Genomic DNA, 120,961 nt, shown 5'->3' on the forward strand with positions numbered 1-120,961 from the left:
CTATCCTTTTCCTTGACTTAGCCCCCCATGTGCATTTCTTCTGTCCTAATGTGCTTCCTGCTGGCCTCTGACAGCTCAGGGGTTGCAGCTTATAGCACTTTCCCCTCCTGAGGCCATATTCTGATTCTCTCTGGGGAGTCATCTGTCTCTTACTCTTGGTCCTTGTGATCATTGTGGGGACCACATCCTCTCAGAGCTGAGAATTAAGGACATCTGAAGAAGATGAGAGGCAACACCTTTCTTCCACCCTGCTCTCTCTCCTTCATCTCTGACTTACTTTCCTTTTGATAAGCCCACTCTTGAGGGGTTTGCCCTTAACCTCTTATTCTATGTGCCCAGCAGTCACTTCCTTTCCTTCTTCCTCTTTTCAGGCCTTAGTTCCAGTGTTGCCTCCTCAGTGGGCTTTCTTTCCCAGAACAGCCCATTAAAATAACCATCTACCCACCCAAGATTCCCTCCCTCTCTTTATTGATTCTGTGTGGTTGCTTTTGGCTGCAGAGGCACATGGCCCAGGGCTGCCGATCAACGTGCTCTTCTAACTAGGCTAGGTCAAGGCAGAGAACCTCCTTCAAGTGGGTCTTGAGTATGGGTTCTGAAACTTGTCTTTCTGCCTCTAATGCTAAACTTGTAGAATAAAAGCCTGAAAGCCAGGCTCCAGTGGCTCATACCTATAACCCTAACTATTTAGTAGACGGAGATCTGAGGAGTAGGGTTCAAAGCCAGCCAAGCAGGAACATCCATGAGATCCTTAGCTCTAATTATCACAAAAAGCTCAAGTGGTAGAGCTCTAGCTTTGAGCACAAAAGCTCAGAAATAGCACCCAGACCCAGAGTTCAATCCCAAGGACTGGTTAAATTAAAAAAAAAAAAAAAAAAGGAAAGAAAAAGCCTGAAGCTGCTGGCACTGTTAATGTTACTGCCACCTAATCAGGGAGAAGTCCTTGAAAACTACCTTGGAGGAAAGCTGAGCCTACAACTAGTCCCCAAAAGTTCCTAACCATATCATTTGAACACTGAGAAGCAACCTTCCCCAGGATTATAAAATTGCCAACGCCCTTTTGTGCCAACACCAGTTTTGGATTTGGGTTGTCACCAACAGAATTAGAAGTTAGTCTTTTGAGACCTACCTCAAATACCAACTTCCCTCCTAGCAGCCCATCTCTCATCTGTATACATTTGGTGTCTGCACTGCCTACTGCCCACACTAGGTTGTTTTTCCAGAAGCCCTGCCTGGCCATGTGGGCAGGCACTGGGCATGATGTTTCTTTGCTCCCAGCCCACAGCCCTGAGCTGGGCTAAGCAGCATTTGGTCAACAGTCAATAGAATCATGTCTGCAGTAAATCACTAGTCAGGTTATCATACCCCTGTGTGAGGGCTGCTGCTTTTGTGAACAATACGAAAATTTGAAGTCTCCAGTTGTCTTCTAGGGTCCTCTGCTATTCTTTTTTTTGTTATTGAGGTTAAATTATTACATAAATTTCGGTTTCATAGTATTGTAAAATAGTGATATTTAAAGTTATAAACACACTTTAACCTTCACAAGGCAAATTGTCATTATCTTGGTCTTTAAATTCTACAAGCTTTGACAGTACAACTATCTCTTCTGCATTGGGTGATATGTACATTTCTTTTCTTTTGCTTAGTGTTAACTGTTCCCTCTTTCCCTCTCCCTCCCTCCTATCACTGCCTTTGAGTTGCTTAGTTCATTTTCATCAATGTCCAGTGCAGCTGATGTGCCCCTCTGTTGCATTTTTCCCCCACTTCCTTCAATTCTGTGCCCTCCTCCTTGCTTTCCTTAGATGTGCATATATAAATATATATATATACATATATGAGGTCAAGAACATGGAGTCCCTCTGCAATTCTTAAGACTTACAAGGAGACCATGTTGGCAAATGCATATTGCTTTATTTAGTGTTTCTCTGGATTAACAGAAGTGTCAGCAGTGGGCTGAGGTCCCCAAAGGGTACAGGGTCCTCTGGGTGGCCCCCTCCGGGCCCTCTGGGGGGTACAGGGGAAGCAGCAGCAGAAAGAGGTGATGCCCCTGCAGCTCCTCTAAGGCTAGCCCCTTCCCCACTCTCTCAGGCTGCAGAGGGGTCAAGGGCCAGTGAAGCTCCCACATTCTTGAACTTGGTACAAGGATGTGAGAGGGCAGTTATCCTCCTAAGGCATGGACTTAGGAAAGTTCTTCCTACCTGGTGGCCCCCAAAAGTGATTGCTGGTCAGGGAGCCAGGTGTGCACTTAAGATATGGCCCATGTTTTAAATGGGGCTTGTTGTCTCTGGGAGAGGCAGTGAAGAGTGCTGGGGTTGGGGCTTCACTTCTGGTTTTGCCCCAACCGGCTGTATGACCTTGGGCTGGTGTCGTCCTCTCTGTGGGCGTCTGTCTCCAGCTCTGTGACCCCAGCGGTCTGGATTAGATGCTTTCTCAGAGTTTTCTAAATCCTATGTCTAAGACTTCTTTTCCTACTTTGGGAGGAAACTATTGAAGTGGTGTATTTTTTTAATGCTGGGCATTGAACTCAAGGCCTCACACGTGCTAAGCAGCTGCTCTACCACTGAGCTGCTGTCGCATTCTCTAAACAGGCACTTTTTTTTTTCATTTGTGCCTGTACCAGGACTTGAACTCAGGGCTTCTCAGCCTTACTCAGCCTTCTTGCTCATGGCTAGTGGTCAACCACTTGAGCCATGCCTCCATACCAGCATTTTGCTGGTTAATTGAAGATAGAGATGCTCAGACTTTGTGTCCCAGGCTGGCTTTGAAATATGATCCTCTAGATCTCAGCCTTCTGAGTAGCTAGGATTACAGGAGTGAGCCACTGGTGCCTGGCCAAAAGGATATTCTTAAGGCAGGAATATGGGGGCAGGCAGGTGGCAGTCAGTGGGCTGCAAAAGGGGCAGGTGGGTAGGCAGACAGAGAGGCAAGGTACCCAGGAAGGAGGAGAGGTGTTCAGGATAGGGAAGAGGGCCCCACAGCCTACCCCACTCAACCTCTTAGCTACATTCCTTGCCCTGTGTGAATCAGGGAAAACACATCCAGTGTGTCTTGGGGGTAGGAAAACGGATTTTTAAAAAATATTTTCCTATAAAGCATCAAAAAAAATCTCAGAGAAAACCTCAACAGAAATTCCCTTCCCTCATGTATTTGGCATCAGCAGGGGGGCTGACATGGCTTGCTCGCCCCATTTTCCTATTGCTGTGGCCCGGCCTGGCCCACTCCTGGGGTAACTCCCTGGCCCCTGATACCCCTTAAGAGAGGGTGAATAGGGGCAGGAGTTTTCAGGTGGGCTTTGAGGTGTCCCTAGGTCCCTGTCTGGAAGCTCGAGTCTTTGGTAACTGGGAGGGGCAGAGGGGGTAAGCAAAGCATCGGGAATCAGGTTGGGGTCCAGAGGGCTCCTTCATCACCGAGAATTCAGCCGTGGGGCCACCTGTGGGAACAGTGGGAGAAGTGCAGGTGTTAAGCAGGAAGCAGGTGCTGTGAGTATCTATAGGCCTAGACTAGACACAGCAGTAGCAGACTTGGCAGGTCTAGGGGCCTTGTACCTGGAGACTCTAGTCCTCCTCCCACAGAAATACCTGCTGCTCTGGCCAGAGTGGGCCTCTCCTCCCATCGAATACACTGCCTATTCCTCCGTACCTCCCACTCATCCTTATGCTGCTATCTTTATGACCCTCTGCATCAAGGAGACTCAAATAGTCCCTCTGTGGCTCTCAAAGGGGATAGTATGGAGCTCTTTGGATTAAGGATATACGTGGGGTGCCTAGGGACTGCCAAGCACTACAAAGAAAGGCCTGAACACTCGTAGGTCTACCCTAGCTCTAAGATGACCCCAGGTCAGCAGACCCCACTCACCACAGCCAGGTGCCCATTCTTGGCTTTGGTGATGAGCAGCTCTGAGCCAGGTGTGAAGTCGATGATGCCATCCCTGCCAGGGCCCCCCGCAAATGTGATGCTGGAGGGAAGGGAGCATGTGAGGACTCTTCCATAGAGACAGACCCAAGGCTGGGTCTCTGCTCTGTGCCCAGGTGCAATTCAGCCCTCTCACCACCTCCACTCGCCTTACCTGCCCTGGTTGATGTTGATATTGTTCACTCGGTCTGCGCTGAGGGCCGTCTTGGTCAGTGTCTCAATCACATGGTCACTCTGTAGCACCACATCCCCCTGGGAGGGCAGGTGGAAGAAAAGATCAAGCCCCGTTCAGAGGTAGAGGACCCCCCCCACACACACACCTCACCAACCCTAAATGGGCACCTTCTGCTTATTATCCTCCCGCTGCACATGAAGCACAAACAGGCTGTCACTCAGGCTGCTGACAGAGATTCCTGAGGGAGAAGGGCAGAGGTCAGGGATCAAGGGTCAGAGCAGAGACCCTCCCTCGCAGCCACAGACTCTGGCTGACCAGTCAGGTTGGTGTAATCAATCCTCTGTTTGACTCTGGCGTCCTCGACGATGACCACAGCGCTGGGCGTGAGTAGCAGCTGCCGGGAGCGAGGCTTGTAGCCCTTTCGGTCATATTTCACTACTGGCACAGCATACTGGAGACCAGGACAGAGAGAATGAGTGGCAGGGGGGGAGTTGAGGGGCAAGTGAGGGGCTGAGAGACTCTAGGTGTGATCTACCCTCTGCCTGTACCCTGACCCACCCTTGGGCGGCGGAGCTGTGCTGGACTAAAGCTGCAGATGGGGTCTTACCTGGATGGGCTCAGAGCCTAGGGCCTGCAGCACTTTGGGGCTAATTTCATCGGTGCCTGAAATTCAGAAGGGGGAAGAGTGAAATCAGGTAAGATGAGGGGGAATAGGAAGTGATGGGAGGTTTGAGGACCGCAAAGTCAGGGACTCACCAAGCCTCGTACTGATGAAGAGCCTGGGGACACTCTGAGGGTAATTATCCTTCTTGCCTTTGAAGATTTCACTAGCCACAGCCTTTTGTTGTAGCTAATAAAGACAGAGGAAGAATCTGCCTTGTGTGGGAGTGTTATAAGTGGTGAAGACCACGGCGGGGGGGGGGGGGGGGGGGGAATCCCTTCCCTCCTCTCTCTGGTTCTACCACCATCACTCTAGCATCACACTGGCCCCTCCCTTTCTCCCTGTCCCCATCAACCAAGGCAGAGTTGTTCCCCAGAGGGGTCATGACAGTACTGTCTCATTCTAAGACTAACTTCAGGAATGATACCCCCAGCTGATTCCTTATCATGCCCAGAAGCTCCTTAGATTAACTCTGGCTTGGGATCCCTTTTGGGATCAGAGCCTCATGCTTCTAGACAGGCTCTACGACTTGAGCCATATCCCTATCCATTTTATTGTCAGTCCTAGGGCTTGAACTCAGGGCCTGGGCTCTGTCTCTAAGCCTCTCTGTGCTCAAGGCCAGCGCTCTACCACTTGAGCCACAGCAACGTTTCTGGCTTTTTCTGTTTATGTGGTACTGAGGAATTGAACTCAGGGCTTCATGCATCCTAGGCAAGCACTCTACCACTAAGCCACATTCCCAGTCCCCATCCCTTTTTTGCTTTACTTTTCAGGTAGGGTCTTGTGACATTTTTCTTGGCAGGCTTGGACTAAGATCCTCCTATTTAAGTTTCTTGCAGAGTTAGGATGATAGGCACACATTACCACAATAACTATCGTTTGAGATGAGTTTCTTTTTTTTTTTTTTGGGTCCGGTAGTGGGGCCTGAACTCTGGGCCTGGGCACTGTCCCTCAGCTCTTCAGCTCAAGGCTAGCGCTCTACCACTTGAGCCACAGCGCCACCTCCGGCTTTTTTCTTTTTTGCTTATGTGGTGCTGAGGAATCGAACCCAGGGCCTCAAGCATGCAAGGCAAGCACTCTACCACTGAGCCATCTTCCCAGCCCCTCTTTCTTTCTTTTTTAAACTCTGGGCTTGGGTGCTGTCCTAGTGCTCTTCAGCTCAAGGAGAGTGCTCTACTGCTTGAACCATAGTACTACTTCTGGTTTGCTGGTGGTTAATTGGAGGTAAGAGTCTCATGGACTTTTCTGCCTGGGCTGGCTTTGAACCACAATCCTTGGATCTCAGCCTCCAGAGTAGCTAGCATCACAGGCATGAGCTATTACACCCAGCCCTTAATTTCTCTTTTGGTAAATAGAAGATACCTCAACCATCAATGTCTGTCTCTGTAACCACCGCAGCCTTTTTTAACATGGCGCTCTGGGTATCTTCTAGCATACTAGTAGAATTAGCCCACATATGTACCCTATTTGTTTGCTACTCAAACTCTAGTCCAATGTTTACTTCCTACATGGGCCTGGGATTTCACTGAAGCCTATGGATAAATCAGGATAAAATGCTTTCCTATGGGGCTGGGAAGGTGGCACAGTGGTAGAGTGCTTGCCTTGCATGCAAGAAGCCCTGGGTTCAATTCTTCAGCACCACATAAGCAGAAAAAGCCAGAAGTGGTGTTGTGGTTCAAGTGGTAGAGCACTAGCCTTGAGCTGAAGAGCTGAGGGACAGTTCCCAGGCCCAGAGTTCAGGCCCCACAACTGACAAAAAAAAAAAAAAAAAAGCTTTCCTAGGCTGGAAATCTTTTTTTTTTTAGGCTGGAAATCTTTGTATGATGCTTGCTACTCCCAAAGCCCACTGCCTAGTCCCTGCTGCCTCCTGCTCCCCATACCTGCTGCTTCCATTCAGGGCTGATGCTCCGGCAGTACTTCCATACCATGTTCTTCATGCACAACTCTCGCAAAAGCTCTGAGGCCTGTATGGAGAGTGAAGTTAGAGCACGTACCTGGCCTGGCTCCCTTCCCTCTTAAGACCTACAATGGATTCCCACTATCAGGTATTTATTTATTTTAGTCACTGGGCTTGAACTCTGGGCCTGGGCGCTGTCCCCTGAGCTCTTCAGCTCATCAGCTCAAGGCAAGTGCTCTACCGTTTGAGCCACAGCGCCACTTTTGGTTTTCTGGTGGTTAATTGGAGATAAGAGTCTCACAGACTTTCCTGCCTGGGCTGGCTTTGAACCTCAATCCTCAGATCTCAGCCTCCTGAGAAGTAGGAGTTACAGGCATGAGCCACTGGTACCCAACGCCCTCACCAGGTCTTTGCAGCAACAATCCCCCATTACCTCCACCTGGAGAGCCTTTTTGACTCAGCCATTTCTCCTCAGAAAACTTTTCACAAACCAATTCTACTTCTTCTTCCTTCTGAGCCCTCCCTTTCTGCCCCTCTGCCAACACGATAATCAGTCCCCTTTGAAGAGTGCTCTCATAGTCTCAAACTCAGCAGGGTAGACCGACAGACCTCACGAAGGGCAGGTGGAGGCGTGGGCCATGAAGTGTCTAGAACATTCCGGGGCAACTGCCGCCGCAGGTTAAGCAGAAATGAAGTGCGCACATGGTCCAGGAAAAAAGCGTTCTCGGGACAACGGGGCGTGTGGCGTAGGATGAAACCACGGATGAGCCTGTAAGTGGTGGGCCAGGCAAGGTAAGAAGCCTGGCAATGGTCCTCCACACACACCTTGCTCTGCAGCCCCCAACCCTTGCATCTCAGTACTCACCTCCGGATGGTCTGTGCTGCCCACTTCCTCTTGGCTGCTTTCCTCCGGCCTAATGTTCCCCGCCACCATGACTGGATACAAATGGCTGTGAAGACCATAGGTGGTTGGCCTCTTATCACTCCCCTAGTCCCAGACCCTACTGCTCCAAAAACCCTGGGCCCCCAAACCTGATCGTTTCACCCGGAGGAATTTCTGCCGCCAGTGAAAGCCCCTCCATGCAGCCTGGATCTTTGTAGCTGGGGTTGGAAAAGAAAATCAAAGCAGATGAATGTGGGAATAGGACTGGAGTCTGTAGCCAGGGGCCAGGCCTTTGGGCAGGCAGGTGCTGGGGGTGGGAAAGTGAGATGTGGAAGTTGGATGTGGGTGAGTAGCCTCCCAGGCAAAGGAGCCTAAATTCAGTGATTTCTTCCCTGCTCCCCAGAAAGGACTACCCAGGACAGGAAGGCTGGGCCTCCTTCTTACCCAGGCTCTGCCTCCGGACCTCAAGGGCATCTTCTGTGGCAAACAGTGTCTTGGGGAAACGAATGAAGATCTTGGTCCTGGGAGGGCAGCAGTGATCAGTCTCTGGCTGGCACCCATCACATCCCTCAGATAACAGAGATGAGTACCACTCACCTGCCCATCTTGTACTCTTCTGGTTTATAGCCTAAGTGTCTGACCAGTACAGCTACCCCATCTTGGGGCCGTCCTGTCCATGTGGGCCATGTCTCTGGGCACAGTGACTTGTACCTGGGAACAGGAGGAGCAGGAATGCATCTGGCCACATTCCAATGTCCTCTTCTGGAGGTCACCATCAGCTTTCCCTGGGCACCTACTGGGTGCTCCCACTGACTTGTTCACAACTCAGAGGTCTAGAGATCCCCATCTTAAAGATGAAGAATGGGCTGGGAATGTGGCTTAGTGGTAGAGTGCTTGCCTAGCATGCATGAAGCCCTGGATTTGATAAAAGCCAGAAGTGGTGCTGTGGCTCAAAAGCACTAGCTTTGAGTAAAAAAAAAGAAGCTCAGGGGTTGAGAAGGTGGCTCATTGGTAGAGTGCTTGCCTTGCATGCATGAGGCCCTGGGTTCGATTCCTCAGCATCACATAAACAGAAAAAGCTGGAAGTGGTGCTGTGGCTCAAGTGGTAGAGTGCTAGCCTTGGGCTGAAGAGCTGAGGGACAGTGCCCAGGCCCAGAGATCAAGCCCCAGGACTGGCAAATAATAATAATAATAATAATAATAATAATATAAAAAAGATGAAGAAACTGAGGCCAAGAGGTAGAGATGAAATCCATACCATGATTAACAACCCAAGCCCCTGGCTCTGAGTAACTATAAACCCTACTTCATCCTCTCTAAGTCCCTTTGTTACCACCTGTCTCTGGTGGCAGGCATGTGGCTATGATCTTTATGTACCTAGTAGCTCCAGAAGGACAGAGCCTAGGAGGAGCCTGGTTTACTCTAAGAGTGACTTTCAGCTTGCAGTATCAAGAGGTGCCTGGGTGGTCCCACAGACCCTCAAGATGCTCAAGTCTTCATTTCTAAAATGGGGCAGTGAATGCTGATCCTCAATCACAGGACTCAAAGCTCCACAATGAACCCCTCCCTCCCCTAGCTCTATGAGCAATCCCTGCCTCACCTCTGTAGGAAAGCCTCATATTTGCGACGATAGGCAAAGCCAGCTCTGCGCACACGCAGGTTCTCCATCAGCCCCAGGTATTTCACCTGGTGCCGGATCAGCACCTCATCAAAGCGGCCTGTAGAGGGGTAAAATGGTGGGTCAGAAGACTTGTACCAACAGACGGTCTACTGCCCAGTCTCCACCCCACACCATGGGGTAGGAAGGACCTACCAGGCTGTTTGGCATCATTAGGCTTGATGCAGCGAATATAAGCGGGTTCCTTAGACTTCAGAATCTCTACGAGCTGCAGGAGGCTCATCTTGAACTGGGTAGCCACCTGGAGAGCCAAGGAGGCAGGAAACATTGACTAGAGCTGGGCCGAGGCTGCTGATGCCTGTGTGCATCCACTCCAAAGCTGTTCAACCCTGCAGTGGCCTCACACCTCTGTTTTCCCTTCACTTTCCTCCCATAACCCCTTCTTTGCAATAGAGGAAAGAGCCAGACTGCTTACGTCCCTCTGAAAGAGTAGAGACTTCAGTTTTGGAACCTCACACCATCCCCTCGGTAGAACTTTCGGGCAATTTTTTTTTTTTTTTTTTTGGGTGCCTGTCCTGGAACCTGAACTCAGGGCCTGAACACCGTCATTGAGCTTTTGTGCTGAAGGCTAGTGCTCTACACATGAGCCACAGCTCCACTTTCAGCTTTTGGGTGATATTTGGAGATAAAAGTCTTACAGGTTTTCCGGCCTGGCATGGCTTCAAACTGACATCCTTAGATCTCAGCCTCTTGAGTAGCTAAGACTACAAGTGTGAGCCACTGACTGTCCAGGCTATATTCCTAGAGTACTCTATACCCATGCATTTGGCCATTATCTCTGTTCACTGCACTCCAAGACCTTTTAAAGACTACAAGCATGTGAGAGAAGCAGATTCCTTCGCAAAGATTTGCAATCTCTTATGATCCTTTTAATACCAGGGTATGTCTCTAAGGGTCCTAGAAGCACTAAAAAGGAACAACTAGCCAGAATGGTAAAGGGCATTGGGAAAGAGCTCCTGGAAATGACCTTAACGTGAGACTGAAAAGTAGAAAATGTCAGGAAGGCAAGAGAGGAAGGCAGTCCAGGCAGAGGGATAGGCTGAACAAGGCTTAATGTACACAGGGAGGTACAAGGTACAAGCTTGCAAGAACAAAGTAGGGTATAAAGAAGTGGGGTTAGAGAGGCAGGCAGGCAGTATCACCGAGAGTCACCCTGAGATTAGATTTTTATTTTCAGTTGTGGTGCCTGAACTCTGGGCCTGGGCGCTGTCCCTCAGCTCTTCAGCTTAAGGTGAGTGCTCTACCACTTGAGCCACAGCACCACTTATAGCTTTTTCTGCTTATGTGGTGCTGAGGAATCGAACCCAAGGCCTCATGCATGCAAGGCAAGCACTCTACCACTGAACTACCTTCCCAACCCAGATTTTTTGTTTTGACATTTTCTTAGTGTCTCTGTTTTCTTTTTGATTCTTTTTTTTTTTTTATTGTGAAAATACTGTACAGAGGGGTTACAATTACATGGGCAAGATAATGCGTACATTTCTTATCAAGCATTGTTGCCTCCTCCTTTGTTTCCCCTTCCCATCCCTTCCCACCCCCCCCCCCTTTTTCTTTTTCTTTTTTCCTGGCAATATATTAGTTGTACAGAGTTTTGTTGTGAATTTCTTTTTTTTTTTTTTTTGGTTCCGGTCATGGGGCCTGAACTCTGTCCCTCAGCTCAAGGCTAGCACTCTACCACTGAGCCACATTCCCAGCCCCTTCTTCTTTTTTTGGTCAGTCCTGGGACTTGAACTCTGGGCCTGGGCATTGTCCCTGCACTCTTCATCTCAAGGCTAGTGCTCTACTGCTTGAGCCACAGTGCCACTTCTGGTTTTCTAGTGGTTTATTGGAGATAAGAGTCTCATGGACTTTCCTGCCTGGGCTGGCTTTGAACTGTGATCCTCAGATCTCAGCCTCCTGAGTAGATAGGATTTCAGGCGAGAGCCATGGGCACCCGGCTATTGTGAATTTCTATAGATGGATATAATGTACTTTGCCTACATTCATCCCCTGGGGAGTTGGATTTTATCCTGGGGAGGAAACAGGGAGTCAATGAGGAATTTGAAGGAAAGAGATATTTGCATTTTGAAACAGCTCTACAGCAAATAATATACAGATGGGCAAGGGAGATGGGAAACGTGGGAGGAGGCTGGCAGCTGGGGCTCTCACTCTGGGGAGTAATAACTAGGACTGACCCTGGAACAGTGGTCACAGAGGAGGAGTCAGGAGAAGGAGTTGAGAAGTACTCTGGCAATGGAAATAGTTGCTAGCCAGTGGCTGGATGAGGGCGGTGGGGAGGAGCCAGGTGTTATGCCTGGATTCCTGGTCTACGGGACTGGGTGGGAGGTGTTCTGACTTATGAATAGAGTGGAGCGTGGCTGGGAGGCCAAGGGGAGATCAATGGACTCATGAGCCTGTGAAATGCTGGCGAGGTCTGGGCAGGGTGTTGCAGGTATCCTGAGTAGGGAGGGAGAGTGATCAGAGCGATGGCAGGGCAGATAAAAGAGACAGGGTCCTGGGTGGACCTCACAATGCCTCTGTGCACTCCTCGGTGGTGGGTCTCAGCTTGTAGCACCCTGGCTCCTAGGGCAGGCTGGGTCCCACTTGTCCAGCCCAATGGTCATACCTTTGCCCCCAACTCATTGCAGCTCTCCCTGAATCTGAACCACTGGCCATACCTGCCTTTCCAAGCCCCTCTCTGCTAGGATATACTGCCAACTTCCTGGCTTTCTTTTTTTGGTCTATGTGTCTACTGGGCTCTCTTGCTGCTAACACTGGCCCCTCACAGGTCCATCTGACAAGCATTTACTCATTCTCTACTTACCTCAAAAGCTTCCTCTTTCAGGGAGCCTTTCTTGGCCCTACCCCTTTCACTCCCTGTGGACACTGGCTCTTCTCTTCTCTAAGCTTCCCGAGCCCCCTGTGCATGAATGCTATTCACTCTTGTATTCTTGGTACTTAGAGATAAGTATTGTAAATGTATGTTTGATAGATGGGCACAAATGGTACCAACAGACAGGATCACACATGTGGATACCCACATGGAGATGGGTAAATGTGTACATACTGACTCATACTTAAGAGATAGAAGGATACACAGGCACACACTTGGAGATAATGAAAGGTCTTCCTGCAAAAAACCTACAAACACACAGATGTGTGCATTGGCACCAGCAAACATATGACCACATGCACACTGGCAACTCTCAGGCCATGCAGACGCTCATCCATACTCAGGCACCCACACGTCCCAGCAAGCCCACAGCCTCCTCACCGTCTCTGGCCGCTTCTTGTCACTGAGCTCACTCCGGTCGAAGCACTGGCTCATAATGGGATTCTTTGAGCTGCACATGGTCTGCGAGGTAGAGCAGGGGGAAAAGGACTCTTGATGGTACACAGGGCAGATAGGACAGACTCCTGGGCAGAGGTGTATACTGAGCTGTGGGCTCCTCACCCGCACCAGAACCTCCTTTGAGTCCTCACCTCCTTCAGGTTCCGGAAGAGAAGGTCATTGTTTTTATCCAGAAACCCTGGTAGGGGAGAACAGACAGGAAGTGAAGGAAGCAGAGGCTGGGTACTTGGTAGCTCATAACTGTAATCCTAGCTACTCAGGAGGTTGAGATCTGGGGATCATGGTTTGAAGTCAGCCAGGGCTGAAAGGTCTGTGAGATTCTTTTTTTTTTTTTTTTTTTGGTCGGTCGTGGGGCTTGAACTCTGGGCCTGGGCGCTGTCCCTCAGCTCTTCAGCTCAAGGCGAGCGCTCTACCACTTGAGCTACAGCGCCACTTCCGGTTTTCTGGTGGTTTATTGGAGATAGGAGTCTCACGGTCTCTCCTGCCCGGGCTGGCTTTGAACCGCGATCCTCAGATCTCAGCCTCCTGAGTAGCTAGGATTACAGGCGTGAGCCACCAGCGCCCGGCTCTGTGAGATTCTTATCTCCAATGAACCAGCAAAAAGCTGGAAGTGGAGGTGTAGCTCAAGTGGTAGATCACTGGCTACTAAAAACAAAGCCAGTTTGAGAGCATAAGGCCCTGAGTTCAAGCCTCAGTAATGGCACAAAAGAAAAAACAAAAAATATGGAGAACCCCCGTTCTGCCCCATAGAGTTCCAGCCTCAGGAGCCTCACCAGTCACACTGTAGGTCACTTCCCCAGCATAGTGCAGAAGGCGGAATTCTCCTCGGTCCAGTGATTTCCTGGTCCGCTGGTCAGCCAGCTTGTGCCTGAGGTGACAAGGGCAGGAAGCTAGAGACTGTTGCTCTAAGGCATGCTGAAGAAAACTGAAGAGCTGTCTAGTAAAGATCAAGCAAGCCCTTGGGCTGTTATATAACCCACATGCCATGTGGGCAAGGCTATATCTCCTTGTGTAGTGATTGCAAGGCTCAGGGAGGTTGACAGCCATACCCAGGTCACACAGCACCAGGACCTAAAAGTAGAAGACTGCTCTCATTTCATGTGTCTGCTGCATGACTCTGCTCAGAGGGTGGTGAGCTGTACACTACATTCAGAATGGAATCTGTCTCAGGAGATTACTTAAATCTTAAGCATATTTATATCCTTTAGACCATTTTTTTTTTTTTTTTTTTTTTTTTTTTTACTTTTAAGAACTATTCTAAGCTGGGCACCAGTGGTTCGTGCCTGTAATCTTTTTTTTTTTTTTTTTTTTTGTCGGTCGTGGGGCTTGAACTCTGGGCTTGGGCACTGTCCCTGCATTCTTCAGCTCAAGGCAAGCGTTCTACCCCCTTGAGCCACAGCACCACTTCCGGTTTTCTAGTGGTTTATTGGAAATAAGAGACTCACAGACTTTCCTGCCCAGGCTGGCTTTGAACTGCGATCCTCAGATCTCAGCTTCCTGAGTAAGCTAGGATTACAGGCGAGAGCCACCGGCTGTAATCTTAACTACTTAGGAGGTTGAAATCTGAGGATCATGGTTTGAATCCAGCTGGGGCAGGAAAGGCTGTGAGACTCTTATCTGCAATTAACCACCAAAAAACAAAAAAGCTGTAAGTGGAGTGGTGGCTCAAGTGGAAGACAATTAGCTCTGAGCACAAAAGCTCAGGGGCAGTGCTCAAGTCCAGAGCTCAGGCCCCAGGACCAGCACAAACAAATACTTTTCTAAACTACTAATCAGAGATATAGGCAAGATTTAAGGCACAAAGATGTCTGTGGCTTGTTATTGTTCTTGTTTTCTTGTTCGTGAGGTATTGGGTTTGATCCCCAGTACCACAAAAACAAAATCTGGAGGCGGGCCAGGTGCCCCACAGGCTGGGTTAGAGTAGCAAAAGAGTTTTGAGAAAAACTGTCTATTTGATGATGCAGGAAAATGCTCAGGATATAGCATTTTCCTGAGCTTTACACACAATAAGCTGTATATACAATATGGAAAAAAAATGTATAGAAAAAGGAAGGAAATGCCTGGAATTGCTGACAATGATGACCTCTTAGTGACAGGGTTCCAGAAGGCTTCTGCACACATTCCAACGTTTCTCTAATGAGAAATATATTTTTATACACAGAAGCAAGCTTTTAATATGCTACTAAGCAAACAATGCTCAGGGCTTTGGCATTCAACAGCCTTGGGACTGACTCCCAGCTCTGCAATCTAGATAACCTTGGATGACTTCACTTTTCCCAGTTTTAGTAAAATGAAGAAAACATCAAGACACCAGATACAGGTACCTGCTTTTGTTTCTACCCCTCCCACTTCAGGACTATTACTTAAATTAAAAAAGCAATTTCCAAATAGGAAAATCTTAGCCGGGTGCTGGTAGCTCTCTAACTCAGAAGGCTGACATTTGAGGATCATGGTTCAAAGCCAGCCCAGGCAAGAAAACCTGTGAGACTCTTATCTCCAATTAATGCCCAGAAAACTGGAAGTGGTGCTGTGGGTCAAAGTGATAAAATGCTAGCCTTGAACAAAAGAGCTCAGGGACAGTACCAAGGCACCGACAATACGTACATACATAAATCTCATGCTCCAGGGGCATGGTGGCTTGCTTCAATCGTCCCTTACTTAGCACATTCCCTGTTACCTTGTGGCTATCGGCTTTTTTGTTTTGCTTTTAATGTAGGGATATAACTGGGGTCTTGTATGTGCTAGCCAAATGTTCTCCCCCCCGCTCCCCCCCTGTCCTGGCACTTCAACTCAGGGCCTGGGCACTCTTCCTGAGTTTCTTTTGCTGAAGGCTGGCACTCTACTAATGGCACCACAGCACCAATTCTGGCTTTTTCTGTTTATGTGATACTGAGGAATTGAACCCAGGGCTTTATGCATGGTAGGCAAGCACTCTACCACTAAGCCACATTCCCAGCCCATAGACAAATGTTCTATCACTAAGTGATGCCTCCAGCCCTGTGGCTGGTGTTCACTAATAAGGACAGACCATAGCCTTCCAGAAGTTCAAGAGCCCCACTCACGTCAGAAAGTGTGGATGGTGCTTGATGGTGTCCTCCAGCTTTTCCAGGAAGGTCATGTCTGTGGCCTCTCCAGGACGCAGACACTCCTCATCCTGAAGAATAGGACACAAGGTGAGGGATAGTCTTGGACGCTGTGCAGGAGGCGCAGATACAAGGGAAAGGGACAGAGCACCGGAAGTCCCCATATGGAGCTTCCAAGAGTAGGCTAGTACCTCACCTCTCCTTGCTCATCCCCATCCCCATGCCCAGTCTATATAGAAAGGAGGAGGATGGCCTCTCAATTGGCCCCCAACAGGAGACTGAGAGAAGCAAGGGACCCACCAAGATGGAGATGATACCCTTGAACTTCTCTTCCACCAGGTCACAGATAATCTTGTTGTTGAAATACTGGACAGGCTCCCACTATGAGGAAAGGAAGAAGGGCATTATGAGAGAATCCTGTACACTCTCCTAAAAGCCCTGATGCTCAGCTTCCCACCATGCCCAGGGTTCCCTGAGTGCTCACGTACTGCAATACCCTCTGCCTCATACTCCTCCTGTTCCGATTTGAGTGTCAGCTCGATGAAGAGCTGCTGAAGCTTCTCGTTGCAGTAGTTGATACAGAATTGCTCAAAGCTGTGAGGGAGCAAAACTCATAGTAGCGCCAGGTGAAAAACAGGGGCAGGGGCAGGGGCAGGGGCAGGGGCAGGAGATGAGGACTAGGTCCCTGAGTGGCCCAAGTAAGAGATGCAAAGTAAGACCCAGGGTGGATGATGGAGGCATTGAACAGGAATGATGGGCAGGGGACAGGAGAAGAGATCAGCAGGGGTAAGGAGGATGCTGACCTATTATGCTGAAACACCTCAAAGCCATAGATGTCCAGAAGCCCAAGAACTGTGGTGCTTCGCCAGCTGGGGCTCTCAGCATCCTAGGGCCGGAGAGTCAACAGAGAGCATGAAACCCAATGTCTGGCACCTGTCTCCAGGTCCCCAACTCCCTGAGTGCCCTCCCACCTGCCTTGGAAGCAGCATGGACACAGAGCTCACCTTGGAGGCCAAAGACCTGTTGATCTTCCTGACCAGCCAGGTGAAAGTTCGGCTGTACACGGCTTTAGCAAGGGCATCCCGCACGTATGCAGCCTGTTCCAGGTTCAGTGGGCTCAGGAGCTGTCTCCGAGGGTGAGACCAAAGATGAATGCCACAGACCCTCTTCCGTTCCAGCTCCCCTTTGGACCCAGGCAGAGGGCAGAAAGCTCTTACCAGCCTGCCCTCTAGCTCTAGTGAGCCTGGGGGTTGGAGTGTGGTGGTGGTGTGGGGATATTAGAGGAGAACAGAATAGCCGCACCAGAAGGAAGGTGGCCACAGGAACAGGGAGCTTCATTCCTAGAGGTGAGTCTTGGTTCTGTCACCCTCTTCCTATGCAAACTTAGCCAGCTTCCTGTACCTCTCTGACCCACCTGCCTTATGTCCCTCCAGTATGCTGAGGTTTTGAGCAGGTGAGGGGAAGAGGGTGATGGGAAGGGCTACCTTGGACAACGTGCACCCCCTGTCCTGTGGCAGGGGCTAGACCTCACCTCTTCTCCCTTGGCTATGATCTTCCTGTGTGTCAGAGCTTCTCGCAAGGTTGAGCCTTCCACACCGAGCAGCTGCAGGGGTCAGGGGGAGCCTCGTGAGGCACGTGACGCAATGCCCTGTTGCCCTGGCTGCCCCTCCTCTTGCCCTCTGTCCACCCTACTTACTCTGGTCAGATACTTGAGCTGGTTCTCAGTGGTGACCTGGGCATTACTCTCCTCATCAGCAGCAAAGTGGATGTTACCAAGATGCAGAACACTGGCCACGATACTCAGCAGGTCCTGAGGGAGCAGTCAGATGGAAGGGAGTGGTTACAGAGTGTGGGGAACCCTATGAGGACAAGATGATGAGCTGGTGCAGGGAATAGGCAAAGGGGGCTAGGAATGCAAACAAAGTTAAAAGCAGGTGACTTGGGGACTCTGATAAAGGGAAGGTGTCCAGAATCCCCAGGAGAGCCCTCACCTCCACTTCATCTTCCGTGAAGTCGATGACTGTCAGTGCCTTTCTGACAACCTTCCAGTCACTCTTGTCATTGATGGAGGAGACTTTGGCACACTGGCCCTAAAGAAAGGGCACAGTTGGGTAGCCAGTCATGTCACTGTGCTCCCTGGATGGCACCTGCTCTGCCTGCCAGCCACTCACCTTCACCAGGTACAGATAGCTCTGAGGGTTGCGTTCCAAGCCCAGTCTACGCAGTGTCTCCTCCTCACCCCCCTCCAGCAGCTGGTAGAAGACATGGAAGTTGCGCTCCCCGTGATTTTGGTGCACTACCCGGGACTTCTCCAGAAGGTAACTGAGGATGTGGCCACCCACAGGGGCACCCTGTGGACAGGGCACAGGAACTTGTCAGTGGGACTAGGAAATAGAATGCGTTTCCCTTTTTCTCCCCTGCAGACTCAAGCTCTAATTCCATCTCTCCTTCCAGCTGTGTGGGCTCAAGCATATCAGTCTCTCTGACCTCAGTTTCTTCACCTAAGAACTAAGAAATGGGGAGACTCAACTCCTATTTCACAGATCCACCTGGATTCCTGACAGGCATCACACATTCAACAGTCCTTATATTAGCTTCTTTTCAGGCCTTCCTATCTTCCATGGTGCCATCGTGCTAGTTATTGGGACAAGAAAATTTGCAAACCTGGAAGATGTTTTTCTTTTCTTTTTTTTGGTGCTTGTTTTGGGGCTTAAACTCAAGGGCTGGATACCACTCCTTAAGTTTTTTTGCTCACAGCTGGTGTACTGCCACTAGAGGCTTTTTAGTCCTGCCTAGACATGCTTTAATTTTTTTTTTTTGGGGGGGGAGGGCTGAACTCTGGGCCTGGGCGCTGTCCCTCAGCTCTTCAGCTCAAGGCTAGCGCTCTACCACTTGAGCCACAGCGCCACTTCCGGCCTTTTTCTTTTTGCTTCTGTGGTGCTGAGGAATTGAACCCAGGGCCTCAGGCATGCAAGGCAAGAGCTCTACCACTGAGCCACCTTCCCAGCCCCCCCCTTTTTTTTTTAGAGAGAGAGTTTCAGTATGTAGCCTAGGCTGGCTTTTTGTTGTTGTTGGTTATAGGGCTTGAACTCTGGGCCTGGGTGTTATCCCTCAGCTCTTCAGCTCAAGGTGAGCACTCTACCACTTGAGCCACAGCGCCACTTCGGTTTTCTGGTAGTTTGAGGTAAGAGTCTCACAGCTTCCTGCCCTGGCTGGATTTGAACTGTGATCCTCAAATCTCAGCCTCCTGAATAGCTAGGATTACAGGTGTGATCCACTGGCACCTGGCTAGGCCTGGGTACTGGGATTACAGGTGAGTACCACCATGCCAATCCCTCTGACCTTCCATTTCCTACATCTAAAAACTCAATCCTGATGCTTCACCCTTCAAATCGTCTGGATTCCAACCACTGCTCACCAAGTCTACTGCCACCACTGGTCTGAGCCACTGTCATCTGTCACCTACATTATTACATCAGTCTCCTAACCGGTTTCCTTGCTTGGCTTGGTTCCCCTGCCATCTACTTCCAACAAAGCAGCTAGAATGACCTTTTGATAGGGAAAGTTGGACCATGACACACTTCTATTCAAAACCTTCCACTAATCCCCTGCCACTCAGTTTTTAGAAAGCTCTTTCAGGGAGGGAGGTGAAGCTTAGTGGTAGACCATGTGCTTAGCATATGGGAAGCCCAGAGGTTTGATCCCTAGCAAAAGCAATGAAAAAATGCTGCAAAGACCCAAAAAGGCCTGTACTATCTGGCTTCCTCTCTCGTTCCTCTGCTCTTGCTTTCTTCTCTAGCCACTCTAGCCTCCTTGTCCTTGAATACATCAAGCACTCTTACTCTGATCATTCCCATCTGTTCTACCTGTTCCTCTGTCTCCAAAACTTTACTGAAAAGTCACTCCTCAGCAAGGCCTACTTTATCTGCTTTATTCAAAATTGCAAAGCTGGATGTGGTGGCACGTGCCTGTAGTCCTAGTTAGATGAATGAGGCAGGAAGGTTAGGAGTTTGAGACCCACCTCAGTTACAGACAAGATACGATCTAAAACAAAATAATTATAAATTTAAAAATGCAATGCAATGCATTTGTCCCTCACCTTTGCCTAAATTGTTATTTTTGTTTATTACCAATTGCTATAGAAGGACTTTTTTTTACCTGTTGGGTTTCATTTCACTGCTGTACAAGCAGCAGCATCTGTTATAGTCCATAGCACATAGTAGGTGCTCAACCAATATTGAACCTATTGAATGGAAAACCCCTCCCTCTGCCCCATATACCCATAGGTACCTTGAAGTCAAATTGCACGTCCATATATTTCCCGAACCGGCTGGAGTTATCATTCCGGAGAGTCTTGGCATTTCCAAAGGCCTAGAAGTGGTTGGAGGTATGAAGGATGCCAGGAATTCTCATCCAGCCCCACCCTCCCCTCTCAGATGCTGCTGTCTCCTCACCTCCAGCACGGGGTTGCTCTGCAGCAGCCGGTCGCGCACGGCGCCACCTCGCTCAGGGGCTGGGCAGGTTTCTGCATAGAATTGCAGCAGCCTCTTGGTAGCCTCTGTCTTGCCGGCCCCACTCTCCCCAGAGATCATTACAGCTTGGTCCCGGCGCTCAGTGCGCAATGCCCGGTACACAGTGTCAGCCACTGCAAACCTGAGGCAGAGGCTTGTCAGGGAGTTCGGGGTGGGGAGGTAAGTGATGCAGATGGTGGGGCCCCAGAGGGAGGGCTGGTGGCCATGCCCGTATCTGATTGGCTTTCTCTTATGGGTAGAAATAGGGCATAGCTTGGAGAGAATGGGCATTATGGCATGGACCAAGGGAGACCCTGTGTATTTGAGAATGGTGTCATGGTCAGGTCAAAGAGGGAGAGGACTGTTCCAGGTGGTGTTTGGAGGTCAGGTGGAAGTTGGGGGCACTCGGAGCAAGGGCTGGGAAGTACTCCTAGGTGAGGATCAGAAGGTCATTAAGGTTAGAGGGCTATGCCTACATAGAACTGGAGGAAGAAACTGTACATGTGAGCTAGGGTGGGAGCTGAGGGTTCTACTTGGATGGAGTTGATCGTTTTAGAGTGGGAGCTGGGTAATCTCACAGAGGGAGGGTGGGCCGCTCCTGAGAGAGTAACAAGTCACTTACAAGTGGGGTGGCACTTCGTAGAAGCTGACGCCTCGGTAGCGGTCCATATGCTGCCGGCTGTAAATCTGTAGGTCCCGGTAGGGGTTGACAGAGACCAGGACAGGACCAATATAGGTCTGGAAGCCAGGGGAAGGAAAGGTCAGAAGTTTGTCTTAGAGGCCCCGTGCGCCTCCTTCCCCCACAGTCCTCTCCCCACTTGGCCTCACATAAATGAGGTTCTCTCGGAAACGCCGCCGCAGGTTCTCGATGAAGGCAGCTTCACTGGTGAAGTTTTCCAGCAGCACAAAATCCTGTACCCCGACCCGGTCACGGGCAGTCAGGGCGCTCTCCATGGTCACCCGTACTCCGTCACTGCCCAGGGCCTGTGGAGGTCACAACCAGGAGGTAAGGTAAGGCCACATCTCCTCCCATGCCCACAGGCTATAGAAGGCAGTGGCAGGTGGACACAGCTGGGCTTGGTCACAAAAAGCCTGCACAAAGAACAGGGGCCACAGTGGCCAGAGGAAACCTATACACCACCCTTGGCAGGACCTGGGGCTAGTGCATATGGGAACAAAGCCATGGAATCCAGGGAGGTGCTGGTTTTGTGCAGAAAGAGGTGGGTGCTGGTAAGGAACGCCACAGAGTGGTAGAAAGAATGCTGTATTGACCTTGGACAAATCCCCCTCCTTTCTCAGGGCTGCTTCCTTCTCAGGGGGGGAGGAGCTGAGTTAGTCCCTTACCTCTGAGCCACGTGTGACAGGTGCTTTGGAGGACAAATGGCTCAAAGTGAATTCTGCAGACAGAGTGAAGGGCATTTTCCCAGCTCTCACTCTCAAAATCTCCAAGGGTAGAGAGTTGTTTAGGGCTCAAGCAAGTGTTTCCCAGCAGGGAGAGGGTTTTCCCCAAGGGGCCTTCCGGCCCCAGCTGGTCTCGATACCCACCCCAGAAAGGGGGGGGGCTGCCCTCCCTTCCATAGATGGAGCCACACCCTCCCCTCCAGCTGCTGGACTCCCCAGACTTCTCCTCCACTGAGAGTCCCGGGGTTGCTTAAGGAGGTGGGGCTATTACGGGGAAAAGCCCAGTTGCCACTGGAGGGTGGGGGACAGAGAGGCTTAGAAAAGACCCTGGTCCTAAACCTAGGGCCGAGATTCCTCTTCAAAGATCAGAAGACTCTAGAAAATTGACACGAAGAGTGCCAAGGGTGAGAGAAGAGGAAGGTGGGGATGAGGGGGTGTAAGACTCCCCCAGAGGTCATCAAGTCTTCTCCGAGCACTGATGGCTGGGTCCCCCCAGCTCTCTGGCAGTGGACCCCCACCCCCCGTCGGAGCATGGGGGCCTGCCTCTCACAAACGTGTCCCTCCTCCCGGCCCCCAGCCCACCCCCGACGGCTGCCCCGTACGGCGGCAGTCCCCGCCCCTTCGCTCGGGTGAGGGGCTTTCAGAGTTCCAGGCCGTTCCAGGACCGACTCCGCCTCGGCCTCCCACCCCACCCCCCGCCCCGACGGTAAAACTTTGCCAGACATTTTTCCACCCGAAATTCCTGGGCCGCGCCCGCTTCCCGGCGGGGCGGAGGCGGCGCCGGGAGTCAGGGAGGGGCGCCCGGGGACCCCCCCCAGCCCCCCAGCCCACCCCGGCCCCTGCGCGCCTGCCCCGCTCACCGACGCCCGGTAGCGCATCCTGCCGGGTCGGCCCGCAGCCCCGCTCCGCTCGGCTCCGCCGCCCGCGATCGGAGTCCGGGGCTCGGCGGCGGCGGCGGCGTCAGCGAGGGAGGGGCCGGCCCGCCCCACCCCGCCCCCGCACGGGCCCCGGGCCGCCCCCTCGCCCGCCCCGCTCGGGGTCCCCCCTCCGGCCGGCAGGAGCGGGGTGGGGAGTCCCGGGGAGCCGTGGGGTTGGGGTTGGGGTTGGGGGGGGCGGGCTCCCCGCCGGGCCCGGGCTCCGCCTGAGTCAGGTTTTCCAGGAGGGGAGGGGGGGGGATGTCGTTAAGTTCAGGGTGGGGCCCGGAACCCGCGGCCGCCGCGTCTACACAGACCCGGAACTCACTTCCGGGCTAGTGTCTACACTCCACGCGGCCTGGGACCAGGGCCCGTGGGTCCCAGAGGAAGCGCCACTTCCCTCCCCCAACACCAGCCCAGAGTCCCGGGAAAGTTAAAAATAGAACGAAATGTCCAAATACGGCCGGCCTGCCTGGGCGGGCGGAGCCTCGGCCGGGGACACTGTCCACCCAAACACACTCTGTGGGCTGGCCACGTCTTTCAACCCCAGGGGAAAAAGTGTGTGTGTGTGCGGGGACTTGAACTCTGGGCCTGGGCACTGTCCCTCAGCTTTTTCGCTCAAACCTAGGGCTCTACCACTTGACCCACAACTCCACCTCTGGGGTTTTGGTACTTAATTGAAGGTAAGCGTCTTAATGGACTTTCCTGTCCAAGCTGGCTTCAAACTGTGATCATCAGATCTCAGCCTCCTGAGCAGCTAGGATGTGTGTGTGTGTGTGTGTGTGTGTGTGTGTGTGTGTGTGTGTGTGTGTGTGTGTGTGTTTCAGGATCTATGTAGCCTATGCTAGCTTTGAACGTAAGATCCTCCGGCCTCAGCCCCACCAAGGAGTGGACCATCACTAGAGAGAAGAGAATCTCTTCAGGTTGTTTTTTTTTTTTTTTTTTTTTTTTTTTTAAATACGTGGAGTGCACACTCCGGGGACAGGATGGCTATTGGGTGCCTTTGCTTTAGGCAGTGTCTTCTGGTTTCAAGGGAGGCCTGAGTTTTCTGTTAGGAAAAACAGCATCTGATCTTCCAGGGCATTTGTATCATACCTAGACATCCCTCTCAGGCTTCTGACCCCCAGGGGCTTCTCCCCTCTTTCCCCCTTCTGGAGGAGGCCTTCCCCCCCCCCTTTCAGGTTATTGCTCTCTTTCCAAACTATCCCCCACACCAGGCTCTCTGGAGACACAAGCCTTACTTTGGCCTCTGGGTATAGATTAGCATAAATCCTACAGCTGGTGGGGATGGTAATGGCTATTGCCTGCAAAAGCCTTAGCGTTTTCTTTTTCTTTCTTTTGGTAGTGGGGCTTGAACTCTGGGCCTGGGCGCTGTCCCTCAGCTCTTCAGCTCAAGGCTAGCGCTCTACCAGCTGGGCCACAGCACCACTTCTGGCTTTTTTGGTTTATGTGGTGCTGAGGAATCGAACCCAGGGCCTCATGCATGCGAGGCAAGCACTCTACCACTGAGCCACCTTCCCAGCCCTTAGCTTTTTCTTATTAGAAATATACATAACTGTGAGCAAGTCACTTCTCAGTCTGTTCTTCATCCTTACAATTACAGTCGTTTGTTAGGTAGCCTGAGATAAAGCACGGAGGCCTCTCCCAGGCCCTCAAAACCACTACATTCTTTCCCCTTCCTTCTTTCTACAACACTCATCATTTCACACTTGCTTGGGGACAGACAGTCCCCTTCTTATGTAGTTAGGGCATGCCACCTCCATCCACTCCATGTGCCTGCTAGTTACAAAGATTTTTCAGGTGCTTTACCTGACCCTCACCTGACAGGTAAGGAAACTGAGGCGCAAAGGTCCCTGAGGACACGGACTTGTCCTAGGGAAGAAAAGCTTGTGTGCCAGGATCCAAAGCTCTAGCACGCCCCACCCTAAGACCTGGGCTCCCTGGGGAAAGAGGGAGGTAGTGGCAGGTGCTGGCTGAAACCTCTGGGGGCAGGCTCATTACTTCAAGAACAACAGCTCGGCCAGAGACACGGCCCGGGGGGACCCTGCGTGGGGGCAGCAGCTGGGAGATGGAGCCCTCTGGAGAGGGTGAGAGAACCGGGTGCAGGGGCGGAGCGGGGGGGGGCTGCAGTTGGGGAGAAGTACAGGACGCAGGCTAAGGGCAGGGTCCCCCTCCACGGTGCGCCCCCTCTCCCCAGGTTTGAGATTCAGAAGGGAGTCGTGGGAGGATACGGCCTATAGCCCACCCCACAAGTGGAGTGTCTTAGAAGACGCCGGGGAGAGGGTCCAGGATCCCCACCAGAAGCCGGGTTCGCGCTCCTCCGGGTGCGGCGGGGCGAGGGACCCGGGGCTGGAGAACGAGGCGGGGCTTCGCGGCAGCCGTGCCCGCGCCGCCCCGCCCCGCCCCGCCGCGTCAAGCGGCTGGAATGAGGGGAATCCGTGAGCGGAGGGGTCGGGCGGGCTTCCCCCGGTCCCCAGCCCGCGCGCAGCATTCTCGGGATGCCCGCTGGCGCCCCCGCGGCCACCGCCCTGCCGCGGAAGGAGGGGGCGTCGTGGTCACCCCGCGAGCCTCGGGCCGGACACAGCCCCAGCCACCCTCCCCGGCCTGCTCCACCCGCGCTGGACGGAGCCTGAGTGCGGAGGGCGGGGAGAGAAGTGGGGAACCGAGCGTGCGAGCGTGCGACCAAGACCGCAGCACCTGGCACTTTCTTTTCTTCTCTTTTTTTTTTTGCCCGTCCAGGGCTTGAATTCAAGTCCTGGGCACTGTCCCTGAGCTGCTAGCACTCTACCACTTGAGCCACAGCTCCCTTTTCGGCTTTTTCTGAGTAGGTTATTGGAGATGAAGAGTCTCATAGTCTTCCCTGTCCCGGCTGGCTTCGAATTGTGTGATTCTCAGATCTCAGTCTCTGGAGTAGCTAGGAATACAGGCGTGAGCCACCCGCACTGGGCTCTCTTAATACTCTGTGAACTCCCTTCAGTGTCCCCAGGCAAGCCATGGGATCTGTATTATTACTCCATTTTATTTATTTATTTATTTATTTAGGGTCCGGTCGTGGGGCCTGAACTCTGGGCCTGGGCACTGTCCCTCAGCTCTTCAGCTCAAGGCTAGTGCTCTACCACTTGAGCCACAGGGCCACTTCCGGCTTTTTTCTTTTTGCTTATGTGGTGCTGAGGAATCGAACCCAGGGCCTCATGCATACAAGGCAAGCGCTCTACCACTGAGCCACCTTCCCAGCCCTATTACTCCATTTTAGAGGGAGAAACAGTCCGGGTAGGTGAAGTGACTTGTTCAAGGTCTCTAGACTTGTAAAAAGAATGAGATGGAGCCCGATGCCGGTGGCTCACGCCTGTAATCCTAGCTACGCAGGAGGAGACTGAGATCTGAGGATCACAGTTCAAAGCCAGCTCTGGCAGGAAAGTTCGTGAGACTCTCATCTGGAATAAACCACTAGAAAACCGGAAGTGGTGCTGTGGCTCAAGTGGTAGAACACTTGCCTTGAGCTGAAGAGCTGAAGGACAGTTCCCAGGCCCAGAGTAAAAAAAGAATGAGGTGGGAATTCACTTTTGCAGGGCTGGCCTGAGCCCTCTGGTGTGTTAGCAGGTACCATAGCATGTTGTACCTCAACGCCCAGCAAAAGGCCTTGTGTATGTTGTGTATCTATTGATGTGTAGGACTTAAGGATGGAAAGTAAGGAACAGTCCATGGCCTTGGATCTAAGAGCTGGCTGCAGGTTGGGGTGAAACTGCAGTCTTTAAAGTGACCCAAGACTTACTTCTCCAAGGACCTCTGGGTCCTCCACCTGGGGAAGGGTTCACTAGAACCACAAAGAATGGGTACTGCAGAAAACCTGGGGTCAATTTGTGCCTACCTAGTGTGGATCAGGTATTGCCTGCCCCAGCTGACTTATGGGCTGGGGTGGGGGTGTGGAGGAGAGTGGGCAGCCTCAAATGTTGTCCCAGTTAGAGGCCATAACAGGTTTGAAGGGGCTGCTCTAAGTAACCCTAAACTGATATTCACTGAGGCCTCTTGGGGCAGGGGAAGGACAAGCCTGCCACACTGGCAACTCAGTGGTGGGCATGAAGCAGGTATTGTACGTATGTATGTGTGTATGTGTGTGTGTATGTATGTATGTATGTATGTTTTTTTTTGGGGGGGTCCGGTCATGGGGCCTGAACTCTGGGCCTGGGCACTGTCCCTCAGCTCTTCAGCTCAAGGCTAGCACTCTACCACTTGAGCCACAGTGCCACTTCCGGCTTTTTTCTTTTTGCTTATGTGGTGCTGGGGAATCGAACCCAGGGCCTCATGCATGCAAGGCAAGCGCTCTACCACTGAGCCAACTTCCCAGCCCTGTATGTATGTATTTTTTGAGGCAGGGTTTCATTATGTAGTGCAGGCTGGCCCCTACCTCCGGAGTGCTGAAATCATAGGTGTGCAGCATCATGCTTAGCTGAATATAGATTTGTCAAATAAATCTAAGATAGGAAGCTGGGTGCTGGTGGCTCATGACTGTAATCCTAGTGGGGTAAGATTGAGGATAGAGGTTTGAAGCCAGCTTGGGTAGGAAAGTCTGAAGGATTTATCTCTAATTAATCAGCAAAAAAGCTGGACTGGAGGCAGGGCTCAAGTGGTAGACCACCAGCCCTGAACAAGAAACTGTAGCAAGAACTCAAGTCCCTGAGTTTAAGCTCTGGTACTAGCACAATAAACAAAACCTTAGGTCTGCTGGGTACCGGTGTCTCACACCTATAATCCTAGCTGCTCAGGAGGCTGAGATCTGAGGATCACGGTTCAAAGCCAGCCTGGGCAGGAATGTCCATGAGGCTTTTATCTCCAATAAGCCACCAGAAAACTGGAATTGGCACTCATCACACACACACACACACACACACACACACACACACACACACACACACACACACACACACACACACACACACACACACACACACACACACACACACACACACACACACACACACCAAAAACCTTAGCTGTGTGCTGGTGGCTCATGCCTGTAATCTTAGCTACTCAGGAGCCTGAGATCTGAGGATCAGGGTTCAAAAGACAGCCGGGGCAGGAATGTCCATGAGACTCATATCCAGTTAACCACTAGAAAACCAGAAGTGGTGCTGTGACTCAAGTGGGAGAGCGCTCACCTTGAGCTGAAGAGCTCAGGGACAGCAGCAGGTCCAGAGTTCAAGACCCATGACCAATCAAACAACAACAACAACAAACAAACAAAAAAACAAACCCCCAATAAAACCTTAGGTTTGAGCTCAAGCTACCCCATCAAGGGCTGCTCCAGGCTTCAGGAAAGCCTGATGTGAAGGTAAATGCAGAGAAAGTGGGGTAATAGGGACTGATTGCTCCCTCACAGGACCTAAACAAGAACTATGGGTGCTTGGCTTCCCCAAGACCTCTGCTAGGGGTCTAGTAAAAGTAAACAGAGTACCTTGCCCCTTACCTAGTGTCTTAACTCAATGTCCTTCACTTGGAGGGTAGAAGCATCAGCTGGTTAAAAGTCCTGTCATCCTTCCACTCCCTTATTCCTGCTGTAGTCTCCCTGCCTTCCTCCTACCAGTCCATGTTCCCATAGTAACCAGTGATATTTACAAATGCAAATCTGACATCTCAGGTCAAGGGAGTGAATGAAGGTTTATAGAGTACCACATCCCAAAGGACGTTTCACATCCATTGCTTTTTTTTTTTTTTTTTTTTAATTGGTCATGGGGCCTGAACTCCAGGCCTGGGCACTGTCCCTCAGCTCTTTAGCTCAAGGCTAGTGCCCTACCACTTGAGCCACAGCGCCACTTCAGCTTTTTCTGCTTATGTGGTGCTGAGGAATGGAACCCAGGGCCTCATACATGCAAGGCAAGCACTCTACCACTGAGCCACCTTCCCAGCCCCATCCATTGCTTCTGTCAGGCCTCTGCATATGGACTTCTCAGTTCCTTTGCTCATTACACCTCCCTACTACTACACACAGCCAGCAGGAGCAGCCTGCACCCCACACCAGCCACACGTGGCTCTCTAAAGCTTCTGTGTCTTTGCACCAAGGGCTTCCTTGGCGAGCACACATGGCCTCCCCACTTCACGGACTCTTTCTAGTCACCTTGAACACCACTCAGGTATCCCCCCTCCCCCCAGAATCCCTTCCCGACTTCCCCCAACACAGTCTTTTCCTTATCAAGCACTAATGGTCCGTCTGTGTCAGTTTCTCCCAGAAGACTGCTCGGGTCCCGGGTAAAGCACTCAGCTAGGCACCCACCCTGGTTCAATGACCCACTCGAGGGTGTCTGCGTGAATGAATGAACGAATCCCGGAGCCCGAGCACCGCTGGGGCGTGTCGGAGTTGAATACAGTCGTGGGCGCGCCATTCATTCTTTCACTGCAGAGCCCCCACCCGCCGCACTCGCGCGCGCGGAGGCACCGAGGGGCCACCGGGCGGCGGGGCCCCAGGGGCGGGCGACGGGAAGGGGCGGGACTCGGCAGTTTCTCCGGAACCTAAACGCAGAGCGGGTTTCGGGAGGAGCCTGAAGGGCGCCCCGAGTGCCCGGGTCCCGCGTCCCAAGCCGCTCTTCCCCGCCCTCTCGTTACCCGCTAGAACAGTGAGCGCTCTCCCACCCCAGCCCCATACTGAGTCCCGGTGCTTCCAGATCTTAAGACCCCACACCGGCCAGGCCGATCCCCGAGTATCAACACCCTCAGCGAGACCCTTCCGCCGCCCCCACCGTAGCTCCGCGTACGGCTCGGCGCCCCGCCGCCCGCCCTTTCCCCCAACCCGCTAGCCGGCAGAGGCCTCCCGGGGCCACGCGGCCGCCTCCCGCCACACGCCCCACGTACCCACCGGCTCTGCTCCTCTGGTGCGCGCGCGGGGGCCGGGCTGGGCGGCGTAGCCGCCTCGGGAGTCCGTGGTCCGGGCAAGCTCTCCCCGCCCAGGGCCCGCCAGGGGCCGGGCCGCCGCCTGTCGTCATCCCGGGCTGGGCCTAGGCTCCGGCGCGAGCGCGCGCGCGCCCTTGGGCCCCGCCCCACCAGCCCCAGCCCGGGCCCTGGCCCGCGCCCTGCGAGGCCCGCACCGCACTCCTCAACTAGCTCGTGGGACCAAGCGCGTCACTGTCACACTCGAGGGCGCGCACACACCTCCTGCGGCCGAAGACCCGGCGCACTGCAGTGCGGGGTGCGCCAGAAGGGATTTTCACCCGTCATGCTAAATCCCTTTGCAAGCGCAATCCAGACCCTCCCTTGCTAGGGCAGTTCTTCCCCATTTCCAGCAACTTCGCCTTCATCCACTTCCTTGGCCCAAGCTACTTGCTCTGAGCTGGGTAGTCCCAGTGTGCCCAGGCTTGGTGGAAAGGAGATGCATTAACTGGACATCGCTCCTGGAACTTCGCGTGCACTTGTTCTCTGACCCCAGAGCAGCCTTGCCACCTGGTTGCTTGGCATAGTTCACTGTCTAGTAGTCCTTTTGAGTTTCAGGGAGCTGGAGGAGGGATTCAAACCCGGATCTCCGCTTTGAAAACTGCTTCTACTAGCCTCGCATCTCTTGTTCCTTTCCACTTAGGCCTACTCGTCTAGTATCCACCAAGAATCAGATCTGCCCTCTTTGCCCACCTCCTTCCGGATGGGCATGCCTGGAAAAAGACTGCCGGACCCTGAAGAGACATTGCCACCCTTCCAGCCCAGATCATTCCAGCTTACAAGCTTGCATGGTCTGTGAGGATGAACCACGCGGATGATCTCCCCGGTGGGTATCAGCTCCACTTGCAGCGCCATTCCTCCCCGTGGAGAGCCAGCCGGCTGAACGCTTGAGCACCGAAGCAAAGCTGCCTGGCAGCCTACTGACTGGCCACTCTGGAGCCAGGAATCTACGGTCTCACTTGGTTCTGCTTCAACTCCAGCCCCAAGGGATTTGGCTGGTCCAGCTCCTCAGGACACAGCTGGAACAGTCTAGGTCTGATTGGGAGGCCTCTTGGCTGGAGGGTTGAGGCAGGAAGGGGAGGGGTTGAAGGATGGAGGAAATGCCTGTTGTTCCAGGTAACCAGAGGAGCTGATGCGGGTCCCCCATGTGGGGACCCTGGGCTCTAGGTCAAAGGGTAGGAGGACTTTCCTCTTAGCCCCAGTGGCTCCTTGGCTAGGCCTTTCCCACTGCCCAGTCTAATATCAGCTGAAGAACCCAGCGATCACTCCCCTAGCCAGATGACATACCCTCCCCCAAACAATGAGGAACTCTTAGTAGGTTCTGTTCCTCTGGCATGTCCCTACAATTGGACTGCCTGAGAGCAGCAGCAGATATCTTGCCTTCCTTTCTCCTTTGTTACCCTCTCTTGAACTTCTGGGTTCAAATGATCCTCCTGCCTCAGTCTCCTAAGTGCTTGGACTGCAGGTGTGTCACTCACCCCACTACTCCTTGAGTTTTAGAAGGCCAGGTCTGGCCATGTTGGGCAGGTATTCATTAGCAGTAGGGGAGTAGGAGAGGTGGAAGGTTTGGAGCCATCAGCACTTGCGAGGTTAGTTCTTGGGTTCCTTGGGTTTGCACTACTAGCCCTTTACTTACTTTTCAACTGTACCCTCAGGTTCCCCCTCCTCCCAACCCCGCCCCAATGTTCCTGTTTTTCTTGTTGCTAAATCACAGCTGACATTTTCCTGGCCTGGGACTCAGCTCACCAGTCTCCAGTCATTCCTTATAGGAAGCAAGAATGGGGAAGTGGCAGGGGAAACAGACCTTTCCAAAGGGAGAGGCTGGCATGGGAGGGGTAGCTGTCCAATGCGCCAGAGCTCACTGGTTTGGTGGGCAGAGATCTCTCCTGGGCACCTTTCCCTCCCCACAGCTTCACCCGCCCAGGAAAGGCCTGCAAAGCTTCCTTCCTTCCTCTGGGAAGCACATCTAGTCAGGGCAGGCTCATCTCCAGTGGCCACACAATGGCTCTTATCAGCCATGGAGCCAGGCGCTGAGACCCAACACACACCAAGTCTCACATATTTCCTGTTTCCACCCAATGGGTCAGGGGTGGGCCCAGAGCAGCCATATCCTGACTGGGGCAGAGAGGAGGGAGAGCAATCCCCTTTCCCTTTCCGCCTTTCAATCACTGCTGGACTCACCCCTCCCAGTGCAGGAGGGGCCCTGCACAGGAGGCCGGGGTAGGAATGTGTAAAGTACTAAGTATAGGAAGGACAGAAGTGAATGTGTAGAAGAGAAACAGGATCAAGTAGCCAGAGAGTCAGTCCCAGGGCTTCATAACCAGAATGGTGCAGTGAATATTTTTCTTTTTTATAGCAACTGTTCTTTCATAATGTTAGGAACAGGTGCATTATTTGTATTTTTCTGACAACTGAGACTCCCATGTGGGTAAAAGCAAGGAAGGATGGAATCCTGATTTCAGTCCAGGTTTTTAGGTCCCATTCCTGCATATATTTTTGGTCCTCATTCCCATCATGAAGGAGTCACACACACAGTGTAAAAGCCACATTTCTAATTATCCCCCAAGGTAACAAGACAACCATTGCTTGCTAGACACCAGGGAAACTTTTTGTCATCGTGGGGCCTGAACTGTGGGCCTGGGCACTGCCTCTCAGCTCTTTAGCTCAAGGCTAGCCCTCTACCACTTGAGTCACAACACCATGTCTGGCTTTTTCTGCTTATGTGGTGCTGAGGAATTAAACCCAGGGCCTCATGCATGCAAGGCAAGCACTCTACCACTGAGCCACCTTTCCAGCCCCAGGAAACTTTATTTTTTTTTGGAGAGGGGAATTGCTTTTTTGGGGGGAGGGGGAGGGATTGGTGATGGGGCTTGAACTCTGGGCCTGGGCACTGTCCCTGAGCTCTTCAACTCAAGGCAAGTGCTCTACCACTTGGGTCACAGTACCACTTCTGGTTTTCTGGTGGTTAATTTGAGATAAAGAGTCTCATGGACATTCCTGCCTGGGCTGGCTTTGAATCATGATCCTCAGATCTCAGCCTCCTGAGTAAATAGGATTATAGGTGTGAGCCACCGGTGCCTGGCAAGAGGGGAATTTTTCTTTTTTGGGGGGTCCGGTCGTGGGGCCTGAACTCTGGGCCTAGGCGCTGTCCCTCAGCTCTTCAGCTCAAGGCTAGCACTCTACCACTTGAGCCACAGTGCCACTTCCGGCTTCTTTTTGCTTATGTGGTGCAGAGGAATCGAACCCAGGGCCCTCATGCATGCAAGGCAAGCGCTCTACCACTGAGCCACCTTCCCAGCCCACAAGAGGGGAAATTCTTAATACATGTAGCTCCTAAGGTAGAGTGTAGGAGCATAGAGCAATTAGAGTCACTCTTGGTCTGAGGTCACAGAATGGATGTAAAAGTCACAGAGCAACCGAGATCTTCTCCTGGGAAGACTTGGCCATTGGCAGAAGGCAACTGACAGGAGTGGGACTAGGCCATTTTCTCATCATACCTGGATAATGCTCAAGCTCTTGGTGCCAGAGCCTCAAAAATATCTTTTTTTTGGGGGGGGTTATTTTGACAGTGTCTATTAGCTGAGCCTTCCCTTCAACTCATGATCCTTATGCCTCAGCCTCGCACCTGCTGAGATTACTCCAAAATGTCTTGATTCTGACTCCCCTTTCTGCTTAACCTCATACTTCTAGGTCACAGAGGGGTCCAGAGACAGTAGTTTTCTGCCAATGACTCATGACAAGGGTGGAGCCAGATGAGAATCACTCTGGAAGTCTGTGGCTGCCACTCCTCTACCACCTGTCAACCCTCCATAAAAGGACAAGCTAGAGGCACAGGGCCCAACCAAGTTACAGAAACCAATCTCAGTCTAAAGAATTCTCTCTGCTTGGGCCTTAGAACTTCTGGCTCAGACTCCATGCAGAGCGTGGTGTGCTAGTAGGATGACCCCTTCATTCTATCCACTTGGTCACACTGCTTCTGTGGAAAGCAGGGATTCCAGACCCTCTACTTATATCCCTCATGGGGACACACTATGATATGCCTAGACTTTTGGAACCCATTGTTGCTTGTGCCACCCAGTCAGTGGAACCTGTGCAAATACTTCCCCCTCCTAGGCAGCCTGAGGCCCAGGATGGTGTGACAAGAATGCAAGCCTGTGCCAGATGGGGCATGTGCCTGGCAGGACTGCTTGGGCGGGAACAGGAATCTGTATGTGTGTGGAAAATCAAGAAATAAAATGTCAGTTGGACAGTTCTTCCTCTATCTGGAGGGCTGTTCTCAAATCTTCACTGCTGACAAACTAGTTGCTTTCACTCACATCTCAGCAACAAAAACCTGTATTTAAGTGCCAATTTCAGAGATCTGGCCTAGAGAAAGCAAAGGGAGTCTGGCTGAGCTCCCCCTGGAAGTGTAGGTTACTTGGCTCCTTCCTCAGGGGCAGGGCCCGGCTGGGCTCCTAGTAATCCTGGCAGCAGTTCAAGCAGAGTAGGCTGCCAGTTCTAGCCTCCACCCTGGCTTCACTCATTCCTAGTCCAGCTTAGATTCGTGGTTCATCCTCATCCAGTGAATTGTCCTTCAGGAAGAAGCGAAGCGGGATCTGTAGGAATAAAATAGGTAGCAGAAGGGGGAAGTGAAGGTCTTTCTTTCTTTTTTTTTTTTTTTTGTTGGTTGTGGGGCCTGAACTCTGGGCCTGGGTGCTGTCCCTTAGCTCTTCAGCTGTAGACCAGTGCTCTACCACTTGAACCTCAGCCCCACTTCTGGCTTTTTCTGTTTATGTGATGCTGAGGAATTGAACTAAGGGCCTCATGCATGCAAGGCAAGCACTCTACCACTGAGCCACCTTCCCAGCGCCATGAAGGTCTTTCTCTATACCTTGTCAATACCCCAACTGCTCATAGGTATGAATTCCTGGGGCTCTGGCCTCAGGAAACAAAGGATGGATTCAGTTCCTCAGTAATACTTTCCCCTTCTCCAACCATCATCCCTTACCTTGAAGGGTTTGCTTATCCCCACTACAGAGTTCCTACTGTTACTGTAGTAACAGAGGAGAAACTCATCCTCAGTCTTAGGGATATCGTTGATGTTGATGTATACCTGTAAAAGAGGAATGATAGAAACAACATCAGCTCTAGGGTCCTGCACTTTCCTGGCTTAGTGACAAGTTATATAACTCTTCTTCCAGAAGACAAGACTATCAGGTCAAGCCCAACTCACAGATGTACCTGATTCAGGTTGTCACTCATGGAGACCTGGTTGTCCGCAGCCCAGACATAGGACACATAGTCATAAATGTGGCGCATTCCCACCTGTTAGGGGATCAGATGAGAGAATCAGTGGTTGGGGAGGACATGGACCTAAGAAAGTCCTTTTCCTTTCTCTTCCAGGCCCTAGGTAGACAAGTAGCCCTGGGGCAGGTGAAGGTGAGTTTTTCAGTGTCTTGCCCAGTTCCTGTAAGTCCCCAGAAAGGATAGTCCGCTTGACTATGATTGATGGATTCATTGCTTTGCCCACATCACCTTGTATAGTCCAATCCAGTCCCAGCAGCTGCTGAGGAAGTCTGGGGAGGAGGAGTAGCTGATCAACATGTCATTTTCCATGGTCCACAGGCTCTCAGGCATCATGGTTATCAGTGGAACAGACATCAGTGGATTCAACTACACATAGAGGGTGGAGGTTAGGTTGAATTCTTGTAGTACCATTCCCTCTGGGGCAACTGTTTCCCATTGTGACTACCTGGTGTGGTGGTGGGGTACCCAGGGGAATGGGCACAGAACTCCACTAGGCTATCCTAGCTGACCAAGGGCCAATGGTTTATTAGGGGAAGTTGTTCTGTCAGTAGAATGGGGCTGAGAGCCAGGTGGGCAACACAGGGAGCCCAGTGATGAGGGTGGTAGTAGAGGAGGAAGATGTAGTTGCTCAGAGGCTTAGAAAAGCATGGCAGCTTGACTACCTAGGCCTGGAAGAAAAGAGAATAGGAAACATATAATGGTGGCCAGCCCCAGGTCTCTAAGATTTCTGACTCAAAGACCCAAATTCAGAACAGCTAGGAAAATGTAGAAAGGCACAATATTGTGAGACAAAGCAAAAGTAAAGGCTGGTGCCAGGTGCTGGTGGCTCATGCTTATAATCTTAACTACTCAGGAAGTTGAGATTGGAGGATCACAGTTCAAAGCCAGCCCAGCCATGAGACTCTTATCTCCAATTAACCACCTCCATCCAATTAACCACTAGAAAACTGGAAGTGGTACTGTGGCTCAAAGTGGCAGAGCTTTGAGTGAAATAGCTCAGGGACAGTGCCCAGGCCATGAGTTCAAGCCCCACAGCCAACTTAAAAAAAAAAAAGTGAAGGCTGGACGCCGGTGGGTCAGGCCTGTAATCCTAGCTATTCAGGACGTTGAGATCTGAGGATCCCAGTTCAAAGCCAGTCTGGGCAGGAAAGTTCGTGAGACTCTTATCTCCAATAAACCATTCAGAAACCTGGAAGTGACGCTGTGGCTCAAGTGGTAGAGTACTAGCCTTGAGCTGAAGAACTGAGGGACAGCGCCCAGGCCCAGAGTTCAAGCCCCACAACTGACCAAAAAAAAAAAAAGTGAAGGCTAGGATGTAGCTGTAGCTTGAAGGAAGTCAATACTACCTCAATCATTAGATGGCAAGGTCCAAGGATGGAGGGAACTCCCTTTGCAATTTGATCCAGAGGTTTATGACAAAGAAAGGAAGTCCTACTTCACACAGCACATAATAAGCCTAATGGAACTCATTAGCCTTAAGGGAGAGTAGTAAGAGGAAATGGAAACCTAGTCACAAAGGCTCAACATGGATTTGACAGAAAGAGCTATCAACAACTCCTAAGAGCTGGGATACCTGACCTGGGAGAAAAGGCAATCATGTCTTCCTACAGGTCTCCCCTGGGGAACTGGCTGACATTAGAGTCCAGGCCTGGAGGGCTTGGGGATGTAGCTCAGTATGGCTGTTCCTCTGCCAAGTGTTGGGCAGCCCAGAAGTTCACCTCCAAGTCAAAGGTGCTGGTAACAGGTTTATGGTCACTGATGCTGTACATCATGTGGCTGACGTAGCTCTTCAAAGACAGGAAGAAGTAGGGGGTTGGAAGACAAGGGGTGAGGGGCTTGGTATAGGGCTGCCGCTTCAATCTCCATAGGATGCGGTCGGTCCATGCAGGCTTGCGTTTTTTCTCACTGGAGTTAGAGAAGAGGAATGAGGAGAGAAGAAAAGGTTGCCATGAGAGCAAGAATGTTCCCTTATGAATCCCTAAACTCCAGGATCTATCAATAGCCAAAGGCTTCTGGAGTAAAGCTGGAAGGAGCATGACAGCATTCAAAAGGGTGCCCAACAGAATCTGGCTTGTCCTACTTAGCCAATGACCCTCTGCCACATTTGCTTTTCTTTTTTTGCCAGTCCTAGAGCTTGAACTCAGGGTCTGGGCACTGTCCCTGAGCTGCTTTTGCTCAAGGCTAACGCTCTGGCTTTTTCTGTGTATGTGGTACTGAGGAATCGAACTCAGGGCTTTATGCATGCTAGGCAAGCTCTCTACCACTAAGTCACATGCCCAGCCCCACATTTTCTTTTTGAAGGGTATGTTACTGGGGCTTTTACGCTGTGTCTTGTACTTGCCTAGGTAGGTGTTCTACTACTTGAGTCGGCCCCAGTCCCATATTCTATATTTTTATGATTCAAATTGAGAGTCAAACATTCCATTTCAAAGTTCTTCTTTCCTCAACAAAAGCAGAAAATCAAAATATCTGAGACTTGGATTTTGGAGTCTACGGAGAGGAGCAAGAATTTGGCTTTCTTGGGCTGGGAAGGTGGCTCAGTGGTAGAGCGCTTGCCTTGCATACATGAGGCCCTGGGTTCAATTCCTCAGCACCACATAAGCAAAAAAGAAAAAAAGCCAAAAGTGGTGCTGTGGCTCAAGTGGTAGAGCACTAGCCTTGAGCTGAAGAGTTGAGGGACAGTGCCCAGGCCCAGAGTTCAGGCCCCATGACCGGATCCCCTGCCCCCCACCAAAAAAAAAAAAAAAAAAAACAATTTGGCTTTCTTGTCTATTCAAGGTGAAAGCAACTATGAGAGAGAAGGGAAATATTTGAAGAATGGTTATCATTTACCCTTCACAGATGGGAAAACAGAGTCTTAGAAGGAGAATAATTTTCCCCACGTCACACAGCTACTAAGTGGTGGAGCCAAAGCTTCAGGTGAGGCTGGCAGCATGACTGCAGAGCATGTGCTCTTTTTTTTTGGTCAGTCCTGGGGCTTGAACTCAGGGACTGAGCACTGTCCCTGAGCTTCTTTTGCTCAAGGGTAGCAACTCTATCACTTGAGCCCCAGTGCCATTTCTGGCTATTTCTGTGTATGTGGTACTGAAGAATCGAACCCAGGGCTTCATACATGCTAGGCAAGCACTCTACCACTAAGCCACATTCCTAGCATGTGCTCTTAAATGAGCTAAGCTGCTTTTTTTTTTCTTTCTTTCCTGTTTATGTGGTACTGAGGAATCAACCCCAGGGCTTCATGCATGCTAGGCAAACACTCTACAACTAAGCCACATTCCCAGCCCCCGAGCTTTCTCTCTTTTTTTTTTTTGGCCAGTCGTGGGGCCTGAACTCTGGGCCTGGGCGCTGTCCCTCAGCTCTTCAGCTCAAGGCTCTACCACTTGAGCCACAGAGCTACTTCTGGCTTTTTTTCTTTTTTGCTTATGTGGTGCTGAGGAATTGAATCCAGGGTCTCATGCATGCAAGGCAAGTACTCTACCACTGAGCCACCTTCCCAGCCCTGAGCTAACTTTCTTAAGCTTCAACTTCATCTGCAAATGGAAACAGTAATAGGTGTAGGCCTCACCGTACTGCTGAGATGATTCAGTGAGTTAGAGTATCTAACACATACGCTCTTTTGCTCAAGGCTAGCACTCTACCACTTGAGCCAGAGCTCCACTTCTAGCTTTTTCTGTTTATGTGGTACTGAGGACTTCATGCATGCAAGGCATGCATGTAAAGCAAGCATGCTACCACTAAGCCACATTCCCATCCCCAACAACTGTGATTTTTGGTTCTCAAAGTCAACTGAGAGACCTGTTCTTGATTCCACTTGCTAACTTCTCTGAGAAGTGTAAGATCATTTGGCCTTTAGAGACAAATTACGCCTCTAGGTAACTAAAGTCTCTAATTCCTACCCAGTCCTGCCAAGCCAACTATTGTATATTAGCTATGCCCTGTCCTCTAAAGACACTGGTGAACCCAAAGCCCTGGGATGGTGTAGGACAGGGAGAAAAGCTGCTGTTTCCAAGTTCTTTCTCAGTGAAGGATTCAATCTCCTAAATGCACCTCAATGTAGTAAACCTTGTTAGGTGTTCTGTTTTTTTTTTGGGGGGGGAGGGGGGGGATTGGTCATAAGGCTTGAACTCTGGGCCTAGGCACTGTCCCTCAGCTTTTCAGCTCAATGCGAGCACTCTACCACTTGAGCCACAGTGCTACTTCCAGTTTTCTGTGGTTTACTGGAGATGAGTCTCATAGACTGCCTGGGTTGGCTTTGAACTGTGATCCTCAGATCTCAGCCTCCCAAGTAGCTAGGATTACAGGAGTGAGCCAATGGCACCCGGCTCTTCTGGCTTTTGTGCCAGTACTAAGGCATGGAACTCTGAGCCTCTCACTCTCATGCTAAAGGTTGGTACTCTGGTACTCTACCACTTTACCACATCTCCACTTCCAGGTTTTTGCTGGATAATTGGAGAAGACTGAGGATCTGTCTGCTGGATAGGGCTTTAACCTCAATCCTCCTATCTCAGCCTCCTGAGTAGCTATGATTACAAGAGTCAATTACTAGCACCTGGCTCTACCATTAAGGAGTTGGAAGCATGGCTTAGTTGTAGTCATTTAGAAAATATAAGGTCCTGAGTTCCAAAAATAAATAAAATAAAAAGAAATAAAATCTTTAAAGAGTCCATCACTGACTCCTGAGTAAAGTACAAGTCCCATGTAGGGCTTTCCAGGGATGTCCAAACTAATTTATCACCTCCCCAGACTCATTCTGTTTTTGCTCCCGGAAAACTCTTCTTCACTAGGGAGAAGCCCAATTCCAACAGTGCCTTCATCATAGAGCCACTCCTGACCTCAGCTTTGTTTCCAAAGCTTTTAGTCTCAACTCCAATTTTTTTTTTTTTTGGCTGGTCCTGGGACCTGAACTCTGGGCCTGGGTGCTGTCCCTCAGCTCTTCAGCTCAAGGCTAGCGCTCTACCACTTGAGCCACAGCACCACTTTTTCTGTTTATGTGGTGCTAAGGAATCAAAACCAGGGCCTCATGCATGCAAGGCAAGCACTCTATCACTGAGCCACCTTCCCAGCCCCTCCAAAGCTTTTAGTACCAGCATTTACCCAACTACACTATACTGTAATTTTGTTTTCCGGTGAGCATATCAATTAGTACATGGACTCTAAAGGGTTTTGGAGTCTCTTGTATATTCTCAGCACTGGCATAGACCCTGGTAGTTCAACATTCATTAACTGCCTGACTGCAAAACCACATGTTCAGGCTCCCTTCTTAAAAATGCCCCGTCCCTTTTCACCCCCCCCCCTTTTTTGGCAGCAGCAGCAGGGAGTCAGGGGTCAGGAGGAGTGCTCATACTAGAGCTTGAACTCAGGGCCTCATGCTTTTGCTTGGCCTTTTTGCTTGCAACTGACACTCTACAACTTAATTTGGTAATGCAGTCTCATGGACGTTGCTGCCTGGGTGGGGCTTCAAACTTCATCTTCCAGTTCTAGGATTACAGGCATGAGCCATTGGAGCCCTATTCCCACTCTTTCATATCTTAATGCATATAGTCTCATATATTCATCATCAATTTGAAACATTATTTTTATCTCTTGCTTTATTCAATTACTGTTTTAAATAAATATTCCCAACACATTGTAGTCTTTTTAGTAGTAGTCTTTTTAGCAAATGAGGATAGCATCCTGGTGAATCCCAGAGTTTAGAATCTGAGACCAGCTGGGGGAGGGTTTTCTCCACGGAACTCAGAGCTATGTGCTCCAGGGCAAGTGACTTCACTTCTTTATGCCTCAGTTTCTTCAAGTGTTAAGATGGGTTGATAATAGCACTTACATCAAAGGCCAATAGCAAGGATTAGATAAATTAAGGTGCGTCAAGGGAGTGGTCAAGGAGTAGTAAGTGGCTAAACTACCATCTGCTAGTCCTTGGGCTATTTCTAGACTTCCACTCTTCTGAGGAGTGTTCAGAGACACTGGAAGTTGGCATTCCCATCTTACAGACTAAAGGCACTGAATCCCTAGTCTATTGCAGACATTAGGGTTCTTAGCAAAGCTTAACCCATGGGAAGAACCACACGAATGCAACTTCTCTTGCAAAGTATTCCCCCTCCCCAATTTGCTGTGATGATTAATTGCCTAAATCTAGTGCACATCAGGAACCTCCCTGAGTCCTGACCACAGCCCCTCTCCTTCCTCCAAAGACCTCTCCAACTGTCCTTCTTTCCCATTTACATAACCAAACACATGAGTACACTGCTTATTCTTTTTTTTTGTTGTTGTTGGTTGTGGGGCCTGAACTCTGGGCCTGGGGGTTGTCCCTCAGCTCTTTAGCTCAAGGCTAGCACTCCACCAATTGATCTATAGCACCACTTGTGGCTTTTTCTGCTTATGTGGTACTGAGGAATCGAACCCAGGGCCTCATGCATGCAAGACAAGCCCTCTACCACAGAGCCACCTTCTCAGCCCCAATACTGCTTATTCTTTCAACCAAGATTTATTATATGCCACGCAAATAGGAAGATGACAAACAGTTGAAAGATTCACTTTTCTGAAGTGCTTGGGACTGACTCAGAACCTTGTATTCTATCACAGCCCCAGGACCAGAAAAAGAAAAAGAGAAGAAAAGAGAAAAAGTATTAAACAGATGGAGCCAGTCTCTTGACCCCCAAGTAGGAATGTGCCCAATTTCTGGGTATGAGAACTTGCTGTCTCTGGGACATAAGTACATTTAAAATCACTGCAACAGAAGTATTGACTAATATTGCTCATAGTATCCCCTGCTCATTGCCTAAGGAGAGGCTGTCTGCATTCATAATGGGAAATGTAACAAAATTTAGTGCAATCCCTGACTCTACCAGGATTTCCCACTCTGCCCTCAGCCCTTTCACCCTCCTTTGTAATGGAGCTGTCCTCATTTCTCATTACATTTTGGCTCAGGGCTGGTCAAATCCACATTCCATTCACTGTACACAAATCACGCACAGTCACTTTGTACAGCTCAACAAGCCTACAAATCACAACTGTCATTTTAAACAGGCCACGGTCTCACCTGGGTCAGGGGCCCTTGAGGTGCCTCTCATCAGTGGTTCTTCCAGACTGGAAAGCCTGCCTTTCTTTCTTCAGCCCTCTCCACTGCCACTGCCTCTCTCTCTCTCTTTTTTTTTTTGATTGGTTGTGGGGGCTTGAACTCTGGGCCAGGGTGCTGTCCCTCAGCTCTTCAGGTTAAGGCTAGTGCTCTACCACTTGAGCCATAAGTGCAACTTCTGGTTTTCTGATATTTTGATATATATATATATATATATATATATATATTTTTGGTCGGTCCTGGGGCCTGAACTCTGGGCCTGGGCACTGTCTCTCAGCTCTTTAGTTCAAGGCCAGAGCTCTACCATTTGAACCACAGTGCTACTTCCAGCCTTTTCTGCTTATGTGGTGCTGAGGGAGTGAACCCAGGGCCTCATGCATGCAAGGCAAGCACTCTACAACTGAGCCACCTTCCCAGCCCTCTGGTATTTTGAGAGTCTCACAGTCTCTCCTGCCCAGGCTGGCTTTGAACCGTGATCCTCAGATCTTAGCTTCCTGAGTAGCTAGGATTACAGGCATGAGTCACTGGTACCTAGGCCTGCCTCTTTCAATATACTCTCTTGAGGCTGGTGACAGAGCACTTGCCTAGCACTTTATGTAAGGCCTTGAGTTTGATCTCCAGTACTGCAAAAAACAGAAACAAAGCTCTTTGCTAAATCTCACTGACCTCCTCCTGTCAGCTAGCAGCCTCCTTTGGCACATCTGCAGAGTTCTGGAAACCTGATGGTTAACTCATGGCTAGATTGATAAGTAATTATTTGTGTCTTCTTGCTAGACTGGTCTAAATACCAAATGTTTTCCTTTTGTCCTCCTAGACTTCCAATTCAAATATAGTCCATGAACTGTCTTCACATTAATTTGCTCTCTGGGTATGTATGGTACAACAAATGAGGCAAGTCACATCTTTTTTTTTTTTTTTTTTGGTCGTTTGTGGGGATTGAACTCTGGGCCTGGGCCCTTCCCCTCAGCTCTTCAGCCCAAGGCCAGCACTCTACCGCTTGAGCCACAGCACCACTTCCGTTTTTCTGGTGGTTTATTGAAGATAAGAGTCTCATGGACTTTCCTGCCCGGGCTGGCTTTGAACTGTGATCCTCAGATCTCAGCCTCCTGAGTAGCTAGGATTACAGGTGTGAGCCACTGGTGCCTGGCTTGGCAAGCTGCATGTTAAAAGGCCCACTGAAGCTGGGCACCAGTGGCTCACGCCTTAATACTAGCTACTCAGGAGGCTGAGATCTGAGGATCACAGTTCAAAACCAGCCCGGGCAGGAAAGTCCCTGAGACTCTTATCTCCAATTAAACCACCAGAAAACCGGAAGTGGTGCTGTCGCTCAAGTGGTAGAGTGCTAGCTTTGAGCTGAAGAGCTAAGGGATGGTGTCTAAGCCCAGGGTTCAAGCCCCATGACCACTGACACATGATGTGTAAAAGGCTTGATGATAGCACAGGGCAGGAGAAACTCAATGAGCTAACAGAAAGCCTTCCTGGCAGGGGTATCTAAATTGGCCTTCAAGTATGAGTAAGTTTGACTATACTGGTTGTCAGATAGGCTCTGTCCTGTGTACACAGGAACTGATAGCTGTATCTGGACCCTGGCTCCAACCAGGAATATTGTGATGTCCCTAGTTTCTACCCACTTTTAAAAAGACAACAAAAACTTGTGGGTGAGAAAGGGAGGGAAAATCTAGGAGAGAGAAAAGGAAGGGGTAACTTTATCCAAAAAGGAATATACTCATGACCTGACTATAACCCCTCTGTACATCACCTCTATAGACACACACACACACACACACACACACACACACACACGCACGCGCGCGCACGCACACGCACACACACACACACACACACACACACACACACCAGTGCTGAGGCTTGAACCTTGCACATGCTTTAAGGTTAGGAGCTCTATTACTGTATTACATCTTTTTTTTTTTGGTCCGTGGGGCTTGAACTCTGGGCCTGGGCGCTGTCCCTGCGCTCTTCAGCTCAAGGTGAGCGCTCTACCTCTTGAGCCACAGCACCACTTCCGGTTTTCTAGTGGTTTATTGAAGATAAGAGTCTCATGGACTTTCCTGTCTGGGCTGGCTTTGAACCGTGATCCTTAGATCTCAGCCTCCTGAGTAGCTAGGATTAAAGGCGTGAGCCACCAGCGCCGGCTCTATGTTGACTCTAACTTTTAATGTCTGTGTGGACCCATCAGCCTGCCCTCTTACCTCCTTTCCTGCTTGCTCTGTTGCCCTGGCTGCTCCCTGTCTCCAGAGTTCATTGCTTCTTTGTGTCAGCTGCCTTGGCTATGGCCCCATCCTATCTTGCTCCACATTTAAATGGTTCATTAGCTCTCGCTTTCCTTGGCCAGGGTACTTTGGCTCTGCTAATAAGCCACTTCCAGAACTAGCCTGTAGTTCTATAGTCTGTAGTTCTGGCCTACTGTGGATACCTAATCATCCCGTAACTTCCTGGGACCTGGGTTACCTTGCAGACTCACCTCCCTGCTAAGACAGTCCTGTTGGAAGAAATGAAGAAAATGTTTTTTTGTAAGAGAATAGGGTCTCTGTGCTCTAAAGTGGATCAGAGGCCTGTTGGCAGTGATGCTTTTACCCTTTCATCTAAGTGTCAAGTTTTGGTGATTAACAAGCCCCATATCAGCTTCTTGGGAAAGTATATAGTAAAATAACTACCTAAAGACACAAGTGTAAAAGTAACAATTGCGATTATCACCCATAGTAAGTGGGTGTCAAACACTGGGCTAAACATATGTAAGGCCCCCTCTAGCCCTCAACCCCAGGGGTGTGTACCGTTATTATCCCCATTTCATGGATGATAATACCAAGGTTTAAACACCTCGTCCAAGGGTCAGATGGCTGATAAGATTGAAAGCATTGTAAGGACTGTCTCTTTCTTTTTTTTTTTTGGTCGGTCGTGGGGCTTGAACTCTGGGCCTGGGCGCTGTCCCTCAGCTCTTCAGCTCAAGGCGAGCACTCTACCACTTGAGCTACAGCGCCACTTCTGGTTTTCTGGTGGTTTATTGGAGATAGGAGTCTTACAGTCTCTCCTGCCTGGGCTGGCTTTGAACCGAAATCCTCAGATCTCAGCCTCCTGAGTAGCTAGGATTACAGGCGTGAGCCACCAGCGCCCGGCTAGGACTGTCTCTTTCTTGTTCCCTATGAAGTTCTCCACTGTTCTTCATCTTCTCACATAGTATCTGACCCATTCCCAGGCTGAGGTAGGATACTAATATAAGTCATTAGCTAAGCCAAGCTTTTTGACCCATCTGGGGATAAGAAGGCCTTGGGAAGTAGAGGCAATGGTTCCCAGAAAGTTGGAGTAACTTCCCTTCAATGCAGGGCTGCCTCCCATCTCTTCCAGCTCCTCCTGCCACCACCCCAACCTTGCAAGCACCAGCTTCCCCTCTGCTTTCTCTTAGGCAATCTAGGACAGCTCTTACAGTCAGTACCTCAAGTTGGGGGCCAGAGGTGCGACTCCTGAGAAGTGATATCTAGAGCTATTCCTGCTTCCCTAACACTTCTATTTTGGGAGAGTTCCTGCTGCCACTAGAACTAGCATAATCCCACTTCCTGGGATCCATTTCCTCCTTACCTGGTATCATAGTTGTTGGACTTCTTATCAAACTTGTAGGTGGGTGGGAAGAGCAGGGGACCCTCCTGGAACTCTCGGAGCAGTGGGTCATCTCTCTTGGCAATTCTAAGCTATAGATAAAGACACAGCTCCCATAGCCCCACAGTCCTGACCCATGAGCCCAGCATCACACTTCATTTTCTTTTTTTTGTCGGTCGTGGGGCTTGAACTCTGGGCCTGGGAGCTGTCCCTCAGCTCTTCAGCTCAAGGCGAGGGCTCTACCACTTGAGCTACAGCGCCACTTCCGGTTTTCTGGTGGTTTTATTGGAGATAGGAGTCTCACGGTCTCTCCTGCCCGGGCTGGCTTTGAACCGCGATCCTCAGATCTCAGCCTCCTGAGTAGCTAGGATTATAGGCGTGAGCCACCAGCGCCCGGCCCACACTTCATTTTCTTACTGTCCCTATGGCCACCACAGTAACTAACTTCCCCTCTCCTGGGACCATCTTTTGTTTTGTTTTTTGGGTCCAGTTGTGGGGGCTGAACTCTGGGCCTGGGCGCTGTCCCTCAGCTCTTCAGCTCAAGGCTAGTGCTCTACCACTTGAGCCACAGCACCACTTCAGGCTTTTTTCTTTTTGCTTATGTGGTGCTGAGGAATCAAACCCAGGGCCTCAGGCATGCAAGGCAAGCGCTCTACCACTGAGCCAACTTCCTAGCCCCATGGGACAATCTTTCTGGAAATATGATCCCCACATGCACAGACAGAGCAGCTGCCTGTCACTTCCTAGTCTTTGGAATATAGGGAGCAGACTCTGAATTCTTGCTCTCTGGAGGCCATTAGTAGACTTGTGTTAGAGGGAAACCTGGGGGAGCCAAAGGGATGGTATCTCATCCTCTAGGAGGTAAACAAGGCGTAGGATAGGAAAAGAGGACAGGGAGATACAAGGGGGCTGATACATGGTATGGGGCATAAAGCCCTTCTGGGTTCCTATTCTAGAGTGCACTAGCAGCTCCTCCAGGTGACAGGTGAAGATTAGGTACTGACAGGATGGTCCTTTTGCTATCTCCCCACATAGGAAACTCGGTAGATCTGCTCCCTACCAAGGAGAAAAGGGCACCCATTAGGAAATATGAGCACTGCTCTCTACACTTTACATATGGACCTCTGCAGTGGATTCAGATTATTTCCAGGGACCCTCCCCCCTTCACTTGATACCTGATCCTTCTCCCACAGCTGGCTGAAGTTCTTATTTGTTATGGATTCCCGGACAAAGTGCAAGCCAAAGTCCTCAATCCGAAAGTTCATGTCTCCAAACCACAGAATAAGGCTTCAAAAAGAAAAGGGGGCAGCCCAAGGTTTGCAATGAGGTCAGCAAAGTGGGGAGCAATAGGTGGCTCTAGTCTGTCCAATCCAAGGGCTGTTGGGGAGTAGAAAGTTTGAAAGTGGTACCAGCAAGAAGCTAGATGCTAGGAGAGGATGAGGCGAGGGCAAGAACATGCATGAGACCAGAGGACTGATCTCAAGATGATATACATCATTCAAGCCAAAGAGAACAGTTCAGAGGGGTATATGGCAAATGTGCAGCAGGCTCTAGCACTTTCTTCTGTTCTCTCAACTGGCCAGGAGGGCATGCTAAAAACAAGCCCTCTTGGTGATCTTGGGGACCACAAGGTTCTTGACCTGGGATATTTAGAAGCACCTAGGCATTCTAGAGAGAGGGGCTAGAGGAAAGGGACCCCATGTAGGCAAAGCTGGGTGAGCAAGCATATGGGATGTATCAGGGGAGGAGTAGCGGGAAGGGCAGAAGATGGAGCACTACTGACTGGTTGGGGAGCAGAGACTGGACAGATGATGCTAGCCTGGGCTGGTACTGGGGAGAGGGCAGGGGTGGCAGCTTGCAACTCCAGGCTCACTCATGATCCAAGACGTTGGGAATAGCAGATCCCTCAAAATTCTGTGTCTCCAGGATCCGGTCAAAGTGCTCCAACCGCTGGTCATTGTTGTATAGATGGGGAGGCAGGTGACAGTTGATGATACTTACATAATAGCCATAAAGTTTCAGGCAGATGTTGACTCCTCCTTTGTTTCCCTGGTAGGACAGGTGGGCAGAAGTCTGAGAAGCTACTCTGGGTTGGACATACCCTCTTTTCCCATTTTAGGTCTGAGAGGAGATAATTTCATCTCCCCTAGGATCTCCCAGGGACAGACACCCAACACTTCTCATGGTCCCATGGTAATCTCTCCATGCACCAAAACTCAATCCACATGGCCTGGGGTCTGAGGTCCCTCTGAAGGAGGCGGAGCAGGCAGAGCACAAGGGATGGACATAGTACCAAGATTTTACTTCCTGTTTCTTTTGCCCAGCTCCAATGCTCCCAACCCTCTCTAGCTCAAGCTTAAAACAACAGCTCAGTCCTTACCCAGTACCCATAGAGGCCAGTGGGAGTAGATTTTGTCGAGAGGATCTGGATGAACGGCAGATGTTGATACTTAGCAAAGAGCAGTAAGAGAAGCCCCTGCATGCGAACATGAGAGATCTGAAGCAAAGTAAAAGCAAAAGTTATTCATTAAACTATACATGCTAAGTGTATTCCTGCTATGCAAAGGCTAGAGAATCTATAGTCCTGAGACACACAAAATGCCCTGCCCAAGCATCTATGATATCTCAATTTGAGACTCAAGAGTTTTATTTTTTTCCTTTTTTCCTCTCAGTTGCCAAACAGTATATTCTCAGAGCTAAAGTTTCAGTGGACCTAGAAGTTGAGGAGGAGGAGAGGAGGCGATCAGGATACTCAGCCATCAAAAGGGTACCAATTCTTCAATGCTAGCCTTACGCATGCTTGCATGCTCCTTTCACATGTTGAGATGCTTTGAATGCTCCCCAATTTTCTCATGGACAAAGCAACAAAAATACTATACCACAGATACTTTGAAGATTATCTGACAGATGTTCTTTTTTGGCTTGAGTATTCTTTTTTTTTTTTTTTTTTTTGGTCCGGTCATGGGGTCTGAACTCTGGGCCTGGGCACTATCCTTCAGCTCTTCAGCTCAAGGCTAGCACTCTACCGCTTGAGCCACAGAACCACTTCCAGCTTTTTTCTTTTTGCTTATGTGGTGCTGAGGAATCGAACCCAGGGCCTCATGCATGCAAGACAAGCACTCTACCACTGAGCCACACCTTCCCAGCCCGGCTTGAGTATTCTTTTTTTTTTTTTGTCGGTCGTGGGGCTTGAACTCTGGGCCTGGGCGCTGTCCCTCAGCTCTTCAGCTCAAGGCGAGCGCTCTACCACTTGAGCTACAGCGCCACTTCCGGTTTTCTGGTGATTTATTGGAGATAGGAGTCTCACGGTCTCTCCTGCCCGGGCTGGCTTTGAACCACGATCCTCAGATCTCAGCCTCCTGAGTAGCTAGGATTACAGGCGTGAGCCACCAGCGCCCGGCCCGCGGCTTGAGTATTCTTAAACGAAGGGAAAGAAGACAAGAAAGGCTTCTAGGGTACTAGAAATGTTCTGAATCTTAACTTCACTGATGTCAATACCAGTATGAATTTGCAGGAAAAAAAAAATCTAACAAACGGCACACTTGACTTTCTGTTCTTTTCTGTACATGCTCAGTGAAAAAAACACTAAACCAAGTGCCAGTGGCTCATGCCTGTGATCCCTGCTATTCCAGGATCATGGTTTGATGCCAGCCGGGGCAGAAAAATTAATAATTTCATTTCAAAAGAAAAAAAAAGCAAGCAAAAGGCTTTAATTCTTTAAATTTTATTTTCTTTTTGTCAGTCATGGGGTTTAATCTCAGGACCTGGATGTAAACATATCCCTGAGTTCTTCAGCTCAAGGGGAGCCTCTACCACTTGAGCTACAGTGCCACTTCCTGTTTCCAGATAAGTGTCTTTCAGACTTCCCTGCCAGGGTTTGCTTTGAACTGTGAATTTTTAAATTATATTTCTTCTACGTGTTTATTAGAATATTAGAGTTTATCTGAAATTTAAATTTTTCTGTAAACCTTTGACTTCAAGTAATACAATAGCATTAAATATTACATTTAGAATCTATTCTGTAACACATCTATTTTGAAATTATTATGTTAATACGAAAATCTTATTCTCTGTAGAAAAATCCCATTAAAGTCCAAATTGGAAATATGCTAATTTCAGCAGCTGAGCAAACAAGACAAGTAAATGAAAGGCCCTGAGTTCAAAGCCCAGTCCTGCCACAAAATAAACATTTAAAAATTTTGAAAAAAAAAAACCAACCACATATACCAAAAAACTCACTATAAAACAGATTGTTTACAACCATGAAAATGGAAAAAAATGTAATAAGCCAGGTGTGGTACTGTACTCCCAACACTCAGGAGTCTGAAGCAGGAAGATCAAGAGTTCAAGGCCAAGCAAACTGTAGGTGCCTCATGCCTGTAACCATAGCTACTCAGGAGGCTGATATCTGAGGATCACATTCATTCAAAGGCAGCTTGGACAGCTAAATCCCAGAGACCCTTATCTCCAATTAACCAGCAAAAAGCCACAAGTGGAGGTGTAACTCAAGTGGTAATTGGTAAAGTATCAACTGTAAGCTTTTAAAAAAGCTGCATGAGAGCTTCAGTCCAAATCCCAGTATCAGATACATAGCACACATACAAGTATACACATGCACATATACAGAAGACCAGCCTGGAATACACAACAGAACTCTGTCTCAATAAAGCCATGGTTGGAAATCCATGAAGGCATGGGGATGACAGTGGACACCGGACTGCAATTTGGGGATAATAGCATCTACCAAAGGAATCTGTAGCTTATTTAGGCTTTTCCCTAACTCCCTGGGAAAATCACTGTTTTACAGATGCAAGACTGAGACTCAGGAGCCTAATTGGCTAATAGTCAATCCTATTCTATGTTTGTCAAAATGCCTACTATCTTCGCTATAGGTAGTGGGGTGGGAATGAGCTACAACCAGTGACCCACTCTCTTAGATTCAGGCTGTCTACACCCACTACCTGAGTAGCTATTTCCGGAGCATAAGGTACAGAGGCCAAGGAGGAAATCCCCGGGTGGGGAGCATGTACTGGGGCCTTCCAGGAATTATGAAATTTGATTCCACAGTAGAGGAGTCAAAGCAGGGAGAACCCCTAACTCAGGCCTGAGCAAGGTAGGCATTAGAATCTGAAGTTTGGCCTGAGGTTGCTACAAATGTGCCCTCACCCCTATCTTCTACTCCAAGTCTCCCCCACCCTTCCGGTTGTGGCTTGAACTCTGGGCCTGGGTCCTGTCCCTTAGCTCTTCAGCTCAAGGCTAGTGCTCTACCACTTGTGCCACAGCACCACTTGCGCCACAGTGCTACTTCCGGTTTTCTGGTGGTTAACTGGAGAAAAGAGTCTTATAGACTTTCCTGCCAGGGCTGGCTTTGAACTGTGATCCTCAGATCTCAGCCTCTTGAGTAGCTAGGTTTACAGGCATGAGCCACCAGTGCCCAGCCCACTCCAAGTCTTCTATCTCTCCCATTCATATGCATACATTATGCATGATTGACTCCCAGGGTCAGGACTGAGCCAGGAAAAGCGATAAAGTCTCAGGAATAGATTCAAGCTAAATCCTAACCCACAAATTTTAGGCCACCGGGCTCCACTTTGCAGAGCAGCAGCTGTTATAGTATGTGTGTGTGGCAGGAAGGCGGCAGAGAGAATGTGCTAAGGGCAGGACAGAGTCAGACTGGGAGAAAGGGTGGGGCTGTGGGGAAAAGTAGACTTGTAGGGAAGTTCCAGTTGGAAGGAGTGAAGTAGGAGGAGCTAAAGAGGAACTGGCAGGAGGTAGTAGAAGCTTTGGAGTAGCAAAAGGGGTCAACCCCAAGCGGCTCAACTTATAGTTTACAAATCCCCTCTGCAAGAACAGGCCATAAGGAAGACTGGCCTGTCCACCTCAATTTGTGGCTGGAGGAAGGAGGGGCATCCTGGTTGGGTGCCTAGCCCTCAGGCTAGCCTACCAACTTTGGAGGCCGCACGGATGGAATGGGTTGTGTCCCTGCCACAAGCTGAGCTAATTTCCTTGGCTCTACTCCATCCTACCAATCGCTTGGCAGTTAGCTAAGGAGCAAGAAGGCCTGCAGTCTTGGGAAGGCAGTGGGTGGTAACAGGGAAATGGTTCTCCCCTGCTCTGTGAGGATCTAGCTCCAAGTCTGACAGAAGAGCCTCTGTTTGAAGAGAACCAAGGACTCGGGCTAGCATAGTTAGTCTCATCAGGACTAAATCTTGTCTTCCTCTTCTCAGAGCTCTTGCTCCAGCACCCTCAGGAAAAGTAGAGTAACAGATGATGATAATGATGATAATTATCACTATTGTTTGGTGGTGCCAAACAATAATGACATATCTTTTTTTTCAATAATGATATATCTTTTGACATGCTTGGCAAGTACCCTACCACTTCAGCCATACTCCTACTGAAAGTAAAAGTACTAATTCTAAGAAGTATCAGTAAAAAAAAAAAAAAGTATCAGTCACCCAAAGAAGGCAACATAAAAAATTCTGCTATTTCCAGAAGCTGTGAACTAGGTGCTTTGAATGGGTATATATTAATTTCTCAGGTATGCAGGGCAGAAACAAGATTTATCAATCTGGAGCCTTCTTGCATATTTTCCTATAGTCTAAAAATTCCTCAAAGTACAGTGGTCTCTCAGACTAAGAACCTTTCCTCTATACATAGCTCCCCTTTCTTAACCTCTAGTCCTATAGAAATTTTATTTATTTATTTATGGTCATGAGGCTTCAAATTAACCTGGGCACTGTCCCTGAAGTTTTTTGCTCAAGGCTAGCACTCCATCACTTTGAGCCACAGCTGCATATCTGGTTTTCTGTTGATTAATTGGAGGTAAGAGTCTCATGGATTTTCCTTCCTGGGATGGCTCTGAACTACCCTCTTCAGATGTCAGCCTCCTGAATAGCTAGTGTTAAAGATGTGAGCCAATAGTGCTTAGGTTCCCTGAGCTTTTTAGCTCAAGGCTAGTGTTCTATTATTTTGAGCCACAACAACACTTCTGGTGGTTAACTGGAGATAAGAGTCTCATGGACTTTTCCTGTGTAGGTAGTTTTGAACCATGATCCTTAGATCCCAGCCTCCTGAGCAGCTATGATTACAGGCATGAGGCACTAGAGAAATTTGCATGTTCCTTATGATCAAAGAATAATATAAGCAAGGTTAGCCACAGGGTACCTGTCCATCTTGGAGCTTGTTACTACGGCAGTTTAGAACATAAAGTTAAAAACTAAAGCTGGGCGCCAATGACTCACGCCTGTAATCCTAGTTACTCAAGAGGCTGAGATCTGAGGGTCAAGGTTCAAAGCCAGCCCAGGCAGGAAAGTCCATAAGACTCTTATCTCCAATTAACCACCAGAAAACTGGAAGTGGTGCTATGCCTTAAGTGGTAGAGAGCTTGCCTTGAGCTGAAGAGCTCAGGGACAATGCCCAGACCCAGAGTTCAAGACCTAGGCCTGACAAAAATCTATAGGGAAGAATTGATTATATTGTCCAAAAAGAAATGTATTCTTTTTTTTGGGGGGGGGGTGTCAATCGTGGGGCCTGAACTCTGGGCCTGGACTTTCCTGCCTGGGCTAGCTTTGAACCATATTCCTCAGACCTCATGGTCCTGAGTAGCGAGGATTACAGGCGTGAGCCTCTGCACCATGACACGAAATGTATTGTTTACCTGACTTTATGCACTGTTGTTTTTTTTTTTTATTTAATTTTATTTTATTTGTGAACATACTGTACAGAGGGGTTACAATTACATGGGCAGGATAATGTGTACATTTCTTACCAAGCATTGCAGCCTCCTCCTTTGGTTTACCCTTCACATCCCTTCCCAGCCTCCCCCCTCCCCCCCAACTTTATGCACTGTTAATACTTCTGTATATCATCTTTTTTTTTTTTTTGTCGGTCGTGTGACTTGAACTCTGGGCCTGGGCACTGTCCCTCAGCTTTTCAGCTCAAGATGAGTGCTCTACCACTTGAGCCACAGTGCCACTTCCAGTTTTCTGGCCATTTATTGGAGATAAGAGTCTCATGGACTTTCCTGTCCAGGATGGCTTTGAACCGTGATCCTCAGATCTCAGCCTCCTGAGTAGCTAGGAATACAGACTTGAGCCACCAGCGCCCGGCATTGTATATCATCTTTATAAAAACAAAAAGAATTTTTGGCTGGGAATATGGCTTATTGGTAGAATGCTTTCCTAGCATGCATGAAGCCTGGGTTTGATTCCTTAGTACCACATAGACAGAAAAAGACAGAAGTGGCGCTGTGGCTGAAGTGGTTGAGGGCTAGCCTTGAGCAAAAGCAGCTCAGGGACAGTGCCAGCCCCAGGACTGGCAAAAACAAAACAAACAAACAAAAAAAACCCCAACAATTTGTTTAAAAAGTTTGAAAAGCTCTAGATTAAGATCCCAGATAGCAGGCTGGGAAGGTAGCTCAGTGGTAGAGCGCTTGCCTTGCATGCATAAGGCCCTGGGTTCGATTCCTCAGCACCACATAAGCAAAAGAAAAAGAGCCGGAAGTGGCGCTGTGGGTCAGGTGGTAGAGCTCTAGCCTTGAGCTGAAGAGCTGAGGGATAGTGCCCAGGCCCAGAGTTCAGGCCCCACGACCGGACCCAAAAAAAAAAGAAAAAAAAGATCCCAGATAGTCTATACAATTTTCTTTTTTTCCTTTGCCACTCCTGGGGCTTGAATTCAGGGCTTGGGAACTATCCCAAGCTTTTGTGCTAAAGGCTAGTACTCTACAATTTTGAGCCACAGCTCCATTTCTGGCTTTTTGGTAGAGTCTCATAGGACTTTCTTGCTGGGATGACTATGAACCTCAATCTCCTGGTCTCATCCTCCTATGTAGCTAGGATTACAGGTGTAAGCCATCAGTGCCCAGCTTGATTTTTCTTTTTGGGACAAGGACTCACTATGTAGTTCAAGCAGACCTGGATCACTCAGTCCTCCTGAATCTGTTTCCTGAATGGTAGGATCACAGGTAGGTAATATCATACCTTGCCAGCCCATGTGATTTCTAAACCTTAGTTTTATCTTTAAAATACTCAATTTCAAGAGTTAAAATCTTTTTTTTTTTTTTTTTGGGTCGGGTCGTGGGGCCTGAACTCTGGGCCTGGGCGCTGTCCCTCAGCTCTTCAGCTCAAGGCTAGCGCTCTACCACTTGAGCCACAGCGCCACTTCGGGATTTTTTTCTTTTTGCTTATGTGGTGCTGAGGAATCGAACCCAGGGCCTTGAGCATGCAAGGCAAGCGCTCTACCACTGAGCCACCTTCCCAGCCCCAAGAGTTAAAATCTTAAAATAATATACATAAAGATCTTAATTTCTAATGCTCAACACCAAGTAAGCACTTCATAAATGGTAGCAATTATTGTGCTCAGATTTCAGGCTGGGCAGTGAGTAGGCTGGAGGGTGGGGCAGGGGAAGATACGGCTAATAAGCCCAGTTGCACCTCCTCCCAGAATTCTCCCAAGGGGACAAATATCAATGTGTGAAACTAAGCAGGCAGGAGCCCCAGGGAGCCAGATGCAGTAATGATTAAATGTTTTAATAAATGGGAAAAAGTATGAGAGTGGTAGGAAGAACTTATCACACAAAACTTAACTGGGGGTTGATGAAGATAAGACACACTTCTCCATCATCCATGCACTTTAGTTACCTTGATGAAATTCAGAGGAGAAAGTACGTCCATGAAGAAACTGCTCCATGGGTCTTCAAAGGCAGTGTCAGAAAGAAGGCTTATGATCCCAGAGTTCATTTCCTGCAAACTGACCATTCCAGGTCAGAGGCTCAGCCCCTCATCTGGAGGATATTACCTCTGCCACAAACATTTAGTACTGCCCACACCCAGACCCTAGATTCTGATGGCCATGATCTGACCCTCCCATTACTTTCAACCCCTTCCCATTGCTGACCCAGGACAAGAGACACAAGCTGGCCCCAATGAGGTTGAAAGGCCATCTTCAGACTCCAAAACAAGGGAGGATAGGTTACAATGGTACCTCATGGTAGACATCATCTCCAGGGATACAGGATAGGTGAATGGGATCCTGCAGATACATACCCAATAATATACATATCCAGATTCAGGTTCTGGTTGTTCAGGAGAAGTAGGTCACTCAGGTCTTGAGGGGGAGCTGCTGCAGCCACATTCCATGTCACAACATGTATACTGTAGTAGAGATGCAAAAGGAAGGCTAAGAAGAAGGCTGAAATCTTGTCTAGGTAACGGACAAGATTTAAACCTCTTAATGGCTGCCACTGCAGTGATAGTGGGAAATATATTTCTATATCTGGTAAACCCTTGGTCTTCACTTTTGTCCCCTGAAATAGGAACCTCTACCCTCTAACCTCCTCCATGTAGGCCTATAGCTGCCCATATCTGGGGAGAACTTGGTGCAAAAGGAACCCAAAGGATATTAGAAGTGATGATGGATGGGCTGAATAGTCAGCAATTTGTTAGCTCTCCAGCTATCCAAACCTCAGCAACCATCTATGGCAGCAACTTCCTACCACTGCTCCTCAAGCCAGGGGTTGTACCTGTCAGAGTCCTTAGAACTATAAGGATTGAAATTTTAAAAATAACAAGCCATGGCTGGGAAGGGGGCTCAGTGGTAGAGTGTTTGCCGTGCATGCATGAGGCCCTAGGTTTGATTCCTCAGCACCACATAAGAAAAAAAGCTGGAAGTGGTGCTGTGGCTCAAGTGGTAGAGCACTAGCCATGAGCAGAAAAGCTGAGGGACAGCGCCCAGGCCCAGAGTTCAGGCCCTACGACTGACAAAAAAATAAAAAAATAAAAACAAAAAACAAAACAAAAAAAAACAAGCCAGGCACTGGTGGCTTGTCCCTGTAATCCTTGCTACTGAGGAGGCTGAGATCTAAGGTTTACAGTTCAAAGCCAGCTTAGGCAGGAATATTTGTGGGATTCTTATCTTCAACTAATCACCAAAAAGCCAGAAGTGGAGCTATGTCTCAAGTGGCAGAGTGGTAGTGTTGACCAAAAAATCTCAGGGCCGGCATGCAGGCCCTGAGTTCAAACTCTAGGACTGGCAAAAACAGAACACCACAACATTCTCTCCTATCTAGCAGACTCCCTAAACACAACAAATTCTACCAAACCCTCAGGGAGCCTGAGGAAGTGCTACAAACAGGTTTCTGAACATCTCTTTCAAGAGTCACCCTCACCTTTAGAATAACAATAAAAAAATAAAAATTAAAAAAAAAAAGCCTACCCTCTACTGGGAAAAGTTACCAGTTGGATAATAATATTCTCCATTATTAACTCCACACAAATTAAGAGGTCTAGACCAGCAGCTCTCAATAACACTATATCCCAACAGCCTCTCAGGGGAGATTTGAAGTCTTTTCTAAGTAGTGAAACTCTCCATCTGGAGAGGGACGTCCAAGAGGAATCCCTTGAAGATTCTTTTGTTTGTTTTTTTGTTGGTCATGGGGCTTGAACTTTGGGCCTGGACCCTGTACTTCAGCTCTTCAGCTCAAGGGGAGCATTCTACCATTTGAGCCTCAGCGCCACTCCAGTTTTCTGGTGGTTAATTGGAGATAAGCGTCTTATGGACTTTTCTGCCTGTGCTGGCTTTGAACCATGATCCTCAGATCTCAGCCTCCTGAGTAGCTGAGGGACAGCTGAGCCATTGACATCTGGCTGAAGATTCTTTAAATGAATAGTTACAGCAACACTCCAAGGAAGCCCAAGTGGTGCTGACAATGTAGCAGAAGCTCTAGTCCCCACAGACACACAAGATAGTCACCAAACCAATGAGTTCCACAAAAACTGAGAGAAGGTATGGAAGCACCTGCAAGCAGCTAAACATCCAGTATGGGTGAGGATTAAAGAAGAGTGGAAATTGATGTAAAACATCTCTTCTTGGGCTGGGAATGTGGCTAGTGGTAGAGTGCTTGCCTAGCATGCATGAAGCCCTGGGTTCCATTTCTCAGTACCACATAACCAGAAAAGGCTGGAAGTGGCACTGTGGCTCAAGTGGTAGAGTGCTAGCCTTGAGCAAAAGAAGCTCAGGGACAGTGCCCAGACCCTAAGTTCAAGCCCCAGGACTGGTAATACAAAAAACAAAAGACAAGCAAAAACCAGGAACCGAAGGGAAGACTTAAGTGCTAGAGCAGCTGCCTAACAATGGATTTGACAAATGGATTAAAGTACCAATATTGTCCAACAAATAAATAAATAAATAAATAAAATCTCTTCGCCACGAATTGAAGAAATTCCTGGCCAGCTTAAAACAACATCCTGTCCCTCTCTATGAGCATGAACATAAAATAATAATAATAAAAAAAAACCCTTCTCAAGAACCCGGTGAGATTCATTTGTTTACGATCTCCCCCTACTGTCCAACTGAGAATTAAGGCTCCCTGTTTTCCCGGGCACTAGCTTTAAGAAGTTGGGGTTTCTTGTCGCCACTCTGTCAGATTCGACTATTAGCATCAAATCCTCACAGTCACTCGCTCTAATTGGACGGAAAATGAAAATCGGATTTTTTTTGGGGGGGGGTGTCTTTACTCTTAGGTTCAGCTATGAGCAGCAAATCCAGGCATTGTGACTTAACGCTACGGTGGTGATTAGCACTGTTCTTTGTGAAAGAGCAGGCATGCGACCAGGCTTCACCTCACTAAAGGATCTTATCTTAATCTGATTTCGGATATCCGGAGGTCTTTTCGGGATCAGACAAATTCCAAGGGTGTGTGTGTGTGTGTGCGTGCTGATGAAAAGTAGCGACAGCATTTCTATTCTAGACCCCAGGGACGAACACCTTCTGCCCTGAATAGTCTACAACAGTTGCCTCCTCAGAAACCATGGGGACACCTGCCTGGGGCGCCCCGACGGGAATGAGCTCGGCGGCCTGGTAAATGTAGAGTCGCCGCGAGGCTCAAGCCCAGTACACATTCCTCGATACTGGTCTAGGGACACTTGCGAAGGTCTCGGAACCAGGTCGACCACACCAGTGGCCTCCGCCCTCCCAGCGCTGCTCCGCCCCAGGCCTGCAGCCGGGCAGGTGCGGACCAGCCGGCTCGCAGGCGTGGCCTCACCTGAGCTTAGTGCGTTTGGGTCCGCTCGGCTTCCGCTGGTTGACAGCCGCCATCATCCCCGCCCGGTGGCCCCGCCGCGGGCTCTGGTCTCCCCGCTCCAGCCGGTGGAGGCCAGAGCAGCCTCTCCAGCGCAGGTCTCGTTCGCCCCTCTCGCCGGCTTGTTTTTCTTCCGGATTCTGAGCGCCCGCCTCGGCTTCCGTAAGAGGCGGGCTTTCTACGTTGACGGCTCTGGCTGGTGGAGCTCGGGAGAAGAGGCGGGACTCTCCAACGAGCGCGAAACCGCCAGCCGTTGAGCCGGAGGGCTCCCGGACACGGGGAAGAGGAGGCGGGTCTTGCGACCACTGTCCCCGCCCGCCTCGAGTAAGGAAGGCGCGCGAGGGGGCGGAGCCGCCACACGCCTTCCGGGGGAAGTCGCCTTGACGCCCCGCCCCGCCCCACCCTTTTCAGTCTTCAGTCGTGAGTGCAGACTTGGGCGCTGCTTTCCCGCGGGCCTACTCCCGCCCGCCCAGATCGAGGAAGCAGCTTGGGCTAGGGACACCCAGCGTAGCCACGGGCCTGTGACACCTCTCCCCTTGCAGGTAACTTCCTCAGTTCCCATGGCACCCTCACGTTAGTCACTGAGCTCCTGCATTCTCAGTTCTCTTTTGGATGGCTTTTGCTGTTCGAACTTGGTTTACGTATTACACATGGGACGTTCTGGGGTCCCAGGACTCTTGGAAAACTAGGCATGGATGAATGAAAAATAAGTTACTGTTTCTGTTTGGTATAAATTCAAGACTACACGTAAAATGAACGTTATTTTTACTTTGCCGAAGATTCACTATGACCTCCTTCAAATCTTTCCTTAAGTCCTTTGTTGTTGGTAGAAGAGATAATGCATGAGATTCCTTTGACAGCTATGACCTTCCCCAGAAAAATGCACACAAACTTTACAAACAAGCCTTAAGAGGTTGACAAAATGGAATCCAATTAAGAATTTCTAATTTAGCTTGGCATTGTAGAGTGCTTCTATATTCCCACCTACTAGGAAGCTGAAGCAGGTGACTGCCTGAAGCACAGGGGTCAAGGGCTTCAGGTCAGCCCTGGCAACAGAGACCTTGTCCCTAAGGGAAATAAAAACTGCTTGTCACCATCAACAAAAAACCCAAACCAACGAAGGAAGCAAAAAACTTCTTGTTAAACATCTTGGTAGGGTGGACAAAAAGGGATGCTTGAAGACAAAGGGAGATAGGCAAAAATGAAATACTGCCAGTAGAAAGTGGCTGTATTACATTTAGATATGCAATGTTGCATAAGTAAATCAACAAAGGGAATGGTTTGAAATTTTACCTACAGAAATTCCCAGAGACACTACTGTACCTTTTCCCAATTGTGGTTTGGCGAAATCGGGGACATGAGTAGGAATTTGAGGATATCTAAATTATAAAGTGGACCTAAGAACATCACCAATAAGCTGGACTCCAGGAATCTCTGTCTAGGATTTTATTAGACTGCTTTTTTCCCCAATATACCTGTATTGGAAGATTGAGACAAAAAGGCACAAACTCACATTAAATAAACAAGGTAATCTAATCAGTTCTATAAAGTGTAGTTTGTAAAAGAAGTAGCACTAGGAACCAACCAAAAATAAGTCAGGGAGTCCCAGTAGGGACTGTAAAAGGAAAACTTGGAAAGATATGTGCCCACAATACTGACCCTGTCCCTGGTGTCTCTCCATGAGAATGCCAGAGCCCAGCGGCCTTCTTGTGAAGCACTGCTGCTTTGAGTTGGAATTAAGACCCTGGAAATCTAATGGAAGCAGCTGGTCTGAAGGGGCATGGCACACCCTCAGGTATTATCCCTGGAGCGGAGCCTTTGATCATAAGTCCCTCTGAGTGCTCATCAGTTGGGGGTGGGTGAAGAGGGGAGAAGGTACTTAAAAGAAGCCAACATTTTTGTCCAGCAGCAACACCATCCATGGAGATAGAATAGAGCAGAGATGTCCTTCCTTTATGTTTACGTGGCCAGGAGCTCCAGATTCAGGCTGATCTCAGTAAGTCTAGTTCAGTTCACTTGGATGCTTTCAAATGTGGGCAATAGGTGGAGGCAGGAAGAGCGAGAGAAAAAGGCAGATACAAAGCAAGCCCCCATGATAGTCAATATGTATGGATATAGTGATATGTATGGGTTTCAAAGAATAGCTAACGGAAGGAGATGAATATTGGTGGCCCTCATACCACATAAACAACTGTCTGCCTAGAGTATCAATTTCTTCCAGCATACCTCATTTCTGGAATTTATCTAGTTGATGAATAAAGAAGTAAAATCTTTAAGCACAAATATAATTAATAGGTAATACAGAGCTTGTAGGAAAATATTTACATATTTCTCCAGTAGGAATGCCTCTTCTCGAACTTTCCCAGTCCAGTATTTATGCTATCAGCAGTTGAAATGCCTCAAGTCCAGTGTAGACCCTACAAGGTGAGGAGCCTAATACAAAGGAAAGTGTCTGTAATGGACATCTCCTGGTCCCAAAGGGACCTCAATGAAGGTCAGAGCTAATGATTCTGAGGGGCTTAAATCTGCCCACCCTTGCCCTAGGGAGCCATCCAATCAGGATGTCTCAGGTGCAGTTCTCTGAGACACTCCCTTATTGCACTTAGAAATGAATAAGGCAAACAAACTGACAAAAAAAAAACACAAAACAACCAAAACAAGGATAAATTAACTGATCCTAGTTGTTATTCTTCCAACAGAGATTTGGTCCCTCTTATTAGCAGAGGTACCTGGCTAGCATGGGCTTGAATCACTGAACACTCAAGCCAACTTATTTCATAAGGTTTGGGAAATATTAGTGACACTACAGCTATCTAAGATTCTTCCACCACGAAGGCATACTCAGGTTCTGCCAAGTTGTAGGAACTAGGGAGCACTCAACAGTTTCTACTCCCCTGGAGCTTGGACTTCTTCACAGCCTACTTTGGTACAGTATACTCTACTATACTACCATCACTACTTGCTTTTGATTGTCCAGGATAGAACTCAGCATGGGGGCAGGATGAACTGAGTTCTTTATCTGCAAATTCTTTTCCGGTGATTGGAGACAAGAGGGTACATGTTCTGCAGGGGAAAAAAAGCTTTTTGCATGCTCAGTTTGTGCAGCATGAAAAGATCCAGACTCTTGCATCCTAACCAGCCTCATAGACAGAGGACAGGAATCTAAGAAAGTACAGGAAAAAAAGAAGATTATTGCTGAGTGGCAGCACCGGCCCAAAAGGGAAGAGGAGCATGAACATACAAGTTCCTCTGGGGTCAAACAGATTGCTATCTATAGGGCATACTTGATTCTAAGGGCCACATTGGACAGTTCCCTCCAGGTAAAAGAGGTGACTAAAGTGTCTTTTAGGTTCTATGGACAGATTCAGAGAGTGAACAGCAGGAGAGCAGAGAAGCCACAGTTGTTTCTAAGAATAGTGACCAGAGATGCAATGACTGGTGCAGGACTTAATTCATCAATTTGCTAAATTTCCTTAAGCAGCAACTGGCTGGGCCTTGGATAGCTTCTTGGTACTTCAGAGCAGAGATCAGAGTTAAGAAGCCACATTCCTATTGTGTGAAACTAGGAGAAGAACAACTGTATTTTTAACCCATTCTCTCTCCCCAAGTGAGCACTCAAAATTGCAAAGGTCTGCCCAGGAAGCAAAATACCTCAGTTTATCCCAAGGTTGAAAACAAGTGAACTTAAATCACCACATCACAAAAAGGCAGCTATTTTGAAAGACTAAAAATGTCACTTGGAAATAAAGGTTGGGGGCACACACAGAAATGGGTCAGAATACAATGGAGAGAGAGGGAGGAGCTGTTAATACAGCAACCTACCCGCCACGTTTCTCAGAGGAGCAGGCTCCCGAGCACACAGGCTTTGTAATACCAGACGGTCTATTTGTTCACAATATTAAAGGGCATCTAGAATTAGCTACAGTAAGGGATGGATCGGAAGTTGCCTGAAGAATGGGCACAGAAAGGCTGCGTCCGAAGATGGCCTGTCACTCAGGAGGGTGGAGCTGCTGGGCCTTCCTGTTGACCACTGTCTTGCAAAACTAGAAGAAAAATACAATTATTAAGGAAACAACAAGGGAAAACAGAAGCACACTGTAAATCATCTTAAGGAATTTCAACAGGAGGAAGGATGCCAGTTATAGGGAGAAGCTTCAGGAGACAGGGTACTAAAGCTCCAGAAATGACTGGGAAAGTAGCATCCATTTAATCCTACCCTTCTATCTCCTAGAAGTTGCTTTAAGAACATAGCTCAGGGCTGGGAAGGTGACTCAGTGGTAGAGTGCTTGCCTCCCATGCATGAGGCTCTGGGTTCAATTCCTCAGCACCACATAAACAGAAAAAGCTGGAAGTGGTGCTGTAGCTCAAGTGGTAGAGCTGAGGGGACAGGGCTCAAACTAGAGTTCAAGTTCTACCACCGACCAAAAAAAAAAAAAAAAAAGAACATAGCCCAGCCAGAGAGCACAGAAATATGCATCACTGCTAGTGACCATTAGCCTTTTGGTGCTAAAGGTCACTAAAGGTTTTTTTTGTTTTTTTGTTTTTTGATTTGGCTTGGTTTTTGCCAGTAGTAGGACTGAACTCAGGGCCTTGTGTTTTTGCTTTCTTGCTCACAGCTGGTGCTCTATCATTCAAGCCATGCTTCTAGTCTGACTTTTTGCTTGTTAATTGGAGATGGAGCTTCATAGACTTTTCTGCCAGGACTGGCTTTGAACTGTGTTGCTCTATATCTCAAGCTCCTGAACAGCTAGAATTACAAGTATGAGTCACTTGTGAATGGCTGAGTTTTTCACTGGATCAAATAGTTTTCTCTCAGTGCTTAGCTGGTAGTAGAGCCAGGTTTTTCACTCCATGACCAAGACCACTCAGTGCTAGAATGAGTCTCGAGGTGTGCAGGCAACAGGTAATCAGCATTGGGAACTAATAAACAGAAAGGCATTGGGGAAAAATGCCAATGTGAAACAAAGAATACCATGTCCTACCTAGCCCTATGACCTGGGCAGAAAACATTCTCCCATTATCTGAAAGATGCTGCCTCTGTTGAGGAAAGTTACTTTGTATGGCATCAGAGGAGGAAGGAAATGAAGTGCTTGACCTAACAATGAGTGCTAAGAAAAGCTAGCCAGCTTTCCCAGGGAAGGGCAGGGAATGCCAGCATTTGGGAGGTAGGGGCTGCCCCCGGCATGACAACTTCAACTTGAGATGATCCAAGTTGCAAAAAGGGAAGAGTGATTAGTAGCACATGAACTTGTTTCTACCACACTCCACCCTCTCTTCTTACCACCCTGACTGTGTCTACCTTAACATACCCCTAGAATGTCCTAATAGCCATATTCCCTGTCCATTGGAAACCCAAGAGCTCACTGTTTAGCATGGCAGTCATCATTATTAGAGTGAAGGATGAGGAATGAAGTAGGTTTTCTGATTCCATAGTGAACTGCTGAGGCCTTGAGGAGCCAAGCTGACTTTAGCTTCTATGACATGCATAGAAAGAAAGAAATTCAGTACATACAGTGCAGAAGGGGGAGGAGTGAGTTTAGTCATCTGCTGTCATTCCTTTCACTGGGTCCTTTTGTCTCATCTGAAACAGAAAAGGCAGAAAAAATTGAAAGCTCTTGCTGCTGATTGAACTCCACTGTAAACATATATACCTTCTCAATCGTGCTAATAGATAGAGTGGAGCATTTTTTGTAGAAAAAACAAACCAGTGGAAAGGAATGGTTATTTCCTGTTTCCTGGGTCTATATGACATGAGTGAGTTCAGATGTTTATGAGACCCTCAGGTCCATTGAATGTATACTTTACATAGCATTGAAGGACATGAAAAAGAAATGCCAAACCTTCCCTTCCCTCTCTATTTCCTTTCTTTTTTTTTTTGGTTGGTCATGGGGCTTGATTTCTGGGCCTGGGCGCTGTCCCTGAGCTCTTCAGCTCAAGGCAAGTGCTCTACCACTTGAGCCACACTACCACTTCTGGTTTTCTGGTGGTTAATTCGAGATAAAGAGTCTCATGGACTTTCCTGCCCGGGATGGCTTTGAACTATGATCCTTAGATCTCAGCCTCCTGAGTAGTTCCCTTCTTTTTTTTGATGGTACTGGGGTTGGGACTCAAGAATCTCTGCTTGCTTTTTTTTTTTTTTTTCATCATGGGGCTTGAACTTGCAGCTTAGATGCTGTCCCTCAACTTTTTTTTACTCAAAGCTAGTACTCTACAACTTGGAGTCATAGTGCAACTTCTGGTTTTCTGGTAGTTAATTGGAGATAAATCTCACAGACTTTCTTGCACAACTTAGATATTCAGATCTCAGCCTCTGATATTTTCTTTTTAGAGAAAAGAACTCATCTCTCTCTTTCCCTCGCTCCCCTTTCCTCCCATCCCCCACCTTCCTCTCTCTCCCACTGTTCCTGAGCTGCTTTTGCTCAAGGCTAGCACTCTGCCTCATGAGCCACAGTACTACTTCCAGCCTTTTCTGTTTATGTGGTATTGAGGAATCGAACCCAGGGCTTCATGCATGCTAGGGAATCACTCTATCACTAAGCTACATTCCCAGCCCTGAGCTCTTTTGTTCTTATTGTTCAAAGATAGCACTTTACCACTTGAGCAACAGCTCCACTTTTGGCTTTTTGATGGTTAATTGGAAGATAAAAATCTCATGGACTTCCCTGAGTGGGCTGACTTTGAACCATGATATTCAGATCTCAGGTTCTTGAGTAACTAGGATTACAGTCATGAGCCATGGATACAATATGAACCACAGGTACCCAACAGAACAAATCTCGATTATCTGTTTTTAAAATCTGAGTCTCACCCAAGAACAGAGTTTATCCCTGAAAATGACTAGATATACAGCAGTAAAACAAGAAATGAATTTGTTAAAAACTGATTTAAAAATCTACCTGCACTAGACTATTGTGCATTAGGTTGAAGAATATGTCATAAGCCAGGTGCTGGTGGCTCATGTCTATAATCCTAGTTAATCAGGAGGCTGAGATCTGAGGACTGTGGTTTGAAGCCAGCCCAGGCAAGAAATTCTGGGAGACTCTTACCTCCAACTAACCATCAGAAAACCAGAAGTGGCCCTGTAGCTCAAAGTGGTAGAGTGCTAGTCTTGAGCAAAAGACCTCAAGGGAAGCTCCCAGGCCCTGAGTTTAAGCCCCAAGTCCCATACAAAACAAACAAAAAAGAGTAAGTCATAATTTCTATTGCAAACTAATACCCTAATACCATGAGATTAAAGGTGGGAAAAAAGATTAAAAAACAAGCAAACTAATAAAGACAAGAACAGAGGTGACACCAGCAGAGAAATGGTAACATTCTGGAGGATGGGAACAGGAGGGATGAGTACTAATTCTCAAGAGGACAGGGAGCCAAGAAGGAGCAAACTTGTCTCTGTTGGTAGTTCTCCAAAGGTTCAGGAACTGGAAACACCAGGTACCTCTACAGGAGGGAGTGTTCAGCAGTGTTGACACAGGTGATTTCTGCCAAGTCTGAATAGACAATAGTTGGGCCCTGGTATTCCATCTCCCTGCTCTGAAGCCAGAAGGTTCACTTTGTAGAGGTACTAAAGGAAACAGGGACTTAGGATCCTGGGCTCAGCTAGAGTCAGAGTGGACATGGTGCAGAAATGTACAGATTAAGTTAGATCCAACCACTGGTATGAACCTGTCAGACCCTTCCTCAATTTCTCGGGATGTTAGCTGCCGGATTACCCCTAATGCAAGAGGTTGGGGAGGCAAAATAAGCAGCCCCACAAAAGACTGAGGTTCCCCATTGTCACTACCTGAGTATCTTACAATGAAACCATCTACTAATTAAATGGGTGCCCCTAAAATGAGACAGAATCCAACAAGAACTGAACATAAGAACTCAGAGGAAATTGATATCCCTTTGTACGAATATTTAAAGATTGAAAAAAAAAAAACTAAGAGGAAACTGTATTCGGAGAAGCTAAAAACAAAAACAACCAAAAACCCCAAACAAACAAAGGAACAGCAACTCTCAATCTGTAGCCTTTTTTTTTTTTCTTTTGTAGGTCGTGGGGCCTGAACTCTGGGCCTGGGCACTGTCCCTCAGTTTTACAGTTCAAGGCTAGCATTCTACCACTTGAGCCACAGCACCACTTCCAGCTTTTTCTAATTATGTGGTACTGAGGAATCAAACCCAGGGCTCATGTATGTGAGGCAAGCACTCTACCACTGAGCCATCTTCCCAGCCCAACCAGTAGCCTTAATAAACAGGTGGCTAACATCTGTAATCCTAGCTACTCAGGAGGCTGAGATCTGAAGATCGTGCTTTGAAGCCAGAACGGGCTTACTGGAGTCCATGAGACTTTTTTCTCCAATAAACTACTCAAAAAAGCTGGAAATGACGTTGTGGCTCAAGTGGTAGAGCACTTACCTTGAGCAAAAGAAGCTCAGAGACAGTGCTCAGGCCCAGAGTTCAACACCAGCAAAAAAAAAAAAAAAAAAAAAAGAAAGAAAGAAAAGAAAAGAAAAAAAAAAGAAGACAATACATTTAAGAAAAACGAAAAGACATTAAAAGAACACAGAAGACTCTGAGGCTCTTATCTCCAACTAAGCACCAAAAAGTCAGAAGTAGAGCTGTGGATCAAGTGGTAGAGAGCTAGCCTTGGGCAAAAAGCTCAGGAATAGCAGGGCACTGGTGGCTCACACCTGTAATCCCACTATTCAGGAGGCTAAGATTTGAGTTCAATGCCAGCCCCTGCAGGAAAGTCAGTGGCTCTTATCTCCAATAACCACCAGAAAATGAGAAGTTGTACTGTGGCTCAAAGTGTTAGAGTGCTAGCTTTGAGGTAGTAAGAAAAGCTCAGGGCCAACACTCAGGCCCTGAGTTCAAGTCCCATGACCAACCAAATGAACAAACCTCAGGGATAGCACCCAGATCCTAAAAGCTCAGGGACACGGCTGGGAATGTGGCTTAGTGGTAGAGTGCTTGCCTAGCATGCATGAAGCCCTAAGTTTGATTCTTCCATATCACATAAACAGAAAAAGCCTGAAGTGGTGCTGTGGCTGAAGTGATAGAGTGCTATCCTTGAGCAAGATAAAACTCAGGGACAGTGTCCAGGCCCTGAGTTCAAGTTCCAGGACTGACCAAAAAAAAAAAAAAAAAAAGCAGCAGCGGCAGCTCAGGACAGTATCCAGGCTCTAAGTTCAAGCCCCAGGACCAGTTAAAAAAAAAAAGAGCAAAGAACACAGAACCAGGTACCAGAGGCTCAAATCTGAGGATTGCAGTTTGAAGCCAGCCCAGGCAGGAAAGTCTGTGAGATAGTTATTTCCAATTTGCTACCAAAAAGCAGGAAGTAAAGTTGTGGCTCAAGTGGCAGAGTGTTAGCCTTGAGCACAAAAACTCAGAAACAAGGTTTAGGCCCTGAGTCCAAGTCCCAGGATCAGTACACACAAAAAAAGAACAGAGAGCAAGAAATGCTTAAATCTGGGCTGGGAAAGTGGTTTAGTAGTACAGTGCTTGCCTAGCATGCATGAAGCCCTGGGTTCAATTCTTTTTTTTTTTTTTTTTGTCGGTCGTGGGGCTTGTACTCTGGGCCTGTGTGCTGTCCCTCAGCTCTTCAGCTCAAAGCGAGCACTCTACCACTTGAGCTACAGCGCCACTTCCGGTTTTCTGGTGGTTTTATTGGAGATAGGAGTCTCACGGTCTCTCCTGCCCGGTCTGGCTTTGAACCGCGATCCTCAGATCTCAGCCTCCTGAGTAGCTAGGATTACAGGCATGAGCCACCAGCGCCCGGCCCTGGGTTCAATTCTTAGTACCACATAAACACAAAGAGTCAGAAGTGGTGCTGTGTTTCAGGTGGTAGAGTGCTAGCCTTGAGCAAAAGCAGCTTAGGGACAGTGCCCAGGCCCTGATTTCAAGCCTCAGGAATGGCCAAAAAAACAAAGCTTTTAAAAAAAAAATTTTTTTTTTCTATTGGTCTGGATGCTGTCCCTCAGCTCTTCAGCTCAAGGCTAGTGCTCTACCATTTGGGCCACAGTGTCACTTCCAGCTTTTTCTGCTTATGTGGTGCTGAGGAATTGAACCCAGGGTCTCATACAAGCACTTTACCCCTGAGCCACCTTCCCAGCCCCTTAAAATTTGTTTTAACCGAAAAAAGAGAAATTAACATTGGAAAGAATCTCCAAGAAGGCAGACAGAAAGAAAAATAATTGAGAAAATAAGAGCATAAACACATGAAAATATGGCAGTAAGGGGCTGGGAAGGTGGCTCAGTGGTAGAGTGCTTGCCTTGCATGCATGAGGCCCTGGGTTCGATTCCTTAGCACCACATAAACAAAAGAAAAAAGCCAGAAGTGGTGCTGTGGCTCAAGTGGTAAAGCGCTAGCCTTGAGCTGAAGAGCTGAGGGACAGCACCCAGGCCCAGAGTTTAGGCCCCAGGACTGAACCTCCCCCACCCCCAAAAAAATGGCAGTAATTAAAACAAGTATGAGAACTGCATGGGGCTGCTTCTTGAGAGCAGACTTCATATGGCTTAGGTATTATATTATATAATTATAAACTAAAACTGATTAAAAATACATGTGTAATCTTAAAAAATATGTATATATAAACTTTTGTGTGTGTTTCTGGGAACTGAAAGTACCCTAACATCAAACTGTATCTTCAGCCCAAAATATATAAATGTATTTGTGTGTGCTGGTACTATGCTTTGAACTCAGAGCCTCATGCTTAGCTTTTTCACTAAAGATTGGCATTTTACTATTTGAGCCACACCTCTGGATCTAGCTGTGTGTGTGTGTGTGTGTGTGTGTGTGTGTGTGTGTGTGTGTGTGTGTGTGTGTGTGTGTGTGTGTGTGTGTGTGTGTGTGTGTGTGTGTGTGTGTGTGTGTGTGTGTGTGTGTGTGTGTGTGTGTGTGTGTGAACATTACAGCTTGAACTTGGTGTCTAGATATGGTCTCTTAGTTTTTTGGCTCATGGTTAGTATTCTACCACTTGAGCTATAGCTCTACTTCTGGCTTTTTTGTTAATTAGAAAGAGTCTCATGTCTGGGGTGGCTTGAACTGTAATCCTTGGATCTAAGCCTCCTGAATTGCCAGAATTACAGACATGAATCACCAGGGCCTGGCTACTACAAGTTAGTTTCTAATTCCAAAAAGTAGCCTACATTGGTAGTTGTCCTGGAGGATAGTAGTTAAAGCTTTTGGCACAATCATCCATGAAATGCAAAAGCATTAAAAAAACAACAGCTCCCAACTCTGATGACTCTTAACTTTGGGATCTTAGGGAGGCAGATTCAGTAGATCATCTGGAGAGTTATTGCAGCTTCAAGAATTTGAGCATTGGGGCTGGGAAGGTAGCTCAGTGGTAGAGCGCTTGCCTTGCATGCTCGAGGCCCTGGGTTCAATTCCTCAGCACCACATAAGAAAAAAAAAAAGCTGGAAGTGGCGCTGTGGCTCAAGTGGTAGAGCACTAGCCTTGAGCTGAAGAGCTGAGGGTCAGTGCCCAGGCCTAGAGTTCAGGCCCCACGACTGGACCCAAAAAAAAAAAGAATTTGAGCATTGCTTTTTTTGGAGGTTCATACTAATAGTTCCAAGAATTTTTTTTTTTTTTTTGGTCGTTCATGGGGCTTGAACTCTGGGCCTGGGCGCTGTCCCTCAGCTCTTCAGCTCAAGGCGAGCACTCTACCACTTGAGCTAAAGTGCCACTTCCGGTTTTCTGGTGGTTTATTGGAGATAGGAGTCTCACAATCTTTCCTGACCTGGCTGGCTTTGAACTGCGATCCTCAGATCTCAGCCTCCTGAGTAGCTAGGATTACAGGCGTGAGCCACCAGTGCCCGGCTTAGCTCCAAGACTTTTAACTCTATCCAGATAGCATAAGACAGCAAATAGTGTACTTAATGCTGGCTTTTGTCAGGCAATGGCTGAAGCTCCTCACCAAATCCCAAGCAAAGTCTTTGTATTCCTCTATTTGTTAACTTTATTTTGTAAGGCCTAGAGTGACCAAAGATTTAAGCTCTTATACAGAGAGAACTGCCAGAGTCCTGAACATGCAGGTCTACCACTTCCTGCGGATGCTTAGCAAAAGAATCATGGATGGTTTCCAAAATCCTGCCACTTCACTGCCAAATGTAGCTGAATGAATAACCAAAACATCCGCCTTCAGCAGGAACTAACTCGGCATACCACTTACCAGTGAGTCAGCCTAGGAAAAGTGTCATCTTGAATGGCCAAGACAATTTCTAATAGGGCTCCAGAGCAAAGAATGCTCCTGGGCCCAGGTTTCACCCTAGACCAGCACTTTGAAGCACAGAGCATGTGTGTCACATGGGCACCAGTGACACCCATGTCTGGGCCTCACCTGAGGCCCTGAAGGAGAATTGGGTGAGGCTATTACAAAACAAGGCCTTTGCTGGACACCTAGGACCCAAGCCAACCTCCACTTGGGACGAAGAGGGAAAAACAGATGGTGTTTCTTAAGATTATTTTTAGCACAAAAAGGTTAGAGGGTCCCAAATGGGGAGAGGAGTAAGACAAGTGGCTAAAAAGCAGTGACCTTGGACCAGACAATGCTGAGCTACTATCAGGCCCTGGTATAGCAGCACTGAGTTCTTAGTCACATGTTTCTCAGCTAAGGGTGCCTCCTCACAGATGCTGTGATAAGTAGCTGAAACCGTGTGTGTAAAAGCCCCAAGAATGAGGGTGAACAAAAGTAGTCATGGTATTCAGTATACACCATGTGGAAAATGAACTATGTGACCTGTGGGCAGGGACAGGAGAGGGAAACAGGAAAAGTGAAGGAAGGGGTATCCAAAAAAGGGAATGTACTCATTACCTGACTTATGAAGTGATAGTTCCCCTGTATAATCCTTAAATTTAAAAATAAAATTACATTCTTTTTTCTTGCCAGTCCTGCAGCTTTAATTCAGGGCCCGGGCACTGTCCCTGAGTTTCTTTTTCTTTTTTTTTTTTTTTTGTCGGTCGTGGGGCTTGAACTCTGGGCCTGGGCGCTGTCCCTCAGCTCTTCAGCTCAAGGCGAGCGCGCTACCACTTGAGCTACAGCGCCACTTCCGGTTTTCTGGTGGTTTATTGGAGATAGGAGTCTCACGGTTTCTCCTGCCCAGGCTGGCTTTGAACCGCGATCCTCAGATCTCAGCCTCCTGAGTAGCTAGGATTACAGGCGTGAGCCACCAGTGCCCGGCTGTCCCTGAGTTTCTTTGTGCTCAAATCTAGCTCTCTACCACTTGAACCACAGCACCACTTCTGGCATTTTCTGAGTAATTTATTGGAGATAAGAGACACCTGGAAGCAAGGCGTTCATGCCTGTAATCGTAGCTAATCAAGAGGTTGAAATCTGAGGATCTTGGTTCAAAGCCAGCCTGGGCAGGAAAACCTGAGACTCTTATCTCCAATAAACCACTCAGAAAATCAGAAGTGGCTCAGTGGCTCAAGTGGTAGAGTGCTAGCCTTGAACTGTAGTTGAGGGATAGCACCTAAGCCCAGAGTTCAAGCCCCATGACTGACAAAAAAAGATTCTCGGGCTGGGAAGGTAGCTCAGCGGTAGAGTGCATGCCTTGCAAGCATGAGGCCTTGGGTTCGATTCCTCAGACCCACATAAACAGAAAAAGCCGGAAGTGGCGCTGTGGCTCCAGTGGTAGAGCGCTAGCCTTGAGCTAAAGAGCTGAGGGACAGCGCCCAGGCCCAGAGTTCAGGCCCCATGACCGGCAGAAAAAAAAAAAAAGATTCTCATGGACTTTCCTGTACAGGCTGGCTCCAAACTGAGCTCCTCAAATCTCAGCCCCCTGAGTAGCTAGGATTATAGACATGAGTCACTGGTACCCCGCTTTTTTTTTTTTTTTAATGCCCCTAGAATAGTGCCTTGCAGACAGGGAGTGCCTGATGGTTATCCACTACCATTTCTTCTGAGTGGGCCTCTGGGGGAAGCCTTCCTTAAGTGAGCATGAGTGCTGGGTCTTCAGGCTCCAATGAAGCACACAACTCTCCTTCTGGGATCCACGCCAAGTCCAAGGAAACAAAGGCAAAAAGCCCAAAACCTCTAAACTCTAAAAATAACTAAAAATTACACAGAGTGCATTAGCTTCTGCATGTGCTATGGCTATCCTCTGTGGGTAATGTTTATGGTATCTGGATCAGTGCAGCCTGTCTCCTCCCAGGGTCACCTCCAACTCCACAGCCCAGTACAATCTCCCACCTGGCTCTGGAGAATCACTGCAGTAGCTTTATTACTCACTTGGCATTCAGCACAAACTACCATATTTGTCCCTGTGGATATGATGAGACCTCAGCTAAACTGCAAATTCAAGAGCACAGACTGTTCTCTTCCTTATATTACCCATACAGCTTGGCACTTCACTCACAGTACAACCTGACATGTTTCTAGAACAGGTGATGTCCTCAGCGATGTGTCCTAACATGAGTCTCCTTAATATGCATATATGTTTGTAACCAAGAGCCACAGAATGCCCTGTGATTCCACTCACTTCGTCCAGCTGCCTCTTCGTCTCTTCTTCCATCCTTCGAATGTCATCCATCGTCAGGTCAACCCACTTATCAAGCCAACAGAACAGCTGCCTGTGAAAGTTTGTAAACAGACGTTTCTCTTGCTATAAAAAGAAGGGAACCAAGTTAGAACACAGAAAGTAAAGGCCATCACTACAGCCCTTGTCCTCATGATCTCTAATATGCATACCACTGGAGATATGGACAGGAGTAATGTCTGGCTGACTTATCAGGACCAGCCACGGTCAGTGACCTCTGCCTTTATTTGTCTAACAGGTGAGGCTTCAAGTAGGAGCAAGCCCCCAAGAAAGGGTAGGTGCCTATTTCAAATTTAGGCTCTTTGCCCATTATGTTACTAAGACAGGCAGCTTGTGAGCTTCTAGCTAAGGCAAGACCTCGAAACAACTGCCAGATTTTTCTCTTGTCTCTGATGCCAACTTGTAACTGGCTAGCAGCTATGAAATGTGGCCCAAGAGTATATCCTTAACACATCAAAGAATTTAAAGGCTATAAAACTTAGATATGCCTACTTGGGTAATTCAGGACACTGGAGATTTGGGTTCAAAGTGCCTCCTGCCTTTTGGCTTAAAAAAAGGAAACAGTTTTATTTGTAATTCAATCACAGCAAGTCTATTCCAGTTTCCTCCTTTTGCCTGGGTTTCCTTCCCAATCATGTGTGATACTCCTGGATGGACAGCTGAAAACTGTTTCATGCAAGGGAAAATGAGGGTCTGGAAAGCCACTTGTAATATTGTTAGGCTAGGAATTCTAGATACAGGTCATATATTTGTATGACCTCTTGTTGATGCAAACACCCATCACCCCCACCCCCACCCTGAAGAAAGGCCTGCTCATTTACCTTATGTATAAAGTTTTCCACTTTGTTCTGCAGGCCCCACCACTTGAACTTGACAGTAACCAGTTTGTATGCGCACATATATGGGCAGTCTTTCTGATTTACAAGTTCTTGCTGCATTGGAAACATACCCAGAGGCAGGTTGGTAACTAAGAGGAAAAAACTCGGGTTGTCCCTTAGCCTAGCCCCAGCCATTCCTTCCTTCTAAGGGAGAGGCCCACCCACATGGTGCCCGACCCTCTGATGGTAAGTGTGTGAACTGTACCTTCCAATTTGGGCCCAAGGGTCCTCGCCCTGTTTTCATAGATTTAAATTTTGCTGGGTCTTCTTCTGCCTTGTAATCCTGAGAGTTTGGGAAGGGGGTTAGAGGAGAGAGGGGAAAGGAAAGGAAGAGGACAAAGGAGAGAGAACAGATTTTCGTTAAGAGTACACTTCATACCTTTTCTTCACGCTGCTGGCACACTGCAAATATGGACAAATGTTATAAACAAGATAAAGAACTGTTTATATTCGCCTCAAAGAAGAGTTCTATGTGAGTTTCTCTGCGAGGGTTTGTTTTTAGTTTTACAAGTATGAAACTGTCACAATACTGTCTGAGCAAGCACATATTTCCAATGTTTTTAAGACAGATTGTTAATCTGGGTGAGAATCTAAATTGTCCTGGAAGACTTTTTTTTGTCGACTGTGGGGCTTGAACTCAGGCCTGAGTGCTGTTCCTCAGCTCTTCAGCTCAAGACAAGCATTCTACCACTTGAACAACAGTGCCACTTCTGGTTTTCTGGCAGTTTATTGGAGATAAGAATCTCACGAACTTCCCTGCCTGGTCTGGCTTTGAACTGTGATCCACAGATCTCAGCCTCCTTAGTAGCTAGGATTATAGGCATCAGCCACTGGCACTCATCTACAGAAAAATTTTTAAAGTCTTCTACTTAAAACTCAGAAGAAACCAAGAAACCTATAAAACTAAGAATATCTGCAGGTGATGGCCACATTTTTTTTTTTGGGTGGGGGGCGTTGATCATAAGGCTTGAGCTTAGGGCTTGGGCACTGTCCCTCAGCTCTTTAGCTCAAGGCTGGCACTTTACCACTTGAGCCACAGCACCACTTCCAGTTTTCTTTCTGGTGGTTAATTGGAGAGAGGAGTCTCACGGACTTTCCTGCTCAGGCTGGCTTTGAACCGTGATCTTCAAATCTCAGTCTCCTGAGTAGCTAGGATTACAGGCATGAGCCACCAGCACCCAGCTGAGGGCCGCATTTAAGAAAAAAATCTGCAGGTGATTCTAAATATAGCCAGAGCTCATAACAACTGGTTGTCATTCCTGAAATCTCCTAGTCTAGTCTCCCTTTGGCCTGGGAATAATTGTTGAAAATGTTCAATGTGTAGAATTTATACTTTTGTGAACTATAAGTTGGTTTCACTTAGTAGTTTTTTTTTTTAATTTAAATTAGTTTTGGGCTGGGAAGGTGGCTCAGTGGTAGAGTGCTTGCCTTGCCTGCATGAGGCCCTGGGTTCGATTCCTCAGCACCACATAAACAGAAAAAGTGGTGCTGTGGCTCAAGTGGTAGAGCGCTAGCCTTGAGCTGAAGAGCTGAGGGACAGTACCCAGGCTCAGAGTTCAGGCCCATGACTGACAAAAAAAAAAAAAAAAATTAGTTTTAACTGGGATATAAAAACAAAAACTAGGGATGGGAAAGTGACTCAGTGGTAGAGTGTTTGCCTTGCATGCATAAGGCCCTGGATTTGATTCCTCAGCACCACATAAGCAGAAAAGGCCGGAAGTGGTGCTGTGGCTCAAATGGTAGAGTGCTAGCCTTGAGCTGAAGAGCTATTTATATAGTGTATAATGTTTAGGACAGATAAAACATATCTATCTCTTCAACTATCATCATTTCTTTTTTGAGAAGTTCTGGAGTTTTAACTCAGGGCCTCATTCTGGATGGGTTTTCTTTTTTTTTTTTTTTTTTTTTTGTCGGTCATAGGGCTTGAGCGCTCTACCACTTGAGCTACAGCGCCACTTCCGGTTTTCTGGTGGTTTATTGGAGATAGGAGTCTCATGGTCTCTCCTGCCCGGGCTGGCTTTGAACCGCGATCCTCAGATCTCAGCCTCCTGAGTAGCTAGGATTACAGGCGTGAGCCACCAGCGCCCGGCTGGATGGGTTTTCTTTTCTTTCTTTTTTTTTTTTTTTGGTCTGTCATAGGGCTTGAACTCTGGGCTTGGGCGCTGTCTCTACACTCTACAGCTCAAGGTGAGTGCTCTACTGCTTGAGTCACAGTGCCACTTCTGGTTTTCTAATGGTTTATTGGATTAGAGTCTCACGGACTTTCTTGCCAGGGCTGGCTTTGAACCATGATCCTAAGATCTCAGCCTCCTGAGTAGCTAGGATTACAGGCATGAGCCACTGGCACCTAGCTTATGGCTGGGTTTTCTTGCTGGGATGTTTGCTCTACCACTTGAGCCATACCTCCAGCTCCAAACATACCATTCAAACTTCTAGCCTTTTGAAATATACATTATCATATTCTAAAGCCACCTTACTGTGTGCAATAGCAAGCTAGAACTTCTTGTTCCTATCTAACTATACTTTAGTACCTACTGTCAACTCTATCCCTTCCCCTCAACTTTACTGATTAAAAATGTAATCAGAAGGTGGGCACCAGCGAGTCACCCCTGGATTCCTAGCTACTCAGGAGGCTGAGATCTGAGGATCACGGTTCAAAGCCCACACAGGCAGGAAAGTCCATGAGATTCTTATCTCCAATTAACCACTAGAAAACCGGAAGTGGTGCTGTGGCTCAAGTGGTAAAGTGCTCGCCTTGAGGTCAAGAGCTCAGGGACAGTGCCAAGGCCCAGAGTTCAAGCCCCACAATTGACGCGCACGCACACACACGCACACGCACACGCGCACGCACACACACACACACACACACACACACACACACGAAGTAATCAGAGCTTGGTGCTGGTGGCTCATATCTGTAATCCTAGCAACTCAAAAAGCTGAGATCTGAGGATCAAGGTTTGATGCCAGCATGGGCAGGAAAGTCTGTGAGATTCTCATCTCACTTAAGTGAAGTCCTGGCACCAGAGGTAGAGTGCTGGCCTTGAAAAAAAGCTCAAGGATAGTGCACAGTCCTGAATTCAAGCCCTAGGCCTGGTGTGTATGCATGTGCACATGTGCGCACACACATGCACACACACACTCACTCACACACACACACACACACATGATATAATCAGTTCTTTGTGTTAATTCACCACAAATTTTTAGCTAATCTATATAAACTAATATTGGTTCATAATAATATTTAAGAAAATAATAAATCACATACAAAGTACTTTCTAAAGTTAAAATGATTTATGTGAACGTAAAAAAAAATCTTTTCCGTGCTGGGAAGGTGGCTCAGTGGTAGAGCACATGCCTTGCATGCCAGAGGCCCTGGGTTTGATTCCTCAGCACCATATAAGCAAAAAGAAAAAGCCGGAAGTGGCGCTGTGGCTCAAGTGGTAGAGCCTTGAGCTAGCCTTGAGCTGAAGAGCTGAGGGACAGCGCCGAGGCCCAGAGTTCAGGCCCCACAACTGGACCCAAAAAAAAAAAAATTCTTTTCCATCTGGGCATCAGTTGGCCTATGCCTCTAATCCTAGCTTCTCAGGAGACTGAGATCCAGAGGACTAAGGTTCAAAACCAGTTCAAGAAGGAAAGTCTCCAGGCAGGAGACTCCATCTCCAAAGTAACCAAGCAAATATAAAATTAATATAAAAAAAATCAGTAGCTTCTCCTTATAACCCAACAATGAATGGTCAAGAAAGAAATCAGCAGAACAATGTTTTTTTTTTTTTTTTTTTTTTTTTTGGCCAGTCTTGGGGCTTGAACTCTGGGCCTGGGCTCTGGCCCTGAGCTCTTCAGCTCAAGGTGAGCACTCTACCACTTGAGCCATAGCGCCACTTCCAGTTTTCTGGTGGTTAACTGGAGATAAGAGTCTCACATGGGGCTGAGAAGTTGGCTCAGTGGTAGAGCGCTTGCCTTGCATGCCTGAGGCCCTGGGTTCGATTCCTCAGCACCACATAAAGCAAAAAGAAAAAAGCCGGAAGTGGCGCTGTGGCTCAAGTGGTAGAGCACTGGCCTTGAGCTGAAGAGCTGAGGGACAGTGCTCAGGCCCAGAGTTCAGGCCCCACAACCGGACCAAAAAAAAAAAAAAAAGAGTCTCACAGGTTTTCCTGACCGGACTGGCTTTGAACTGCGATCCTCAGATCCTGAGTAGCTAGGATTACAGGCATGAGCCACTAGTGCCCGGCCAGTAAAACAATTCTATTCATAATAACTTCTAAAACATTAAAATACATTGGCACTAACCAAGAAAGTGAAAAAGACCTATATAATGAGAACTATAAACCTTAAAAGAAGAAACTCAAGACATCAGAAGATGGAAAGAACTCCTATATTCGTGGATTGGCGGAATAAATATTGGGAAAACAGCCATGATTCAATGCAATACCCATCAAAGTTCCAATGTCATTCTTCACAGAAATAAAAAAAGAAAATTACAAAACAAAAAAACCTCGGGCTGTGGGCTGGGAATGTGGTTTAGTGGTAGAGTGCTTGCTAGCATGCATGAAGCCTTGAGTTCGATTCCTCAGTGCTATAAACACAGAAAGAGCCAGAAGTGGTGCTGTGGCTCAAGTGGTAGAGTGCTGGCCTTGAGCAAAAGCAGTTCAGGAACAGTGCCCAGGCCTTGAGTTCAAGCCCCAGGATGGTTAAAAAACAACAATAACAAAAAACCTCATAAATGCTGCATGCAGTTTGTTGGCTCATACCTACAATCACACCTAGGTGCTCAGAAGGCTGAGATCTGAGGATCATGGTTTGAAGCTAGCCGAGGCAGGAATGTCTATAAGACTGTTATTTTCCAGGGACATGCATGATTGTTATGACATGCAATGACTTATGTCAGAATAAAAGCCCATTCCCTTTTTGTAGTTTACAAGGTCTTCATGCTCTGGCTTTCTGCTACCACTCTGATTTAATTTCCTACAGACATTCTTCCCAGCCTGCTCCAATTATTAACTGACCTAATGTGGAAGACTTACCTTCCCCTTTCTTCTCCAGCTTGTGACTTGCACCCTTTGCCTCAACTAGGACCTTCCTTATATGACTTTCCTACTCTAGAAAATTTATTACTGAAGGCAGGCATCGGTGGATCATGACTAATCCTAGCTGCTCAGGAGGCTGAGATCTGAGGATCATGGTTCAAAGCAAGCCTGGGCAATGAAGTCCGTAAGACTCTTATTTCCAATGAACCAACCCAAAACTGGAAGTGGAGCTGTACGAACCTTGAATGAAAAAGCTCAGGGACAGTGCCCAGGCCTTGAGTTCAAGCCCTCATCCTTTCCTTATTTTCTGTTTCCTCACTGACAGAAGGTAAGATTCAGGCAACAGGGATTTTGTCTGTTTCCATAGAGCTCTATCCTCAGGGCCTAACAGTGTAAATATAGCACATAGTACCTGCACAGTAAATAGTGAGCAAATGAATACAGATGCAATGAAGATTAGGAAAAATCTATTTGATGTCTCTTTTTTAAAAAAAAGACTTGGGTCAGGGAAGGTGGCTCAGTGGTAGACTGCTTCCCTTGCATGCACAAGGCTCTGGGTTTGATTCCGTAGCATCATATAAACAAAAAAAGGAAGTGGCGCTGTGGCTCAAGTGGTAGAGGGCTAGCCTTGAGCTGAAGAGCTCAGGGACAGAACCCAGGCTCAGAGATTAGGCCAGAACACACAGGAAAAACAAAACAAAACTCTTATTTTAAATGAACTTCCAAAAAAAGTTAGAAATGGAGCTGTGGCAGAGCACAAGTGGTAAAGCGCTATCCTTGAGCAAAAAGCTCAGGGACAGGAATTTAGGCCCTGAGTTCAAGTCCTAGGACTGGCACCAAAAACAAAACAAAAAACTAGAAAAATTCATAAGAAAGCATAAGACTTCCAATAGCAAAAGCAATTCTTAGTCAAAAGAATCACTCTGGACGTTATCACAATACTAGACTTCAAAATATAACACAAATCCATAGTGACAAAAAACAGCATAGTACTAGCACAAAAACAGACCTGAAGACCAATGGAATGGTATAGAAGCCCATGCAATAAAAACCACAGCTGCCAGGCTCCAAGTGGCTTTTGTCTGTAATCCTGGCTACTCAGATGGCTGAGATCCAGCGGATCTTCATTGGAAGCCAGCCCAGGCAGTAAAGTCTGAGAGACTGTATTTCCAGTTAACCAATGAAATGCCAGACTAGAACTGTGTGTCAAGTGGTAATGTGCCAGCTGAGAAAGAGCATGAGGTCTTTAGTTCAAACCCTAGCACTAACACACAAGCACACACACATTAATGGGGGGGGGGGGAGGAATCACACAGCTACAGCCATTAATTTTTTTTTTTTTTGTCGGTCATGGGGCTTGAACTCTGGGCCTGGGCATTGTCCCTCAGCTCTTCAGCTCAAAGCGAGCACTCTACCACTTGAGCTACAGCGCCACTTCCGGTTTTCTGGTGGTTTATTGGAGATAAGAGTCTCTCGGTCTTTCCTGCCCGGGCTGGCTTTGAACCGTGACCCTCAGATCTCAGCCTCCTGAGTAGCTAGGATTACAGGCGTGAGCCACCAGTGCCCGGCTTAGCCATTAATTTTTGACAAGCTGAAAACACACATTGAAAAAAGGACACCTTTCAACAAATGGTGCTGAGAATCCACATACAGGAGATGGAAACTGGACTCCTGTCTCCGACCCTGTGCAAAAATCAACTCCAAGTGGATCAAAGAAAGACTTGAAACTTTAAATCTATTATGAAAACTAGGAAAATCCTGGAAGTTACAGGCACAGGTAAGTATTTTTTTGCCAGTCATGGGGCTTGAACTCTGGGCCTGGGCTCTGTCCCTCAGCTCTTCAGCTCAAGGCGAGCGCTCTACCACTGGAGCCACAGCGCCACTTCTGGCTTTTTCTGTTTATGTGGTGCTGAGGAATCGAACCCAGGGCCTCATGCTTGCAAGGCATGCACTCTACCGCTGAGCTACCTTCCCAGCCCCACAGGTAAGTATTTTTTAATAGCACTCCACATGTCCAAGAACAGGAGCTAGGCTAATAGGGAGGGTGAATTAGGTGAACATGCTAGAAGCAGATAGTCTGCATGTATAAAGATAGGACAATGAGAGATGGGTGAGATTGCATAGAATACATTGTATACATGTATGGAAATGACACAATGAAATCCCCACTCTTGTATCACTAACGTATACTGAAAACAAAAACAACAAAAAGTAACTAGCAAAAAGCCAGGCCAGGGGCTGGGAAGGTGGCTCAGTGGTAGAGCACTTGCCTTGCATACCTGAGGCCCTGGGTTCGATTCTTCAGCACCACATAAGCAAAAAGAAAAAAGCTGGAAGTGGCGCTGTGGCCCAGGCCCAGAGTTCAGGCCCCATGACCAGACCCCCCCCCAAAAAAAAAAGCGCCAGGCCAAGGGTGTGGCTTAAATTGCAAACAAGCTGCAGAAAGCCTGAGTTTCACAGACAACCCCCAGGGAGGGAAAAAAAAAAAAAGGAAAAAAATCTTCCCCAACACTACTTCCCTCCACTCATACAACCAAAGATGGCTAAAAACTCAAAGAACCATACTTTCTGCTAGTATTGTTTGATAAATATGTAAGTATATAAACTTTGAGAAAACTCATCAAGTTATATGTTTATGATATATTTAACTTACTGTATATGTTCTACCTAAAAAGGATTTTCCTTTGTTTTGAGACAGGTTCTTAGTACAATGTACCCTTCTGCTTCTACTTCCTAAGTTACATGTTTATAGATCTATATCTCCACAATCTTCTTAGTAAAAGGTTTTTTGAGGGCAGGAGGTATGGCTCTAGTGATAGAGCACCCACTGTGAACAAAAAAGCCAAAAACTCCAGAGTTCAAACCTACACACACACACACACACACACACACACACACACACACACACACACACACACACACACACACACACACACACACACACACACACACACACACACACACACACACACACACACACACACACACACACACACACACACACAGCTGCGTGCCCATCGCTTGTGCCTATAATCCAGGAGGCTGAGAGATCTAGGAATCATAATTAAAAGCCAGACTGGGCAGGAAAGATCATGAGACTCTTTTTTTTGGTCCAGTCGTGGGCCTGAACTCTGGACCTGGGTGCTGTCCCTCAGCTCTTCAGCTCAAGGCTAGCATTCTACCACTTGGGCCACAGCACCACTTCTGGCTTTTTTTCCTGCCTATGTGGTGCTGAGGAATCGAACCCTGGGCCTTATGCATGTAAGGCAAGCGCTCTACCACTGAGCCACCTTCCCAGCCTGATCATGAGACTCTTATTTCCAATTAACCAGTAAAAAGCTAGAAGTAGAAGCATGGCTCAAGTGGTAGAACACCACCCTTGAGTGGAAAGAGCCAAGCAAGAGTACAAGCAAAGCCTGGCACCAGTGGCTCATGCCTGTAATCCTAGCTACTCAATAGGCTGAGATCTGAGGATCACGGTTCAAAGCCAAACCGGGCAGGAAAGTCCATGAGACCCTTATCTCCAATAAATCACTAGAAAACTGGAAGTGGCACTGTGGCTCAAGCAATAGAGTGCTCGCCTTAAGCTGAAGAGGGCAGGGACAGCGCCCAAGCCCAAAGTTCAAGCCCCATGACCAACAACAACAAAAAAAAGAGTACACACAAGCCCCTGGGCCCTGAATGCAAGCCCCAGAACTGGCACAAAGGTGGTTTTTATTTGTTTGTTTGTTTTTTTTTTTTTTTAAGGGGGCTGACATTATGTGACTTAGTGTAGAGTGCTTGCCTACCACGCACGAGTCCCTGGATACCACATAAACAAAAAATAAATAATAAGAATAAAAAGAAAAAACTTAAAAGAAAAAAATAACCAGGGGAAGTTGGCTCAGTGGTAGAGCGCTTGCCTTGCAAGCCTGAGGCCCTGGGTTCGATTCCTCAGCACCACGTAAGCAAAAGAAGCCAGAAGTGGCGCTGTGGCTCAAGTGGTAGAGCGCTAGCCTTGAGCTGAAGAGCTGAGGGACAGCGCCCAGGCCCAGAGTTCAGGCCCCATGACTGGACACACACACACAAAAAAAAAAAGATTAAAAAATAAAAAAATAAAATTCTAAAAAAAATTAATCAAACTTTTGAGGGTGGGTGTAGGGATAGAAAATAACAAATCAGTCCAGTGCTGGTGGCTCACAACTGTAATCCTAGGTACTCAGAAGGCTGAGATCTGAGGATTGTAGTTTGAAGCCAACCTGAGGGGAAAGTCTGTGAGACTCTTATCTCCAATTATCCACCAAAAAGCTGGATTTGGGGCTATGGCTCAAGTGATACAGCACTATCCTTAAGTAAAAGAGCTAAGGGAAAGTACCCTGAGTTCAAGTCCCAATACCAGCACAAAAATAAATAAATTAAATTTAAAATAGTTGGGCTGGGTGCTGCTGGATCATATCTGTAAACCTAGCTACTCAAAAGGCTGAGATCTGATGGCTGGAGTTCAAAGTCAGCCAAGATAGGAAAGTCCATAAGACTATCTCCAATGAGCTACCAGAAAACCACAAGTGGCACTATGGCTAAAAGCAGTAGAGTGCTAGCCTTGAGTGATAAAGCTCAGAGACTGCACCCAGGCCCTAAGTTCAAGCCCCATGACCAACCAAACAAACAAACAAAAAAGCTGGGATGTAGATCTATGAAGCCCTGGCTCAATCCCCAGCATGACCAATTGGTCAATCCATAGACTGATAGATAGCAACACAACGTATTTCCTTTCAGGCCATGTTGGATATAGTTGCCTGTTCTCTAACATTTAGAAGTAATTTCTAGGAGGTGGAGGAAAGAGGATAGTACAGTTGAGGCTAGCCTAGGCTATAATGAGTTTTAGGTCAACTTGGGCTACCTAGTGAGACCCTGTCTAAAAACCATTAAAAAAAAGTTCTCTTTGCATTTCACATGTTTAGTTCCTACCTTGCTAAGTACTTGGCTTCGATCTGCAATGTCTATGTATATGGCTTCCACATGTTTCCATGCCTCAGGCTCCAGTTTATGCACCTGTAGGAAGAAGGGAGACCATTTGTACACAGGCAGCACCTTCCCAAAGCCATAGAAAAGATATTCCCACTAGCAAAGAATTATAGAGCTAGGGTTGTGGCTCAGTAGTAGAGCTTTTTCCTAGCATGCACAAGGCTTGGGTTTGGATTTGATCCCCACCAACACACATAACAACCAACCAACCACCACCACCAAAAACAACAAAAAGTGAATGTGTGGCATTTTATTTCCTCCAGCCAGTACTGGATCTTGAACTCAGGGCCTTATGCTTGTTCAGCTTGCTTTGCTTGGCTGGTGCTCTACTACTTTTGTTATGCCTCCAGTCCTCCTGAAACTTTTTGCCACCTGTCCTCCTGAAATAGGTTATAGTAACAATGCAGGCATGCTAAAAATACTACCTTGAAGCTGTGCATGTAAGGTATATATGACAAATCAATTTCAGATTTATACCTAAGTATACCCTCCTTTCCTTATCTTACCATTTGAATATACTCATATTTTGGACATTCTAAAATCTGAAACACATCGAGTCCCAAGAATTTAGGGGATCAACTTATACAAAATTACCTAAAGGAAGACTATATTTTAAGTAGGCATAAACTCTGATTTTTCAAGCCGATTTTTCTTTTTTTTAAAATTGTTTCAGCCTTTTTTTTTTTTTTTGTAAGAATACTGTACAGAGGAGTTACAATTACATGGGCTTTCAAGCTCAGTTCTAACGTGCAGGTCAACATACCTCATGGCTCCCTAGAGTACCTACTGTTTCAACTGTGTCCCTTAGTGAAGACCATACACTCCTGGAAATGATGCTTGTTTAATTAGGATGCACTTGTATATAATATAGTTTGACACCAATTCAAAATGTACAAAAGGATACAACAACAAGGAACTATCCCTCTTGCTTGTCCCTAACTTCACTGTAGTATAAGCCACTGCTTCTAGTCTACCTACATGAAAACATCCATGTGCATAGATTTGCCTTTTAATACAAATAGCAGAACATCTACATACTGGTTTGTACCGTTTTTTTTACTGGGCAATGTTTTATAAGCACTATTTCCAACTAGGTATTTTTGTTGTTGTTGTTAGTTGTGGGCTTGAACTCTGGGCCTAGGCATGGTTCCTAAACATTTTGCTCAAAGATAGAACTTTACCACTTAGAGCCACAGCTCCACTTCTGGTTTTTAGGTGGTCAATTGAAGATGAGTCTCATGGACTTTACTGTATGGGCTGGCTTAGAATCTCAGTCCTTAGAGCTCAGCCTCTTCAGTAGCTAGGATTATAGATGTGAGCTACCAGCACTCAGCTCAACTGACTTTTTTTAGTGAAATTGCTAATATACAATTATTTGGCCACCCAATTATTTAATGATGTCTACTCATAGCTCTTAACTTGTTTTTAATCTTTGGCAATGTAAAGAATACCAAATTCATTGCCCACATGTGTGGGCAATGTGTTAATTCACATATATGGGCAAACAATTTAATAAATCCTTAGATATGGAACTGCTGAGGTCAAGGATAATGGACTTTAAGTCTGGGGAATTACTGAAATTTTATATTTTAAATACACTACTTCTTCAAGTCAGCACCAGTGGCTCATGCCTGTAATCCTAGCTACTCAAGTGGCTAAGGCTAAGGGTCATGGTTTGAAGCCTGCCCAGGCATAAAACTCCATGAGAGGGCTGGGAAGGTGGCTCAGTGGTAGAGCGCTTGCCTTGCATGCCTGAGGCCCTGGGTTCAATTCCTCAGCACCACATAAGCAAAAAGAAAAAAACTGGAAGTGGTGCTGTGGCTCAAGTGGTAGAGCACTAGCCTTGAGCTGAAGAGCTGAGGGGACAGCGCCCAGGCCCAAGAGTTCAGGCCCCACTACCGGACTCAAAAACAATAAACAAACAAACAAACAAAAAAACTCCATGAGACTCTTATCTCCAATAAACCACTCAAAAATGGTCAGAGTAGTGCTATAGCTCAAGTGGTAGAGTGCTCACCTTGAGGAAAAGAGCCTTAGGGACTCAGCCTAGGCTCAGAATTCAAGCCCCAAGACCAACAAATAAATACATAAATACTGCCTCTTCAAAGGAAGGGGCAACACTGTCCAAAAGAGAAATGTACACATTATTTGAATTATGAAATGGTAACTCCTCTGTATAATACCTAAATAATTACAATAAAAGTATATTTAAAAAATGCTGGGGCTGGAAATGTGGTTTAGTGGTAGAGTGCTTGCCTGGCATGCATGAAGCCCTGGATTCAATTCCTTAATACTGGGGCTGGGAAGGTGGCTCAGTGGTAGAGCGCTTGCCTTGCATGCCTGAGGCCCTGGGTTTGATTCCTCAGCACTACGTAAGCAAAAAGAAAAAAGCCGGAAGTGGCACTGTGGCTCAAGTGGTAGAGTGCTAGCCTTCAGCCAAAGCGGCTCAGGGACAGTTCCCAGGCCCTGAGTTCAAGCCCAGGACTGGCACCAAAAAAAAAAAAAAAAAAAGTTGCTTCTTGGGGGGCATTGATGACTGATGGCTTTAGTTCTAGCAACTCAAAGGAAAAAGCTTGAAGCCAGCGGGGGCAGACAAACTTGAGAGACTCTTACCTCCAATTAGCCAGCAGAAAGCTGGAACTGGAGGCATGGCTTGAGTGGCACAGTGTCAGCTGTGAGTAGAAAAAGCTGAGTGAGAGCATGAGGCCCTGAGTTCAAGCTAGCACCAAACAACAACAACAACTTGCTTCTCTGTGTCAGAAACTGCATGTTAGACCAATCATCATCACAGGGAAGGCCCAGTTAGGAATTTTGGAAATCACAATTTACAATTAGAGACAGAGCAATCACATCTTAGCAGGACAGGAGGCCATTGCTTTCCTGCCCAGGCAAAGGAAGACCACAGAGAGGGCCCTTCAATACAGATAGAGAAACTACAGGACAGATCTTCAGATCCTGCCCCGGTATCAGGAATTCTTGGGTTCTTTGAAAGTATTACTTACATTCTCTTGGGTGCCAAGATCTGGTTTGTGCCAGGTTTCAATTTTAATCAGAAAGTCTTCTTTCATGTACTCATTCTGAAATTAAAAAAAAAACAAAAACCTTCAGTCACCAGGCTCACAGCTAGAGAATAACTGTCTCTATTACTGGGGATCATGATAGTAGGGAGACTCCAGCTCCAGCTTGGCAATAACAGTTAACTTTAAGTACATATTACCCCAATGGAATCAACCGTCATTCCAGCCTGTGAGGTCTATATAATCACTCTCATTTTACAGATGAAGAGAATGAAATTCAAAAAGGTTAAGTGACTTGTACAAGGCCACAGAAATCAACACAGAAGTAGGCCAGAAAATAGGTCTGTATGACTTTAGAATCCATGTATTTAACCAGTCTTCTATACTGCTTTATTCACAGGGTACTAATGGTTAGTCCAGAAAGTAGAAAGAGAAAGACTTTCTCTCAACTAGCCTTTTGCAAAGGCAACCCTTCATGCTAATTATTGGCTTAGAGCTCTTTATAATTGGAACAATTGTAAGAAGAAAAAAATGCCCAAAACACTGGAGCTACTCAAAGGAGGAATTCAACCCATTATCCCCTTAGCAGGAATTAGTTTCCCAGAAAGGGGAAGGCATGTGGGTGAAAATGCTGAAGAATGTCATAGAAGGGCAATGACAAAGCGGACAGACATGGAAAAGATATCTTGTTGATTGCACAATTTTGCCAAGGGTCAATGCTCATAGGAGTCAACAGATTGCTGAACCATCATGTTGCTGAACTGAAACTTCTCTTCAACCCTGAATAGTCATGATCTAAGGTGGGCAGGAAAAAGACTCTTAGTTCATTCTGTACCCTAAGACTTATCAAGCATAGCCAACTAGCAAGTTCCTCACTAGGATTGAAAATCCCAAGCCTCAGTGACTCCACACGTCATCCAGGGAAAGTAGGAAATATCCAGGACCTCTAATATGTTTACATAATTAGTTCTTTTCTTAGATCATTTATAATTTCAACCCCTCTGAAAATACTTACTGTAATAACTGCTCCAAGATAAGCACATGGAAAAAAGAGAGAAAAAGGTTAATAACAACAAATAAATACCTGTTCCCCATCCTCTGGGACCATATATAGTAATAAAGCATTCCCTACTTCCCATAGCTTATTCCATTCTTTTTTCTGGTTGGTCATGGGGCCTGAACTCTGGGCTTGGGTCCTATCCCTCAGCTCTTCAGCTCAAGGCTAACACTCTACTACTTGAGCCACAGCACCACTCCTGGCTTTTTCTGCTTATGTGGTGTTCAGGAATTGAACCCAGGGCCTCATGCATGCAAGGCAAGCGCTCTACCACTAAGCCACCTTCCCAGCCCAGCTTACTCCATTCTTACCTCCATGCCCCAGAGAATTAAGAGTGCTTCAATTCTCAACTCACCTCAAGTTTTACTCATATGAAAGTCCTGAAATATCAAATCTGGACTTAAAGTAGGGGTTTCTTGAGACTCCTCTTTGATCATTTGAGGCCCTATAGCCTACTACTGTGTGGTCAGACCATCACCTGCACCTCGCCTCCACTTCTACCTCGAGGAACACAGAGCAAGGTACTCTGAGCCAAGCACTCTATCTGCTGGTGGCATCCTTCCTCTATTGTAACCAAATCTCTCCCTTTCTGCACTCCTGGTCATTGTAATGAGACCCCTTGGAAAGCACGGTTCAATTATTTATCAGAGAAAATGACTGAAGCTCTCATATCACTGGGGACAGAATAGCTCCCTCCTGACAACGCCTAGTTCACTCTGTATCCTATGAATATGGGAGCGACTTCAGTTTTCTGATGGATACCACTTTCATGGGTTTGAGGTATAAGGAGCTAACAAACTGCAAATGTGAAATTAAGGCGACCCCTGGAACTAAAAGGAGGAAAAGATGAGATACAGGGAGGTGCAAGCCACTGTGTACAGAAAAAACTTGTCACCAGGAACTGGTGGCTCATGCCTGTAATCCTAGCTACTCAGCAGGCTGAGATCTAAGGATCATGGTTAGAAAAAGCTAGAAATGGGCTGGGAAGGTGGCTCAGTGATAGAGTGCTTGCCGTGCATGCCAGAGGCCCTGGGTTCCATTCCTCAGCACCACATAAGCAAAAAGAAAAACGCCGGAAGTGGCGCTGTGGCTCAAGTGGTAGAGGCTAGCCTTGAGCTGAAGAGCTGAGGGACAGCGCCCAGGCCCCATGACCGGACCAAAAAAAAAGAAAAGAAAAGAAAAAGCTAGAAGTGGCACTGTGGCTCAACTGGTAAAGCACTAGCCTAGAGCACAAACAGGCTCAGGGACAGAGCTCTGGCCCTGAATTCAAGTCCTAAGACCTACAAAAAGGAAAGAAGGAGGAGAAGAGGAGGAGGAAGTAGAAAGAAGAAGAGGAAGAAAAGAAGAAGAGGTGGAGGAACAGGAAGAAGAGGAAGAAAAGGAGGAGGAAGAGGAAGAAGAAAAAAGATTCTCGATAATTTCCCCAAACTAATGAGAGATGCTTGGAAGGAAACAGCAGATTAAGTTTTTAACTAAGGGACTATAACTAAAACAACTGCTCAATTAGCAGCTTGAGAAAACCATTTTAGGAAAAAAAAAAAAAGAAAAAAGAAATGATGGGTGCTATATGTATTACAGGGAACTTCTATTCAACTATTGTGGGAACACACCTCCACCCCTAGAATAGAGATGGCAGTGTCAAGTCTAATTTGATGAAAACTAGCAATAAGCTCTCCAATTAAACACAATATTCTGAATCTACCCTCTCCTAGTCTGGCCTCTATGGGGACAGAACGTGCTAATTAACAGACACAAAAACCTGATCAACTTAACCAAGTGGACATTTTTCACTACCTGTTGGTTGTTTTAATTGTTTCCCTTGTAGAATTCACAAGGAAAGAATGCTCTGATCAGTGAGCAGGGATATGTGGTTTCATTCATAATTCTGTATTTCAATATAAACGCAGAGATTTGGGAGTTTTATACATTAGTGGTTGTAAGACACAGAAGCAGATTTACTCAATTCTGATAAATTGGCTTTCTGAACATATGAACTTCTCTGGATTTTAATGTTAACTTGAGTGATAATAACTGCCCCTACTCTTCTCCTAGCCCTCTTCCCCTTCAAACATCTTTATATTCAGAGCATTCCAACTACAACCTTGAGGATACAAGAAATAGAAATTCCCAGGCCAGGTGTTGGTGGCTTACAACTGTAATTCTAGCTACTCAGGAAGCTGAGATCTGAGGATCTTGATTTGTTTGTTTATTGTCAGCCTCGAGGCTTGAACTCTGGACTTGGGCCCTACCCCTCAGCTCTTCAGCCCAAGGGGAGCGCTCTACTGCTTGAGCCACAGCCAGTTCCAGTTTTCTAGTGGTTTATTGGAGATAAGAGTCTCAAGGACTTTTCTGCCCAGGCTGGCTTTGAACTATGATTCTCAGATCTCAGCCTACTGAATAGCTAGGATTACAGGCGTGAGCCACTGGTGCCTGGCAGAATCCTGGTTTGAAACCAGCCAGAATGCAAAAGTCTGTGAGGCTCTTATTTCCAATTAATCATAGAAAAGCGAGAAGTGGTTTTGTGGCTCAAGTGATAGAGTATTAGTCTTGAGCAAAAAGGAGCCATGGGGCTGGGAAGGTGGCTCAGTGGCAAAAAGGAGCCCAGAGACAATACCCAGGCCCAGAGTTCAAGCCACAATACCAACAAAACAAAAACATATATTTCTCTTCCTCTTCCCACCTTCATCTATAGATCACCCAATGAACACTTCCTCATATTCCAAACCATAGGCTGCAGAGAAAGAGAGAAAAATAAAGAGAACAGAAATTGTGAAAATGAATAAGGTTTCCCAATCTGCTCTCATTCCTCTCAGAATAGGATTAACTTTATCCATCTTAGCTCCAACTTGATCTACTTAGACCAAACTAAGACATTGATATTAACTATCTCTCTTCCATCCACTCCTGGTTTCTGTCTCTTATTTTAAAAGAGCAGGTTTCTGGGTAAACAGGTCTAGGATTTAACTCTTCACTGAAGAGAGCAACTTTCCTCCTTTCCTACGACTGTCTCTCCTGTACCTGGAGAATTTAAAAATTCTATTTTTCTTGAGTCGAGCACCAACATGCAGACTAACATTTGTTGTGTAGATAAATGCCATGCCAACTATAGTATATTCCTCCTAAGTCGCATCTCTCAGTATGAGCTGTCCACACAGAAATTACCTCAGGCCTGGAGAAGTTCATGTTATCTGTTTGCCCCTCCATGCCAACCTGGCTAGGATTCTTAGAACACAAGCTCATTGCAACTCTCCTAGACATTAAGAAAATTTACCTTTGGCCCCAGACCAGACATACCCTGCCTCACTGCTTCTGTGTGTATTTGTATACTGTTATCTAGGCTAGCCTGGAACTAGCTGTGTTGCCCAGCTGCCCTTGAACTCAAGGTCCTCCTGCCTCAGCCTCCCAACTGCTGGGATTAGCACAAGGCCTTTAAAGAACATGGGTACATGCCTCAATTCCAAGAACTAAACAGCTTCCACTGCCATGCTTAGAAAGTAGTGATGTTTGGACTTACACCAATAAAACCTTAAGTGCTACATATGCCAGGTCCCACCAATGCCTGTGCATCTCCTGATGAAAGATCTTTGAACTTGTGTAGCACGAGGACAGCTGGAAAGAGCAATGACTTTAGTCATTGCCAAAGTCCACAGGATAAGGATCACCTGGGATCTACACATAAAGATTGTGTCCTTATTAGATACAACCTAGAAAGTACCAGGTCCAAAAATAAAGCAAGCAAGCAGAAGCTAGTAGAAGGACCCTTGAGCCAGACTGTGCCAATGAATGAAGGTTGATGGAAGAAAAGGTCACCAACCTCAAAAACCTCTAGAACTTTCTTGGCATATAAGTCAAGTAAGTGTTAGCTTGGACTCAAGAGGTCTACTCCTCAATGTCCCTTGAGATTTCAAATCTTGGACTGCTGAGTGAACTAATCAAAAGGAATTCCATAGCTGAGTGCCCATGGCTCACGCCTGTAATCCTAGCTACTCAGGAGGCTGTGATCTGAGGATCTCGGTTCAAAGCCAGCCCACGCAGGGAAGTCCGTGAGACACTCATCTCCAATAAGCTGCTCGAAAAAACCAGAAGTAGAGCTATGGTTCAAAGTGGTAGAGTGCTTGCCTTGAGCTGAAGAGCTGAGGGACAGTGCCCAGACCCAGAGTTCAAGCCCCACCACTGACCAAAAAAAAAAAAAAAGGAATGCCATAGTGAGGCTGGGAATGTGGCTTAGAGGTAGAGTGCTTGCCTAGCATGCATGAAGGCCTGGGTTGGATTCCTCAGTACCACACTAAACAGAAAAAGCTGGAAGTGACGCTGTGGCTCAGGTGGTAGAGTGCTAGCCTCGATCAAAAGAAGTTCAAGGGACAGTGCCCGAGCCCTTTAGTTCAAGTCCCAAGACTGACAAAACAAACAAACAAAAAAGACTGGAGACAGACACAGGTGGCTCATGCCTGTATTCTCAGCTATTCAGGCATCTGAGATCTGAAGATCCTGGCTCAAAGCCAGCATGGGCAAGAAAGCTCAGGAGACTCATCTCCAATTAACTACCAAAAAGACAGAGTGGGGCTGTGGTTCAAGTGGTAGAATACTAGTCTTGAACAAAAAAGCCCAGGGACAATGCACAGGCCCTGAGACCAATTCCCAGGACTGGCACACACAAGTGCCTAGAGTTTAAGCCCCACAACCAAAAACAAAACAAAACAAAACAATAAAATATTAACAGTGACTATCTAGAGATAAATCATGGTTGATATTTTGCTTTTATTTATTTTCTAAAATACATGAATAGAACATTACTTTTATAATTGATAAAAACAAAACATACAAAAAAACAATAAAAATTACTATACTTTCCTCAGACCAGAGGGGTTAGTTCTGAACTGTCAAAGTTCTGAACTACTACTTCGTAGTCCTCACTAATCTTTTTTTTTTTTTGGCCAGTCCTAGGGCTTGAACTCTGAACCTGGATGCTGTCCCTGAGCTTCTTTTCACTCAAGGCTAGCATTCTAGCATTCTATCATTTGAGCCACAGGTGCTACTTGCAGCTTTTTCTGAGTAGTTTTATTGGAAATAAAAATCTTACAGAAGCTGGGCCCCTGTAATCCTAGCTACTCAGGAGGCTGAGATCCAAGGATCACGGTTCAAAGCCAGCCTGGGAAGAAAAGTCCATGAGACTCTTATCTCCAATAAACCACTAGAAAACTGGAAGTCGAAGAAGGCAGGGATAGCACCAAAGCCCAGCGTTTAAGCCCCATGAGCGACCAAAAAAAAAAAAAACAGAAACAAGAATCTTACAGACTTTCCTGCCTGGGCTAGCTTTGAACCTTGATCCTCACATCTCAGCCTCCTGAGTAGCTAGGATTATAAGTATGAGCCACTGGCACCCAGCTATCTGTCCTCACCTATAATGGCCTATTTCATCCCTTCACTGCTTTAATTTGGAAAGTGACAGTGGGATGTAAAAGCCCTCATGTACCCCTCCCTGGGTCCACTGGACACCTTTGTCTATCCAGCTCTTAGTGGAGTCTATGCTCACCAGTTCTGCAGTATGGGTAGGCATTCCATGCTTTCTCGTGTATATTCAGGGCTCCCTCTGGGGCCAGCATGCGAACAAAAGTAGGTACTTTGCTGTAGAGGGAAAAAATGGTAGTGAAGAAATGGAGAGAAAGAAAGGAAAAACAGGCTTTTAATATCATCTTTTTTAGGCCATGCCTCCAGCTTCTTCTATGGGAAGTACAGACAAGTTCCCTTGTGATAAGTAGGTTACTCTGTGAAAAGCCACCTGCTAGGAGGGGCTGACACCTAAGGTTGACTGGCTTCTTATATCACCCCAAACTTGCCCTTTCCACCCCCCCAAGCAGGTCCAGGACAGCCTATGAGACCTTACCAGACATTCTCATTACACAGTTTTCCAAAGCTCACTGGCACAGGGCACTATACTATCTAGAACAAGGAGAAGCAAAGGAGATGGCTTGAGTGTATACTTCCAGGGGTGAATTGCATTTGCCAGTCTAGGTTTACTGGTCAGGGTGACTAGCTGATGAACTCAGAATACAGAATCCTACATGACCCAGTCTAATTTCATAAGTTTTAAAAGGACAAAAGACGTTGGGGGGGGAGGGGGCGGGAAGGTGGCTCAGTGGTAGAATGCATATGTCTTGCATGCATGAGGCCCTGGGTTCAAGTCCTCCGCACCACATAAGCAGAAAAGGCTGGAAGTAGCGCTTTGGCTCAAGTGGTAGAGCACTAGCCTTGAGCTGAAGAGCTGAGGGACAGTGCCCAGGCCCAGAGTTCAGGCCCCACGACCAACCAATAAATAAATAAATAAATAAATAAATAAGATGTTAGGGCTATCTGCCTCCCAAAACAAATAAATACCTCCTTTCTATTTGGAGATAGAATCTTGCTATGTAGCCCATATTGGCCTTTAACTTACAATCTTCCTGTCTCAATCTCCCAAGTGCTAGCTAGGATTACAGGTGTTTACTACTACAATTTACTGATATTTTCTTCTATTTGTGTGTGTGTGTGTGTGTGTGTGTGCGCGCGCACGTGCACGCGCGCGCACACACACGCTAGTGCCATGGCTTGAACTTAAGGCCTTACATTCACTTGGCTCTTTTGCCTACTGCTGATGCTCTACCACTTAGGCCACACCTCTAACCAGGCTTTTTGCTGGTTAACTAAAAATGGAATCTCTAGTCTCCTGAGTAGCTAGGATTATAGTGTGAGCCGCTAGCACCTGACTTTTTCTCAGTTTTTAACTAGTAATCTTCATGGTCTTAGCAGAATCTAGCAACCTCATAAGTACTTTAAGCCTAAGAGCAAGCTAGCCCCAGGAGAGAGCTAACTCAGCTTAGAGAAAGACTCTCATGCACTACAATAGTGCATGAGATACTTCTATGTTCCAGATACACAGAATAAACCAAACTAAACAGGGCAAATAACAACACGAAGGTACACACTCTCATGGTAAACATAGGGTTCGGGGAGTGGGGGGAGAGGGAGACATGGAGTGCTGTGTGAACATGGCAAGGTGGCACCTCAGGAGAACTGGGATGACATGAACACAGGTAGCAGGGAATATGAAGGACTAAGCAGACAATAGGATGGGAGTGAGGCAGAAAAATCTGTAAGGAAGAGAGTGCGACTGGTCCAAGGTATGAGGTGGTGTAATATAAGAGAATAGCACTCATCATAGAAGATCTTGTAGATTATGTCTGAGAGTACGGACTTCATCTTGAGAGCAAAGGGAAGCCATCTATCACTTTCAAGCTGGGAGCAACAGATCTTCCAGACAGGATATGTGCAGCTATGTAGAGGTTAGAAGGTAGGAAGACCAGGTGGGAGCTGCTATCATAATCCAGGCCAGGGATGACAGAAAGAAATAAATATATTAGAGATGCTAGGGAGATACAGTTAACAGGACCTTTGCTTGGAAGGCTTCTGTCCTGAGAGCAGGTGTCGACAGCAGTCACTGCTACTTTTAATACTACTATTGCTTGTTAGGTGGTTTGGTGTTAAAGAAAGAACAGGGGTCACGGGTCAAGGTTTATACTCAGTCACAACTGAATCCGAGGAACTGGCTCCTTTTGCCTAAAATACCATTTCAAAGTCCTCTTTAAAAAGTGCCAATAAAGCCAAGGGTTGATGGCTCACACCTGTAATCCTAGCTACTCAGGAGGCTGAGATCTGAGGATCATAGTTCAAAGACAACCTGGGCAGGAAAGTCCATGAGACTCTTATCTCAAATAAACCACTAGAAAACCGGAAGTGGTCCTCTGTACGGTATTCTCACAATTTAAAAAAAAAAAAAGGAAAGAAAACCGGAAGTGACGCTGTGGCTCAAATGGCAGAGCACTCACCTTGGGCTGAAGAACCCAGGGGTAGCGCCCAAACCCAGAGTTCAAGCCCCATGACCGACCAAAAAAAAAAAAAAAAAGTACCAATAGTGGGGGAAATAGTGGGGGAAAGCAAAGGAAAGGGTGACATTGTGCAAAAGAGAAATGTACATATTACCTAAATTATGAAATAGTAACCCCTCTTTAAAACACCTTAACACAAAATTATATTTTACACACACACACACACACACACAACCCACACACACACCCCACACACACCAAAGCCAGAGGCCAATGGTTCAAACCTGTAATCCTAGCTACTTGAAGGCTGAGATCTGAGGATCACAGTTAGAAGCCAGCCCAGATAAGAAATTCCATGAGGGGGGGCTGGGAAGGTGGCTCACTGGTAGAGCGCTTGCCTTGCATGCATGAGGCCCTGGGTTCGATTCCTCAGCACCATATAAGCGAAAAGAAAAAAGCTGAAAGTGGTACTGTGGCTCAAGTGGTAGAGCCCTAGCCTTGAGCTGAAGAGGTGAGGGACAGTGCCCAGACCCAAAAAAAAAAAAAAAAAGAAATTCCATGAGGGGCTGGGAAGTTGGCTCAGTGGTAGAGTGCTTGCCTTGCATACCTGAGGCTCTGGGTTCAATTCCTCAGCACCACATAAGCAGAAAAAAGCCAGAAGTGGCACTGTGGCTCAAGTGGTAGGGCGCTAGCCTCGAGCTGAAGAGCTGAGGGACAGTGCCCAGACCCAATGTTCATTCCCCATGACCGATAAAAAAAAAAAAAAAAAAAGAAATTCCATGAGACTCATCTCCAATTAAGCACCAAAAAAAAAAAAAAAAAGCCAGAAGTGGAACTGTGGTAGAATGCTAGTCTTGAGCAAAAAAGATCTGGGGACAGACAGTACCTAAACCCTGAGTACTGGCACAAAAATAAACAATAACCAAAGCAACCAAATGAATGTACTATGCAGAGGGCAAATCTTGAGAATCTAAAACTCTCTCTCTCTCTTTTTGCCCAGTGTCTAATATTAATTAATAGTTAATTCCACAGTAATGACTCAACAGCAGTACAGTGGTAGTGATAAGAGAGGACACATGGAGGACAGTATGGTGAACAATGACATTCACTTCATGGAGTTGCTCTCCTTTCTCCAATCCCACAAAGTCTTGGGCCTATGGGTTCACACTTTTCTTTTCTTCTTTTTTTTTTCGTCAGTCATGAGGCTTGAACCCAAGGCCTGGATGCTGTCCCTGAGCTTTTTTTTTTAGCTGAAGGTTAGTGCTCTACCACTTTTGAGCCACAATGCCACTTCCAGTTTTCTGGTAGTTAATTGGAGATAGAAGTCTCACAGACTTTCCTGCCTGGGCTTGGCTTTGAACTGTGATCCTCAGATCTCAGCCTCCTGAGTAACTAGAATTACAGGCGTGAGCCACTAGTGCTTGGCTGGTTTGCACTTTTTCTTTCACCAGAGTGGCAGATTAGGGATTTTTACCAAATGAAAATTAAACTGGTTTCAGTTTCACTTAGGACTCAGGAATTATGATTCAGGTTTAAGTCATAAAGTAAGGTGAACATACTTGATGTCACTAAACTGGACATTTGAACATGGTGAATTTTATGCTGTGTATTCTTTTTTTTTTTGTAGGTCATGGGCCTGAACTCTGGGACTGGGCGCTGTCCCTGAACTGTTCAGCTCAAGGCTAGTGCTCTACCACTTGAGCCATAGTGACACTTCTGGCTGTTTCTGCTTATGTGGTGCTGAGGAATCCAATCCAGGGCTTCATGCATGCAAGGCAAGCGCTCTACCACTGAGCCACCTTCCCAGCCAGGTTGTATACTCTTAAAAATTAAAAAAAAAAAAAAAAAAGAGGAAGTGGCACTGTGGCTCAAGTGGTAGAGTGCTTGCCTTCACCTGAATAGCGCAGGGACAGCACCCAAGCCAAGAGTTCAAGCCCCAACCAACCAAAAACAACAACAAAAAAAGATTCAGGTTTTTTTCCTCAGTTCTTCAGAGTTTCTAGAACAGTCTGATTTGACTTCCATTCAAGCTGATACATATTTTCTATTGCTTTCAAAGCTCTTTTGATGAGCTCCTACTTTACTGCAATGCTATTCTTTTGATTAGAGCTTCAGAAAATTTGTGTTGTTTGCTATGGATTCTGATAAACAAATACATTTGAATCATTTAAAAATATTTATATTGCTGGGTAGCTCATGTCTATAATCCTAGCTACTAAGGAAGCTGAGATCTGAGGCTCACAGTTTAAAGCCAGACCCAGGAAAAAAAATCCATGGGACTCTTAACTCTAATTAACTACCCAAAGCTAAAAGTAACAGAGCACTTGCCTCGAGTAAAACAGCTCAGTGACAGTACCCAGGCCCTGAGTTCAAGTTCTAGGACTGGCACAAACAAAATATTCTGTTTGGGGCTGGGAAGGTGGCTCACTGGTAGAGCGCTTGCCTTGCATACATGAGGCCCTGGGCTCGATTCCTTAGCACCACATAAGCAGGGAAAAAAAAGCCGGAAGTGGCGCTGTGGCTCAAGTGGTAGAGCGCTAGCCTTGAGCTGAAGAGCTGAGGGACAGCACCCAGACCCAGAGTTCAGGCCCCATGACTGGATCAAAAAAAAAAAAAATTCTGTTTTCACTCATAAGTGAAAACTAGACCTAAAAGACATACACATTCATGGACATGTATATACATGTACATAATTATTATGTGGATAAACAGAAAACAAATCAAACTAAAGAACTACTTAGGAGGAGAAAGGGGAAGGGAAAAAATAAGAGGGTGAATTAATTATTTTATGAAACATTAAAAGTATGTGTATACAATTAAAAAAAAAGAGGGGGCTGGGAAGGTTGCTCAGTGGTATAGCATTTGCCTTGCATGCCTGAGGCCCTGGGTTCGATTCCTCAGCACCACATAAACAAAAAGAAAAAAGCCGGAAGTGGCACTGTGGCTCAAGTGGTAGAGCGCTAGCCTTGAGCTGAAGAGGTGAGGGACAGCGCCCAGGCCCAGAGTTCAGGCCCCACGACCAACCCCCCCCCCAAAAAAATAAAATAAAATAAAAAAGAACCTGGGGAAGGTAGGGAGGGAAGGGATGGTATGAGGAAAACAATGGAGGGGGTAACAATGCTCAATAGGAAGTGTACTCATTACCTTGCTCATGTAACTGTAATTCTCTGTATAGTATCTTTACAATAAGAAATTAAAAAAAAAAAAAGTATGTGTATATACATATAAAAAGCCAGGCACTGGTGGCTCAAACCTGTAATCTTAGCTACTCAGGAGGCTGAGATCTGAGGATCGCGGTTCAAAGCCAGCCTGGGCAGGAGAGACTGTGAGACTCCTATCTCCAATAAACCACCAGAAAACCAGAAGTGGCACTGTAGCTCAAGTGGTAGAGCGCTTGCCTTGAGCTGAAGAGCTGAGGGACAGCGCCCAGGCCCAGAGTTCAAGCCCCACTACCGACAAAAAAAAAAAAAATCAATGCTCAATAGGAAGTATACTCATTACCTTGCTCATGTAACTGTAACTCTCTATATAATATCTTTACAATAAGAAATTAAAAAAAAAAAGTATGTGTATATACATATAAAAAGCCGGGTACTGGTGGCTCAAACCTGTAATCCTAGCTACTCAGGAGGCTGAGATCTGAGGATTGTGATTCAAAGCCAACCCAGTCAGGAAAACCTGTTAGACTCTTATCTCCAATTAACCACCAGAAAAACTGGAATTTGGCACTGTGGCTCAAGTGGTATAGTGCTTGCTTTAAGCTGAAGAGTTCAGGGACAGTGCCCATGCCCTGAGTTCAAGTCCCATGACCGATAAAATAAATAAATAAGTCATAATAAATACCATAAGAAAAAAAACGGTTTTTTTTTGTCAGTTATTGGGCTTGAACTCAGGGCCTGAGCACTATCCCTAAACTTTTTCTCTCAAGGTAGCACTGTACAACTTTGAGCCACAGCTCTACTTCCAGTTTTCTGGTGGCTAATTGGGAGATAAGACTATCATGGGGGCTGGGAAGGTGGTTCAGTGGTAGAGTGCTCGCCTTGCATGCATGAGGCCCTGGGTTCGATTCCCCAGCACCACATAAGCAGAAAAAAAAAAAGCCAGAAGTGGCGCTGTGGATCAAGTGTTAGAGTGCTAGTCTTGAGCTGAAGGGCTGAGGGACTGTGCCCAGGCCCAGAGTTCAGGCCCCACGACCGGACCCCCAGAAAACAAAAACAAAAACAAATCTCAGCCTCCTGAGCATCTAGGATTATAGACATGAGCAACTAGTGCCTGGTTAGAAATGAAGTTTTTTTGTTTCTTTTGTTGTTGTTGTTTTTTAAAGTGTTTATGCCTTTGACTGAGAGATACCATAAATTTTTTAGCAGCTGATTTCAAAATACCATAATTTAAAATACTACCTGACCTAGTAATTATACTATTAGGAGTATTTTCTATCGAATTCCACATAGAAGTACACCAAAAGATTTATTCCAGGATAAAGGCACAGTTCAAGTAGTAGAATGCCTGCCTTGCAAGTATGAGGCTGAACTCAGGCTTCAGTACTGAAGAAGGGGGGAAAGACATGCAGTAGCTTTACTGGAGTATACAGACATCTAGAAATGGCTATAAACATAAAACAAGAAAGGACTGGTTGGCTGGGTGCCTGTGGCTCACGGCTGTAATCCTAGCTACTCGGAAGGCTGAGATCTAAGGATCGCAGTTCAAAGCCAGCCCAGGCAGGAAAGTCTGTAAGACTCTTATCTTCAATAAACCACCAGAAAACTGGAAGTGGCGCTGTGGCAAAAGTGGTAGAGCACTTACTTTGAGCTGAAGAGCTTAGGGACAGCACCCAGGCCCAGAGTTCAAGCCCTACAACCCATAAAAAAAAAAAAAAAAAAAGGACTGGTTTCCAAGCACTGGTGGTACACACCTGTCCTGTAATCCTAGCTACTCAAGAGTCTGAGTTCTGAGGATAATAGTTCAAAGACAGCCCAGGCAGAAAAGTCTATGCGATTCTTATCTCCAATTAGCTAGGAAAAAGCCAGAAGTGGAGGTGTTGGTCAAGTAATAAGAGTACCAGCCTTAAGCAGAAAAGCCAACCAAAGAGGTATGCGGCCCCGAGTTCAAGCCCAGTACTGGCACAAAAAGAAAGGAAGAGAGAAGGGGAGGGAGAGAGGAGACTGGTGAAGATTGCTATAATCCTAGCTACTTGAAGGGCAGAAGCAGGATTATCTCAAGCTCAAAGCCAACCCTGGCAATGTCAGTGAGACACTAAGAATCAAAATAAAGGGGCTGGGAAGGTGGCTCAGTGGTAGAGTGCTTGCATTGCACACCTGGATTTGATTCCTCAGCACCACATAAGCAGAAAAAGCTGAAGTGGCGCTGTAGCTCAAGTGGTAGAGCGCTAGCCTTGAGCTGAAGAGCTGAGGGACAGCACTCAGGCCCAGAGTTCAGGCCCCACGACTAACCAAAAAAGAATTAAAATAAAATCAAAAGGGCTTGAGGGCGTGGTTCAAGAGGCAGAGCCTGGCCCTGCAGGCATGGGCCAGCGAGGTTGCTCACATCATAATCCCAGGTACTTAGAAGGCAGGGAGGATTGCCATTTGAGGCCAGACTATTCAGAAAGTTAATAAGACCCTCGTCACAATTAATAAGCTGGGCATGGTGGTGTACACATATGTTTACAACTTTTTAGGAGGCTATTGGCAGGAAGATCCCGGTCTAAGGCCAGCCTCAGGCAAAAATGGAAGATTTTATCTGAAATACAACTAAAGAAAAATGAGCTGGGATCATTATTCTAGCGGCAGAATGCCTGCCAAGTAAGTGTGGAGCCCTAAGTTCAAACACTAGTACCAACAAACAAAAGTACCACCAGTACCAAAAGAGGCAGGAGGAGGAGAGGAGGGACTAGTGCTTTGAAAGAATTAGGCAGGAGGATAGGCTGAAACTGAAAAACTGCTATGATATAATATGTAACAAAAGAGCAGCATATAAACCAGGCACCAATAACTACTCAGGAGACTGACACCTGGAAAACTGCAGTTCAAAGCCAGCTTAGGCAGAGAGGTTAAGACTCCATCTCCAAGAAAGCTGGACTAGAGTTGTGGCTCTAATGACAATGCCAGACAAGAATAAGAAAGGGGAACAAGAGCTTGAGGCCCTGAGTGCAAGCCCCAGCACTGCTTCAGAACATTAATAGTACATCTAGTGATTCTATCTACATAAGGTAACAATAAAGGTAACACGCTGGTTTATACATATATACTACATGTACACTTCTACACCACAGGCAATAGAAAGATCTATAAGAAACAAAATCTATCATTTTCTGGGACTGGAAACCTGGTAGAGCAAGTACTACTTTAAAAAAAATAACAAAAATCTTTCAATGAACAAAGTACCAATCACACTGACTCTCATAGGTGAGGCAACTTAAGCAACCAGCTAATAACCTAGAAACATCCCCAAATGACCAATATCAACCACCGCCAAACCAGGCTAGTGTTCCACCCCACTGCCACGTCACATACCTCTGTAGGTGGTAGATCTTGTGTGTGTACTGGCCTTTCTCACCATCCTTCTCATACGGTTCGTTCACCAGGACCTCCACACCTTCACCACCACCTGTCTCATTTTTACTGGCCTCAGCCACAGAGTACAGCTGCCCCACCTGATACTAAAGGAACAGAGAGACAGGCATCATTCTCCAGTAACACAGTGTTACAGTAACACACAGTGCAGCTGCTAGTCCAAGTGAGTAACCCTGGGGGCGAGGGGAGGTCCTCTCATCCAGGAGCTCAGCCCAGAGCTGCAGGCTGAGCATTTGGTCCATCTACCCAAAACAATGGAGACTTCTGCTCTGTGGCCCCTCTTTAGGCTTTGGGAGTGTTTTATTTCATTCTTCCTATTTTTTTATATTACTCATTGGCGTTTAAAGAACTTGGGGGAATATTCTTAATCTCACAGAATCATTCAGAAAATAGATTATAGAGTCTAAGGTAGCTTTATCCTGGGCCCACCTCTGGTATTAAGACACCAAACAGGATCTGGTTTGGTTGCTAGAAATCTCTTCATCCTATTCATTTAAACTGATCTACCAAATGACTTCTTGTTAAAGAAAAATGCCCATAGCTCTGTGGAGTCCACAACCTCTGCTGTAAAACCAGCCCACCCACTTGCTTTTCCTCCAGTGTTGTGTCCTCCTCTCCCTCACAAAGAACTTATAGAAGAGTCTTTGTGACAACCAGACTTCCAAAAGCTTTCCAATTTCCTGGTGGGGCTGAAGCAAGTGCTCCTGTTTCCTATATTAGACATAAAAGATTCTGTCCCTGGTCTGCTGGTTGGGTACCCTCCCTGTATTGGCAGTTACTAGATGGCAAAAGCCTGCTTTTCCTTTATTTGTGTCACATGTCACCCTATCAAATCACCAACAAGATCACTGGCCTCCTCTGACCCCCTTGTGCTTGGGCCAATGTCCTGGGCAGTGTCCAGGCCCGGCCCTTCTACCTCTTCTTTCTCAGGGAGGCTGACTAGAAGAAAAACTATGGTGAAGTGGCATGAACAGTGACAGAGCAGAAGTTTTATCTACACCAAAGGACACATCTTCTCCATCATTGCCATATCAAGTATAGGCACAAGGTTTAAGTAACATAAAGGAAGGCAAATGCCTGAACAACCAACATGTTAGGAAGATAAAGATTAAACTTTCCCCTACCCTCCCTTGGTCTCCCAGGGGTGAAAGACTAGGGATTTTCCTGTCTGTGGAGTAAAGCAGAGACTGTCCTCCTGGTGCCTGCCACTGACACCATGCCCTGTAACAGCAAGATGCGCAGCAGCTTCCAGGGCTGCTTCACAAAACTTGGAAGCCTGTTCCATAGCACTGCAGGGAAATTTCTGTGGAAGGTCTGGAAGGCAAAGCAATGGACCACGACAACTCACTGCATACCACAAAGCTGAAAGAGCCCTAATTTCTAAAGCAAAACCTAGTACAATATGCCAAAGAAAGGTCTAGGCAAGTGATCAAGGCTCAGTTAATCCCATAAAGAGGAACATCTGGGTGAGAGCCAGTCACCTTGACCTTGCTAATCCGAAGCAAATCAGTGCTGCCCCAATGCTTCCACAGAACCGCAGTGTCTTTGTGCCTTTCTAGTTGTGCCACCTAGCTAAGGCACATTTGAAACTGCTAACAAGTGGGTCAGGGTTTGGCTGAGCCAGGGCTTCCTAAGACGGAGCAGGAACTCAGACTCAGAGAAGAGTCACAAGAATATCGAATCCCTAACTCAGCAATCTGAAAGGGCAGGCTAGGACAAGTGCCTGGTAGAGGGGACTGGGCAGCTGGCTAGTGATGCTCCTAGGGGAGGGGGATCCTCAAGGCAGGCAGAGATTGTCTTCACTAGGTTTCCCTTCCGCTATAGAAATCATAGAGTAGGTTCTAATAGGATCAGACTGGGCTGACATCTTCCCCCTTTAATCTCTCTTGATATTCTGATCCTTTAATTCCAATGAGACAAGTAAGGCAGTTTAGTTAATCCAAAGGAGTAAGACTGCCCTGCACAAGTTACAGGTTAGGGACACTTTTCATATCAGAGCATTCCCTCTGGCATTGCTATTCTGCACCTAGGAAAGCTGCCAGACTCGGAGTGGATAGCAGTAGGGGTGAGGACCAGACCATTAAATCAGATAAGGATTCCAGCCTCCTCAAACCTGAGAAAATGTGCTCTGCCCTTGAGTTTTGTTCTTTGTCCTATAGACTAAGATAATCAGGTAAGAAAAAGAGGTTTCCACAACTTTGGCATACAGGGGTGGGAGCCCAGGAAGATGTTATAGGTGGGCCAGAAATACTGACATGAAACAGGAAGTGAGCAGTACAGCTGCTGGTCCTGTTCCCAAGGCTGTCAGGGCAGGTGCCATAGGGGAATGGTGCCATGAATCTCTGCCCCACCCATAGTAGAAGGTGGACCAGCCTGAGCCAGGAACCACTGTGGACACTCCCACATCACATAGCCAGGGCTTTCCTGCTATGTTGCACAGTGGTTAGAAACCCAGGGCAGTGTTAGCAAAGGCTCTGCCAGCCCAAAGCAAATTCGGCCCCCAAATATTGACTCAGGCCATCAGAATGACTGTAGAGATATGACTTTCTTTCATTTTTTTTCACCTTTCTCCCCAAATCAGAAGCTTTGAGGACCTCAAGTCATGGCCTCCTGTCATGACCTTCAAATATAGGAAGTGAATCTACCTGTCACATGATTTCAGGCTGGTCTATGGGTATGATGAGTCAGGACAGGGTTACTGACAAAGACTAGAAGGCTTGTCTTTACTAATTTCTTCTTTGGCCTTCTTTCTGATTTTTTTTTCTCAGTCCTAGGGCTTGAACTCTGGGCTTGGGCATTATCCCTCAGCTCTTCAGCTCAAAGCGAGTGCTCTACCGCTTTGAGCCACAGCATCACCTCTGGCTTTCTAGTGATTTATTGGAGATAAGAGTCTCACGGACTTTCCTGCCCTGGCTGGCTTTGAACTGTGATCCTCAGATCTCAGCCTCCTGAGTAGCCAGGATTACAGGAATGAGCCACCAGTGCCTGGCTGAATTTTCTGATCTTTAGGAACTCAAGTTCAAGACTTTAAAAGAGCAGCTTCAACTCTACCAGGCCATGCACTGCTTTCCTGGCAGAAGTTTCTTGCTGAGAACAGGCTATCCACAGATGATGGATCCTAACTACCACTTACTTCCACTTAACCTAGGCTCTGATTACCCCGCTCTGTCCTGATACTTCCTCAATGCTACAAATATCACACACTAAAACCTGCCGTAATGGATACTCTCAAGGCAGATTTCCTCTCCTTATACTCTTGGACCCCATCACAAGTCAAAGTTCTGGTCCTCACTGCTAATGAAGAGGTGCTTCCAGACAATGCTGGCCCTCTTTGCCTCTTTGTCCATGGCACTCTCAAAGACAGTGAAACCTTCATTCCATCAAGAAACTCCCTACAGGGCTGGGAAGATGGCTCAGTGGTAGAGTGCTTGCCTTGCATGCCTGAGGCCCTGGGTTCGATTCCTCGGCACCACATAAGCAAAAAAGACCGGAGGTGGCGCTGTGGCTCAAGTGGTAGAGCTCTAGCCTTGAGCTGAAGAGCTGAGGGACAGCGCCCAGGCCCAGAGTTCAGGCCCCACTATCGGACCCAAAAAAAAAAAAAAGAAACTCCCTACGATAAAATCAGCACAGTCAAGAAGTCCCAACATAGCGGGGGAAGTGTGTGTGTGTGTGTTCGTGTGTGTGTGCGTGCGTGCGTGTGTGTGTGCGTGCGTGCGTGCGTGCGTGCGTGCGTGCGTGTGTGTGTGTGTGTGTGTGTGTGTGTGTGTGTCGGTCCTGGAGTTCCACTCTAGGCTGGGGCACTGTCTCTCAGCAATTCAGCTCAAGGCTAGTGCTGTCACTTGAACCACAGCTCTGGCCTTTTCTGTTTATGTGGTAGTGTGGAATCGAACCCAGGGCCTTATGCATGCAAGACAAGCATTCTAGCACTGACCCACCTTCCCAGCCCCGGGAATATACTCTTGATGGAGGTGGAGTAGGATGATCCTATACAAGAGAAAGTCACTAGACCAGCTCCTTAAGTTTCAGGGCAAAGGATCAGCTGGATTGTCCTGCTTGGCCTTGCTATTCCTTTTTATTTTTTATTTTTTGGAGGGGGGAAATTCTGGGGCTTACTCAGAGCCTGAGTGCTGTCCCTCAGTTGCTTTTCTTCTTTTGCTCAAGGCTAATACTCTACCACTTAAGGCACAGCTCCATTCTGGCTTTTATTTTGGATAGATTTTTATTGGAGATAAGAGTCTCACACGCTGGGAAGGTGGCTTGGCAGTACAGTGCTTGCCTAGCATGCACAAAGCCCTGGGCTCAATTCCTCAGCACCACATAAACAGAAAAAGTTGGAAGTGGTGCTGTGGCTCAAGTGGTAGAGTGCTTGCATTGAGCAAAAAGAAGCTCAGGGCAGTACTCAAGCCCCAGGACTGGCCAAAAAAAAAAGAGTCCACAGACATTCTGCCTGGGCTGGCTTCAAACTGTGAGCCACCAGTACCTGCCTACTTGCTGTTTTTAATAATGAATGCAAGAAGTGGCTCATGACTGTAATCTTAGCTACTCAAAAGGCTGAGATCTGGGGATCATGGTTCTGTGAGACCCTTATCTCCAATTAATCATGAAGAAGCCAGAAGCAAAGCTCTGACTCAAGTGGTAGAGTGCTAGCCTTGAGCACAAAAAGTTCACGGACAGTGCCCAGGCCCAGAGTTCAAGCCCTAAAACCAGCACAAACAACAACAAAAAGAGCACTACGGGTTTTCTTGGCCTGATTTCACTTCTCAAAGGGCCAACTCCTATTTGAAGCAAAGGGAAGTTACATGCTAGTTAGTCACCAAGTATGGTTAAGGAGAACCTCACAGATTTTCAAGAAACAGATGAAACCATGACTGAGGGCACTACAATGGCCAACAAACCACCAGATTCAAGTTGCACTGGAAGCTGGAGTGGGAACTATGGATTCAGGAGGAGGCAAAGAACAAGTCTGTACCAGAAGAGGAAAGGAGAGGAAGTTCAGGGACAGGGTGGGACAAGGGAGGTTCTGTGACAGTTTTCTGCTGTCCAAGAGACCAACTCTGAGTCAGCACGGCCTATGAACTTTCTTATGGCAAATGCTGCTGCCAAATCCCCAAACAAAGAGATGTCAGACTCAAAACCATAAAAGGACACAGGAAAAGCCAAGCCTATTTGTCATTCCCTGCTGTCCCTCAAAAGAGTATTCTGTGCCAGGTATAATGGTATAACCCTCTAATCCAGTACTTAGAGAGCAGAGGTAGGAGGATAGTGAGTTTAAAGACAGTGAAGGTCTTTGCTGGTCACCACGGGTGGTATAATCCTAGCTACTCAAAGATCTGAAGATCATTGTTCAAAGCCAGCTTGGGTAGGAAAGTCTGTGAGAATCTTACCTCCAATTAACTACCAAAAAAGCCAGAAGTGGAGCTGTGGCTCAAGTGGTAGAGCACTAGCCTTGAACACAAAAGCTCAGAGACAGCACCCAGGCCCTGAGTCAAGTTGCAGAACCAGCACCAAAAAAAAAAAACCCCAAACAACAAAAAAGAACCCACTCCAGTTGCTAAGTTCCAATGGATGGTGGTTGAAGCAAAAGAGATTTGCTAGACTCCATCTCCAAAAAATAGTAATAATAGCCAACAAAAAGCATGGCTGGAGGTGCATAAGCAAGCTGAGGAAAAACAAACTCTAGTACTACCAAATTAAAAAAGGAAAAGAGGGGCTGGGAAGATGGCTCAGTGGTATAGCGCTTGCCTTGCATGCCTGAGGCCCTAGGTTCGATTCCTCAGCACCACATCAGCAAAAAGAAATAAGCCGGAGTGGTGCTGTGGCTCAAGTGGTAGAGTGCTAGCCTTGAGCTGAAGAGCTGAGGGACAACGCCCAGGCCCAGAGTTCAGGCCCCACGACTGGACCCAAAAAAAAAAAAAAAAAAAAAAGGAAAAGAGAGACGGGAGCTGGTGGCTCATGCCTGTAATCCTAGCTACACAGGAGGCTAACATCTGAGGATCACTAGCCTGGGCAGAAAAGTCCTAGAGACTCTAACCTCGAACTAATCATCAGAATACCAGAAGTGGTAGAACACTCGCCTTGAGCTGAAGAGCTCAGGGACAGCACCCAGGCCTGGGAGTTCAAGCCACACAACCGACATTTAAAAAAAAAAGGAAAAGGTAGACAGGCACTGATGACTCATGCCTGTAATCTTAGCTACTCAGGAGGCTGAGATTTGAGGATCATGGTTCAAAGCCAGCCTGGGCAGAAAAGTCTGTGAGACTCTTACCTCTAACCATCAGAAAATTGGAAGTGGGGCTGGGAAGGTAGCTCAGTGGTAAAGCGCTTGCCTTGCATGCCTGAGGCCCTGGGTTTGATTCCTCAGCACCACATAAGCAAAAAGAAAAAAGCCGGAAGTGGCGCTGTAGCTCAACTGGTAGAGCACTAGCCTGAGCTGAAGAGCTGAGGGACAGCACCCAGGCCCAGAGTTCAGGCCCCACAACTGGACGCCTCCCCCCCCAAAAAAAGAAAACTGGAAGTGGTGCTATGGCTCAAAGTGGTGGAGCACTAGCCTTGAGCTGAAGAGCTCTGACAAGAAAAAAAAAAAAAAAGGAAAAGGAAAAGAAACAAGAAAAGCAAAAAGTTCTATGTCCTGGTCTTGCAAGCAGTCACCAGAGTGGCTAAAAAGGGCCTCAAGATTTCCTGTCCTGCTAGTTTGTTGTACTACTTGAGAGCCATGCACATCTTCTAGTCGAATCATGGAGGTCCTAGAAATGCACACACTTCATCCCATCAATAATATGTCCCCAACTCCTGTAGGCAAAGGGCTGATTTAGTCTCTGTTTACAGCCATCTAGCACACCAACACATGGGGCAGGATGTAAATGTTGCCCAGATATACAACACAAATGCTCTTTCTACTCTAAATAGCACCAGGAAAATTTACAGAAGACACTGAAACTGGTTACCTCTAATTTAGGACAAAAAGGAGAGCTAAACAATAAGGCCACTTTCAGTCTAACTGAGCTAACGATCATAAGCAAGACTTAGGTACAACTATGGACAATAAAGAAAAAGGACTTACCTCATCTACAGACACAGGCAGGATGACTCGACTACAAGAGAGGGAAAAGAAAGAATCAACTTCAGGCTCCAAAACCTACTCAAGACTCTTAAAAGCATCATTTTTAAAGTATCATTCAATGTTTTGTTGCATATGACTCTATACTCACTGACAGAAACCCAGCAAGAAATGGCCCTCTGAGTGATTTGAGGTTAGGACCCGCTGTGCCCTTCTGGAATCCCATTTAGAACCCTGTGATTGAGGGTTAACTTGAATCCCCCCCCACCTCCCAGCTACTTCCCAGGCTGCTGACTCACATTTGGAGCTGTCTTCTTCTCATGCTCCCTCACCCATCTCTTAATGCGTCTAGTAAAACAGAGAGGTTAACACAGAAGGACCCACTATGAGGAGGAGGATTCAGACCCAAAGAACCAGGCCCTGGGGATTTGCATCTCTGTGGACCCAACCTCCCAACATCCACCCTCAAGGTGAAAGGCTGGGAAAGAGGCCAACATCACTGGAGGCTTAATCACTTTCAACATGTACTGAACCAGATGTGGTGGTTCATGCCTATAATTCCAGCACTCAGGAAACTGAATAGAAGGATTGTAAGTTCAAGGCCAGACAGGCCACAGAATGAGTATGAGGCCAGTTTAGACTATACTGCAAGACTTTGCCTCAAAAATAAATAAATAAAATGCCCCCCCAAAAAAGTATATGCCAACCACTTCTATTATGGGACAGGATATTATAATATAAACTATTAACATGCCAGGCACCAGTGGCTCACACCTGTAATCCTAGCTACTTAGGAGGCTAAGAATCTGAGAATCAAGGTTTTTAGCCAGCCCAAGCAGTAAAGTCCATGAGTCTCATCTCCAATTACCCACCAGAAAACCAGAAGTGGCACTAAGGCTCAAAGTAGTAGCGTACTAGCCTTAAAAAAAAAGCTCAGGGATAGTGCCCAGGCCCTGAGTTCAAGCCACATCACTGACAAAACAAAAACAAACTATTAACACACAACTCCAAAAGAGAACACCCAACTGTGCCCCGACCTCCAGAAGCTATCGAAGGCACCCCAATGGATCATTTTTTCCTCTCCATTTCAATGACCATCAGTTGTTAAAGATACCATCAATAACCTGAGGGAGAAACCATGGCCGGTAAAGTCCTCCATGGAATCAGAGGAGTGAGAGGCAAAAGGGTTAGTGTCACTTGTCCAGGTGGCTCACATTTGTAACACAGACCAATGGCTGATCCCCAGAAAAAGGCCTTGGCTGCCAAAGCCAAGTCAGCTTCCAAGCATAGATTCTCAGTCCTCAAAGCCTTGCTGGGCCCTATTGGGCCCTTCTGTGCCTTATGTGCTTGCTTGGTCAAGCAGGATCATACCCTCCTTAGTAGGCAGTGGGTTTAAGCATGATTCCTTGTTTCAGACTGCTAACTAGCTATTTTCTAGTTCCATACAGGGCCCCAAGAATCAAGAGCACACAGAGGGGTCTGAGGAAAACATCACAGTAAAAGCCAGGCATTAAACAGAAAAATAGAAGGAAAATCAAAATGGGTTCCAAGTCTTTATTGTCTTCTAACAACTCCAGAATGACTCAAATAATGTAAATCATCTAGTTTACTGGATACTGCCACTAAAGCTCTCGTTCCATTAGAGAAAGCCAACAGTGCAGAAAAATACTCCCAACTCAGAGGCCAGAATTTCTGCACCCTCAGAAGAAACTTCCTAGAAAACAACATGTCTTTTATCTTTAAGAACACAGCAAAAATCACATCCAAGAATTTTTAGAAATTAAATTCAAGAATCCTGTGAGAGGAAGTGTCAGAAGAATAAAAAGGGACAACCTTCAGATCTAAAACCCCTTCCTCCTAAAGGATCATAGGATGCTCTCATTTACAGATGCACACACAGACATGTTTCCAGTGCTCCTTGGAAACAAAAGTTCAGCAGCAATAAGGTACAATTCTAAAGGATACGGCACAATTAGACTGAGACAGGAGCCATGCAGTATACTATAGTATGACCTTCACTCGCACCCTTCCTAGAGCTGCAGCACTGAAGCCAGAGCCAAGAGTCTTCTCCCACCTTATCCCCAGCCCAGGGATGCAAACACTGAACAAAAGTTCAGCAGTAAGAAAATATGGATGCCAGAAAGGCTCTGTATCCCCAGCACTTTGGGCCTTTTCCTGTCAGGCTTCAAGGGAAGGAGAACAAAGAGTGGGAAAAGAGTACCTCCCTTACAAACTCACTCAAATCTCTTTTGAAGGGCCCTTCCTTCCCCTGCATGACCTTCTGTTCAAAATTATAGATTTCTACAGAGTCTAGGCTTCATCGAGGAATGGGGGGAAATAGAAAAAAAAAAAATCTGAAGAATGGGAAAGCAGTGCTGGGAAGGTGGCTCAGTGGTAGAGCGCTTGCCTTGCATGCATGAGGCCCTGGGTTCGATTCCTCAGCACCACATAAGCAGGGGGAAAAAAGCCGGAAGTGGTGCTGTGGCTCAAGTGGTAGAGCGCTAGCCTTTAGCTGAGGGACAGTGCCCAGGCCCAGAGTTCAGGCCCCACAACCGGACCAAAAAAAAAAAAAAAAAGGGAAAGGTACTGCCTTGGACACTGAAGATTAAACTGCAAAGTATATCATCATCCTCTTCTCCTTGGAGAACCTTAACATCCTAGGGTTCTTCCTCTTCACCATGTAAAAGTCAACTCTGGCTAGACTGACAACAGACTGGATACAAGAAAGCAAAGTGAAGGGACCTCCAAATTATATTCTTCACATAAAGTGTCAAGTTGGATGACCCTGGGTCTCTGCTTCCTTTGTCATGCAAATTCCATACTATGTCCTAAATGTACCTCCAAGGGGCAAGCCAGGTGGGGCTGGACAAAGTGTCTTCACTGACAAAAAACTCTCTGTATACCTACCTGGCTACTAAGAGTCCCACAAGTCTACTTGAGTATTTCCCACTTCTGGATTTCCAGGGCTTCTGACTCAATGTTATCAGAATCTTAAGAGATAGGTCACCTTGTTATTTGAAATATTTACTCATCGAATTCCCTGGATTTCAGGACCAAACCATCTCTCTGTTAACTCTTGCCCCAAATTACCAGCTTCTCACCTCCAAGGCATTAAGAACTCCCTCACCCTCCAACATCTCTCCTCAATTACTGACTTTATGGAATCTTCCTCAATATCTCAAAGTCATTTCCCCATCTTTTCTCACTGAGAAACCCTCAGAAACATGCTATCCCTGTCCTGGTCCCTGCTACCTTCAATAACAGGTGTATTCACTGGCAAACATACTCTCCTAGGCTGTTTGTGCTTTTGATAACTTTCTGGTCTCACCTTCATCACAACTCCCTCGATTCACCCCCAATGTACCCAACATTATCTGTACTCTTCCCTCAGGTGTCCTACACAGTCATCCCAAGATTTTTCTAAATACCTCTTCTTCTGAACCTACCATCTGGACACCACGTCACTCCAGCCTCCCCACCCCCATTCTTACTCCCACTCCCAATCGCAGCCCCTTAAGCTATACTTCCCTTCCTCACTCCCAATCTCAGCCCCTTAAGCTATACTTCCCTCCCTCACTCTCAATCTCATCCCCTTAAACTATACTTCCCTTCCTCTATCACTCAAGCCTGATCCTGACTCTCTACTCCTTTTTTCCAGGGCCGCCCAGTTTATTACAATCCTTCCCTGCTGCCGAAAGCAGCCACTGTGCCTGCTCCGGGTTCCGATTCAGCGCTCCTCGCCACTCCTCACCGGCATCTCAACTCCATTCCAGGAGCTGTCTTATCTGATCCTGCCCCTTAGTACTGTTCAGCCCTCAAATCCCTCCCAACCACCAGCCGGCTCACCAGCTCTGCCTGCCCTTGTCGCACCGTTCCAGGGTCCATCAGACAACTCCTCCATCTCCCGCGGGTCCCATCAGCCCCTCCTGCAGTGCCGGCTGGCCCTTCCACCTAGCTCCCTCGGCCCCTCTGGATGACCCGCAGCCAGCTCTTCCTGTCCCTTTGACCCCATCTTACGCCCGGTCCGGCCCCGTCTGGCCCCCTCGGCCTCTCCTCAGGCCTATATTCGTCCCTCGCTGCCCCTCCACCTCGGGTTGCCGCCTGGCTCTCTTTGCCCCCTTTGGCCTCACCTCGATTCCTGTCCGGGCCCCCCCATGTTCCCCCTCCGTCCCTGCTGGGCTACCCACTATCCCATCACCAGCCTTCCCGGCCGCCATCCCCGACGCTGCCTCCCTCCCTCCCGGCTTCTGCACCGCGGACAGGACACTCACTACTCCTTGAGCAACACCATGTCGCTTCGCGGCTCGGCGACTGCCGGCTGTCCGCCCGGCCTCCAGCCCGCTTCCCGGAGGCCGCTCTCCCTGTGGCCCGGCCCGGCCCGGCCGCCTGTACGCCTTCGTCGTGGTCTGCTCCGTCCCCGCCGCTCTCGCTGCGGTCGCCGCGCGGACTCCTGCCACCCTGGCCTCGTCGCCTCCCGCGCCGCTGCCGACGCCGCCCGGAGCTCCGGTTCCGCAGCGCCGCGCGGGGGCGGGGCGTCTCTGCGGCAACCAGAGCGTCACACGCAGCGGTACGCGCTGACCTCACCGCGGGGGCGTGGCCTTCCAGGGCGTACACGCCCCCTCATGCCTTTAAGTAGGCTGCGCCGTCCGTGTGGACGTCGAAGGTGGGCCCCGGGCCAGCGCTCGCCCCGGTTAGTAGGCAGAGCAGGCATCCAAGGGGTGAAGTATAAATGCTCTTCTACAGGACAAACGAAGGAACTCTAGGATGCCAGGATCTCCCCAGGGAGTAGGTTGAGATCCACATAAAGGTTGTGTCAGAAATAAAGGAAGCAGGGATATAGCGCAGTGGCAAAGCACTTGTCTAGCACACAAAGCAAACAATAGCAATAAATAACAGCAAGTTCTCCTAGTTATCACAACTCTACTAGAAAGGCACGGTTACTGTCCCATTTACAAGTGGTGAGATTTAAGTTAGTCTTGCTCAAGTCCACAATTCCAGTAGGATGGAGTTGAGATTTTTTAGCCCAGCAGCCTTGTAAAAATAACTAATTTTAAATTATCCTTAAGTAGTTGTAACAAAGCAGTTTCAATTCAACAGTCAGTTCGTGAGTGCAATGCATTTGATCAGTGTCACCCTTTTCATCATTCTCGGGGATCTCTCCCAACCCCACCCAATGCAACCCAAGTCTCATTACCATATCATCCACCCAATAAACATTTGCTGCACCGGGCCGGTGGTTCGCGCCTATAATCCTAGCAGCTCTGGAGGTTGAGATCTGAGGATCACCGTCCAAAGCCAGCCCAGGCAGGAAAGTCCATGAGATTCTTAACTCCCATTAACTACCAGAAACCCGGAAGTGGTGCTATAGCTCAACTGGTAGAGCACTCGTCTTGAGCTGAAGAGCTCAAGGATAGCACCCAGGCCCAGATTTCAAGCCCCACGACAGAAAAAAAAAAAATAAAAAAGCTGTGTACCAAAGCCTGTACTTTCCTGAAGAGTGAATCTAGCCCTTAGGAGGCTCAGATAGAGTAGGTAACATCTGGAGGTGATAGAGCCATGCCATTAGAATGACACTTGGGTTTGGTAGGTTTACATCAAGGGGCACTTGATTGAATGTGAGGAAAGGGTATATAGTCAGGGAAGGCGGCCAGGAGGTAAGATTCCAGGCTGAGATCCCCGAGGAGTTGTACAGGGGGAAAGTGTGGCCAGCAGAGTGAAAGCAAAGGCTGCAGACAACAACATACTTCATTTGGGAAACTAAAAGATGTGACTGGTCCTTTAAGTTTGGAGGCCAAGGAGCTAAGGAGGAAACATAAGTCAGGCAGTGACAGTGATGTGAGTAGGTTCAGGATGCAAAGGCTTACTCCAAAGCCTAAAGAGTGGAGACAACTAGGAATCTAGGTATCTGGGCACGTGTTAGGTATGAATGATCTTTTATAAAAGAACACTTGCACCCCAAAGCTTGGGCTTTCCCCTGGGAGAGAGTGGCTGAGATCCAGAAAAAGATTGTGTAAAAAATGAAAAAGTCTCTGGGCTTGGTGGTACCTAAGTCTAGCTATCTGGGAAGGGTAGATAAAAGGATCAAGGTCAGAGGCCAGCCTCAGTCAAAAGTGCAGGACCCTATCTGAAAAGTAAAGCAAAAAGGGGACATGGGTCAACTAGTAGAGTACCATAACACAGAAGGACAAATGAAGGACTGGAGATGGAGTGGACCAATAGGGAAGCAGCAACACTTGTTAGGAATCTGTCATCAACATCTAGGGAACACGAGGAGTAAAAAAGTGCAGGGCTTGTTAGCTAATTGGCTGAGAGGGTAACAGAGTATTAATAATGAATTGGTGAGGAAAAATTGGAGGGTTTCCAATCTGGGAATCTGGATGGCCAGTATGGCTTTCAGTGAAAACATAGGAAAACAGGTTGTCCAGGTGATGATGACTTTGGTGTGGAACTCAATGAGAGCAGGGACAGCTTCATTCAGGTGAGGTGGTGGGCAGATGCTTAGGGTGGGAGGGTGAAGCAGGTACGCTGTCCAGCGATGACCAGTGCCCAGGAATTCCCTGGGTGTTGCATGTGTTGTCTACTTATTCATCAAACCATAGTGTAGGGGCAAGGATAACTCTAGAAATATAAGCCCAAGCTCCACAAGGGAATGCCAAGAAAGGAGATGGGAAGGACCTGAAGTCCAAGACTAAGTAAGTGCCTTGGACTTTGGTCCTCTGACTCTCTAGCACAGGGCTTTCTCTTCTCTGTAGTATCAATGAATAGTTCTTTATCAGACCCTGTGTACTGGCTCTCTCCAGGAAGTAACCAGATCCTGTCCCCTGGGAACTTGCAGTCTAGTTGGGAAAACTTCAATTCTTCATTCACTCAATAAATATTGATTGAGCACCTGGCCTTATCCTAGGTCTTTTTTTCTAGGCACTCAGGATACAGGGGTAACCAAGCAAAACAAAATTTTCCTTGCTTTGTGGAGGGAAGCATAATTTAAACAAATATAGACATGATTTCCAGTAGTGATAAAGAAACTGAATTGGTGACTAGCTTTGGTGGGCAGCATTGGCATGTGGTCAGAAAAGCCTTTGGGAGGGGCCATGTTTATATCTCTTTTATTTTCCTTTTTATTTTTTATTTTTGGTCCATCTTGGGGCTTGAACTCTGGGCCTGGGTGCTGTCCCTGAGCTCTTCAGCTCAAAGCAAGTGCTCTACCACTTAAGTCACATTGCCACTTCGGGTTTTCTGGTGGTTTATTGGAGGTAAGAGTCTCATGGACTTTCCTGCCCAGCTGGCTTTGAACTGTGATCCTCAGATCTCAGCCACCAGAGTAGCTAGGATTACAGGTGTGAGCCACCAGCACCTGGCTTCTTTTTTATTTCTTTATGTCCAAGACCAGACTCAAACTCAGTTCCTATGTTTTTACTGCTTTTGTTTATTGGCTGGCACTCTACTAACTGAGCCAAGCTTCTAACCCCAAGGCCGAGTTTAGATTGAGACTGGAAAGACTAGAGAGATTAATGCTAAACTGGCTTCTTAGCTGATAAGAATTCAAGGTGAGATTAAGGGCTAGGCTGAGCAACTTGGGGGCATAAGGAACCAATCAAGCACCAGAATTTGCGAGAAACAGCCTTATCTCAGAGAGAACTTGCACAAGAAGAAAACAATCACTGCCGGGTGCTGGTGGTTCAAGCCTATAATCCTAGCTACTCTTGAGGCTGAGACCTGAGGACCTCCGTTTGAAGCCTGCCTAGGCAGGAAAGTCCCTAAGACTCTTATCTCCAATTAAGCACCAAGAAAGCTGAAAGTAGACCTGTGCTAGATCTCTAGCCTTTAGCAAAAAGCTAAAGGACAGCTCCAGGGACTTAAATTCAAGCTCAGTTACTGGCACAAATAAACAAAAAGAGAACAGTCACTAGGAATTGGCTGTAGCTTTGGGTGTGTATGGGTGTGTATGTGAGGTGGGGGGGCGTCTAGGGCTTGAGCCTGGGGCAATCTGTCCCCGAGCTTTGGTACTTTATTGGAGATAAGAGTCACAGAGCTCCCTACTTGTGCTGGCTTTTAGCGACCTTCCTTAGATCTCAGTCTCCTGAGTACCTAGGATTAAAGGCATTAGCCACCAAGGCCTTGTTTGGATGTAGCTTTTGGCAAAGATGATTGTGTCACCTTGAACATCAGTACTAGAGAAGGTCTGAGGTATGGGAAGCACCTGGGAACGTGGAGGTCTTGAGCTACAAGAGACTATGGGGGCAGGAATGACCTCTTCAGCAGAAAATTAGCAGAGCAAATGTGCTGGACAAGCAGGGTGTTGGTGGCTCACGCCTATAATCCTAGCTATGCAGGAGGCTGAGATTTGAGGATCACGGTTCAAAGCCAGCCTAGGAAGGAAAGCCCATGAGACTGTTTTTTTTTTTGTTTTTGTTTTTGGGTGCGGTCGTGGGGCCTGAACTCTGGGCCTGGGCGCTGTTCCTCAGCTCTTCAGCTCAAGGCTAGCGCTCTACCACTTGAGCCACAGCGCCACTTCTGGCTTTTTTCTATTTGCTTATGTGGTGCTGAGGAATTGAACCCAGGGCCTCATGAATGCAAGGCAAGCGCCCTACCACTGAGCCACCTTCCCAGCCCCCCATGAGACTCTTATCTCCAATAAACCACTCGAAAAAACCAGAAGTGGAGCTGTGGCTCAAGTGGTAGAGCACTAGTCTTGAGCTAAAGAGCTCAGGGACAGGGGCTGGGAAGGTGGCTCAGTGGTAGAGCGCTTGCCTTGCATGCATGAGGCCCTGGGTTCGATTCCTCAGCACCACATAAGCAAAAAGAAAAAAGCCGGAAGTGGCGCTGTGGCTCAAGTGGTAGAGTGCTAGCCTTCAGCTGAAGAGCTGAGGGACAGTGCCCAGGCCCAGAGTTCAGGCCCCATGACCGGACCCAAAAAACAAACAAACAAACGAAGAGCTCAGGGACAGCACCCAGGCCCAGAATTCAAGCCCCACAACCGACAGGATTCAGTGCTGAGATCTGAACAGAGCATGCTAGCTCCAGTGAGCAAAAAGTGAGGTGACCAATACTTGGGTCTGAATGTGGGTCCTTAAGTCCCAGGTAAGAGAGTTTGGGGACCCATTTGAGGGCCGTAGGGACCTCCCTACAACTCACTGCCCAGTTTTAATTGTTATAAAGTATTTGCCACTCTTCCTTCTCTCTTCTTTCCTGAGGTATGCATATATATATAGTGTGTATATATGTATGTATTGGCAGTACTGGAGCTTGAATTCAGGGCCTTGAGCTTGCTTGGTAGTGCTCTACCATTTAAACCATGTCTCTAACCTTCCTGAAGCTTTTATTTATTTATTTCTCAGACTTTCCTGCTCAGGCTGGCTTCCAACTGAAATTCTCAGATCTCAACATCCTGAGTAGCTATGATTACAGGTGTGAGCTGCCAGTACCAGCACCTGGCTTTTATTTTATTTTGTTTTTTATTTTTGTCAGTCATGGGGCTTGAACTCTGGACCTGGGCACTGTCCCTCAGCTCTTCTGCTCAAGGCTAGCACTCTATCACTTTGAACCACAGCTCCACTTCTGGGTTTTTTTGAGTGGTTTATTGGAGATAAGAGTCTCCTAGAGGGCTGGGAAGGTGGCTCAGTGGTAGAGCACTTGCCTTGCATGCTCGAGGCCCTGGGTTCGATTCCTCAGCACCACATTAAAAAAAAAGCCGGAAGTGGCACTGTGGCTCAAGTGGTAGAGCGCTAGACTTGAGCTGAAGAGCTGAGGGACAGTGCCCAGGCCCAGAGTTCAGGCCCCACGACGGGACCCAAAAAAAAAAAAAAAGTCTCCTAGACTTCCCTGCCTGAGCTGTCTTTGAACCTGGATCCTCAGATCACAGCCTCCTGAGTATATAGGATTACAGGCGTGAACCACTGGCTCTGGGCCTGGCTTTTATTTTTGAGACAAGGTGCTACTATGTAGCTCAGACTGGCCTTCAAACTCCAGAACTGCTTGCCTCAACCTCCTAGGTACTGGGAGTCCAAGTGTGCAAACACCACGCCTGAGTTCTTATATGTATTTTACTCTCTCCCTCTCCTCCTTAAGCCTTTTGTGTCTATCTGCTCTGTCTCTTTCTCCAGTACCTCCCCCACCCCCAACTGCCTGTCTCTGTCTCTCTTTTTTTTTTTTTTTTTTGTCGATCGTGGGGCTTGAACTCTGGGCCTGGACGCTGTCCCTGCACTCTTCAGCTCAAGGCTAGCGCTCTACCGCTTGAGCCGCAGCACCACTTCCTCTGTCTCTTTTTACCTCTCTCCCTTTCCTCCTCTTTAGGCCTTTCCTTCTGTCTCTCCTCCCCTCATGCCGGCCCACCTTTTGTCTCAGTTCTTGTGACTCTTTAGGGGACGTGTACCTTCAGCCTGTGTTTCTTTCATGCAGCTGTCTCCTTCCCACCCCACTGCTTCTCCCTCTCTCCCACTCTCCCCAGCCCCTTGTGGGGACTGTATGCCTACATCTCTTGTAGCCCTTGCTGTTGCCCCTAGCTGGCTGGCCCTTCATTTTGGCCATACTTGTAACCGATCTCTTCTTTCCTATCTTGGGGAGACTGTGTTTCACTGTTTCCATCTTCTGCTCTGTCTCTTCCTGGCTGCTGAATACATGCTTCTCACCAGCCTCTGTCTGTTTCAGCCTTTTTCTTTTGCAGTAAAGAGGCTTGAACTCAGGGCTGCAAAAGCACTCTACCACGTGAGCCATGCCCCAGCCCTTTTGTTCTTATTTTTGTTTTGGAGTTAAGATCTTCTAATTTTGCCCAAGCTGTCCTCAAACACAATCTTGCTGCCTCCACTTCGTAAGTGTCTGGTGCTATAGGCATGGACCACCACACCCAATTCTCAGTCTTTTTTGTATTTTATTTATTTTAATTTTATTTATTTTGCCAGTCAGGGGCTTGAACTCAGAGCCTAGGTGCTGTCCTTGAGCTTTTTTGCTCAAAGCTAGTGCTCTATCACTTTGAGTCACAGTGCCACTTGCTGTTTTCTGGTGGTTAACTGGAAATTAGAGTTTAACAGACTTTCCTGCCTGGACTGTCTTTGAACTGCAATCCTCAGATCTCAACCTCCTGAGTAGCTGGGATTAGGCATAGCCACTAGCACCTGGCCTCTTTTGTATTTAGTACTGTGTGTCTATCTCTTTTTAAATTTCATTCCCACAATATTTACTGAATAACTTTTCTATACCAGGAAGTATAAGTATAGTGATGATCAAGGTAAGGTACATGCCAGCTTTCAAGGAACATTTGTTCTGGTGGGAAGACAGATAGGCAAGAGAACAAACCTGGCTCTGCTCTGTGTATGAGTATGTGCATGTGCATGTCCTGCTTAGCATGTAGGAGATCTTTGGTTCCATTCCCAGTACTGGTGTGTGTGTGTGTGTGTGTGTGTGTGTGTGTGTGTGTGTGTGTGTGTGTGTGTGTGTGTGTGTGTGTGTGTGTGTGTGTGTGTGTGTGTGTGTGTGTGTGTGTGTGTGTGTGTGTGTGTGTGTGTCTGTGTTGTTGTTGGTCATGGGGCTTGAACTCTGGGCCTAGGGGCTGTCCCTCAAC

General features: G+C 47.4%; 3 protein-coding genes across 7 annotated transcripts; all 3 read right to left on the minus strand.

Moving 5' to 3' along the window:
- Window positions 1-1,888: 1,888 nt before the first annotated feature.
- Myo1c (myosin IC) lies at window positions 1,889-30,229 on the minus strand. Of its 4 annotated transcripts, none has more exons than XM_070027448.1 (32): window positions 30,142-30,229; window positions 20,957-21,112; window positions 20,751-20,866; window positions 20,072-20,270; window positions 19,908-19,988; window positions 17,789-17,968; window positions 17,609-17,707; window positions 17,314-17,427; window positions 17,149-17,220; window positions 16,622-16,741; window positions 16,421-16,503; window positions 16,106-16,211; window positions 15,918-15,998; window positions 15,597-15,688; window positions 13,308-13,402; window positions 12,666-12,712; window positions 12,457-12,537; window positions 9,339-9,444; window positions 9,126-9,243; window positions 8,123-8,236; window positions 7,970-8,046; window positions 7,675-7,743; window positions 7,508-7,592; window positions 7,252-7,411; window positions 6,626-6,709; window positions 4,841-4,934; window positions 4,692-4,747; window positions 4,400-4,535; window positions 4,252-4,322; window positions 4,064-4,161; window positions 3,853-3,952; window positions 1,889-3,427 (listed from the first exon to the last, which is right to left on the minus strand). In XM_070027448.1, exons 1-32 carry the CDS (start codon window positions 30,214-30,216, stop codon window positions 3,401-3,403), a joined length of 3,192 nt encoding a protein of 1,063 aa, XP_069883549.1. In that variant the 5' UTR covers window positions 30,217-30,229; the 3' UTR covers window positions 1,889-3,400. The 4 variants fall into 4 exon arrangements, with proteins under 4 accessions (XP_069883549.1, XP_069883548.1, XP_069883550.1 ...); XM_070027447.1 differs by lacking the exon at window positions 30,142-30,229 and adding an exon at window positions 29,291-29,420; XM_070027449.1 differs by lacking the exon at window positions 30,142-30,229 and adding an exon at window positions 29,287-29,385.
- A 3,451-nt stretch (window positions 30,230-33,680) lies between these two features.
- Inpp5k (inositol polyphosphate-5-phosphatase K) lies at window positions 33,681-58,658 on the minus strand. 2 transcript variants are annotated; one of them, XM_070027452.1, is made up of 12 exons: window positions 58,371-58,658; window positions 55,375-55,482; window positions 54,970-55,078; window positions 47,709-47,825; window positions 47,202-47,377; window positions 46,504-46,615; window positions 45,311-45,420; window positions 36,366-36,552; window positions 34,876-35,013; window positions 34,582-34,665; window positions 34,349-34,453; window positions 33,681-33,956 (listed from the first exon to the last, which is right to left on the minus strand). In XM_070027452.1, exons 1-12 carry the CDS (start codon window positions 58,424-58,426, stop codon window positions 33,897-33,899), a joined length of 1,362 nt encoding a protein of 453 aa, XP_069883553.1. In that variant the 5' UTR covers window positions 58,427-58,658; the 3' UTR covers window positions 33,681-33,896. The 2 variants fall into 2 exon arrangements, with proteins under 2 accessions (XP_069883553.1, XP_069883551.1); XM_070027450.1 differs by lacking the exon at window positions 58,371-58,658 and having other exon boundaries at window positions 54,970-55,071; window positions 55,375-55,460.
- A 1,179-nt stretch (window positions 58,659-59,837) lies between these two features.
- On the minus strand, window positions 59,838-113,930 carry Pitpna (phosphatidylinositol transfer protein alpha). The gene is made up of 12 exons (XM_070027453.1): window positions 113,676-113,930; window positions 109,408-109,438; window positions 102,288-102,433; window positions 93,447-93,538; window positions 87,872-87,879; window positions 86,842-86,916; window positions 83,783-83,866; window positions 74,011-74,088; window positions 73,749-73,859; window positions 72,871-72,993; window positions 63,919-63,987; window positions 59,838-62,449 (listed from the first exon to the last, which is right to left on the minus strand). Exons 1-11 carry the CDS (start codon window positions 113,693-113,695, stop codon window positions 63,943-63,945), a joined length of 813 nt encoding a protein of 270 aa, XP_069883554.1. The 5' UTR covers window positions 113,696-113,930; the 3' UTR covers window positions 59,838-62,449; window positions 63,919-63,942.
- Window positions 113,931-120,961: the final 7,031 nt, after the last annotated feature.

The sequence above is a fragment of the Dipodomys merriami genome, unplaced genomic scaffold, assembly GCF_024711535.1.
Source record: "Dipodomys merriami isolate MVZ:Mamm:240054 unplaced genomic scaffold, mDipMer1.0.p SCAF_19, whole genome shotgun sequence".
Classification (NCBI taxonomy): Eukaryota; Metazoa; Chordata; class Mammalia; order Rodentia; family Heteromyidae; genus Dipodomys; species Dipodomys merriami.

What these genes read in the sequence shown, in the direction of transcription:
- Myo1c (XM_070027448.1), bottom strand. Translation starts at nt 30,216, where the DNA reads ATGGCGCTGCAAGTGGAGCTGATACCCACCGGGGAGATCATCCGCGTG. An exon ending in CACCATCCACACTTTCTGAC is followed by an intron (nt 13,403 to 15,596) that starts GTGAGTGGGGCT and finishes TTGTCACCTCAG; the next exon opens with GCACAAGCTGGCTGACCAGC. An exon ending in GCAGCACAGACCATCCGGAG is followed by an intron (nt 7,412 to 7,507) that starts GTGAGTACTGAG and finishes CACCACTTACAG; the next exon opens with GCTCATCCGTGGTTTCATCC.
- Inpp5k (XM_070027452.1), bottom strand. Translation starts at nt 58,426, where the DNA reads ATGATGGCGGCTGTCAACCAGCGGAAGCCGAGCGGACCCAAACGCACT. An exon ending in CTGGCCTCTATGGGTACTGG is followed by an intron (nt 47,378 to 47,708) that starts GTAAGGACTGAG and finishes CTGTCCTACCAG; the next exon opens with GGAAACAAAGGAGGAGTCAA. An exon ending in TCCAACAACTATGATACCAG is followed by an intron (nt 36,553 to 45,310) that starts GTAAGGAGGAAA and finishes CTCTAACTCCAG; the next exon opens with TGAGAAAAAACGCAAGCCTG.
- Pitpna (XM_070027453.1), bottom strand. Translation starts at nt 113,695, where the DNA reads ATGGTGTTGCTCAAGGAGTA. An exon ending in GAAGCCAAGTACTTAGCAAG is followed by an intron (nt 74,089 to 83,782) that starts GTAGGAACTAAA and finishes CCAAACTCTCAG; the next exon opens with GATTACAAGGCAGAAGAAGA. An exon ending in CGAAGAGGCAGCTGGACGAA is followed by an intron (nt 63,988 to 72,870) that starts GTGAGTGGAATC and finishes TTTCTGTTTCAG; the next exon opens with ATGAGACAAAAGGACCCAGT.